Consider the following 144179-nt stretch of genomic DNA (forward strand, 5'->3'; position numbering starts at 1 on the left):
GTACCCCCTGTATATAGCCTCCACATTGACTCTGTACCGGTACCCCCTGTATATAGCCTCCACATTGACTCTGTACCGTAACACCCTGTATATAGCCTCCACATTGACTCTGTACCGGTACCCCCTGTATATAGCCTCCACATTGACTCTGTACCGGTACCCCCTGTATATAGCCTCCACATTGACTCTGTACCGGTACCCCCTGTATATAGCCTCCACATTGACTCTGTACTGGGACCCCATGTATATAATCTCCACATTGACTCTGTACCGGTACCCCCTGTATATAGCCTCCACATTGACTCTGTACTGGTACCCCCTGTATATAGCCTCCACATTGACTCTGTACTGGGACCCCATGTATATAATCTCCACATTGACTCTGTACCAGTACCCCCTGTATATAGCCTCCACATTGACTCTGTACTGGTACCCCCTGTATATAGCCCCGCTATTGTTATTTACTGCTGCTCTTTAATTATTTGTTTTTCTTATCTCTTACTTTTTTCTTACTTTTGATTTTTTGGGGATTTTCTTAAAACTGCATCGTTGGTTAAGGGCTTGTAAGTAAGCATTTCACTGTAAGGTCTACACCTGTTGTATTTCGCACATGTGACAAATACAATTTGATATGATTTGATTGAGTAAAGCAGTAATGAGTAAAGCAGAATGTAAACATTATTAAAGTGACCAGTGTTTCCATGTCTATGTCTATAGGGCAGCAGCCTTGAAGGTGCAGGGTTGAGTAACTGGGTGGTAGTCAGCTAGTGATGGCTGTTTAACAGTCTGATGGCCTTGAGACAGGAGCTGTTTTTCAGTCTCTCGGCCCCAGCTTTGATGCACCTTTACTGACCATGACTTCTGGATGATAGTGGGGTGAACAGGCAGTGGCTCGGGTAGTTGATGTCCTTGATGATCTTTTTGGCCTTCCTGTGACATCGGGTGCTGTAGGTGTCCTGGAGGGCAAGTAGTTTGCCCCCGGTGATGCGTTGTGCAGACTGCACCACCCTCTGGAGAGCCCTGTGGCTGTGGGTGAGGCTGTTGCCGTACCAGGTGTGATACAGCCTGAAAGGAAGCTCTCAATTGTGCACCTGTAAAAGTTTGTGAGGGTCTTAGGGGCCAAGCCAAAATGTGTAGTAGATGTTGAGTTTGATTAACATTTTAACTCATTAAAAATCTGCACTAATCAATCAACACATGCTTCTATTTGTACGTCTCTATATAATTGTATTTTATAATGAAATAACTTTTCTCTCAACTGCGTTACCAACTCCAGTCAGCAGATGGCGATGAGCGTCTTTCAGGAGATGCTGCTGTGTGACGTATAATCTAGTGGACGGGACGCTTCAACAACAACAGTAGCTCGTCAGACACCTCGGTAGTTTGGTAGCCAACAAAGCCGAAACATTAAAGCTATTTCGACTGCTCCGGTGTTTTACAAGCTATGTTTTAAACCCACTTCTGTCGTATCTACTTGTTACACAATTTAATGTAATATTCATGCCAACGTTGTTAGTTACCGTAGTCATCTACCTGGCTGGTTAAATTAGCAGTAGCACTAGGCTAATCGTTAATGCTAACTAGTTAGCTAGATAACGTCCCCGAACATGAGCTCCCTAAACTACTCCCCTCCTGTTAAAGAAGAGGAGGTCTGCTGGACGGAGAAAGAAGCTCTGGGGCTGAACATTGTCGTGAAAGAGGAGAAGGAAGAGGAGGATGTTACAGTAAAACAAGAAGTAGAGGGTGAGGCTGTTACAGTGAAAGAGGAAGAGAAAGACGTTTCAGTGAAAGAAGAAGAGAAAGAGGAGGATGTTACTGTGAAAGAAGAGGAGGAGGATGTTACTGTGAAAGAAGCGGAAGGGAAAGAGGTGGATGCGGTTTTTGGAGTGAAAGAGGAGGAGGAGGAGATTACCGTTACATTGGGGGAGGAGGAAGAAGAACAAGAAGAGAAAACCGGAGATCTGATTAACACTAGTAAGTACTGTCTTAAAAAACAAGGGCACAAACTCTGCAGTTGTTGAACTAATGTGTGCTTTTTAAAGGGTATTCTACACTTGAATATGTTGTGCTGTAGGAATTGTTAAAGCTACAGAGTGGGGACTCAACCAACAAAATGTTAATGGATAAAATGCTCACCATTATATTTTTCACAATTTCACAATTCCTGACATTTAATCCTAGTAAAAATTCCCTGTTTTAGGTCAGTTAGGATCACCAATTTATTTTAAGAATGTGAAATGTCAGAATAATAGTAGAGAGAGAATGATTTATTTCAGCTTTTATTTGTTTCATCACATTCCCAGTGGGTCAGAAGTTTACATACACTCATTTAGTATTTGGTAGCATTGCCTTTAAATAGTTTAACTTGGGTCAAACGTTTCGGGTAGCCTTCCACAAGCTTCCCACAATAAGTTGGGTGAATTTTGGCCCGTTCCTCCTGACAGAGCAGGTGTAACTGAGTCAGGTTTGTAGGCCTCCTTGCTCGCACACCCTTTTTCAGTTCTGCCCACAAATGTTCTATAGGATTGAGGTCAGGGCTTTATGATGGCCACTCCAATATCTTGACTTTGTTGTCCTTAAGCCAAGCAAAGAGGCACTGAGTTTGAAGGTAGGCCTTGAAATACATCTACAGGTACACCTCCAATTGACTCAAATTATGTCAATTAGCCTATCAGAAGCTTCTAAAGCCATGACATCATTTTCTGGAATTTTCCAAGCTGTTTAAAGGAACAGTCAACTTAGTGTATGTAAACTTCTGACCCACTGGAATTGTGATACAGTGAATTAGAAGTGAAATAATCTGTCTGTAAACAATTGTTGGAAAAATTACTTGTGTCATGCCCAAAGTATATGTCCTAACCGACTTGCCAAAACTATAGTTTGTTAACAAGAAATTTGTGTATGTAAACTTCTGACTTCAACTGTAAGTTAAGTACATTATACAACTCTGTGCACCAGGACTACTTTGAACAATGTCCACAGGGCCTCCTGAGTGGTGCAGTGGTCTAAGGCACTGCATCGCAGTGCTAGAGGCGTCACTACAGATTCGGGTTCGATCTTGGGCTGTGTCGCAGCCGGCTGCGATCGGGAAACCCATGAGGCGGCACACAATTTGGCCCAGCGTTGCCCTGTTAGGGGAGGGTTTGGCCGGCTGGGGATATCCTTGTCCCATCGCGCTCTAGCGACTCCTTGTATTGGGGCCGGGCGCCGTGCATGCTGACTTCGGTCCCCAGCTGTACGGTGTTTCCTCCGAAACGTTGGTGCGGCTAGCTTCAAGGGTTAAGCGAGCAGTGTGTCAAGAAGGTCGAGAGCAGTGCGGCTCTCGTCCTTCGATTCCCCCGAGTCCGTACGGGAGATGCAGTGATGGAACAAGACTGTAACAACCAATTGGAAATCACGAAATTTGGCATAAAAAGGGCTATAAAAAAAACCGTTTTTACACAGAACATTTTACAAAAACACATTTACTTGAAAAACAGTGGAGATGCAAAGTTTTGTAACAGAATTATATATTTTACTGTTTGTGACGTCATTCTGTTACCAAACTTTGCATCTGCACTGTTCTTCAAGTAAATGTGTTTTTGTAGTTGAGTTGTATGGTTTATTTTTGTAGTTGAATTGTATGGTTTGTTTAACTTTGCAATCATTTGGTTTTTGTTTTACATACATTTTAAAGTGATAAATCTTAGTCTCAGCATCACTCTGTTATCGTGGAATTGCCCCATACCAATGAGTTAATGACCCATCTTTTACATGTCTTCACTCACAAACTTGAAGTTCTTGAAGAGACCGTGTTCAATGTTCTATGTACATGCACCTCAATAGGAAAATAGTGCGTTTACACAATGTAGAAACCTAATGACTTTGTCATTTCAATGACCGGAATATCAATATTTTATCATAAACACGTATTTACAGTGTTACATATTAATTTCTGGGGAACAATGTGTGCTTCAGAAGTAGCTGTATTATAATTCATATAGGCCCTATAAGCTATATCTCAATGGATTTAAAACTAATATTTGTTGCTGGTGCTCTTATATTTTATGTTGTCTTCACTTTTTTAAGTTGGGAGCACCAGTGTCAACAATGATACATTTTAATTTAGAGCTCTATTATTATAGAGCTTTGTTCAGCCTATAAACATGACATTACCTATTATTATAGAGCTCTGCTCAGCCTATAAACATGACATTATATTTTATTATAGAGCTCTGCTCAGCCTATAAACATGACATTATCTTTTATTATAGAGCTCTGCTCAGCCTATAAACATGACATTATCTTTTATTATAGAGCTCTGCTCAGCCTATAAACATGACATTATCTTTTATTATAGAGCTCTGCTCAGCCTATAAACATGACATTATCTATTATTATAGAGCTCTGCTCAGCCTATAAACATGACATTATCTATTATTATAGAGCTCTGCTCAGCCTATAAACATGACATTATCTATTGTTATAGAGCTCTGTTCAGCCTATAAACATGACATTATCTATTATTATAGAGCTCTGCTCAGCCTGTAAACATGACATTATCTATTATTATAGAGCTCTGCTCAGCCTATAAACATGACATTATCTATTATTATACAGCTCTGCTCAGCCTATAAACATGACATTATCTATTGTTATAGAGCTCTGTTCAGCCTATAAACATGACATTATCTATTATTATAGAGCTCTGCTCAGCCTGTAAACATGACATTATCTATTATTATAGAGCTCTGCTCAGCCTATAAACATGACATTATCTATTATTATACAGCTCTGCTCAGCCTATAAACATGACATTATCTATTGTTATAGAGCTCTGTTCAGCCTATAAACATGACATTATCTATTATTATAGAGCTCTGCTCAGCCTATAAACATGACATTCCATAAGTGCAAGATTCGATTTGAAGCTCTATATTATTTGCTTTTAAAATCTCACCAAGTTTATTTTTAACAGCAATGTTACTGAGGGAACTAGTCTTGATTAAACCAAATAGGAAGACAGTTTTATCATGTGGAGCTTTCATTCAGGTCTCTGTTTAACTAAATACTCGGTTTGTTTTGGCAGGAGAGAGACCAGACTCTCACTCTGACAGCGGGGAGACTCCTTCAGGGGAACCAGACCCAGAGACGCCCAAACCAGCAAGAAAACACCACTGTTCCCTCTGTGGAAAGAGTTTTACAAAGTTAGGCAACCTGAAAGCGCACGAGATAATACACACAGGAGAGAAACCTTACCACTGCTCCCAATGTGGAAAGAGTTTTACCTGGATAGGGAACTGGAAAACACATGAGAAAATACACACAGAAGGGAGGAAGACTTTCCACTGCTCCCAATGTGGAAAGAGTTTTACCAAGTCAGGGTCCCTGAAAATGCATGAGAGAATACACACAGGAGAGAAGCCTTACCACTGTTCCTATTGTGAAAAGAGTTTTAGGTGGTTAGTGACCCTGAAAACGCATGAGAATACCCACACAGGAGCAAAGCCCTACCAATGCTCCCTGTGTGGAAAGAGTTTTACCCAGTTAGGAGGCCTGAATAGACATGACAGGACACACTCAGGAGGAGATAAGACCTACCACTGCTCCCACTGTGGAAAGAGATTTAACCGGTTAAGACATCTGAATAAGCATGAAAGAATACATACACAGGAGGAGAAGACATACCACTGCTCTCATTGTGGAAAGACATTTTCCCAGTCAGAGGACCTGAAATCACATGAGAGAATAGAGAAGCTGTGTTCTGACTTATGTTTTTGACTGAGAATTTGTGTTTTTGTTTATGGGCCATTCCACGGTATCAGAGTGATGCTGAGACTCACCTTTTCACTTTAAAATGTATGCCAAGCAAAAACCATTGATTGCAAAGTTTAACAAACAATACACCTACAGTACCAGTCAAAAGTTTGGACACACCCACTCATTCAAGGTTTTTTTTTTTTTACTAGTTTCTACATTGTAGAATAATAGTGAAGACATCAAAACTATGAAATAACACACATGGAATCATGTAATAACAAAAAAAGTGTTAAACAAATCAAAATATATTTTAGATTCTTCAAAGTAACCCTTTGCGTTGATGACAGCTTTGCATTCTCTCAACCATCTTCACCTGGAATGATTTTCCAACAGTCTTGAAGGAGTTCCCACATATGCTGAGCACTTGTTGGCTGCTTTTCCTTCACTCTGCCGTCCAATTCATCCCAAACCGTCTCAATTGGGTTGAGGTCGGGTGATTGTGGAGGCCAGGTCATCTGATGCAGCGCTCCATCACTCTCCTCCTTCGTCAAATAGCCCTTACACAGCCTGAAGGTGTGTTTTGGGTCAATGTCCTGTTGAAAAACAAATTATAGTCCCACTAAATAAATCACTGACAGTGTCACCAGCAAAGCACTATCACACCTCCTCCATGCTTCATGGTGGGAACCACACATGCGGAGATCATCCATTCACCTACTCTGCGTCTCACAAAGACACGGCGGGTGCAACCAAAAATCTAAAATTTGGACTCATCAGACCAAAATACAGATTTCCACCGGTCTAATGTCCATTGCTTGTGTTTCTTGGTCCAAGCAAGTCTCTTCTTCTTATTGGTGTCCTTTAGTTTTGGTTTCTTTACAGCAATTCGACCATGAAGCGTGATTCGCAAAGTCTCCTCTGAACAGTTGATGTTGAGATGTGTCTGTTACTTGAACTCTGAAGCATTTATTTGGGCTGCAATTTCTGAGGCTGGTATCTCTAATGAACTTCTCCTCTGCAGCAGAGGTAACTCTGGGTCTTCCTTTTCTGTGGCGGTCCTCATGAGAGCCAGTTTCATCATAGCGCTTGATGGTTTTTGCGACTGCACTTGAAGGAACTTAAAATTAAGTTCTTTAAATTTTCCGCATTGACTGACCATGTCTGAAAGTAATGATGGAATGTTGTTTCTCATTGCTTATTTGAGCTGTTCTTACCATAACATGGACTTGGTCTTCTCTGAAATATGACTTGGTCTTTTACCAAATATCTTCTGTATACCACCCCTGCCTTGTCACAACATAACCAAATTGACTCAAACAGATTAAGAAGGAAATAAATTCCACAAATGAACTTAACAAGGAACATCTGTTAATTGAAATGCATTCTTGGTGACTACCTCATGAAGCTGGTTGAGAGAATGCCAAGAGTGTGCAAAGCTGTCATCAAGGCAAAGGGTGGCTACTTTGAAGAGTCTAAAATCTAAATACATTTTGATGTGTTTAAAACTTTTTTGTTTACTACATGATTCCATATTTGTTATTTCATAGTTTTGATGTCTTCGCTATTATTCTACAATGTAGAAAATAGTAAAAATATAGAAAAACCCTTGAATTAGTAGGTGTGTCCTAACTTTTGATTGGTGCTGTACATTTATTTATTGAATGAATCAGAAATTGCTTTAAATGTAGATGTTTAGTTTGTGTGAAGTTTGTTTTAAATTCTCACTCATTAAAATTCCAAACTAATCAAACAACACATGCTTCTCTTTATACACCTCAATATAATATTATTTAATTAAATAAAAATTGTTTTTAAAGAAATGACATAAAAAATAAAATACATATTTTCCTTGTCTGCGTTGTCTACTCCAGTCAGCAGATGGCGATGAGCGTCTTTCAGGCGATGCTGCTAGCGTGACGTATAATCTAGTGGACGGGACGCTTCCTCAACAACAGCAGCTAGTCAGCTTGCTAGCCAACATAGCCGAAACATTTAAACTCTGTATACGCTTTCGATGTAAAATAGCCACTTTGTTGTAATTACACTTTTGTCGTATAGGTAGTTACCCCCTTTACTTTCATATTTACGTTGCTAGTAACTATCTGAATAGCTAAAATAGCATTAGCCTAGTGCTAGGCTAACTAGCTAGCTAACATCCCCAACCACCTAAGCTACTTTTCCCCCTGGTAAAGAAGAGGGGAAAGAAGAAGAGACTGTTAAAAGAGAAGTATAGGGTGAGGCTGTTACAGTGAAAGAAGAGGAAGATGTTACAGTGAAAGAAGAGGAAGATGTTACAGTGAAAGAAGAGGATGCAGTTGAAAGAGTGAAAGAGGAGGAGGAGATGACTCACGGTGGAAGAAGGAGAGGAGGAGGAGACAGGAGATCGGATTAACACCATGAGTGAGTAATGTCTTAACAAAAGGACGCAAACTATGCAATTGTTAAACCCATGTATGGTTTTAAAGGGCCATTCTACTGAAGTTTTACACTGGAATATGTTGTTTAGTACTGTAGGAATTGTTAAAACTACGCTGTGAAACAGGGCTCTCCAACCCTGTTCCTGGAGAGTCACCCTCCTGTAGGTTGTTGGCTCCAACTCCGTCTCTAGTTTAGATCACTGTAATACCAGACCATAGAAATAGAATGAATAGAACGGGCTTGGAAGGTCCAACTCTGGCAATTGACTGGTAAACTCATAGGTACACTCACAATGTCTGCCTTGTATTGTGATGCAATCATTTCCATGGTGTTTTGGAATGTTCTATCAACTGATGCTGGATTGCCATGGTAATGTAGAATGTTCTATTAACTGATGCTGGATTGCCATGGTAATGTAGTATGTTCATTTAACTGATGCTGGATTGCCATGGTAATGTAGAATGTTCTATTAACTGATGCTGGATTGCCATGGTAATGTAGTATGTTCATTTAACTGATGCTGGATTGCCATGGTAATGTAGAATGTTCTATTAACTGATGCTGGATTGCCATGGTAATGTAGTATGTTCATTTCACTGATGTGGCTCATGCAAAGGAATGTCATTTTTTGTAATGTCAGTTGAGTTTACTCAACAAATCACAGCACAGATTGAAGGGTACACTTCCTACTTTTACTTCCTGGCATGGGTACACTCAAAATGGCTGCCACTCCACCCATTCTGCCAGAGTTCCCCAAACTTGGTACACGTTTTGTTTTTTTTGCCCCTAACACTACACAGCTGATTCAGTGTTTGATGATTAGTTGATTTGAATTAGCTGTGTAGTGCTAGGGGGGAGAAAACAAAACGTGCACCCCTTGGGGTTCCGAGGACAGAGTGTGGGAAACCCTGCATTATGCCACCTTTGACTTGAATACAGACGCCCTTTCTATTCATTCCTATTTCTATCTTCCATACAGGGTTCTAGCTTAATGAGTCCAGAATAAGGTTCCACCACGACATCGAGTCACTATAAGTCCAGACTTGTAAAAATGTCAGTTCTTTAATTCCTTGTACCTATGTTTGTCCCGTGTAATTGTGTGCCTTTCTTTGTTTTCTGAAATCCGTAGCTTTTAATAAAAGTTGTTTCTTAATGGAGAAGGAGCAGCCCGTCATTGCACTGCAGATTTGTTTTGGCAAGGGATGCATAGAATTAGATTTTTTTAAATTTTTTATTATGGATTCCAACTGTTTAACAATCAGGACAAGCACAGGTACACAGTAGAATCCAACTGACAACTGTAACAATCAGGACAAGCACCGGTACACAGTAGGTGTTAAAGAATGGATATTTATAAAATTTTGAGTGGTAGAGCACGCTTGAAGTCCTTACTTCCTACTTCATTGGACAACAATGGAAAGACGTCACATAAAATGTGTTTGATTAAAAACGATGGATTTTTAATAAACAAAACACGCAATTAGACAGGAGAAACATTAGGTACGAGGAATGGAATAAATGCATTAAGTAATCAGATCTTATCTGTCGGAAAGATATCAGTTTGTCTCTGTGAATGGTTTGTCCTCTGACAAATCAATTGTACATTTCGGTGTTCCTCAAGGTTCCGTTTTAGGACTATTGTTTTCACTATATATTTTACCTCTTGGGGATGTCATTCGAAAACATAATGTTAAATTTCACTGCTATGCGGACGACACACAGCTGTACATTTCAATGAAACATGGTGAAGCCCCAAAATTGCCCTCGCTAGAAGCCTGTGTTTCAGACATAAAGAAGTGGATGGCTGCAAACTTTCTACTTTTAAACTCGGACAAAACAGAGATGCTTGTTCTAGGTCCCAAGAAACAAAGAGATCTTCTGTTGAATCTGACAATTAATCTGGATGGTTGTACAGTCGTCTCAAATAAAACTGTGAAGGACCTCGGCGTTACTCTGGACCCTGATCTCTCTTTTGAAGAACATATCAAGACTGTTTCAAGGACAGCTTTTTTCCATCTACGTAACATTGCAAAAATCAGAAATTTTCTGTCCAAAAATGACGCAGAAAAATTAATCCATGCTTTTGTTACTTCTAGGCTGGACTACTGCAATGCTCTACTTTCCGGCTACCCGGATAAAGCACTAAATAAACTTCAGTTAGTGCTAAATATGGCTGCTAGAATCCTGACTAGAACAAAAAAAGTTGATGATATTACTCCAGTGCTAGCCTCCCTACACTGGCTTCCTGTTAAGGCAAGGGCTGATTTCAAGGTTTTACTGCTAACCTACAAAGCATTACATGGGCTTGCTCCTACCTATCTTTCCGATTTGGTCCTGCCGTACATACCTACACGTACGCTACGGTCACAAGACGCAGGCCTCCTAATTGTCCCTAGAATTTCTAAGCAAACGGCTGGAGGTAGGGCTTTCTCCTATAGAGCTCCATTTTTATGGAATGGTCTGCCTACCAATGTAAGAGACGCAGACTCAGTCTCAACCTTTAAGTCTTTACTGAAGACTTATCTCTTCAGTAGGTCCTATGATTAAGTATAGTCTGGCCCAGGAGTGTGAAGGTGAACGGAAAGGCTGGAGCAACGAACCGCCCTTGCTGTCTCTGCCTTGCCGGTTCCCCTCTTTCCACTGGGATTCTCTGCCTCTAACCCTTTTACAGGGGCTGAGTCACTGGCCTACTGGTGTTCTTCCATGCCGTCCATGGGAGGGGTGCGTCACTTGAGTGGGATGAGTCACTGACGTGGTCTTCCTGTCTGGGTTGGCGCCCCCCCCCCTTGGGTTGTGCCATGGCGGAGATCGTTATGGGCTATACTCGGCCTTGTCTTAGGACGGTAAGTTGGTGGTTGGAGACATCCCTCTAGTGGTGTAGGGGCTGTGCTTTGGCAAAGTGGGTGGGGTTATATCCTGCCTGTTTGGCCCTGTCCGGGGGTATCATCGGATGGGGCCACAGTGTCTTCTGATCCCTCCTGTCTCAGCCTCCAGTATTTATGCTGCAGTAGTTTATGTGTCGGGGGGCTAGGGTCAGTCTGTTACATCTGGAGTATTTCTCTTGTCTTATCCGGGGTCCTGTGTGTATTTAAATATGCTCTCTCTAATTCTCTCTTTCTGTCTTTCTCTCGGAGGACCTGAGCCCTAGGACCATGCCTCAGGACTACCTGGTATGATGACTCCTTGCTGTCCCCAGTCCACCTGGCCGTGCTGCTGCTCCAGTTTCAACTGTTCTGCCTGCGGCTATGGAACCCTGACCTGTTCACCGGACGTGCTTGTTGCACCCTCGACAACTACTATGATTATTATTATTTGACCATGCTGGTCATTTATGAACATTTTAACATTTTAACATCTTGACCATGTTCTGTTATAATATCCACCCTGCACAGCCAGAAGAGGACTGGCCACCCCTCATAGCCTGGTTCCTCTCTAGGTTTCTTCCTAGGTTTTTGGCCTTTCTAGGGAGTTTTTCCTAGGGAGTTTTTCCTAGCCACCGTGCTTCTTTCACATGCTTTGCTTGCTGTTTGGGGTTTTAGGCTGGGTTTCTGTACAGCACTTTGAGAATATCAGCTGATGTACGAAGGGCTATATAAAAATAAATTTGATTTGATTAAAGTAGTGACATTTTTACAAGTCTGGACTTATAGTGACTCAGTGTAGTGGAAGCACCCTCTTCTGGACGTATTGTGCTACAACCCTGTATGAAAGATACCCATATTACAGAGATCTAAACAATACCGAATATTGGAGGACCAAAAAAAGCCAATATCGATTTTTTTATATATATATATTTGTAATAATGACAATTACAACAATACTGAATGAACACTTAACTTAATATAATAAATAAATAAAAATCTATATAGTCTCAAATAAATAATGAAACATGTTCAATTTGGTTTAAATAATGCAAAAACAAAGTGTTGGAGAAGAAAGTAAAAGTGCAATATGTGCCATGTAAGCAAGCTAACGTTTAAGGTCCTTGCTCAGAACATGAGAACATATGAAAGCTGGTGGTTCCTTTTAACATGAGTCTTCAATATTCCCAGGTAAGAAGTTTTAGGTTTTGCACTGAACGCAAGAGAAGTGACACAATCAACCAGCTAATTACAGTTACTACTGTCCCAGTTGTAACTGACCTGATCAACCAGCTAATTACAGCTCCTACTGTCCCAGTTGTAACTGACCTGATCAACCAGCTAATTACAGTTACTACTGTCCCAGTTGTAACTAACCTGATCAACCAGCTAATTACAGCTACTACTGTCCCAGTTGTAACTAACCTGATCAACCAGCTAATTACAGTTACTACTGTCCCAGTTGTAACTAACCTGATCAACCAGCTAATTACAGCTCCTACTGTCCCAGTTGTAACTAACCTGATCAACCAGCTAATTACAGCTGAAGGAAGGAAAGACATAAATACATTAGCTATGGGAAGAGGAGACTAACATCTGGTTCTAAGTAAAGACAACAGGATGTTAGGGACCACATAATGGCCAGACAAGCTAATGTATGGCCGGATAGATGAACCCAAGTTAAGTAAACAAGGCCCGGATATACTTAGAGAGAATCACACGGGAAAGGATGACAGTAACACAACCAAGCATAGGCATGCAATGCATGCATTATTTTTGTACCAACATGAGGAGATTTCAGCCACCATTATGTTAGAATTAAAAGCAGATGTGGGCGTTATCCTTAAAGATGGGCGTTATCCATAGGGTTGAAAGACAATGGTGGCGGAAAACATAAGAGAAATTACTTCATTTACATAAAGGATGGACCTATGTATTGTATGTGTATAAAAGCAGAGCCGGGGCCTGTGGAAGGCAGTTGTTTCCGCGGACCGGCTCGGCTTTACTACTTTGTATTAAAGTCTATATTGAATTTACAAGTTCTTGTAAGAGTGTTATTCTTAAGACAATTTTCCACGACACTGGATAGGCCTACTGTAGTATACTATAATTAGTCTGGTTAGTTAGGTCTACTGTAGTATACTATAATTAGTCTGAATGGATAGACCTACTGTAGTATACTATAATTAGTCTGAATGGATAGACCTACTGTAGTATACTATAATTAGTCTGAATGGATAGACCTACTGTAGTATACTATAATTAGTCTGGTTAGTTAGGACTACTGTAGTATACTATAATTAGTCTGGTTAGTTAGACCTACTGTAGTATACTATAATTAGTCTGAATGGATAGACCTACTGTAGTATACTATAATTAGTCTGGTTAGTTAGGACTACTGTAGTATACTATAATTAGTCTGACTGGATAGACCTATTGTAGTATACTATAATTAGTCTGAATGGATAGACCTACTGTAGTATACTATAATTAGTCTGGTTAGTTAGGTCTACTGTAGCATACTATAATTAGTCTGGTTAGTTAGGCCTACTGTAGTATACTATAATTAGTCTGGTTAGTTAGGCCTACTGTAGTATACTATAATTAGTCTGAATGGATAGACCTACTGTAGTATACTATAATTAGTCTGGTTAGTTAGACCTACTGTAGTATACTATAATTAGTCTGAATGGATAGACCTACTGTAGTATACTATAATTAGTCTGAATGGATAGACCTACTGTAGTATACTATAATTAGTCTGGTTAGTTAGACCTACTGTAGTATACTATAATTAGTCTGAATGGATAGACCTACTGTAGTATACTATAATTAGTCTGAATGGATAGACCTACTGTAGTATACTATAATTAGTCTGGTTAGATAGACCTACTGTAGTATACTATAATTAGTCTGGTTAGTTAGACCTACTGTAGTATACTATAATTAGTCTGAATGGATAGACCTACTGTAGTATACTATAATTAGTGTGAATGGATAGACCTACTGTAGTATACTATAATTAGTCTGAATGGAAAGGTCTACTGTAGTATACTATAATTAGTCTGGTTAGATAGACCTACTGTAGTATACTATAATTAGTCTGAATGGAAAGGTCTACTGTAGTATACTATAATTAGTCTGAATGGATAGACCTACTGTAGTATACTATAATTAGTCTGAATGGAAAGGTCTACTGTAGTATACTAAAATTAGTCTGGTTTGTATTTTTTATGGATCCCCATTAGTTTCTGCCAAAGCTGTTATTAACAAAAATACAAATGTTACAATACATTTCACAACAGATTTCACCACACATGAAGTGTGTTCCCTCCGGCCTTTTCCCAGCAGCAGATTGATTGATAATGGCAAAAGCTGCACTGAAGCCTAATATAACAGCTCCCACAAGCTTCTTATCGTCAATTTGTTTCAGCCAATCAGTCACTTGTGTAAGTGCTGTACATGTTGACTGCCCCTCCCTGTAAGCGTGCTGATAGTCAGCTGTTAATTTGTTTTCTGTGAAAAAAATAAATAATTCAGGAGTTTACTAAGGGTTGGTAGCAGGCTGATTGGTCAGCTGTTTGAGCCAGTAATGGATGCTTTACTATTCTCAGGTATGGGAATGACGTTTACTTCCCTCCAGGCCTGAGGGTGAACACGTTCCTCTATGCTTAGATTCAAGAGATGGCTAATAGGAGTGGCACTATCATCCGCTATGATCCTCATTCATTTTCCATCCAAGTTTTCAGACCCAGGTGGCTTGTCATTGTTGATAAACAATAATTGCTTCACCTCTTCCACACTGACTATACTGAATTTAAAATTACAATGCTTTCATCATTTGGTCAGTTTTTCATTTTTGTGTAGTTTCCGAATTTGTTGCTATCATGTCCAAGTTTGCAAATCTTGCCAGCTCCTCCATCACAAAACCCACTGATATGACAAACTACTTGGTAATATCAGTGGGTTTTGTGTTGACTGAGCATCTGATTTAATGAATGAAGGAGCTGAGTTTGCCTTTTTGCCTACATTTTCATTATATATACGTATAACGTTGTTAGTCGCAAGAATTTTGTTTAAGAATTTAAATAAAGTGGAAGTGTTGAATCAAGTGGTTTTTTTTGTATCAGTTCATACACTGTGCCATGGAATCAGTACATTATGCAACCTGTAATGCGCAGCTGTTAACCTCTCAAAAAAAAAGCTTTTAACAATTTGGTCCTGAGCACTCTAGAGTAGGTTTTCATCAAGGATCTCTCTGTCCTTTGCTCCGTTTCATCTTTCCCTTGATCCTGACTAGTCTCCCAGTCCCTGCCGCTGAAAAACATCCCCACAGCATGATTCTGCCACCACCATGCTTCACCATAGGGACTTGTACCAGATTTCCTCCAGATGTGACGCTTAGCATCCAAGGTGGTTACAAACTTCTTCCATTTAAGAATGATGGATGCCACTGTGTTCTTGGGGACCTTCAATGCTGCAGATATGTTTTGGTACCCTTCGCCAGATCTGTGCCTTAACATAATCCTCTCCTGTCTCGGAACTCTACGGACAATTCCCTCGACCTCATGGCTTGGTTTTTGCTCTGACAACTGTGGGATTCTTTTTATATAGACAGGTGTGTGCCTTTCCAAATCATGTCCAGTCAATTGAATTTACCACAAGTGGACTCTAATCAAGTTGTAGAAACATCTCAGGGATGATCGATGGAAACAGGATGCACCTGAGATCAATTTCGAGTCTCATAACAAAGGGTCTGTATACTTGTTTAAATAAGGTATTTGTTTACCTTTTTTTATACATTTGCAAACATTTCTAAAAACCTGTTTTTGCTTTGTCATTATGGGGTATAGTGTGTGGATGAGGAAAACATTTTAATTTCATAAATTTTAGAATAAGGCTGTAACGTAACAAAATGTGGAAAAGTCAAGGGGTCTGAATACTTTATGAATTCTTTGGTCGTCTAGTAGCCAGCTAGTGGAGATACTTGTAAACATTACTGCTAGGTCGTTCCAGCTGTTATTTTAGTTACAAGCTAGCTACATTTGGAGCGCTGTAGCTAGCTACAAACTACCTAACCTACAGATAATTAGGCTATCAGAAAAACAGGTCAATGGTAGCTAGCCAACATAGTTACAGGTACTATTATGCTTTGGAACCAATTATCCACAGTTGTGAATAGTTACCTGGCTAGCTAGCTAGTTGTATTGGTCCATGGAGTAGGTTAGCTGGTATTACTGCAGTATTACCACTAAACTCTGTACTCATCCTTGATTATTCCATTCCGTTGCAGAAGAGGGAGGAGGAGAGGGAAAGGGTCCTCCTCCTTGCGTGTGAGCTGTGCCAGAAACTATATTGGCTGTGCATACAGAGGAAGGTGGAGAAGTGCACCCCCGATTAATCAATAATTAGTCAGTTTTCGGAGGGTGGAACTAAACTAGCATTTCTGCACTAGGACAGGAATTAGGTTGAAATAGTGGCTGCAACTTCCTCTGGAGGAGGGGTCCTTTTAATATTTCAGCTAACCTCATCAACTTCCTCTGGAGGAGGGGTCCTTTAATATTTCAGCTAACCTCATCAACTTCCTCTGGAGGAGGGGTCCTTTAATATTTCAGCTAACCTCATCAACTTCCTCTGGAGGAGGGGTCCTTTAATATTTCAGCTAACCTCATCAACTTCCTCTGGAGGAGGGGTCCTTTAATATTTCAGCTAACCTCATCAACTTCCTCTGGAGGAGGGGTCCTTTAATATTTCAGCTAACCTCATCAACTTCCTCTGGAGGAGGGGTACTTTAATATTTCAGCTAACCTCATCAACTTCCTCTGGAGGAGGGGTCCTTTAATATTTCAGCTAACCTCATCAACTTCCTCTGGAGGAGGGGTCCTTTAATATTTCAGCTAACCTCATCAACTTCCTCTGGAGGAGGGGTACTTTATATTTGCCTTTTTAAACGGGATTGGAATGATTTGAGTATTTAAAAGTACTGTCATGGGTTAACACCTTCTCAAAGCAACTATGATGGACCCTTTCTTCTCACCTATCTGCTGCCTTTGATACTGTGAACCATCAGATCTTCCTCTCCACCCTCTCAGAGTTGGGCATCTCCGGCGCGGCCCACGCTTGGATTGCGTCCTACCTGACAGGTCGCTCCTACCAGGTGGCGTGGCGAGAATCTGTCTCCGCACCATGCGCTCTCACCACTGGTGTCCCCCAGGGCTCTGTTCTAGGCCCTCTCCTATTCTCGCTATACACCAAGTCACTTGGCTCTGTCATATCTTCACATGGTCTCTCCTATCATTGCTATGCAGACGACACACAATTAATCTTCTCCTTTCCCCCTTCTGACAGATCACCAGCTCAAGCTAAACCTCGGCAAGACGGAGCTGCTCTTCCTCCCGGGGAAGGACTGCCCGTTCCATGATCTCGCCATCACGGTTGACAACTCCCTTGTGTCCTCCTCCCAGAGTGCTAAGAACCTTGGCGTGATCCTGGACAACACCCTGTCATTCTCCACTAACATCAAGGCGGTGACCCGATCTTGTAGGTTCATGCTCTACAACATTCGCAGAGTACGACCCTGCCTCACACAGGAAGCGGCGCAGGTCCTAATCCAGGCACTTGTCATCTCCCGTCTGGATTACTGCAACTCGCTGTTGGCTGGGCTCCCTGCCTGTGCCATTAAACCCCTACAACTCATCCAGAACGCCGCAGCCCGTCTGGTGTTCAACCTTCCCAAGTTCTCTCACGTCACCCCGCTCCTCCGCTTTCTCCACTGGCTTCCAGTTGAAGCTCGCATCCGCTACAAGACCATGGTGATTGCCTACGGAGCTGTGAAGGGAACGGCACCTCCATACCTTCAGGCTCTGATCAGGCCCTACACCCAAACAAGGGCACTGCGTTCATCCACCTCTGGCCTGCTGGCCCCCCTACCTCTGAGGAAGCACAGTTCCCGCTCAGCCCAGTCAAAACTGTTCGCTGCTCTGGCACCCCAATGGTGGAACAAGCTCCCTCACGACGCCAGGACAGCGGAGTCAGTCACCACCTTCCGGAGACACCTGAAACCCCACCTCTTTAAGGAATACCTAGGATAGGATAAAGTAATCCTTCTAACCCCCCCCCCCCCCCCCTTAAAAGATTTAGATGCACTATTGTAAAGTGGTTGTTCCACTGGATATCATAAGGTGAATGCACCAATTTGTAAGTCGCTCTGGATAAGAGCGTCTGCTAAATGACTTAAATGTAAATGTAAATGATGATGATGCAGAGGTTGTTGATTGTGCTCTTCTCAAGTCCTCGGTGTGTAAGAGCTATACACGGAGCCACAGTTCCCATAATGCAACACTAACAATGATAACACAACATCAACATGATCACTGGCGACACACTGCTGCTGTAATGGAAAAACCCCAGACTATACATGGAGACACAGTTCCCATAATGCAACACTAGACTATAATTGGACATCAGGAACAACTCAGAGGAACTGTTTTCTGGACAACGGTTTAATAGTTGAGGACTTATTTTAGATCATTATTGTTTTGTACCAATATGACAACACTCCTACTCTCTTTTTGGGTTAACAGGAAACACTCTCCCTCCAACCCTCCTCCCCCCTACCCCTCCCGGAGTCCCTGGGTCGTGCCTCTCCCGGTAGCCCCTTACTGCTGGGTCTGAAGAGGCTGTCTGTGCTGCTGGTGGACTGCAGGAAAACACCGGCGCTAGGTGGGTTTATGCTCTTACATACATTTATTTTGGGACACTCCCCGGTTGTCATTAATTACCACTAAATACAATCTGTTTTAAAGATGTAGAATTTAAAAAAAAAAAAATAAATATTCACCTTTATTTAGCCAGGTTAAATAACCTTCATTTACACTTTAAATTACACAATTTAGAAAATTAACACTGGAGTGATAGATGAGCAGATGGTGATGTGCAAGTAGAAATACTGGTGTGCAAAAGAGCAGAAAAGTAAATAAAACAATATGGGGATGAGGTAGGTAGATTGGGTGGGCTATTTACAGATGGGCTATGTACAGCTGCAGCGATCGGTTAGCTGCTCAGATAGCTGATGTTTAAAGTTAGTGAGGGAAATGTAAGTCTCCAGCTTCAGTGATTTTTGCAATTCGTTCCAGTCATTGGCAGCAGAGAACTGGAAGGAAAGGCAGCCAAAGGAGGTGTTGGCTTTGGGGATGACCAGTGAGATATACCTGCTGGAGCGTGTGCTATGGGTGTGTGTTGCTATGGTGACCAGTGAGCTAAGGCGGAGCGTTACCTAGCATAGACTTTTATAGATGACCTGGAGCCAGTGGGTCTGGAGTCGAATATGTAGCGAGGGCCAGCCGACTAGAGCATACAGGTCGCAGTGGTGGGTGGTATAAGGGGCTTTGTTGACAAAACGGATGGCACTGTGATAGACTGCATCCAGTTTGCTAAGTAGAGTATTGGAAGCTATTTTGTAAATGACATCGCTGAAGTCGAGGATCAGTAGGATAGTCAGTTTTACGAGGGTAAGTTTGGCGGCGTGAGTGAAGGAGGCTTTGTTGCGACGTAGGAAGCCGATTCTACATTTACTTTATCATTACAAGCACTCCTACACCCTTGGATACATTGACCATTTGAAGATTTAATACGATTTTACATTGAAGATTTGACTGCTTAAATTCAGTTACAAGAGTGTGAAAAGCTGGGCCTAAATCTGGCTTCGATATGAAGGAACCATAACTGTCTGTCTTTGCTTCACAGGGGACAGTCCTAACCGTCACTCTCTCAGTAGAAGGGGCTTGTCATCTGGGGAGGCAAAACATCATGATGCTGACAAGGCACAGAAAAGTCTCTCAAGATCAGAACACCTCAAGAAACAACAGCTGAGACCAACAAGGAAGAAACCTCACTGCTGCTCTGACTGTGGGAAGAGTTACACCTCTAAAGTAAACCTTAGAGGACACCAGAGAATTCATACGGGAGAGAAACCTCACTGCTGCTCCCAGTGTGGAGCTAGCCTCTCCTCTGCCAGTGCACTGGAAGGACACATGCGGATTCACACTGGAGAAAAACCGTACCAGTGCTCAGAATGTGGGCAGAGATTTACATATTCCAGTGGTTTACGTATACATGAGAGAATAAAACACACCGGCGAAAAACCACACTGTTGCTCTGACTGCGGGAAGAGATTTGTTACATCACAAAGCTTAAAAGCTCACTGGCGGATTCACAGTGGAGAGAGACCGTTCCACTGCTCTGAGTGTGGGAAGAGTTTCACAGAAGCCTCAAGACTCTTTGAACACAAACAAATACACACAGGAGAAAAGCCTCACCACTGTGAGCAGTGCGGGGGAAGCTTTTCGTCGGCTAATTTACTCAGAATACATCAGAGGATTCACACTGGGGAGAAATCTTACCAATGCACTGTCTGTGGGAAAAGCTACAGATTTTTGTCTTCTCTAAAATGTCACCAGCTAAGACATACTGGGGAGAAGCCCCACCAATGTACTGAGTGTGGGAAGAGGTTTGCTTTTAAGACTGGACTCTTGTGACATAACATAGTGCACACTGGAGAGAAAGGCTACCAATGCCAACAGTGTGGCAAGAAGCTAGGAACAGCTCATTCTCTAGAGCAGCACAAGCGAACACACACTGGACAGAAACCCTTCCATTGTTACCACTGTAAGTTGAGCTTTGCCACTAATTCAGCCATGAACAAACACCAGAGAATTCACACAGGAGAGAAGCCACACAGCTGCAATGTTTGCCAGAGGAGTTTTGGACGGTCGGATCACCTGAAAAATCATATGCAAATTCACACAGGAGAAAAGCCATACCACTGCTCTAAGTGCGAGCTGAGTTTCACTAACGATAGATCTCTGAAAGAACATGAGGTCAGACACACAGAAGATAAACCTCATTGCTGCTCCCAATGTGGTGCTAGTTTCTCTTCTGCCAGGGCACTGGAAGGACACATGCGAATTCACACTGGAGAGAAACCGTACGAGTGCTCTGAATGTGGGCAGAAGTTTGCACATAGAGCCAGTCTTGGGACACACCGAATAATACACACAGGAGAGAAACCTTATCACTGCTCTGACTGCAAGAAAAGCTTTCCAAGACTTGACTCTTTAAAGAAACACAAGTTCACACATTCAGAGAAGAAGATGTACCACTGCTCTCAGTGTGAGTCGAGCTGCACAACGCCAGGCGCGTTAAAGAAACACCAGCTTATACACACTGGAGAGAAGCCTTACCACTGCTCCCACTGTGACAAGAGCTTCCTTCGGCAACAATCTCTCAAACACCACGAGCGTTGTCACAAGGGAGAGACCCCGTAATCTTGCTCAGACTGCGATAACAACTTTGCCACAATGGCAACCTTGCAAATTCACCAGCGAAGACACACAGGAGAGAGGCCAAACCAATGCCCTTTCCCTGACTGTGGGAAGAGTTTTTCCCAGGCCAGCGCCTTGAAAGTTCACAAGAGAAGGCACACAGGAAAGAAGCCACACCACTGTGATCTGTGTGGGAAGAGTTTTGTCACGTCAGGTGACTTGCAAACTCACTCCAAATAGAAGCCTTACTGCTGCACAGTGTGTGGACTTAGTTTTTCTAGATCTGATTCCTTAAAGATTCACCATAGAATCCACACAGGAGGGAGGCCGTACAGCTGCTCAGAGTGTGACGGGTTACACCTTGAAGGGTCACCTTACTAGACACCAGCAGACACACAGGAAAGAAACCTCACCACTGCTCTGACTGTGGGAAGAGTTTTATTCTCTCAGGCAACCTAAAAACACATCAGTTAATGCACACAGGAGAGAAGCCTTACCACTGCCTTGATTGTAAGAAGAGTTTTACCACTAAGGGTCAACTGACTGGACACCAGCAGAGAGACAAAGGAGAGAAACCTCACTACTGCTTCAAGTGTTCAGTCGACTTTATGCCACATTCAGCGCAAGCACAGCGGGACACCCTACCACTGCACCCTCTGCGCACAGCTTCAGCTCACCACAGCATCTGAAATACCACTAGATGAGACACGCGGGAGAGAAACCATTCATATGCACCGACTGCAGGAAAATATTCACTCAGGAGGTTTGACTTACCACAGGAAGATTCACACCGGAGAGAAACCTCACAGCTGTGATCAGTGTGACAAGAGTTTCTGTAAAAAGAGCAGTCTGCAATCACACCAGCGGACACACACAGGAGAGAAGCCTTACAGTTGTGGGAAGAGATTCAGGAATCCTGGCTTCGCACAAGAGAATGCACACCTGCGAGAAACCTCACCACTGCTCTCTAACCGTGTGAAATGCTTTACCACTTCAAGTCAACTGATTATACACCGGAGAACACACACAGGAGCGAGGCCTATTGGCTGTGCACAAGAGAACACACAATGATAGATATTTTATGTCATGGATCAAATTTGTAATTTGTAGATTATGGAACACCTATAGAGTAATGTATAGAATGAGCATTAAGGACACACGTAACAACTGTGAAACGTGAATGCTTCTAGGTTGTCCTTGACAATGCCCATAACTGAAACCACAATACTTCAAAATACAGAGGGTTTCACTCTGTGTTGTGGATTTGACCAAAACCCATAGTTTTTAATTTAGGCCAAAACGTTTCATCTATTTACTGTGTTGCCTTGCAGTTTTACTTAACATCTTTGTTGCAAACAGAATGGATGATTGTTAGTGATTTTCTTTAAACACAAGCCTCCTTTGTCATACAGGCCAGTAATGTGGAATCTCCTTGGTCAAAACACCAGACTCGTTATTCCTCAGCACCAGAGAGCAGCAAGGATGCTCAGCTCTCCCCTCTACTCACTCTACACCAATGACTGCACCTCATACAACGCCTCTGTCAAACTACTCTAGTATCCAGATTACATCACTCTGGTCAGAGGTCGACCGGCTAGATTTTCCTAGCCACCGTGCTTTTTCGTTTGCATTGCCTGCTGTTTGGGGTTTTCGGCTTGGTTTCGGTGTAAGAACATTGTGACATCTGCTGATGTAAAAAGGGCTTTATAAATAAATGTGATTTGATTTTATGATTGTCACAAAGCCACACCCGCATTAAAATTTTCTGAATGAGAAAGGGTAGGCTAAATATAAACAATTACGCTCAAATAGAAAAATCATTCAGCAAAATAATGTGTTCCTATCAAGGTGTAGTCGATAATATCGTTCAACCTTTGAAACACAGCCTCATGGGATTGACTCTGTGCAGCCAATGGCACTGTCCGCTTTAGTTATAATGCCAAGAGCTGCTTGTGAATTTGACAGATCTAATGCAGTTCCACCTCCGACAACAAGCCCTGAGAACAGACATATTTATCAACATGCTCACAACTTGTCATTGGATACAAATTATAAACATTAGGGCTAGATTCTGCCTTAACCCGCGATAACCGACAACTGCGTAGTCGTTTCATTGATTTTAGTCAGGTGATGTCTGCATTAGAGCTGTCAAATTAGCAACCGTCCCCCTGCTGTAATACCCATCGTGGACATTGCCACTGGATAATCTCATGCAGCCTTGTTAGATTCGAACGTGTGTTGTAATCTACCCCTCAAATAGCCTGATATAGTGCTATAATCTACACCTCAAATAGCCTGATATAGTGCTGTAATCTACACCTCGATTAGCCTGATATAGTGCTGTAATCTACACCTCGATTAGCCTGATATAGTGCTGTAATCTACACCTCGATTAGCCTGATATAGTGCTGTAATCTACACCTCGATTAGCCTGATATAGTGCTGTAATCTACACCTCGATTAGCCTGATATAGTGCTGTAATCTACACCTCGATTAGCCTGATATAGTGCTGTAATCTACACCTCGATTAGCCTGATATAATGCTGTAATCTACACCTCGATTAGCCTGATATAATGCTGTAATCTACACCTCGATTAGCCTGATATAATGCTGTAATCTACACATCGATTAGCCTGATATAATGCTGTAATCTACACCTCGATTAGCCTGATATAATGCTGTAATCTACACCTCGATTAGCCTGATATAGTGCTATAATCTACACCTCGATTAGCCTGATATAATGCTGTAATCTACACATCGATTAGCCTGATATAATGCTGTAATCTACCCCTGATATGGTGGAAAATTACAAGATTATGTTCTATACTGCTTATGCATTGAATATTTGGATCAGTTATTTTCCACTCTGTGTCTGTTGGCCTGAGTTAGGCCTCTGGGTTTAAAGCCAACAGCTGATTGGGGTAACCTACATCCTGTCTTCCATACACTGAGGGTGCAGCTACATCCTGTCTTCCATACACTGAGGGTGCAGCTGCATGGAGGAGAACTGAAAGAAGATTACTTTTGTATAGCAACAGCAATATGACCTGGAGACAGAAACTACACCTGCTCTGAGCTAATCTTGTTGTTCCTGCTGTGCACTATATGCACAATATATGCTTTCACACTTCTCCTGACTACTAGGTAGACAAAGAGCTTTTTATAAAACTGAGACCCAACTCTGTTCTGTTCAGGGGCTCTTAACTCTGCACCATTGAGTGATTGTTAACCACTCCAGAATTGCAGTTCTTATAATAAAAGTTGTTTGAAGAATCTGCAGCCTTTTCCTTTTGATTAGAATTTCCTCAACAGTTGTAATCTACACCTCAACTAGCCTGATATATTGTAATCTACACCTCAACTAGCCTGATATGATGTAATCTACACCTCAACTAGCCTGATATGTTGTAATCTACACCATTATTTAGGTTGTTTGATCTGATTGAATGGTGCCCTAAATGTCAGAATGACTAACCAGTGAGCCTATCATTATGGATTGGTGACTAAACAGAATGACTAACCAGTGAGCCTATCATTATGGATTGGTGTCAGAATTTCTAATCACTATAGCTTTGACCAATTCCCCAGAGGTTGTCAAATTCTTCTATTAACCAGGGCCTTACAAAGTCTCAGAATTCTGCAAAAGGTTAGTTCTTTATTCAGAGAACGTTCTGAAAATCATACAATGCACATAGCCTTTTATACCTCACATTTGGTTATAACTGCCCCTCTAACTCTGTCCCAATGTTCTACCCATACATTGCTTATCTTATTCTGCAAGGCTAACAGTTTCTCCCCTCCCCTCCTTCCTGTTATCAGTTTCACAAGTTGTCTGTTCCTCTTCTGCTTGAATGTCTCAACTATACTTCTGCTTATTGTCAAATAGTAACATACCGTCTCAGTCTTCCTATGTACACACAGAGAATTATAGTCTAATAATTCTAATAATTCTAAGGTAATGACTAAAGTATTCAGGGTGGAATACTTTAGTCATTACCTTAAACAAAGGAATTTATCAATTGGTGACTAAGCTAAATGTCAATCAGAATGACTAACCAGTGAGTTTATCATTATGGATTGGTGACTAAGCTAAATGTACCTATGGTGTTTCACAAAACTTTGATTTTGCATTAATGAGAGAAGTGTTCAACTAAAAATGAATGCCTGATCAAAAGGTTCTGAACATAAGTTAGCGGGTTTTACAGGTGTTATGAGTTTAGAAAATAAACCATTTAACATCTGAAAAATGTGTCAAAGTCAATAAACACAAGAACTGTGGGATTCTGATAAATATTAGACATGTTTTATTCGACAAACTATAAATGAAAAGTCAACAGTCAAAGTTTAAAGCGGAAAAAACATTTTAATTTAAAAAAAAGTTTAACAGTAACTTCCACTAGTCACCATTCAGTTAGCCTGACTTCAGATCAGTTCATACGAACATGATGAGATAACCTTCTATACATCAGGGAAGTGTCCCAAATTAACCCCTATTCCCTTTATAGTGAACTACGTATGCCCAGGGCCATAAGACTCTGGTCAAACGTTGTGCAATATATAGTGAATAGGGTTTAATTTGGGACACTTCAGAGTTTCGACACCTTATAGCCATAGATCAGGGAAATAGAATATACTGCAGCATCATCTATGTACAAAAACAGATTCACAGAGAACCTGCATCAGAGAGAGAGAGCCTGCATCACATTAACAGAAAACACAGAATATATACAAATATCTGAGGTGGTTATTCCAGTGGTTCCATTATACATAAACAAACGATATCCAGCTCAGCTTAAGTATTTAAAATAATTTGACAAAGTATCCCCCAAGAAGGTTAAGTCCAGTTGTAACCTTTAGCTAAATGCTAACAGAGCTAGCAGTCTCAGTGGTAGTCTTTAGCTCGATACTAAAAGAGCTAGCATGAACTAAACTCAGGTTGTAACCATGAGCTAGCAGGGTCTCAGATGGTGGCTGACTCCTGCCCGGTCTTCTCCTCTGCCTCCCCTCCTCCCTCCTCCTCTTTATTCTTCCTGTGCTTCTTCTTCTTGTTCTTGTGTTTGTGTTCCTTCCTTCCTTCGGCGGGAGGCTCAGCGTCGGCAGAATGCTTCTTGTGCTTCTTGTGTTTTTTATGTTTCTTGTGTTTCTTCTTCTTCTTCTTGTCCGTCGCGGTGGAGCCGCTGTGGTTGCTAGGGGAGCCGCCGGGGCTCTGGGAGGCGGGGCTCTGGGTGTTGTGGGAGGGGCTATGGCTCAGGCCACTGCCTCTCTCCCCGTCTGACCCCTCCCCTTCACTGTAGTCGGGGACGAAGGCTGCCTCGTCCGTCTCTCTACCCAGGTCAGAACACAGACGCTGTCGCCTTGGCTCTGGCCCCGTCCCTCGACTCTCCTCCCTCCCTACCCCTCCTCTTCCTTCCTCCTTCACCCCTCTGGATTCGGTCTTAGCTGGTTTTCTAAAGTTCACCTGCCCCTTTTTAAGCCCTCTGCCTTCCTCCCTCCTTCTAGTCCCCTCCTCCCTCCCTCTCTTCCCCTCTGTGTTGGCTGTTTTAGAGACACTACCCTGCATCTCCCTGTCTTGGCTACTAGGTGGTGCTGGTGAGACTTCTCTCCTCAGAGCGTCTCTGGGCAAGGAGGAGGAAACCGCCAACGCCCCGTTCTCCCTGGACCCTGAGTGCTGCTCCTCTTCCTCCTCCTCCTCCTCTCTCTCCCACTTGGACCGGGGTGGAGGCTGGATGAGGACTCCTCCGGTCCCACGGTCCCTCTCCCTGCCTGGGCTGGGGAACTGGACGGGACTGGGTCTCCTCTGGGTCTGGAGGTCCCGGGGTTTAGACACAGCACCCTGGCTCTGGCCCGGCTCAGACCTCTCCTCTACAGCCCTACTGCTGCTGGAACACACAATACACAGAACCAAGATCAGGGGTTAGAGAGAACATCAACTAGGAAGCATTATAACCATGTTATATACACAGATCTAGGATCAGGGGTTAGATAGAACATCAACTAGGAAGCATTATAACCATGTAATATACACAGATCTAGGATCAGGGGTTAGAGAGAACATCAACTAGGAAGCATTATAACCATGTAATATACACAGATCTAGGATCAGGGGCTAGAGAGAACATCAACTAGGAAGCATTATAACCATGTTATATACACAGATCTAGGATCAGGGGTTAGAGAGAACATCAACTAGGAAGCATTATAACCATGTTATATACACAGATCTAGGATCAGGGGTTAGAGAGAACATCAACTAGGAAGCATTATAACCATGTTATATACACAGATCTAAGATCAGGGGCTAGAAAGAACATCAACTGGGAAACCATTATAACTAATGTTCCCTCTAATTTGTTTCGGCACTGAGCAAATTTCAGGTCTGCCGAGCGCAAACTTGAATGTTATGAAAACACCGTGCAACTTCCGGTGCCCGTTTACCGTGAAGGCCCTGCCCGTTAACCGTGAAGGCCCTGCCCGTTTACCGTGAAGGCCCTGCCCGTTTACCGTGAAGGCCCTGCCCGTTTACCGTGAAGGCCCTGCCCGTTTACCGTGAAGGCCCTGCCCGTTTACCGTGAAGGCCCTGCCCGTTTACCGTGAAGGCTGTACCTGCTTTAAGTTCCAGTTTCAACAGTGGACAAGTAGGCTACTGTGGTTATTTGTTCAGTGAATGGCACAGATCCATATATTGCAATGGCTATTTGCATATAGGCCTACTGCAGCTCTGATTGGTTGTGTTGCACCGGTCTGTGCAGAATATTCGATCACAATTCTCACTACAGTAGAAAACTAGAACGTTGAGCGAAGTTCTAACAGTCTGGTCGTTGTTAACTAAAGGAGAAAACTCTAGAACGTTGAGCGAAGTTCTAACAGTCTGGTCGTTGTTAACTAAAGGAGAAAACTCTAGAACGTTGAGCGAAGTTCTAACAGTCTGGTCGTTGTTAACTAAAGGAGAAAACTCTAGAACGTTGAGCGAAGTTCTAACAGTCTGGTCGTTGTTAACTAAAGGAGAAAACTCTAGAACGTTGATGATGATTGATCAACAACACGGGTTAATAAAGAACCGTTGGAAGGTCAGAGATTGAAAGGGCAACTCACCCAGTTGAAGTGACAGAGTGGTCTGATGAGTGGTGGACCGTGGGCTCAGAACTCTTTCTGCTGATCTTTCTGGTCTTCCCAGAACCCTCCTTCACCACTGCTGCTCTGTCTTCAGCTACAGTCTCTCTCTGGGTCCCTGCCGCTCTCTCTCCTGTAGAGGCAGGCCTGTCTACGGAGGACGAGGCCTTCTCTCCTCTTCTCGCTCCTTTCTGTTCCCTGGTGGCTGACCTCTCTCTGGATGATGACCTGTCTGTCTTGGCTGATGCTGGCCTCTCCCTCTCCTTGGAGCTCTCAGCTGGTCTCTCTCTCTCAGTGGGCGGAGTGTACTCGCTCTCTGTTCTCTCCCTGGTGACATCAGGTTTCTTAACGATGGCCGAGCGTTCCGCGATGGTCATGCGGTCTAGAGAGACCGACCTTCCTCCTCCTCCTCCTCCTCTCTCCGGCAAACGTTCCCCTGACGACGGCCTCTCTGACCTAACAGACCTGACCTCTGACCTCTCGCCAGACGACCTCCGCTCCACCATCACCGCCACCCTCTCCATCCCTCCATCTCTCTCTGCTCCTCCTCTCTCAGGAGCAGCAGGTCTCTCTCCAGTAGAGGTAATAGTAGTAGTGGTGATATTAGTAGCTGGAGCTGGTCTCTCCTCTGGGCGGGACATACTGCTGTTCCTCCCCAGGTCTCTGTTCAGTTTGATTCTCCTCTGGGGGAAGGGTTTGACCTGCAGACCCATGAGAGGCCAGATAGACCCCCTGTCACTCTCTCTTCTGCCTGCCTCAGAGCTCCCTGGGGTGGGCAGCAGCCCGTCGCCTCTCCCCTCTCTCCCCAGGTCCATGGAGGAGCCAGGCCCAGGGATGGAGATGGAGATGGGATGGAAACGGTCTAGCCTCCCTGTCTGTGAGGTACCAGGGATGGGGAGCAGACCCTCTCCTCTACCAGTCTCTCTGCATGCCAGGTTCAGGAGGAGGGGAGGCTTGGCTGGAAGTCCTCTCTGGAGGTACGGACCCTCGGCACGGCGGAGCTTAGCCGGGGGGCCCCCCATCCCTCTGTCCATCCCCCTCCCCCTTTCCCTCTCCTCCACTCTCCTCCTCTTCTCTGCTGGGGAGGGAGGTGTAGGCTGGAGGGGGCGACCAGGGGGGCGTACCCCGACACTGTGAATGGGATCTCTCCTTCCCCCGCGGGCATCAGCCAGGTGTTTAGGGAGGTCGTGGGGGTGAGGGGGGAGGGGGCGGGGCAGGGGGAGTTTAGCCATACCTCCTCTAACAGTAGGGGTGCTCCGCCCCTTCTCTCTCTTGATCAGCTCGTCTGGTTTGACCTTCGATGCTTTGGTTGGTTTAGTGGCTGAAGACTCTTTGTTCTTTGAGGCTGTGACCGTCGCCTCTCCTCCTGTCTTTCTCTTAACCTTCTCTCCTTTCACCTTGCCTTCCGTCTTTATTTTCACCTTACCCCCCTTCTCCTTCCTGCTCTTCTCTGATTGGCTGGACGAGGTGGGAGGGGTTTTACCAGAGAGCAGCGCTGCCTTATTGGTCGAGACCTTGGTGGAGGTGAGTGGGGCTTTGCTAGGGGTCAGGGTCTGGAGTTCATCCATTGGCTCGTCCCTGACGGGCGTGGCATCACCCCTGTCCAGTGATTGGTTGGCTGAATCCAGCTCCTCCCCGTTCTTCTTCTTCTTCAGTTTCTTCGCTTTCAGAGTTTTAGTTCCACCCTCTGACGTTTTGGTTCCCCCCTGCGTGCGCTCTTTACTAGCGTCCCCCTGCGTGCGGTCCTTATTTCCATCCCCCCTGGCGGAGGGTATAGAGGACAAGGCGTGGTGAGTTCTGTGGGGTCCGGGAGGTCCCCCTCTCTCACCTCTCCTCACCCGCCCCTGGGGGGAGTAGTCTCTGGGTGGAGGGGTGAGGCGGTCCCTCTCTCTGCTGCCCCGGCCACCGCGGTGGTGCACCGAGGCATGCTGGGTACTGTAGTCTTTGTAGTACTTGTTGTACCAGTCCCTGTACTCTTTCTCCCACTGTCTGTAGCTGTCTCTCTCCCAGCGCTCCCTGCCCCCGGGAGACAGGTCAGGTCCACCTTTAGGCTCGTAAGGGGGCGGCTCTCGAGGGGGAGGCTTATGGTGACCTCTAACCCCTCCTGGACTCCTGCTCCTCCTGTAGCCCCCCGGGGAGCGAGACCTGGGCCGATACCCCCCTCCTCCTTCAGCTCCGTCTCCTCCTTCCCAGCCCCCCCCACCACCACCACCTCGGTAAGGCGGAGGGGAGCGAGGAGAGCCGGAGCGACGGTAGCCGTAGGAACGGGAGCGTGAGCGGGACCGCGGCGAGCGGCCGTAGGAGCGGCTGCGTCCTCCCCGGCCTCCGTTGCGTCTGGAGAAGGGGGAGCGTCCGTAAGACCTGGAACGTGAGCGGGAGCGGCTGGGGGTGTACGAGTAAGACCTGGAGCGGGAGCGAGGAGAACGGGATCGGGAGTAGGGGGAACGGCTGAATGGAGAACGACTGTAGGAACGAGACCTGGTGAGGAGTGGGAGAAAAACAAAAATTGATATGTCTGATTACCATCTCTACACAATTCATATCATCTCTGTCCTAGATATCAGAGAATATATCTCTATGAACAGTTCAAGAGGTTTAATCCAGAAATATGTCTCATCAGATGTCATTCTGTGTGTTACCTGGAGTAGGAGCGTCTCCGTCTCTTGGGAGCAGGTCTGTATTCCATCAGCTCTTTGGCAAAGTCTTTAGTGAACTCATCCAGCTTGGACGTTACCCTGGTAACCCAGAGAGGCAGAACTGGTCACATCCCATAATACATGTCTGAAGGAAACCTTTGAACAGGTCAATCTCTCTAAGCCACAGAATGCAAGGATTTAGGATACTGGCCAGTCGGGTTACTAGCCCGGGGTAACATTCCCCGCCACTAGCCCGGGGTAACATTCCCCGCCACTAGCCCGGGGTAACATTCCCCGCCACTAGCCCGGGGTAACATTCCCCGCCACTAGCCCGGGGTAACATTCCCCGCCACTAGCCCGGGGTAACATTCCCCACTACTAGCCCGGGGTAACATTCCCCACTACTAGCCCGGGGTAACATTCTGCGCCCTGCCATGGTGGGTTAGTTTGGCACGTGGTCTGCGTTTAACACAGGCAGCAATTCAAATGATCAGATCTGAAAAAGATGAGAATTGGGCTGCCTGTGTAAACCGGCCATTGTTTACTATCCCAGTAATGTGAAGGTACCAGCCTCAGACTAGCAGCCTAGCATCATTACAATGAATGAAATCAGGTGCAACTCACTGGTCCTGTCGGAGTCTCCTCTGTCTGTAGAAGTCCTCCTTGGAGAGAGGGGGTCCAGAGGATAGGAGGGGCGGGGGGCCCAGCGAGTGGGGCTGGGTGTTGGGAGGGGGAACCCAGGGGGCATTAACCCCCGGAGGCATCTGGCCGTGTGGGTAGAGGGGCTGGGGGGGGTAGTTAACAGGGGGAGGGGGTCCAGTGGAGTAGGGAGGGGGGTAGGACTGGGGCGGGATGGAGTGGGGGTTGGGGGGAGGGTGGTAGAGGTTAGGGCCCGGGTAGAGGTGAGGGGCTGGGCCCGGGGCGGAAGGAGGGGGATGGCGAGGGGGGGGGACGTGGTCAGAAAGAGGTCTGTAGGGTCTGTAGGGGGATGAGAGAGAGAGGGAGGGTTACAATTTAGACTTGAGTCATTTAGTAGCTCTTATGCAAAGGTGACAAAACAGCATTACAGTAGCCCTGTTTTGACCACTATATTCTATAGTCCTGTATTCTACAGTAGCCCTGTTTTGACCACTATATTCTATAGTCCTGTATTCTACAGTAGACCTGTTTTGACCACTATATTCTATAGTCCTGTATTCTACAGTAGCCCTGTTTTGACCACTATATTCTATAGTCCTGTATTCTACAGTAGCCCTGTTTTGACCACTATATTCTATAGTCCTGTATTCTACAGTAGCCCTGTTTTGACCACTATATTCTATAGTCCTGTATTCTACAGTAGCCCTGTTTTGACCACTATATTCTATAGTCCTGTATTCTACAGTAGCCCTGTTTTGACCACTATATTCTATAGTCCTGTATTCTACAGTAGCCCTGTTTTGACCACTATATTCTATAGTCCTGTATTCTACAGTAGCCCTGTTTTGACCACTATATTCTATAGTCCTGTATTCTACAGCAGCCCTGTTTGATCAGTGTCGTACCTGTCCCAAGGTGGTCTGGGTCCTCCTCTGTGGGAATGGGAGGGCTGTGGAGGTGGACCTGATGGGTGGGAGGGCCTTATGGGTGGAGGGTGACCAATCATAGGCATGTGGTATCCCTGGGGAACCAATCAGAGAGAAAGCTCAAGGAAATACACAGGAACATTTTAGGAAACGCAAATAAGATACAGGTTTAATGGGAATAGTGTGTCTTAGAATCTACAGAGGCTATGACAGGTCATAAGAGCCTTATGTAGCCTCTAAGACAACTAGTAGCAGGTGTGTCTCACCTGAGGTCCGCTGTCGGCTGATCTGATTGGTGGCTCTGATATCATGTAAGGCCCCGCCTCCATCTCACTGAGAAACCCCCCCCACCAATGAATCAGTCAGTTAATCAAATCAGTCAAACATCAATGGTTGAGATGTATCTGTGTATCTGTGTGGCGTCCATAGTCACGGCAACTCACCCTGGCGGCGGTGGCTCGTTGTGATTGGCCAAGTGCCGTGGCTCCGCCCGGTGTCGTTCAGGGGTGGGGTCAGGAGAGATTGACACCTCAGGTGGGCCAATCGGTGGGGTCTGAATGGGCAGGCTTTGTGTCAGGGTGACGGAAGGAGGAGTGAGGGGGGTCCAGCTGGCGAGCGTTGGCCAATAGGGGGTCCTGCTGGCGAGCGTTGGCCAATAGGGGGTCCTGCTGGCGAGCGTTGGCCAATAGGGGGTCCTGCTGGCGAGCGTTGGCCAATAGGGGGTCCTGCTGGCGAGCGTTGGCCAATAGGGGGTCCTGCTGGCGAGCGTTGGCCAATAGGGGGTCCTGCTGGCGAGCGTTGGCCAATAGGGGGTCCTGCTGACGAGCGTTGGCCAATAGGGGGTCCTGCTGACGAGCGTTGGCCAATAGGGGGTCCTGCTGGCGTGAGCTGGCCAATAGGGGGTCCTGCAGGCGAGCGTTGGCCAATAGGGGGTCCTGCTGGCGTGAGCTGGCCAATAGGGGGTCCTGCTGGCGTGAGCCGAGGGTTCTGAATGGCTGAGGCCGTGCTGGGGGCGGGGCAGACTGCTGCAGGGTTTTGTTTCGTGCTGGTTTGGTGTAACCAGACTCATTCTTAAAGTTATTCACTGCCTGAGGGGAGAGAGAGAGACACCGAGAGAGAGGGAGAGAGAGAGAGACACACACCGAGAGAGAGGGAGAGAGAGACACACCGAGAGAGAGAGAGAAAGAGAGAGAGACACACACCGAGAGAGAAAGAGAGAGAGAGAGAGAGAGCGAGAGAGCGACACACCGAGAGAGAGACACACCGAGAGAGCGACACACCGAGAGAGAGACACACCGAGAGAGAGACACACCGAGAGAGAGACACACCGAGAGAGAGACACACCGAGAGAGAGACACACCGAGAGAGAGAGAGAGAGAGAGACACACCGAGAGAGAGGGGAGAGAGAGAGACACACCGAGAGAGAGGGGAGAGAGAGAGACACACCGAGAGAGAGGGAGAGAGAGAGACACACCGAGAGAGAGGGAGAGAGAGAGAGAGAGAGAGAGAGAGAGAGAGACACACCGAGAGAGAGGGGAGAGAGAGAGACACACCGAGAGAGAGGGGAGAAAGAGAGACACCGAGAGAGAGGGAGAGAGAGAGAGAGAGAGAGAGAGAGAGAGAGAGAGAGAGAGAGAGAGAGAGAGAGGAGAGAGAGAGAGAGAGAGAGAGAGAGAGAGGAGAGAGAGAGAGAGAGAGAGAGAGAGACACACCGAGAGAGAGGGAGAGAGAGAGAGAGAGACACACCGAGAGAGAGGAGAGAGAGAGACCGAGAGAGAGAGAGAGACCGAGAGAGAGAGAGCGACCGAGAGAGAGAGAGCGACCGAGAGAGAGAGAGCGACCGAGAGAGAGAGAGAGAGCGAGAGACCGAGAGAGAGGGGAGAGAGAGAGAGACCGAGAGAGAGAGACCGAGAGAGAGACCGAGAGAGAGAGACCGAGAGAGAGAGAGGGAGAGAGAGAGAGACCGAGAGAGAGAGAGGGGAGAGAGAGAGAGACCGAGAGAGAGAGAGGGGAGACCGAGAGAGAGAGACCGAGAGAGAGAGAGGGGAGACCGAGAGAGAGAGAGAGGGAGAGAGAGAGACACACCGAGAGAGAGGGAGAGAGAGAGACACACCGAGAGAGAGGGAGAGAGAGAGAGAGAGAGAGAGAGAGAGAGACACACCGAGAGAGAGGGGAGAGAGAGAGACACACACCGAGAGAGAGGGGAGAAAGAGAGACACCGAGAGAGAGGGGAGAGAGAGAGAGAGAGAGAGAGGAGAGAGAGGGAGAGAGAGAGACACCGAGAGAGAGGGAGAGAGAGAGAGAGAGAGAGAGGAGAGAGAGGGAGAGAGAGAGAGAGAGAGAATAAATAAAGCTATAGTGTGTATGAGTGTAGTTTAATTACTGACCGAGTGGTTTGTCTTAATGTGTGTGTCTCTGTGTGTGTACCTGTCGTAGGAACTTGTTAGCGATGAGAGCGTCAGGTGAGACGTCAGACTGTTTGCAGGTGAAACAGGTGTGTTCCTCTGAGTCCAGCAGACTGGTCCTGATACCTAGAGGTTAAAAGGTCATATACAGAGGTTAGAGGTCAGAGGTGAAACAAATACAGAACTGTTACTTGAGACAATAAGGACTCCCCCGTTAGCTTTCAGAAATCTGCATTTCCAAAACACAGATTAAATAATCTGCATTTTACATTGAAAGATAATGTGTTGTTTCAGCAAAGTGATCAGGGGACTAGTTCACCATCACACTAAATAAATGTTGTGTTGTTTCAGTAGAGTGATCAGGGGACTAGTTCACCATCACACTAAATAAATGCTGTTGTTTCAGTAGAGTGATCAGGGGACTAGTTCACCATCACACTAAATAAATGTTGTTGCTTCAGTAAAGTGATCAGGGGACTAGTTCACCATCACACTAAATAAATGTTGTGTTGCTTCAGTAGAGTGATCAGGGGACTAGTTCACCATCACACTAAATAAATGTTGTGTTGCTTCAGTAGAGTGATCAGGGGACTAGTTCACCATCACACTAAATAAATGTTGTGTTGCTTCAGTAGAGTGATCAGGGGACTAGTTCACCATCACACTAAATAAATGTTGTGTTGCTTCAGTAGAGTGATCAGGGGACTAGTTCACCATCACACTAAATAAATGTTGTGTTGCTTCAGTAGAGTGATCAGGGGACTAGTTCACCATCACACTAAATAAATGTTGTGTTGCTTCAGTAGAGTGATCAGGGGACTAGTTCACCATCACACTAAATAAATGTTGTGTTGCTTCAGTAGAGTGATCAGGGGACTAGTTCACCATCACACTAAATAAATGTTGTGTTGCTTCAGTAGAGTGATCAGGGGACTAGTTCACCATCACACTAAATAAATGCTGTGTTGCTTCAGTAAAGTGATCAGGGGACTAGTTCACCATCACACTAAATAAATGTTGTGTTGCTTCAGTAAAGTGATCAGGGGACTAGTTCACCATCACACTAAATAAATGTTGTGTTGCTTCAGTAGAGTGATCAGGGGACTAGTTCACCATCACACTAAATAAATGTTGTGTTGCTTCAGTAGAGTGATCAGGGGACTAGTTCACCATCACACTAAATAAATGTTGTTGTTTCAGTAGAGTGATCAGGGGACTAGTTCACCATCACACTAAATAAATGTTGTTGTTTCAGTAGAGTGATCAGGGGACTAGTTCACCATCACACTAAATAAATGCTGTTGTTTCAGTAGAGTGATCAGGGGACTAGTTCACCATCACACTAAATAAATGTTGTTGCTTCAGTAGAGTGATCAGGGGACTAGTTCACCATCACACTAAATAAATGTTGTTGTTTCAGTAGAGTGATCAGGGGACTAGTTCACCATCACACTAAATAAATGTTGTTGTTTCAGTAGAGTGATCAGGGGACTAGTTCACCATCACACTAAATAAATGTTGTTGTTTCAGTAGAGTGATCAGGGGACTAGTTCACCATCACACTAAATAAATGTTGTGTTGTTTCAGTAGAGTGATCAGGGGACTAGTTCACCATCACACTAAATAAATGTTGTTGCTTCAGTAAAGTGATCAGGGGACTAGTTCACCATCACACTAAATAAATGTTGTGTTGCTTCAGTAGAGTGATCAGGGGACTAGTTCACCATCACACTAAATAAATGTTGTGTTGCTTCAGTAGAGTGATCAGGGGACTAGTTCACCATCACACTAAATAAATGTTGTGTTGCTTCAGTAGAGTGATCAGGGGACTAGTTCACCATCACACTAAATAAATGTTGTGTTGCTTCAGTAGAGTGATCAGGGGACTAGTTCACCATCACACTAAATAAATGTTGTGTTGCTTCAGTAGAGTGATCAGGGGACTAGTTCACCATCACACTAAATAAATGTTGTGTTGCTTCAGTAGAGTGATCAGGGGACTAGTTCACCATCACACTAAATAAATGTTGTTGCTTCAGTAGAGTGATCAGGGGACTAGTTCACCATCACACTAAATAAATGTTGTTGCTTCAGTAGAGTGATCAGGGGACTAGTTCACCATCACACTAAATAAATGTTGTTGCTTCAGTAGAGTGATCAGGGGACTAGTTCACCATCACACTAAATAAATGTTGTTGCTTCAGTAGAGTGATCAGGGGACTAGTTCACCATCACACTAAATAAATGTTGTGTTGTTTCAGTAGAGTGATCAGGGGACTAGTTCACCATCACACTAAATAAATGCTGTTGTTTCAGTAGAGTGATCAGGGGACTAGTTCACCATCACACTAAATAAATGCTGTTGTTTCAGTAGAGTGATCAGGGGACTAGTTCACCATCACACTAAATAAATGCTGTTGTTTCAGTAGAGTGATCAGGGGACTAGTTCACCATCACACTAAATAAATGTTGTGTTGCTTCAGTAGAGTGATCAGGGGACTAGTTCACCATCACACTAAATAAATGCTGTTGTTTCAGTAGAGTGATCAGGGGACTAGTTCACCATCACACTAAATAAATGTTTGCAAAACATTCAAACAAAAAATAGCTTTGTTTTCATCCCATGACAACAGAAATGCAACACTATTCGGCTGGCAGCCACACAAGTAAATTAACTTCCAATGAAAGAGCAAGGAACGTTTTGCAAAGGCCATCAGATGTCTTATTTCCTAATGTTTTGCTGGAAGTTAATCTTGCAAGATATTTCTGTGGACATTTTTTTTGTTATGCTTGAAAAAAGGCAGAATTCTGACCAAAATATAACCTAGGGACGGGAAATTCCATGTACCTCACGATATGATCACGATACTTAGGCACCGATACGATGTGTTTTGCGATTCAATACTGTGATTTTATTGCGATTTCGACGTTCCAGACATATTGCTCATCACGTCTGCTGCTATCGAGTAGGGAAGATCAGAGGTCGTTTCACAAAGACAATGCTAACTAGCATTAGCTCAATGACTGGAAGTCTACAGGAAGTGCCAGCATGCCATCTGTTCCTGTTCATCCCACTCTGGCGAAGTGGGGCCCTAGATCACCGGTTAGTCTGGGGGTGGGTGGGGTGGGGTGGGGGGGGGGGCTGGTGAAGAAAAGTTTGAAAACTCCTGTGTTAACTCACAGTCATCACAGTAGGAGTTACCACAGCAGGGTATGACCACAGCATCACTCATCAGGTCGTTACCTGGAACAGATTAGAACACAGACAAAGTGATTCAAAGACGCGTTTCAAAGACATTTTAACAACAAATCGCTGCTCAGATATAATTATTGGTGTTTGACAAAAGATATCCTAGTTAAATTAAATCAAAACAATAAACAAATTGCATAATTAAATGTAATAATAATGAATGCGTTAATTACAGATGGGGCAGAGCAGCTCATCAGGGATTGGATCAGCCTCATCTTCAGACGATGACGCTTCACGAGGAACAAAGGGGGGACGCTCCTTCTTACCCAGAGCATAGGCCTCCCTGTAACACATTATATTATCTATACTCTCTCCTACTTACCCAGAGCATAGGCCTCCCTGTAACACATTATATTATCTATACTCTCTCCTACTTACCCAGAGCATAGGCCTCCCTGTAACACATTATATTATCTATACTCTCTCCTACTTACCCAGAGCATAGGCCTCCCTGTAACACATTATATTATCTATACTCTCTCCTACTTACCCAGAGCATAGGCCTCCCTGTAACACATTATATTATCTATACTCTCTCCTACTTACCCAGAGCATAGGCCTCCCTGTAACACATTATATTATCTATACTCTCTCCTACTTACCCAGAGCATAGGCCTCCCTGTAACACATTATATTATCTATACTCTCTCCTACTTACCCAGAGCATAGGCCTCCCTGTAACACATTATATTATCTATACTCTCTCCTTCTTACCCAGAGCATAGGCCTCCCTGTAACACATTATATTATCTATACTCTCTCCTACTTACCCAGAGCATAGGCCTCCCTGTAACACATTATATTATCTATACTCTCTCCTACTTACCCAGAACATAGGCTTCCCTGTAACACATTATATTATCTATACTCTCTCCTTCTTACCCAGAGCATAGGCCTCCCTGTAACACATTATATTATCTATACTCTCTCCTACTTACCCAGAGCATAGGCCTCCCTGTAACACATTATATTATCTATACTCTCTCCTACTTACCCAGAGCATAGGCCTCCCTGTAACACATTATATTATCTATACTCTCTCCTTCTTACCCAGAGCATAGGCCTCCCTGTAACACATTATATTATCTATACTCTCTCCTACTTACCCAGAGCATAGGCCTCCCTGTAACACATTATATTATCTATACTCTCTCCTACTTACCCAGAGCATAGGCCTCCCTGTAACACATTATATTATCTATACTCTCTCCTACTTACCCAGAGCATAGGCCTCCCTGTAACACATTATATTATCTATACTCTCTCCTACTTACCCAGAGCATAGGCCTCCCTGTAACACATTATATTATCTATACTCTCTCCTTCTTACCCAGAGCATAGGCCTCCCTGTAACACATTATATTATCTATACTCTCTCCTACTTACCCAGAGCATAGGCCTCCCTGTAACACATTATATTATCTATACTCTCTCCTACTTACCCAGAGCATAGGCCTCCCTGTAACACATTATATTATCTATACTCTCTCCTACTTACCCAGAGCATAGGCCTCCCTGTAACACATTATATTATCTATACTCTCTCCTACTTACCCAGAGCATAGGCCTCCCTGTAACACATTATATTATCTATACTCTCTCCTTCTTACCCAGAGCATAGGCCTCCCTGTAACACATTATATTATCTATACTCTCTCCTACTTACCCAGAGCATAGGCCTCCCTGTAACACATTATATTATCTATACTCTCTCCTACTTACCCAGAACATAGGCCTCCCTGTAACACATTATATTATCTATACTCTCTCCTACTTACCCAGAGCATAGGCCTCCCTGTAACACATTATATTATCTATACTCTCTCCTACTTACCCAGAGCATAGGCCTCCCTGTAACACATTATATTATCTATACTCTCTCCTACTTACCCAGAGCATAGGCCTCCCTGTAACACATTATATTATCTATACTCTCTCCTACTTACCCAGAGCATAGGCCTCCCTGTAACACATTATATTATCTATACTCTCTCCTACTTACCCAGAGCATAGGCCTCCCTGTAACACATTATATTATCTATACTCTCTCCTACTTACCCAGAGCATAGGCCTCCCTGTAACACATTATATTATCTATACTCTCTCCTACTTACCCAGAGCATAGGCCTCCCTGTAACACATTATATTATCTATACTCTCTCCTACTTACCCAGAGCATAGGCCTCCCTGTAACACATATTATCTATACTCTCTCCTACTTACCCAGAACATAGGCCTCCCTGTAACACATTATATTATCTATACTCTCTCCTACTTACCCAGAGCATAGGCCTCCCTGTAACACATTATATTATCTATACTCTCTCCTACTTACCCAGAGCATAGGCCTCCCTGTAACACATTATATTATCTATACTCTCTCCTACTTACCCAGAGCATAGGCCTCCCTGTAACACATTATATTATCTATACTCTCTCCTACTTACCCAGAGCATAGGCCTCCCTGTAACACATTATATTATCTATACTCTCTCCTACTTACCCAGAGCATAGGCCTCCCTGTAACACATTATATTATCTATACTCTCTCCTACTTACCCAGAGCATAGGCCTCCCTGTAACACATTATATTATCTATACTCTCTCCTACTTACCCAGAGCATAGGCCTCCCTGTAACACATTATATTATCTATACTCTCTCCTACTTACCCAGAGCATAGGCCTCCCTGTAACACATTATATTATCTATACTCTCTCCTACTTACCCAGAGCATAGGCCTCCCTGTAACACATTATATTATCTATACTCTCTCCTACTTACCCAGAACATAGGCCTCCCTGTAACACATTATATTATCTATACTCTCTCCTACTTACCCAGAGCATAGGCCTCCCTGTAACACATTATATTATCTATACTCTCTCCTACTTACCCAGAGCATAGGCCTCCCTGTAACACATTATATTATCTATACTCTCTCCTACTTACCCAGAGCATAGGCCTCCCTGTAACACATTATATTATCTATACTCTCTCCTTCTTACCCAGAGCATAGGCCTCCCTGTAACACATTATATTATCTATACTCTCTCCTACTTACCCAGAGCATAGGCCTCCCTGTAACACATTATATTATCTATACTCTCTCCTACTTACCCAGAACATAGGCCTCCCTGTAACACATTATATTATCTATACTCTCTCCTACTTACCCAGAGCATAGGCCTCCCTGTAACACATTATATTATCTATACTCTCTCCTACTTACCCAGAGCATAGGCCTCCCTGTAACACATTATATTATCTATACTCTCTCCTACTTACCCAGAGCATAGGCCTCCCTGTAACACATTATATTATCTATACTCTCTCCTTCTTACCCAGAGCATAGGCCTCCCTGTAACACATTATATTATCTATACTCTCTCCTTCTTACCCAGAGCATAGGCCTCCCTGTAACACATTATATTATCTATACTCTCTCCTACTTACCCAGAGCATAGGCCTCCCTGTAACACATTATATTATCTATACTCTCTCCTACTTACCCAGAGCATAGGCCTCCCTGTAACACATTATATTATCTATACTCTCTCCTACTTACCCAGAGCATAGGCCTCCCTGTAACACATTATATTATCTATACTCTCTCCTACTTACCCAGAGCATAGGCCTCCCTGTAACACATTATATTATCTATACTCTCTCCTTCTTACCCAGAGCATAGGCCTCCCTGTAACACATTATATTATCTATACTCTCTCCTACTTACCCAGAGCATAGGCCTCCCTGTAACACATTATATTATCTATACTCTCTCCTACTTACCCAGAGCATAGGCCTCCCTGTAACACATTATATTATCTATACTCTCACCTTCTTACCCAGAGCATAGGCCTCCCTGTAACACATTATATTATCTATACTCTCTCCTACTTACCCAGAGCATAGGCCTCCCTGTAACACATTATATTATCTATACTCTCTCCTACTTACCCAGAGCATAGGCCTCCCTGTAACACATTATATTATCTATACTCTCTCCTACTTACCCAGAGCATAGGCCTCCCTGTAACACATTATATTATCTATACTCTCTCCTACTTACCCAGAGCATAGGCCTCCCTGTAACACATTATATTATCTATACTCTCTCCTACTTACCCAGAGCATAGGCCTCCCTGTAACACATTATATTATCTATACTCTCTCCTACTTACCCAGAGCATAGGCCTCCCTGTAACACATTATATTATCTATACTCTCTCCTACTTACCCAGAGCATAGGCCTCCCTGTAACACATTATATTATCTATACTCTCTCCTACTTACCCAGAGCATAGGCCTCCCTGTAACACATTATATTATCTATACTCTCTCCTACTTACCCAGAGCATAGGCCTCCCTGTAACACATTATATTATCTATACTCTCTCCTTCTTACCCAGAGCATAGGCCTCCCTGTAACACATTATATTATCTATACTCTCTCCTACTTACCCAGAGCATAGGCCTCCCTGTAACACATTATATTATCTATACTCTCTCCTACTTACCCAGAGCATAGGCCTCCCTGTAACACATTATATTATCTATACTCTCTCCTACTTACCCAGAGCATAGGCCTCCCTGTAACACATTATATTATCTATACTCTCTCCTACTTACCCAGAGCATAGGCCTCCCTGTAACACATTATATTATCTATACTCTCTCCTACTTACCCAGAGCATAGGCCTCCCTGTAACACATTATATTATCTATACTCTCTCCTACTTACCCAGAGCATAGGCCTCCCTGTAACACATTATATTATCTATACTCTCTCCTACTTACCCAGAGCATAGGCCTCCCTGTAACACATTATATTATCTATACTCTCTCCTACTTACCCAGAGCATAGGCCTCCCTGTAACACATTATATTATCTATACTCTCTCCTACTTACCCAGAGCATAGGCCTCCCTGTAACACATTATATTATCTATACTCTCTCCTACTTACCCAGAGCATAGGCCTCCCTGTAACACATTATATTATCTATACTCTCTCCTACTTACCCAGAGCATAGGCCTCCCTGTAACACATTATATTATCTATACTCTCTCCTACTTACCCAGAGCATAGGCCTCCCTGTAACACATTATATTATCTATACTCTCTCCTACTTACCCAGAGCATAGGCCTCCCTGTAACACATTATATTATCTATACTCTCTCCTACTTACCCAGAGCATAGGCCTCCCTGTAACACATTATATTATCTATACTCTCTCCTACTTACCCAGAGCATAGGCCTCCCTGTAACACATTATATTATCTATACTCTCTCCTACTTACCCAGAGCATAGGCCTCCCTGTAACACATTATATTATCTATACTCTCTCCTACTTACCCAGAGCATAGGCCTCCCTGTAACACATTATATTATCTATACTATCTCCTACTTACCCAGAGCATAGGCCTCCCTGTAACACATTATATTATCTATACTCTCTCCTACTTACCCAGAGCATAGGCCTCCCTGTAACACATTATATTATCTATACTCTCTCCTTCTTACCCAGAGCATAGGCCTCCCTGTAACACATTATATTATCTATACTCTCTCCTTCTTACCCAGAGCATAGGCCTCCCTGTAACACATTATATTATCTATACTCTGTCCTACTTACCCAGAGCATAGGCCTCCCTGTAACACATTATATTATCTATACTCTCTCCTACTTACCCAGAGCATAGGCCTCCCTGTAACACATTATATTATCTATACTCTCTCCTACTTACCCAGAGCATAGGCCTCCCTGTAACACATTATATTATCTATACTCTCTCCTTACTACCTAGAACACGAAAACACAAAATGAGCAGAGAGAGTGAGCGAGACAGGCAGAGACAGACAGACACAGACAGACAGAGAGAGAGACAGACAGAGACAGACAGAGAGCGTGTGGTACGTACGCGTCTATAGCAGGAATAGCGTATTCTCCAGTGCTGGTCAACATGGCTCCTTTAGTTCCTGGTTCAGCCTTCACCATAAAGCTCTGAGGGATCCCTTTACTGGTCCTGACTGGCTTAGGAGCCTCTACACTCTTATCCTACAACACAGCACGTAGGGTTAAATCATGTTGTGTTATGTAGATTCGTATCATCTGCATGGGGCCGTGTTTGATGTAGTGGTCATTCTTGCCACCGCGAAAGCAGGTGTAGTGTTTATGTAGTGTATATGTAGTGTACACTGACCAGACAGTGTATTAGGTACACCACCCAGTTCATGAAAATGGTTCGCTCCTACAGACAGTGAGTCACATGGCCGTGGCTTGTTATATAAAGCAGGCAGACAGGCATCGAGGCATTCAGTTACTGTTCCATTGAACGTTAGAATGGGCAAAACTAGTGACGTTTCCAGTATCTCAGAAACGACCGCCCTCCTGGGCTTGTCAGGGTTTACTGAGAAGGGTGCGACAAACAAAAAACATCCAGTCAGCGGCAGTCCTGTGGGTGAAAACAGCTCATTGATGAGAGAGGTCTAAGGAGAATGGCAATAATCGTGTCAGGATTTGGGGTTAGCAGCATCAGTCCATGGACCCATCCTGCCTGGTGTTAACGGTACAGGCTGGTGGCGGTGGTGTACCGTTGTCCTGTCCAATCTGCTGTAACTGCACGATGCCATCTCATCAGCACAGACCGACATCCCTGTGGAACGTTTCCGACTTGAAGACTCTATGCCCTGAAGAATTCAGGCTGTTCTGGAGGCAAAAGGGGGGGGGGGGGGGGGTCCGGGACTAGATGGGTGTACCTAATAAACTGGCCGGTGAATGTATATGTAATGTTATGTAGATTCGTACCATCTGCATTGGGCAGTGTTTGATGTAGTGTCCGTTCTTGCCACAGCGATAGCAGGTGTAATGTGCAGGAGGCGGTCCGACGGCCTTCTTAGAGTAACTGAGGAGAGACACAGAAAAACACATTGAAAAAGGTTGAGTCAGTGAGCATCAAGTAGACCACAATACTGGGGTCGATTCCCACACAACTAAAGAGCGTTGAAGCGTGAGGCTAAACTTGTCCCCGTTTTGGTCCCGTAGCTACCACATTGACGCATGAACCGTACCCGTACACAGAAACTTGGTGACAGAGAGCATCATCTTGCATCACCCATCATCTGCAGTTCATCCTGCTACTGAGTCTCAGTTTAAACACTAGACTAAAGTTTACTAAAACAGCAGAGGTGTGGAGTCCACTGTCGAGTCGGACTCCAGTCACAAATTTGATGACTTGAGACCCGACTTGATAGAAAATAAAACTTGACCTCTACTTTGACTTGAGGTTGAGGACTAGAATTTGGCCAGGTTATGTACCATTTCGTCTCAAATTTTCTGGCACGGAGTCTCCGTAGATTATGCTACTCCTCACGCAGCTAGAGACAGACTAATTGGCTAGTGAATACTTATGTAAATGTCATTTTTCAGATTAATTTTTTATACATTTGGAAACATTTATAAAAATGTGTTTTTGCTTTGTCATTATGGGGTATTCTGTGTAGATGGATTACATTGTCCCCCCCTCATCAATTTTAAAATAAGGCTGTAACATAACAAAAATGTGGAAAAAGTCAAGGGGGGGGTCTGAATACTTTCCGAAAGCACTGTATAACATATCTTTAGATGGTTCTTCATTTTTAACTAAAATGTCAGATGAGACCTGGGGACTATACGATTCTATTTGGAGTTGAAGACATTGTATAGATGTTTTTTTTTTTTTTTTTTTTTTTACGTGACTTGAATAAAATGTGTGATTCTACAGATGCCAGAGAATGCTACCTGCCTGAGTGCATTGAGCCAACTGTAAAGTTTGGTGGAGGAGGAATAATGGTCTGGGGATGTTTTTCATGGTTCGGGCTAGGCAGCTTAGTTGCAGTGAAGGGAAATCTTAATGCTACAGCATACAATGACATTCTACAAGATTCTGTGCTTCCAACTTTTTGGCAACAGTTTGAGGAAGGCCCTTCCCTGTTTCAGCATTGCAACTCCCCCCGCGCACAAAGCGAGGTCCATACAGAAATGGTTTGTCGAGATCCGTGTGGAAGAACTTGACTGGCTTGCACAGAGCCCTGCCCTCAACCCCACATCAAACACCTTTGGGATGAATTAGTACTCCGACTGCATGCCAGGTCTAATCGCCCAACAGCAGTGCCTGACCTCACTAATGCTTGTGGCTAAATGGAAGCAAGTCCCCTGCAGCAATGTCCCAATATCTAGTGGAAAGCCTTCCCAGAAGAGTGGAGGCTGTTATGGGGGGGGGGGGGGGGGGGGCAACTGCATATTAATGCCCATGATTTTGGAATAAGATGTTCGAGGAACAGGTCTCCACATACTTTACGGTCATGCAGTGTGTATATCTTTATGAGCTGGATTGCCTATCTTTGCAATTAGTTATTTTCGTTTGCTCTCGTTAGCATATTTAGCTAGCAGCCTCCATGGAAATTCTCTATCAGTTGTGCTAATTTTGTTAGCATTCTGGTAATGGACACACAATGGGTTTTTTGTTGTTGTATTTTCAGCACTAAGACATTAATACTGTAAATCCTCTGGGATGAGAAGGACGGCATGACAATGTGATCATGTGGATACCGCCCAACCCTACTGTGGGTGTTACACTCACTGTATGGGGTCATATTCACTGTTGGACTGGGACATCATGGCTCTGATCTTGTCATCCTCTGATGCATTGGCCTCCGCTAGGTTGGCAGTCTGAAGAGAGAGGGAGGGGAATGGGGCGATGGGAATGAGGCGAATGGGCGAGAGGAATGAGGAGAATGGGCGAGAGGAATAAGGAGAATGGGCGAGAGGAATAAGGAGAATGGGCGAGAGGAATAAGGAGAATGGGCGAGAGGAATAAGGAGAATGGGCGAGAGGAATGAGGAGAATGGGCGAGAGGAATGAGGAGAGAGAGATGAGGAGTGGAGTTAGAGGAAGATGACAAGAGTTAATCAATTTACATTTTAATTCATGCCCCGAATTAATGAGTTGAAATTAAATTAACCCCAACCTGATTCCCACAGACCAAACACACAGAGAAAGAGACAGTACCTTAGAGAGCTGGGCCAGGGAGACGGACGGTGAAGAGTCGGTCTGAAGGAGAAGAGCAACATTAAGACAGAACAGAGTCAAAGCGGACATCACCACCTGTCTGCCTGGGAGCAGACACTGGCTCAATCTAGAGATGGCATGGTTTCTGTTTCCTTCTGAAAAGACATTGGAGAAGATACCATCCACCTGTCTTTTGAGAAGGAGGCAGGAGATAGGAGGTGAGGAATCAAGGACACACAGTAAGATTGATCACCCATTCCATAGCCAGAAAGGCAGATCATAGAGATCCAGTCAACTCATATCACTAATACAATGTGACAGTTACACCAATGTTATGGTTCAGTAGTTCTGACCAGAAGTCCATCAGGAACACCATGGTGTAGGGTCAAGTTTCCATCCCTAAACACTGATCTGGGCTCAGTCCTTCATTTCCAGACGAATGGTTATGGTACGGATTGGTGGCAGGGAAGCTGATCCTAGATCTGTACCGAGGGGACGAACGCAGCAGAGCCTGACCATTTCCTCACCGTCCTTCTCCTCCAATACGACGTGAGGAGGAACCGCAAAACATTGAGGTTCAAACAGGAACTGATGCTGGGGGGGGTACATTGGTACTACAGCCTGGCTAGCTACGGAAGTAGTAGTAGTAGTAGTAGGTACTACAGCCTGGCTAGCTACACCAGTAGTAGTAGTAGGTACTACAGCCTGGCTAGCTACACCAGTAGTAGTAGTAGGTACTACAGCCTGGCTAGCTACACCAGTAGTAGTAGTAGGTACTACAGCCTGGCTAGCTACACCAGTAGTAGTAGTAGGTACTACAGCCTGGCTAGCTACACCAGTAGTAGTAGTAGGTACTACAGCCTGGCTAGCTACACCATACAGCCTGGCTAGCTACACCAGTAGTAGTAGTAGGTACTACAGCCTGGCTAGCTACACTAGTAGTAGGTACTACAGCCTGGCTAGCTACACCATACAGCCTGGCTAGCTACACCAGTAGTAGTAGTAGGTACTACAGCCTGGCTAGCTACACCATACAGCCTGGCTAGCTACACCAGTAGTAGTAGTAGGTACTACAGCCTGGCTAGCTACACCAGTAGTAGTAGTAGGTACTACAGCCTGGCTAGCTACAGTGGGGCAAAAAAGTATTTAGTCAGCCACCAATTGTGCAAGTTCTCCCACTTAAAAAGATGAGAGGCCTGTAATTTTCATCATAGGTACACGTCAACTATGACAGACAAAATTAGAAATAAAAATCCAGAAAATCACATTGTAGGATTTTTAATGAATTTATTTGCAAATTATGGTGGAAAATAAGTATTTGGTCACCTAAAAACAAGCAAGATTTCTGGCTCTCACAGACCTGTAACTTCTTCTTTAAGAGGCTCCTCTGTCCTCTAGTCGTTACCTGTATTAATGGCACCTGTTTGAACTTGTTATCAGTATAAAAGACACCTGTCCACAACCTCAAACAGTCACACTCCAAACTCCACTATGGCCAAGACCAAAGAGCTGTCAAAGGACACCAGAAACAAAATTGTAGACCTGCACCAGGCTGGGAAGACAATCTGCAATAGGTAAGCAGCTTGGTTTGAAGAAATCAACTGTGGGAGCAATGATTAAGAAATGGAAGACATACAAGAGCACTGATAATCTCCCTCGATCTGGGGCTCCACGCAAGATCTCACCCCGTGGGGTCAAAATGATCACAAGAACGGTGAGCAAAAATCCCAGAACCACACGGGGGGACCTAGTGAATGACCTGCAGAGAGCTGGGACCAAAGTAACAAAGCCTACCATCAGTAACACACTACGCCGCCAGGGACTCAAATCCTGCAGTGCCAGACGTGTCCCCCTGCTTAAGCCAGTACATGTCCAGGCCCGTCTGAAGTTTGCTAGAGAGCATTTGGATGATCCAGAAGAGGATTGGGAGAATGTCATATGGTCAGATGAAACCAAAATATAACTTTTTGGTAAAAACTCAACTCATCGTGTTTGGAGGACAAAGAATGCTGAGTTGCATCCAAAGAACACCATACCTACTGTGAAGCATGGGGGTGGAAACATCATGCTTTGGGGCTGTTTTTCTGCAAAGGGACCAGGACGACTGAGCCGTGTAAAGGAAAGAATGAATGGGGCCATGTATCGTGAGATTTTGAGTGAAAACCTCCTTCCATCAGCAAGGGCATTGAAGATGAAACGTGGCTGGGTCTTTCAGCATGACAATGATCCCAAACACACCGCCCGGGCAACGAAGGAGTGGCTTCGTAAGAAGCATTTCAAGGTCCTGGAGTGGCCTAGCCAGTCTCCAGATCTCAACCCCATAGAAAATCGTTGGAGGGAGTTGAAAGTCCGTGTTGCCCAGCAACAGCCCCAAAACATCACTGCTCTAGAGGAGATCAGCATGGAGGAATGGGCCAAAATACCAGAAAGTGTGTGAAAACCTTGTGAAGACTTACAGAAAACGTTTGACCTGTGTCATTGCCAACAAAGGGTATATAACAAAGTATTGAGACAAACTTTTGTTATTGACCAAATACTTATTTTCCACCATCATTTGCAAATAATTCATAAAAAAAATCCTACAATGTGATTTTCTGGATTTTTTTCTCATTTTGTCTGTCATAGTTGAAGTGTACCTATGATGAAAATTACAGGCCTCATCTTTTTAAGCGGGAGAACTTGCACAATTGGTGGCTGACTAAATACTTTTTTGCCCCACTGTACATTAGTAGTAGTAGTTGGTATTACAGCCTGGCTAGCTACACCAGTAGTCAGTAATATAGCTAAGTTAGCTACACCAGTAGTTGCAGTTTGTATTACAGCTGAGTTAGCTACACCAGTAGTCATAGTTGGTAATACAGCTGAGTTACCAACTACGACTACTTGTGTAGCTATTAGTGCTGAGCTAGCTACATCAGTAGTAGTTGGTTTTATAGGCTGGCTAGCTACATCACTAGTAGTTGTAGTAGTAATTGTAGTTGGTTTTACAGCTGCGCTAGATACACCAGTGGTAGTTTTAACTACAGCCTGGCTAGCTACACCAGTAGTTGGGAATACAGCTGAGATAGCTGCAGTAGTAGTAGTTGGTATTACAGCTGAGCTAGCTACACCACTAGTAGTAGTAATAGTAGTTGGTATTACAGCTAAGCTAGCTACACCAGTAGTAGTCGGTACTACAGCCTGGCGAGCTACACCAGGAGCAGTAGTCGGTACTACAGCCTGGCGAGCTACACCAGGAGCAGTAGTCGGTACTACAGCCTGGCTAGCTTCATTAGTAGTAGGTAACAGAGCTGAGCTAGCTACACCAGTAGGAGAAGTTGGTACTACAGCATGGCTAGCTACATCAGTAGTAGTAGTTGGTATTATAGCCTGGCTAGCTACATTAGTAGTAGGTATTACAGCTGAGTTAGCTGCACCAGTAGTAGTTGGTACTACAGCCTGGCTAGCTACATCAGTAGTAGGTATTACAGCTGAGCTAGCTACATCAGTAGTAGTTGGTTTTACAGGCTGGCTAGCTACATCACTAGTAGTAGTAGTAATTGTAGTTGGTATTACAGCTAAACTAGCTACACTTGTAGTAGTTGGTTTTACAGCTGCACTAGCTACATCACTAGTAGTAATAGTTGGTTTTACAGCTGTGCAAGCTACACCAGTAGTAGTTTGAACTACAGCCTGGCTAGCTACACCAGTAGTTGGGAATACAGCTGAGCTAGCTGCATTAGTAGTAGTAGTTGGTTTTACAGCCTGGCTAGCTACATCACTAGTAGTAGTAGTAGTAAAAGTAGTTGGTATTACAGCTGTGCTAGCTACATCACTAGTAGTAATAGTTGGTATTACAGCTGAGCTAGCTACACCACTAGTAGTAATAGTTGGTATTACAGCTGAGCTAGCTACACCACTAGTTGTAGTAGTAGTCGGCACTACAGCCTGGCTAGCTACACCAGTAGTAGTAATAGTTGGTTTTACAGCTGTGCAAGCTACACCAGTAGTAGTTTGAACTACAGCCTGGCTAGCTACACCAGTAGTTGGGAATACAGCTGAGCTAGCTGCATTAGTAGTAGTAGTTGGTTTTACAGCCTGGCTAGCTACATCACTAGTAGTAGTAGTAGTAAAAGTAGTTGGTATTACAGCTGTGCTAGCTACATCACTAGTAGTAATAGTTGGTATTACAGCTGAGCTAGCTACACCACTAGTAGTAATAGTAGTTGGTGTTACAGCCTGGCTAGCTACATCACTAGTAGTAATAGTTGGTATTACAGCTGAGCTAGCTACACCACTAGTTGTAGTAGTAGTCGGCACTACAGCCTGGCTAGCTACACCAGTAGTAGTCGGCACTACAGCCTGGCTAGCTACACCAGTAGTAGTCGGCACTACAGCCTGGCTAGCTACACCAGTAGTAGTCGGCACTACAGCCTGGCTAGCTACACCAGTAGTAGTCGGCACTACAGCCTGGCTAGCTACACCAGTAGTAGTCGGCACTACAGCCTGGCTAGCTACACCAGTAGTAGTCGGCACTACAGCCTGGCTAGCTACACCAGTAGTAGTCGGTACTACAGCCTGGCTAGCTACACCAGTAGTAGTCGGTACTACAGCCTGGCTAGCTACACCAGTAGTAGTTGGTACTACAGCCTGGCTAGCTACACCAGTAGTCGGCAGTGCCTGGAGTGAGGAGCTATGGGTCCACTTAGGATGATCTATCTAGCGCATTATGGAAACACTGCAAAACAGTATAATAAAATGTGTTCCTTTAAACAATGCTTTCACTACAATAACCATTATACAATAGTAGTAAACAATAGCCATCATAACACAAGTCAAGGGACAAAGGGGAAAAGGGAGGGTAGAGAGATCTGGTTTAGTAAGCTATAAACTCTTTGTCGTTGTCACTATCATCATCATAGTAGAGGCTGGTAGGTTGGGAGGTTCAGATGTCACTGTGAAGGGAAGACACAGGGTCTGGTGTGGTGGTGCACGTGCTCACAACAGAACACATAACCTCTTTATTGACAGTTCTGGCAGCGTACAGCAGCAACCAAACACAACCCTGTCGCCACGGGAACCTACCATGCCACACAGTCAGCCCCGTTAGAACCCTGCGATGTCATAATAGATCATTTCAGTGATGTCATAATAGTCTCTGTGATGTCGTAATGCTATCATCATGGCTTTTTGTTTTTTTTGTAACTCTGTACCAAACAAGATCGTGGATTCAGTGGTCATCATAGTAAATACTTAACACCTAGTTTACAGTTTAGCTTTAAGTAAAAAATGATTGCAAAGTAGACAAAATGCATTGTATTTCTAAGTAGTTTGGAGTAAAAAAATATATATATAAAAAAATACTTTCTTGAAAGAACAAAGGATCAACTATGTCCAGTCCATATTAAATGTCAGAATAAGATGAGAACAACATTAGGACAGCCAAATATCAGCAATTAACTTCAGTTTGAGAACACTGTTGAACAGGAAGCAAATTATTTACTGATTAACCCCACCCCCCACACACACAATCACACACAGGTATCCATACAAATCTATGCATTAGTCTTACAGTCAATACGGCACAAAGTCATTGCTACAACACCATGTGAAAGAAAAAGCAGAATTCCCCATTCATTTGAGGTAAAGCAGCATAGTAATAACCAGGCATCATCATGCCTGTAGGATTATGAAGCATTGTCTCAACACACAGGGGGGGGGGGGCTCTGTACAGTGGCAGGCTAACCGTTGTTTCAATATGAAATACAGTCACAATATAGTTCAGATCCATCAACACATTGAACAACATTAAAAACACATTGAGTTACACAACAGAGAACAGCAGTTGGAACCATCAAAACAGAATATTATCACCATGGCAACTCAGAGTTAACTGGTGACCAATCAGAACAGAGTTTACACAGTATGTTTAACCAAAAAAAAAAATCAGAGCAGAGATGATAAAAGGAGGACAGAGATAGTAAGGAAATGAGAGTGCTTGTTACATACGGGTCTGGAGGATCCAGCAGCCATGTCAGAACGGTCACTACAAACAAACAGGAACAAACAAACAAGTCAATAACCACCACAGACATGGACTATAAAACAGAGAGAAGTTGTAGCTTTAGAATAGCTAGGCTGGTTTGACTGGATACTAGTGTGTGGCCGTGTGGAGGTTATTAGGATCAACAGGCGATTGGGGGGGGGGGGGGGGTTACTACCATACTCATGTCATGCAGATACACAGGGTCACGATGTCATAGCTACGTACACAATGAACGTTCTGCCTGCTGGTTTGACCCCTCCGATGGGGGTGCGTCTGACGATCACTGATGAATGTTTGGGGATGTGAACCTCCTCATCAGTGTACTCTGTAGAAGCACAAGGTACACAGTATATATCATCAGTACTGTAGTCTGTAGAAGCACAAGGTACACAGTATATATATCATCAGTACTGTAGTCTATAGAAGCACAAGGTACCCAGTATATATCATCAGTACTGTAGTCTGTAGAAGCACAAGGTACACAGTATATATCATCAGTACTGTAGTCTGTAGAAGCACAAGGTACCCAGTATATATCATCAGTACTGTAGTCTGTAGAAGCACAAGGTACACAGTATATATCATCAGTACTGTAGTCTGTAGAAGCACAAGGTACACAGTATATATCATCAGTACTGTAGTCTGTAGAAGCACAAGGTACCCAGTATATATCATCAGTACTGTAGTCTGTAGAAGCACAAGGTACCCAGTATATATCATCAGTACTGTAGTCTGTAGAAGCACAAGGTACCCAGCATATATCATCAGTACTGTAGTCTGTAGAAGCACAAGGTACACAGTATATATCATTACTGTAGTCTATAGAACCACAGGGAATATAATATATCATTAGTAATACATAAGTGTTTGGGGATGTGGACATCAAACAAACAAAAATAAAATCAGTTAAATTCACATCTTTCTTCCCTATGCAAAATGTCACCCCAGCCTAAGCTCTTAGAGATTGGACTCAACATCTCTTCCCCATGAGTTCCTAGAGATTATACATATGCTTTTGATGATGGGAAAAGTTTTATTTTGGTTCCTCAACAATGAGACACTTGCGTTCAATCTGCATGGTCAATGCAGCTACTGCAACAATGTTGATGACAACAATGCTGTTTTCACTTTGCTTCTTAATATAAATCCACTAGCGTTCAAAAATGAACGTTAGACTATTATATTTACATATACAAACAGCTAGCATGTCATTTCTTAGCAAGTACGGGCCTAAATGTTGTTAGCCGCTAATGTTAATCTCCTGTTAGCTGGCTAGATGTACTGAGTTATAGCAAACGTACTTATACAGTCTCGTAATACCTCAAATCAGCATGTTGTTTGTACAACAGCATCTTCTAAATCAAAGAGGGATAAACAAAGCAAGAATATGTTAGCTACATGAAGTAGGTAAGAGAAAACATTCAATGTAGCCAAAGACTATATGTTCCCCTAGAAACACTTAGGTTCCTACCCTGTCACAAGGTCTCCCTGGCATTTTCATCAAAAGCACTGTATTCAAAGTGCCCACTATTAACTATAGAATAATCATTATAATTCCAACAGTTGACAAGTGTTTTGCTCTAAATCGCAAGTTCAATTGCAACATTTGGTTCAAAATATGACCCATATCGCGCAGCCCTACACGACAGAGTGGAAATGATCTCAAATGAGTGCAGTAAATGCAGAAATGTATGAACACGCTGAAAATTGTTTTTATAATATTAAATTAAAGCAAAAATAAATCAGAATGGAGAAATACCACCATAGGGTCACGCACTACTCAAAGCAAATTTAGCATTTAGAGAATTACAAATATATCTTTTTTTTTTGTGTGTGGGGGGGGGGGGTCAAATACAGTAATACAATCCAACTTTTGTAGCTATATATAGATACTTTTTTAGGCCCATATCGCCGATCCCTACCAGGAAGTACACACAATAAAACTGCATAGAATCACTGACTAACATCAGCTCGTTGTAGAACAACCTGTACTACTTAATGCCGGGGGCGCTCTTGGCTAGTTCTTACCTTCACGGGTCTGTGCGTTGGTGATCTGTAGGTCACAGTCGGTGGCTTTGAGGCGCTCTCTGCCCATAATCTGCCGTTTCAACTCGGCTAGGGTGATGTGCAGCCCGTCAAAGGTCACGGTGTTGTAGTCCAATTTGGACGAGAATTTATAATGAACACACGACATTCTCACAACTATCACTTAAATCAAACTCAGACAAGGGAAAACAACAAGTTAGTTAATAAGAATAACAATAACCAGTACTAGATATGATCTGAGACTGAAGGGAAAGCTACCAGTTTAGTCTAAGATAATATCGAAGGGAAAACAGGCAATTAACTAAGAGGAAGTATTCACAGATAGTCCTTGTAGCTGTATACGTCAAAGACACCAAGCTACTAGTAGTGAAAGGCCGGGACACCAGCAAGCAGCGTCTTTAACCCGGTCAGTTCGTTAAGAGTCCGGTAAAACACAAGAAAAGTACAGTTCCAGAAGTGTCCATTACGGTTTTCACGGTTAATACAGTCAGTAGAGTCTCTCGCGGAAACACGGGCCTTGTAGCTGCTGAGAGCAGCGAGGCACCGAGTTCGCGGTTAGGAGTCCATGCGAGGCCGCAAGCTTCGGTCTTCCGCCGTAAATGGCTTAGTCCAAAATCTTCTATCCGTCCGGAAACTGAAAATCAAACGTCAAAAAAAAGAAGTCCTCAAACGATCTTTTTCGGAGTTGCAATCCACGCAGGAACGATGTTTATCCTTGTATGACCTACGATGAAATTATGAGACAAGGAAATCTGCGGCCTAGGTCAGTGTACCTACCACTCAAAACAAAAACATTAGCCGCAGCTAACGTTAGCGTACAGTATTTGGGTAACTAGTTAACTGGTTAAAAAATGGCCACTGGAAATAACCAGTTAGCTTAGGCTCTTATTCAAAACAACGGTAATTATCTCCTTCCAAACTATCATTTTCGTTGTTTAAATCCATAACATCCATTTCGACGGTCTTTCCGTTGCTCCTCGTTGTCTTCTGAACATCATGGCGGGCCCGGAAACTGGCCTGACAAGAAAACGGAAACGACCCCCCCCCCCCCCTCCTCCTCTCTTTACTGTTCATTGGCGGACTACAATCTATAAGGTGCAACCTACTGTGCTAGGTAGTAAAATATCACAAAACAAACGTTTTTGGATAAAAATATTCATACTAACTAGCAAAAACAACAACAAAAATGATACATACAAATAAATACAATTCACTCTACTTCTGTTAAAATCATAAAGCGAAAACTGATCCCCACAGGTTCAGGAGCATGGGAAGGCGGGGTAGTTCTTATATAGCAACAAACCATGGTCCCGTGTGGCTCAGAGCATGGTGTTTGCAACGCCAGGGTTGTGGGTTCGATACCCACGGGGGACAAGTACGGGAAAAAAACATGTATGAAATGTAAGTCGCTCTGGATAAGAGTGTCTGCTAAATTACTAAAATGTAAATGTATAACCACTTGAAGGTCTTCCGTTGTGAATTCTTTCAGGCCCAAAAACTTTTCTTCCGTATCCACAATTGATGTCCAATTTATATATATAAAAAAAATGTTGACACTTGACCAGTACAGTTATTAACAGTTACAATAAACACCACAAAGCGAAATGTCAGTTTAGACGTTTGGGACGTGTGCAGCTAGCGCCCTGTAGTGAGCTGTAGAATGAAGCAATAAGGCCCGAGGAGGTGCGGTATATGACCATATCGCACGGCTAAGGGCTGTACAACCCTTAGCCGTGGTATATTGGCCATATACCACAAAACCCCTATTATAAACCCCTATTATGGTTACCAACATAATTAGAGCAGTAAAAATAAATGTTCTGTCATACCCGTGGTATCGGGTCTGATATACCATGGCTGTCAGCCAATAAGCATTCAGGGCTTAAACCACCTAGTTTATAATACACGATAAACCACTACATTGTAGAATAATAGTGAAGACATCAAAACTACCCTTTGCCTTGATGACAGCTTTGCACACTCTTGGCATTTTATCAACCAGCTTCATGAGGTAGTCACCTGGAATGTATTTCAATTAACAGGTGTGCCTTGTTAAAAGTTAATTTGGGGAATTTCTTTCCTTCTTAGTGTGTTTGAACCAATCAGTTGTGTTGTGACAAGGTGGGGGGTATACAGAAGATAGCCCTATTTGGTAAAAGACCAAGTCCATATTATGGCAAGAACATCTCAAATAAGCAAAGAGAAATGACAGTCCATCATTACTTTAAAACATAAAGGTCAGTCAATCTGGAAAATGTCAAGAACTTTAAAAGTGCAGTCGCAAAAACCATCAAGCGCTATGATGAAACTGGCTCTCATGAGGACCGCCAGAGGAAAGGAAGACCCAGAGTTACCTCTGCTGCAGAGGATGTTCATTAGAGTTACCAGCCTCCGAAATTGCAGCCCAATAAAATGCTTCACAGAGTTCAAGTAATAGACACATCTCAACATCAACTGTTCAGAGGAGACCAGCTGAATCAAGCTTTCAAGGTCGAATTCCTGCAAAGAAACCCCTACTAAAGGACACCAATAAGAAGAAGAGACTTGCTTGGGCCAAGAAATACGAGCAATGGACATTAGACCGGTGGAAATCTGTCCTTTGGTCCGAATTTGAGATTTTTGATTCCAACCACCATGTCTTTGTGAGACGCAGAGTAGGTGAATGGATGATCTCCGCATGTGTGGTTCCCACCGTGAAGCATGGAGGTATGATGGTGTGATGGTGACACTGTCAGTGATTTTACTTAGATTTCAAGGCACAATTAACCATCAAGGCTACCACAGCATTCTGCAGCGATACGCCATCCCATCTGGTTTGCGCTTGTCTCTCAACAGGGCAAAGACCCAATACACCTCCAGGCCATGTAAGGGCTATTTGACCATGAAGGAGAGTGATGGAGTGCCGCATCAGATAACCAGGCCTCCACAATCACCCGACCTCAACCCAATTGAGATGGTTTGGGATGAGTTGGACCGCAGAGTGAAGGAAAAGCAGCCAACAAGTGCTCAGCATATTTATTTATTTATTTTATTTCACCTTTATTTAACCAGGTAGGCAAGTTGAGAACACGTTCTCATTTACAATTGCGACCTGGCCAAGATAAAGCAAAGCAGTTCAACACATACAACAACACAGTTACACATGGAGTAAAACAAACATATAGTCAATAATACAGTAGAATAATAAGTCTATATACAATGTGAGCAAATGAGGTGAGAGAAGGGAGGTAAAGGCAAAAAAGGCCATGGTGGCAAAGTAGATACAATATAGCAAGTAAAACACTGGAATGGTAGATTTGTAGTGGAAGAATGTACAAAGTAGAAATAGAAATAATGGGGTGCAAAGGAGCAAAATAAATAAATAAATACAGTAGGGGAAGAGGTAGTTGTTTGGGCTAAATTATAGATGGGCTATGTACAGGTGCAGTGATCTGTGAGCTGCTCTGACAGCTGGTGCTTAAAGCTAGTGAGGGAGATAAGTGTTTCCAGTTTCAGAGGTTTTTGTAGTTCGTTCCAGTCATTGGCAGCAGAGAACTGGAAAGAGAGACAGCCAATGGAAGAATTGGCTTTGGGGGTGACCAGAGAGATATACCTGCTGGAGCGCGTGCTACAGGTGGGTGCTGCTATGGTGACCAGTGAGCTGAGATAAGGGGGGACTTTACCTAGCAGGGTCTTGTAGATGACCTGGAGCCAGTGGGTTTGGCGACGAGTATGAAGCAAGGGCCAGCCAACGAGAGCGTACAGGTCGCAGTGGTGGGTAGTATATGGGGCTTTGGTGACAAAACGGATGGCACTGTGATAGACTGCATCCAGTTTATTGAGTAGGGTATTGGAGGCTATTTTGTAAATGACATCGCCGAGGATCGGTAGGATGGTCAGTTTTACAAGGGTATGTTTGGCAGCATGAGTGAAGGATGCTTTGTTGCGAAATAGGAAGCCAATTCTAGATTTAACTTTGGATTGGAGATGTTTGATGTGAGTCGGGAAGGAGAGTTTACAGTCTAACCAGACACCTAGGTATTTGTAGTTGTCCACATATTCTAAGTCAGAACCGTCCAGAGTAGTGATGCTGGACGGGCGGGCAGGTGCAGGCAGCGATTGGTTGAAGAGCATGCATTTAGTTTTACTTGTATTTAAGAGCAGTTGGAGGCCACGGAAGGAGAGTTGTATGATATTGAAGCTCGTCTAGAGGGTTGTTAACACAGTGTCCAAAGAAGGGCTAGAAGTATACAGAATCGTGTCGTCTGCGTAGAGGTGGATCAGAGACTCACCAGCAGCAAGAGCGACATCATTGATGTATACAGAGAAAAGAGTTGGCCCAAGAATTGAACCCTGTGGCACCCCCATAGAGACTGCCAGAGGTCCGGACAACAGGCCATCCGATTTGACACATTGAACTCTATCAGAGAAGTAGTTGGTGAACAAGGCGAGGCAATAATTTGAGAAACCAAGGCTATTGAGTCTGCCGATGAGGATGTGGTGATTGACAGAGTCGAAAGCCTTGGCCAGGTCAATGAATACGGCAGCACAGTATTGTTTCTTATCGATGGCAGTTACGATATCGTTTAGGACCTTGAGTGTGGCTGAGGTGCACCCATGACCAGCTCTGAAACCAGATTGCATAGCGGAGAAGGTGCGGTGGGATTTGAAATGGTCGGTAATCTGTTTGTTGACTTGGCTTTCGAAGACCTTAGAAAGGCAGGGTAGGATAGATATAAGTCTGTAGCAGTTTAGGTCAAGAGTGTCCCCCCCTTTGATGGCACTGTGAGGCCACGGTGATGACCGCAGCTGCTTTCCAATCTTTGGGAATCTCAGACAACACGAAAGACAGGTTGAAGGGGTTGCAACAATTTCGGCAGATAATTTTAGAAAGGGTCCAGATTGTCTAGCCCGGCTGATTTGTAGGGGTCCAGATTTTGCAGCTCTTTCAGAACATCAGCTGACTGGATTTGGGAGAAGGAGGAATGGGGAAGGCTTGGGCAAGTAGCTGTGGGGGGTGCAGTGCTGTTGACCGCGGTAGGGGTAGCCAGGTTGAAAGCAAGGCCAGCCGTAGAAAAATGCTTATTGAAATTCTCAATTATAGTGGATTTATCGGTGGTGACAGAGTTTCCTATCCTCAGTGCAGTGGGCAGTTGGGAGGAGGTGTTCTTATTCTCCATGGACTTTACAGTGTCCCAGAACTTTTTTGAGTTTGTGTTGCAGGAAGCAAATTTCTGCTTGAAAAAGCTAGCCTTGGCTTTTCTAACTGCCTGTGTATATTGGTTTCTAACTTCCCTGAAAAGTTGCATATCACGGGGGCTGTTCGATGCTAATGCAGAACGCCACAGGATGTTTTTGTGTTGGTTAAGGGCAGTCAGGTCTGGAGAGAACCAAGGGCTATATCTGTTCCTGGTTCTAAATTTCTTGAATGGGGCATGCTTATTTAAGATGGTGAGGAAGGCATTTAAAAAAAATAACCAGGCATCATCTACTGACGGGATGAGGTCAATATCCTTCCAGGATACCCGGGCCATATCGATTAGAAAGGCTTGCTCGCTGAAGTGTTTCAGGGAGCGTTTGACAGTGATGAGTGGAGGTCGTTTGACCGCTGATCCGTTACGGATGCAGGCAATGAGGCAGTGATCGCTGAGATCTTGGTTGAAAACAGCAGATGTGTATTTAGAGGGCAAGTTGGTTAGGATGATATCTATGAGGGTGCCCGTGTTTACGGCTTTGGGGTGGTACCTGGTAGGTTCATGTGGAAACTCCTTCAAGACTGTTGGAAAAGCATTCCAGGTGAAGCTGGTTGAGAGAATTCCAAGAGTGTTCAAAGCTGTAATCAAGGCAAAATGTGGCTACTTTGAAGAATCTCAAATATAAAATATATTTAGAGTTGTTTAACACTTTTTTTGGTTACTACATGATTCCATATGTGTTATTTCATAGTTTTGATGTCTGTTGCACATACTTGTTCTGTTCTATAAATAGAACAGATTAAAATAACTGTAAGAAATAGAATTGAATACTTGTAATGGCATTACACCTCAGGAGAGAAAAGTGACCGAAAGAGGCTTTTATACAGGACCAATACTGAGCCATGGCAGGAGAATCACTGTACTTTGTTATCGCAATAGTCTCTGTGTGTGTGTGTGCGTGTGTGTGTGATGGGTTGCGTTTGTTTGTTGACAGTAATCTGTATGTTGTATTTTGGCTGGTGGTTCAAAGCACTCTACACCTGAGATGCCACAGATTCAGGTGTTTTCTCAGTCCACAGAGTCCGAGGAGACACATGCACACACACACACACACACACACACACACACACACACACACACACACACACACACACACACACACACACACACACACACACACACACACACACACACACACACACACACACACACACGCACACACCAGCCAAAATCAACAGCTGAGATGTTATTATTACTGTAATAATTTATATTACTATAAAAAACAGAGGAACAGTAGAAAACATTTCATAATGTCACAGAAATGTAAGTTATGCCTCATTTTAAACTCAAATTTATTGTAGACAGTGTGAGGGCCGACTAAGGGTTACTAGAGGTTAGTCAGTGTATTTATTGTAGACAGTGTGAGGGCCGACTAAGGGTTACTAGAGGTTAGTCAGTGTATTTACTGTAGACAGTGTGAGGGCCGACTAAGGGTTACTAGAGGTTAGTCAGTGTATTTATTGTAGACAGTGTGAGGGCCGACTAAGGGTTACTAGAGGTTAGTCAGTGTATTTACTGTAGACAGTGTGAGGGCCGACTAAGCGTTACTAGAGGTTAGTCAGTGTATTTATTGTAGACAGTGTGAGGGCCGACTAAGGGTTACTAGAGGTTAGTCAGTGTATTTACTGTAGACAGTGTGAGTAGACAGTGTGAGGGCCGACTAAGGGTTACTAGAGGTTAGTCAGTGTATTTACTGTAGACAGTGTGAGGGCCGACTAAGGGTTACTAGAGGTTAGTCAGTGTATTTACTGTAGACAGTGTGAGGGCCGACTAAGGGTTACTAGAGGTTAGTCAGTGTATTTATTGTAGACAGTGTGAGGGCCGACTAAGGGTTACTATAGGTTAGTCAGTGTATTTATTGTTGACAGTGTGAGGGCCGACTAAGGGTTACTAGAGGTTAGTCTGTGTATTTACTGTAGACAGTGTGAGGGCCGACTAAGGGTTACTAGAGGTTAGTCAGTGTATTTACTGTAGACAGTGTGAGGGCCGACTAAGAGTTACTAGAGGTTAGTCAGTGTATTTATTGTAGACAGTGTGAGGGCCGACTAAGGGTTACTAGAGGTTAGTCAGTGTATTTATTGTAGACAGTGTGAGGGCCGACTAAGGGTTACTAGAGGTTAGTCAGTGTATTTACTGTAGACAGTGTGAGGGCCGACTAAGGGTTACTAGAGGTTAGTCAGTGTATTTACTGTAGACAGTGTGAGTGCCGACTAAGGGTTACTAGAGGTTAGTCAGTGTATTTATTGTAGACAGTGTGAGGGCCGACTAAGGGTTACTATAGGTTAGTCAGTGTATTTACTGTAGACAGTGTGAGGGCCGACTAAGAGTTACTAGAGGTTAGTCAGTGTATTTATTGTAGACAGTGTGAGGGCCGACTAAGGGTTACTAGAGGTTAGTCAGTGTATTTATTGTAGACAGTGTGAGGGCCGACTAAGGGTTACTAGAGGTTAGTCAGTGTATTTACTGTAGACAGTGTGAGGGCCGACTAAGGGTTACTAGAGGTTAGTCAGTGTATTTATTGTAGACAGTGTGAGGGCCGACTAAGGGTTACTATAGGTTAGTCAGTGTATTTATTGTAGACAGTGTGAGGGCCGACTAAGAGTTACTAGAGGTTAGTCAGTGTATTTATTGTAGACAGTGTGAGGGCCGACTAAGGGTTACTAGAGGTTAGTCAGTGTATTTATTGTAGACATTGTGAGGGCCGACTAAGGGTTACTATAGGTTAGTCAGTGTATTTATTGTAGACAGTGTGAGGGCCGACTAAGGGTTACTAGAGGTTAGTCAGTGTATTTACTGTAGACAGTGTGAGGGCCGACTAAGGGTTACTAGAGGTTAGTCAGTGTATTTACTGTAGACAGTGTGAGGGCCGACTAAGGGTTACTAGAGGTTAGTCAGTGTATTTATTGTAGACAGTGTGAGGGCCGACTAAGGGTTACTAGAGGTTAGTCAGTGTATTTACTGTAGACAGTGTGAGGGCCGACTAAGCGTTACTAGAGGTTAGTCAGTGTATTTATTGTAGACAGTGTGAGGGCCGACTAAGGGTTACTATAGGTTAGTCAGTGTATTTACTGTAGACAGTGTGAGGGCCGACTAAGAGTTACTAGAGGTTAGTCAGTGTATTTATTGTAGACAGTGTGAGGGCCGACTAAGGGTTACTAGAGGTTAGTCAGTGTATTTATTGTAGACAGTGTGAGGGCCGACTAAGGGTTACTAGAGGTTAGTCAGTGTATTTACTGTAGACAGTGTGAGGGCCGACTAAGGGTTACTAGAGGTTAGTCAGTGTATTTATTGTAGACAGTGTGAGGGCCGACTAAGGGTTACTATAGGTTAGTCAGTGTATTTATTGTAGGACAGTGTGAGGGCCGACTAAGAGTTACTAGAGGTTAGTCAGTGTATTTATTGTAGACAGTGTGAGGGCCGACTAAGGGTTACTAGAGGTTAGTCAGTGTATTTATTGTAGACAGTGTGAGGGCCGACTAAGGGTTACCAGAGGTTAGTCAGTGTATTTATTGTAGCACAGTGTTTGAGGGCCGACTAAGGGTTACTAGAGGTTAGTCAGTGTATTTACTGTAGACAGTGTGAGGGCCGACTAAGGGTTACTATAGGTTAGTCAGTGTATTTATTGTAGACAGTGTGAGGGCCGACTAAGAGTTACTAGAGGTTAGTCAGTGTATTTATTGTAGACAGTGTGAGGGCCGACTAAGGGTTACCAGAGGTTAGTCAGTGTATTTATTGTACACATTTTGAGGGCCGACTAAGGGTTACTAGAGGTTAGTCAGTGTATTTACTGTAGACAGTGTGAGGGCCGACTAAGGGTTACTATAGGTTAGTTAGTGTATTTACTGTAGACAGTGTGAGGGCCGACTAAGAGTTACTAGAGGTTAGTCAGTGTATTTATTGTAGACAGTGTGAGGGCCGACTAAGGGTTACTAGAGGTTAGTCAGTGTATTTACAGGTTAGTCAGTGTATTTATTGTAGACAGTGTGAGGGCCGACTAAGAGTTACTAGAGGTTAGTCAGTGTATTTATTGTAGACAGTGTGAGGGCCGACTAAGGGTTACTAGAGGTTAGTCAGTGTATTTATTGTAGACAGTGTGAGGGCCGACTAAGGGTTACCAGAGGTTAGTCAGTGTATTTATTGTACACATTTTGAGGGCCGGACTAAGGGTTACTAGAGGTTAGTCAGTGTATTTACTGTAGACAGTGGTGAGGGCCGACTAAGGGTTACTATAGGTTAGTCAGTGTATTTACTGTAGACAGTGTGAGGGCCGACTAAGAGTTACTAGAGGTTAGTCAGTGTATTTATTGTAGACAGTGTGTGGGCCGACTAAGGGTTACTAGAGGTTAGTCAGTGTATTTATTGTAGACAGTGTGAGGGCCGACTAAGGGTTACTAGAGGTTAGTCAGTGTATTTACTGTAGACAGTGTGAGGGCCGACTAAGGGTTACTAGAGGTTAGTCAGTGTATTTACTGTAGACAGTGTGAGGGCCGACTAAGAGTTACTAGAGGTTAGTCAGTGTATTTATTGTAGACAGTGTGAGGGCCGACTAAGGGTTACTAGAGGTTAGTCAGTGTATTTATTGTAGACAGTGTGAGGGCCGACTAAGGGTTACTAGAGGTTAGTCAGTGTATTTACTGTAGACAGTGTGAGGGCCGACTAAGGGTTACTAGAGGTTAGTCAGTGTATTTACTGTAGACAGTGTGAGGGCCGACTAAGGGTTACTAGAGGTTAGTCAGTGTATTTATTGTAGACAGTGTGAGGGCCGACTAAGGGTTACTATAGGTTAGTCAGTGTATTTACTGTAGACAGTGTGAGGGCCGACTAAGAGTTACTAGAGGTTAGTCAGTGTATTTATTGTAGACAGTGTGAGGGCCGACTAAGGGTTACTAGAGGTTAGTCAGTGTATTTACTGTAGACAGTGTGAGGGCCGACTAAGGGTTACTAGAGGTTAGTCAGTGTATTTATTGTAGACAGTGTGAGGGCCGACTAAGGGTTACTATAGGTTAGTCAGTGTATTTATTGTAGACAGTGTGAGGGCCCGACTAAGGGTTACGAGAGGTTAGTCAGTGTATTTATTGTAGACAGTGTGAGGGCCGACTAAGGGTTACTAGAGGTTAGTCAGTGTATTTATTGTAGACAGTGTGAGGGCCGACTAAGGGTTACTAGAGGTTAGTCAGTGTATTTACTGTAGACAGTGTGAGGGCCGACTAAGGGTTACTAGAGGTTAGTCAGTGTATTTACTGTAGACAGTGTGAGGGCCGACTAAGAGTTACTAGAGGTTAGTCAGTGTATTTATTGTAGACAGTGTGAGGGCCGACTAAGGGTTACTAGAGGTTAGTCAGTGTATTTATTGTAGACAGTGTGAGGGCCGACTAAGGGTTACTAGAGGTTAGTCAGTGTATTTACTGTAGACAGTGTGAGGGCCGACTAAGGGTTACTAGAGGTTAGTCAGTGTATTTACTGTAGACAGTGTGAGGGCCGACTAAGGGTTACTAGAGGTTAGTCAGTGTATTTATTGTAGACAGTGTGAGGGCCGACTAAGGGTTACTATAGGTTAGTCAGTGTATTTACTGTAGACAGTGTGAGGGCCGACTAAGAGTTACTAGAGGTTAGTCAGTGTATTTATTGTAGACAGTGTGAGGGCCGACTAAGGGTTACTAGAGGTTAGTCAGTGTATTTACTGTAGACAGTGTGAGGGCCGACTAAGGGTTACTAGAGGTTAGTCAGTGTATTTATTGTAGACAGTGTGAGGGCCGACTAAGGGTTACTAGAGGTTAGTCAGTGTATTTATTGTAGACAGTGTGAGGGCCGACTAAGGGTTACTAGAGGTTAGTCAGTGTATTTACTGTAGACAGTGTGAGGGCCGACTAAGCGTTACTAGAGGTTAGTCAGTGTATTTATTGTAGACAGTGTGAGGGCCGACTAAGGGTTACTAGAGGTTAGTCAGTGTATTTACTGTAGACAGTGTGAGGGCCGACTAAGGGTTACTAGAGGTTAGTCAGTGTATTTACTGTAGACAGTGTGAGGGCCGACTAAGGGTTACTAGAGGTTAGTCAGTGTATTTATTGTAGACAGTGTGAGGGCCGACTAAGGGTTACTAGAGGTTAGTCAGTGTATTTACTGTAGACAGTGTGAGGGCCGACTAAGCGTTACTAGAGGTTAGTCAGTGTATTTATTGTAGACAGTGTGAGGGCCGACTAAGGGTTACTAGAGGTTAGTCAGTGTATTTACTGTAGACAGTGTGAGGGCCGACTAAGGGTTACTAGAGGTTAGTCAGTGTATTTACTGTAGACAGTGTGAGGGCCGACTAAGGGTTACTAGAGGTTAGTCAGTGTATTTATTGTAGACAGTGTGAGGGCCGACTAAGGGTTACTATAGGTTAGTCAGTGTATTTATTGTTGACAGTGTGAGGGCCGACTAAGGGTTACTAGAGGTTAGTCTGTGTATTTACTGTAGACAGTGTGAGGGCCGACTAAGGGTTACTAGAGGTTAGTCAGTGTATTTACTGTAGACAGTGTGAGGGCCGACTAAGAGTTACTAGAGGTTAGTCAGTGTATTTATTGTAGACAGTGTGAGGGCCGACTAAGGGTTACTAGAGGTTAGTCAGTGTATTTACTGTAGACAGTGTGAGGGCCGACTAAGGGTTACTAGAGGTTAGTCAGTGTATTTACTGTAGACAGTGTGAGGGCCGACTAAGGGTTACTAGAGGTTAGTCAGTGTATTTACTGTAGACAGTGTGAGTGCCGACTAAGGGTTACTAGAGGTTAGTCAGTGTATTTATTGTAGACAGTGTGAGGGCCGACTAAGGGTTACTATAGGTTAGTCAGTGTATTTACTGTAGACAGTGTGAGGGCCGACTAAGAGTTACTAGAGGTTAGTCAGTGTATTTATTGTAGACAGTGTGAGGGCCGACTAAGGTCAGTGTATTTATTGTAGACAGTGTGAGGGCCGACTAAGGGTTACTAGAGGTTAGTCAGTGTATTTATTGTAGACAGTGTGAGGGCCGACTAAGGGTTACTATAGGTTAGTCAGTGTATTTACTGTAGACAGTGTGAGGGCCGACTAAGGGTTACTAGAGGTTAGTCAGTGTATTTATTGTAGACAGTGTGAGGGCCGACTAAGGGTTACTATAGGTTAGTCAGTGTATTTATTGTAGACAGTGTGAGGGCCGACTAAGAGTTACTAGAGGTTAGTCAGTGTATTTATTGTAGACAGTGTGAGGGCCGACTAAGGGTTACTAGAGGTTAGTCAGTGTATTTATTGTAGACAGTGTGAGGGCCGACTAAGGGTTACGAGAGGTTAGTCAGTGTATTTATTGTAGACAGTGTGAGGGCCGACTAAGGGTTACTAGAGGTTAGTCAGTGTATTTATTGTAGACAGTGTGAGGGCCGACTAAGGGTTACTATAGGTTAGTCAGTGTATTTATTGTAGACAGTGTGAGGGCCGACTAAGGGTTACTAGAGGTTAGTCAGTGTATTTACTGTAGACAGTGTGAGGGCCGACTAAGGGTTACTAGAGGTTAGTCAGTGTATTTACTGTAGACAGTGTGAGGGCCGACTAAGAGTTACTAGAGGTTAGTCAGTGTATTTATTGTAGACAGTGTGAGGGCCGACTAGGGGTTACTAGAGGTTAGTCAGTGTATTTACTGTAGACAGTGTGAGGGCCGACTAAGGGTTACTAGAGGTTAGTCAGTGTATTTACTGTAGACAGTGTGAGGGCCGACTAAGGGTTACTAGAGGTTAGTCAGTGTATTTACTGTAGACAGTGTGAGGGCCGACTAAGGGTTACTAGAGGTTAGTCAGTGTATTTATTGTAGACATTGTGAGTGCCGACTAAGGGTTACTATAGGTTAGTCAGTGTATTTACTGTAGACAGTGTGATGGCCGACTAAGAGTTACTAGAGGTTAGTCAGTGTATTTACTGTAGACAGTGTGAGGGCCGACTAAGGGTTACTAGAGGTTAGTCAGTGTATTTATTGTAGACAGTGTGAGGGCCGACTAAGGGTTACGAGAGGTTAGTCAGTGTATTTATTGTAGACAGTGTGAGGGCCGACTAAGGGTTACGAGAGGTTAGTCAGTGTATTTATTGTAGACAGTGTGAGGGCCGACTAAGGGTTACTATAGGTTAGTCAGTGTATTTATTGTTGACAGTGTGAGGGCCGACTAAGGGTTACTAGAGGTTAGTCTGTGTATTTACTGTAGACAGTGTGAGGGCCGACTAAGGGTTACTAGAGGTTAGTCAGTGTATTTACTGTAGACAGTGTGAGGGCCGACTAAGAGTTACTAGAGGTTAGTCAGTGTATTTATTGTAGACAGTGTGAGGGCCGACTAAGGGTTACTAGAGGTTAGTCAGTGTATTTATTGTAGACAGTGTGAGGGCCGACTAAGGGTTACTAGAGGTTAGTCAGTGTATTTATTGTAGACAGTGTGAGGGCCGACTAAGGGTTACTAGAGGTTAGTCAGTGTATTTATTGTAGACAGTGTGAGGGCCGACTAAGGGTTACTAGAGGTTAGTCAGTGTATTTACTGTAGACAGTGTGAGGGCCGACTAAGGGTTACTAGAGGTTAGTCAGTGTATTTACTGTAGACAGTGTGAGTGCCGACTAAGGGTTACTAGAGGTTAGTCAGTGTATTTATTGTAGACAGTGTGAGGGCCGACTAAGGGTTACTATAGGTTAGTCAGTGTATTTACTGTAGACAGTGTGAGGGCCGACTAAGAGTTACTAGAGGTTAGTCAGTGTATTTATTGTAGACAGTGTGTGGGCCGACTAAGGGTTACTAGAGGTTAGTCAGTGTATTTATTGTAGACAGTGTGAGGGCCGACTAAGGGTTACTAGAGGTTAGTCAGTGTATTTACTGTAGACAGTGTGAGGGCCGACTAAGGGTTACTAGAGGTTAGTCAGTGTATTTACTGTAGACAGTGTGAGGGCCGACTAAGAGTTACTAGAGGTTAGTCAGTGTATTTATTGTAGACAGTGTGAGGGCCGACTAAGGGTTACTAGAGGTTAGTCAGTGTATTTATTGTAGACAGTGTGAGGGCCGACTAAGGGTTACTAGAGGTTAGTCAGTGTATTTACTGTAGACAGTGTGAGGGCCGACTAAGGGTTACTAGAGGTTAGTCAGTGTATTTACTGTAGACAGTGTGAGGGCCGACTAAGGGTTACTAGAGGTTAGTCAGTGTATTTATTGTAGACAGTGTGAGGGCCGACTAAGGGTTACTAGAGGTTAGTCAGTGTATTTATTGTAGACAGTGTGAGGGCCGACTAAGGGTTACTAGAGGTTAGTCAGTGTATTTACTGTAGACAGTGTGAGGGCCGACTAAGGGTTACTAGAGGTTAGTCAGTGTATTTACTGTAGACAGTGTGAGGGCCGACTAAGGGTTACTAGAGGTTAGTCAGTGTATTTATTGTAGACAGTGTGAGGGCCGACTAAGGGTTACTATAGGTTAGTCAGTGTATTTACTGTAGACAGTGTGATGGCCGACTAAGAGTTACTAGAGGTTAGTCAGTGTATTTATTGTAGACAGTGTGAGGGCCGACTAAGGGTTACTAGAGGTTAGTCAGTGTATTTATTGTAGACAGTGTGAGGGCCGACTAAGGGTTACTAGAGGTTAGTCAGTGTATTTACTGTAGACAGTGTGAGGGCCGACTAAGGGTTACTAGAGGTTAGTCAGTGTATTTACTGTAGACAGTGTGAGGGCCGACTAAGGGTTACTAGAGGTTAGTCAGTCTATTTATTGTAGACAGTGTGAGGGCCGACTAAGGGTTACTAGAGGTTAGTCAGTGTATTTATTGTAGACAGTGTGAGGGCCGACTAAGGGTTACTAGAGGTTAGTCAGTGTATTTACTGTAGACAGTGTGAGGGCCGACTAAGGGTTACTAGAGGTTAGTCAGTGTATTTACTGTAGACAGTGTGAGGGCCGACTAAGGGTTACTAGAGGTTAGTCAGTGTATTTATTGTAGACAGTGTGAGGGCCGACTAAGGGTTACTATAGGTTAGTCAGTGTATTTACTGTAGACAGTGTGATGGCCGACTAAGAGTTACTAGAGGTTAGTCAGTGTATTTATTGTAGACAGTGTGAGGGCCGACTAAGGGTTACTAGAGGTTAGTCAGTGTATTTACTGTAGACAGTGTGAGGGCCGACTAAGGGTTACTAGAGGTTAGTCAGTGTATTTATTGTAGACAGTGTGAGGGCCGACTAAGGGTTACTATAGGTTAGTCAGTGTATTTATTGTAGACAGTGTGAGGGCCCGACTAAGGGTTACGAGAGGTTAGTCAGTGTATTTATTGTAGACAGTGTGAGGGCCGACTAAGGGTTACTAGAGGTTAGTCAGTGTATTTATTGTAGACAGTGTGAGGGCCGACTAAGGGTTACTAGAGGTTAGTCAGTGTTTTTACTGTAGACAGTGTGAGGGCCGACTAAGGGTTACTAGAGGTTAGTCAGTGTATTTACTGTAGACAGTGTGAGGGCCGACTAAGAGTTACTAGAGGTTAGTCAGTGTATTTATTGTAGACAGTGTGAGGGCCGACTAAGGGTTACTAGAGGTTAGTCAGTGTATTTATTGTAGACAGTGTGAGGGCCGACTAAGGGTTACTAGAGGTTAGTCAGTGTATTTACTGTAGACAGTGTGAGGGCCGACTAAGGGTTACTAGAGGTTAGTCAGTGTATTTACTGTAGACAGTGTGAGGGCCGACTAAGGGTTACTAGAGGTTAGTCAGTGTATTTATTGTAGACAGTGTGAGGGCCGACTAAGGGTTACTATAGGTTAGTCAGTGTATTTACTGTAGACAGTGTGATGGCCGACTAAGAGTTACTAGAGGTTAGTCAGTGTATTTATTGTAGACAGTGTGAGGGCCGACTAAGGGTTACTAGAGGTTAGTCAGTGTATTTACTGTAGACAGTGTGAGGGCCGACTAAGGGTTACTAGAGGTTAGTCAGTGTATTTATTGTAGACAGTGTGAGGGCCGACTAAGGGTTACTATAGGTTAGTCAGTGTATTTATTGTAGACAGTGTGAGGGCCGACTAAGAGTTACTAGAGGTTAGTCAGTGTATTTATTGTAGACAGTGTGAGGGCCGACTAAGGGTTACTAGAGGTTAGTCAGTGTATTTATTGTAGACAGTGTGAGGGCCGACTAAGGGTTACGAGAGGTTAGTCAGTGTATTTATTGTACACATTTTGATGGCCGACTAAGGGTTACTAGAGGTTAGTCAGTGTATTTACTGTAGACAGTGTGAGGGCCGACTAAGGGTTACTATAGGTTAGTTAGTGTATTTACTGTAGACAGTGTGAGGGCCGACTAAGAGTTACTAGAGGTTAGTCAGTGTATTTATTGTAGACAGTGTGAGGGCCGACTAGGGGTTACTAGAGGTTAGTCAGTGTATTTATTGTAGACAGTGTGAGGGCCGACTAAGGGTTACTAGAGGTTAGTCAGTGTATTTACTGTAGACAGTGTGAGGGCCGACTAAGGGTTACTAGAGGTTAGTCAGTGTATTTATTGTAGACAGTGTGAGGGCCGACTAAGGGTTACTAGAGGTTAGTCAGTGTATTTACTGTAGACAGTGTGAGGGCCGACTAAGCGTTACTAGAGGTTAGTCAGTGTATTTATTGTAGACAGTGTGAGGGCCGACTAAGGGTTACTAGAGGTTAGTCAGTGTATTTATTGTAGACAGTGTGAGGGCCGACTAAGGGTTACGAGAGGTTAGTCAGTGTATTTATTGTAGACAGTGTGAGGGCCGACTAAGGGTTACTAGAGGTTAGTCAGTGTATTTATTGTAGACAGTGTGAGGGCCGACTAAGGGTTACTATAGGTTAGTCAGTGTATTTATTGTTGACAGTGTGAGGGCCGACTAAGGGTTACTAGAGGTTAGTCTGTGTATTTACTGTAGACAGTGTGAGGGCCGACTAAGGGTTACTAGAGGTTAGTCAGTGTATTTACTGTAGACAGTGTGAGGGCCGACTAAGAGTTACTAGAGGTTAGTCAGTGTATTTACTGTAGACAGTGTGAGGGCCGACTAAGAGTTACTAGAGGTTAGTCAGTGTATTTATTGTAGACAGTGTGAGGGCCGACTAAGGGTTACTAGAGGTTAGTCAGTGTATTTATTGTAGACAGTGTGAGGGCCGACTAAGGGTTACTAGAGGTTAGTCAGTGTATTTACTGTAGACAGTGTGAGGGCCGACTAAGGGTTACTAGAGGTTAGTCAGTGTATTTACTGTAGACAGTGTGAGGGCCGACTAAGGGTTACTAGAGGTTAGTCAGTGTATTTATTGTAGACAGTGTGAGGGCCGACTAAGGGTTACTATAGGTTAGTCAGTGTATTTACTGTAGACAGTGTGATGGCCGACTAAGAGTTACTAGAGGTTAGTCAGTGTATTTATTGTAGACAGTGTGAGGGCCGACTAAGGGTTACTAGAGGTTAGTCAGTGTATTTATTGTAGACAGTGTGAGGGCCGACTAAGGGTTACGAGAGGTTAGTCAGTGTATTTATTGTACACATTTTGAGGGCCGACTAAGGGTTACTAGAGGTTAGTCAGTGTATTTACTGTAGACAGTGTGAGGGCCGACTAAGGGTTACTATAGGTTAGTTAGTGTATTTACTGTAGACAGTGTGAGGGCCGACTAAGAGTTACTAGAGGTTAGTCAGTGTATTTATTGTAGACAGTGTGAGGGCCGACTAGGGGTTACTAGAGGTTAGTCAGTGTATTTATTGTAGACAGTGTGAGGGCCGACTAAGGGTTACTAGAGGTTAGTCAGTGTATTTACTGTAGACAGTGTGAGGGCCGACTAAGGGTTACTAGAGGTTAGTCAGTGTATTTATTGTAGACAGTGTGAGGGCCGACTAAGGGTTACTAGAGGTTAGTCAGTGTATTTACTGTAGACAGTGTGAGGGCCGACTAAGCGTTACTAGAGGTTAGTCAGTGTATTTATTGTAGACAGTGTGAGGGCCGACTAAGGGTTACTAGAGGTTAGTCAGTGTATTTATTGTAGACAGTGTGAGGGCCGACTAAGGGTTACGAGAGGTTAGTCAGTGTATTTATTGTAGACAGTGTGAGGGCCGACTAAGGGTTACTAGAGGTTAGTCAGTGTATTTATTGTAGACAGTGTGAGGGCCGACTAAGGGTTACTATAGGTTAGTCAGTGTATTTATTGTTGACAGTCTGAGGGCCGACTAAGGGTTACTAGAGGTTAGTCTGTGTATTTACTGTAGACAGTGTGAGGGCCGACTAAGGGTTACTAGAGGTTAGTCAGTGTATTTACTGTAGACAGTGTGAGGGCCGACTAAGAGTTACTAGAGGTTAGTCAGTGTATTTATTGTAGACAGTGTGAGGGCCGACTAAGGGTTACTAGAGGTTAGTCAGTGTATTTATTGTAGACAGTGTGAGGGCCGACTAAGGGTTACTAGAGGTTAGTCAGTGTATTTACTGTAGACAGTGTGAGGGCCGACTAAGGGTTACTAGAGGTTAGTCAGTGTATTTACTGTAGACAGTGTGAGTGCCGACTAAGGGTTACTAGAGGTTAGTCAGTGTATTTATTGTAGACAGTGTGAGTGCCGACTAAGGGTTACTATAGGTTAGTCAGTGTATTTATTGTAGACAGTGTGAGGGCCGACTAAGAGTTACTAGAGGTTAGTCAGTGTATTTATTGTAGACAGTGTGAGGGCCGACTAAGGGTTACTAGAGGTTAGTCAGTGTATTTATTGTAGACAGTGTGAGGGCCGACTAAGGGTTACGAGAGGTTAGTCAGTGTATTTATTGTAGACAGTGTGAGGGCCGACTAAGGGTTACTAGAGGTTAGTCAGTGTATTTATTGTAGACAGTGTGAGGGCCGACTAAGGGTTACTAGAGGTTAGTCAGTGTATTTATTGTAGACAGTGTGAGGGCCGACTAAGGGTTACGAGAGGTTAGTCAGTGTATTTATTGTACACATTTTGAGGGCCGACTAAGGGTTACTAGAGGTTAGTCAGTGTATTTACTGTAGACAGTGTGAGGGCCGACTAAGGGTTACTATAGGTTAGTTAGTGTATTTACTGTAGACAGTGTGAGGGCCGACTAAGAGTTACTAGAGGTTAGTCAGTGTATTTATTGTAGACAGTGTGAGGGCCGACTAGGGGTTACTAGAGGTTAGTCAGTGTATTTATTGTAGACAGTGTGAGGGCCGACTAAGGGTTACTAGAGGTTAGTCAGTGTATTTACTGTAGACAGTGTGAGGGCCGACTAAGGGTTACTAGAGGTTAGTCAGTGTATTTATTGTAGACAGTGTGAGGGCCGACTAAGGGTTACTAGAGGTTAGTCAGTGTATTTACTGTAGACAGTGTGAGGGCCGACTAAGCGTTACTAGAGGTTAGTCAGTGTATTTATTGTAGACAGTGTGAGGGCCGACTAAGGGTTACTAGAGGTTAGTCAGTGTATTTATTGTAGACAGTGTGAGGGCCGACTAAGGGTTACGAGAGGTTAGTCAGTGTATTTATTGTAGACAGTGTGAGGGCCGACTAAGGGTTACTAGAGGTTAGTCAGTGTATTTATTGTAGACAGTGTGAGGGCCGACTAAGGGTTACTATAGGTTAGTCAGTGTATTTATTGTTGACAGTGTGAGGGCCGACTAAGGGTTACTAGAGGTTAGTCTGTGTATTTACTGTAGACAGTGTGAGGGCCGACTAAGGGTTACTAGAGGTTAGTCAGTGTATTTACTGTAGACAGTGTGAGGGCCGACTAAGAGTTACTAGAGGTTAGTCAGTGTATTTATTGTAGACAGTGTGAGGGCCGACTAAGGGTTACTAGAGGTTAGTCAGTGTATTTATTGTAGACAGTGTGAGGGCCGACTAAGGGTTACTAGAGGTTAGTCAGTGTATTTACTGTAGACAGTGTGAGGACCGACTAAGGGTTACTAGAGGTTAGTCAGTGTATTTACTGTAGACAGTGTGAGTGCCGACTAAGGGTTACTAGAGGTTAGTCAGTGTATTTATTGTAGACTGTGTGAGGGCCGACTAAGGGTTACTATAGGTTAGTCAGTGTATTTACTGTAGACAGTGTGAGGGCCGACTAAGAGTTACTAGAGGTTAGTCAGTGTATTTATTGTAGACAGTGTGTGGGCCGACTAAGGGTTACTAGAGGTTAGTCAGTGTATTTATTGTAGACAGTGTGAGGGCCGACTAAGGGTTACTAGAGGTTAGTCAGTGTATTTACTGTAGACAGTGTGAGGGCCGACTAAGGGTTACTAGAGGTTAGTCAGTGTATTTACTGTAGACAGTGTGAGGGCCGACTAAGGGTTACTAGAGGTTAGTCAGTGTATTTATTGTAGACAGTGTGAGGGCCGACTAAGGGTTACTAGAGGTTAGTCAGTGTATTTACTGTAGACAGTGTGAGGGCCGACTAAGGGTTACTAGAGGTTAGTCAGTGTATTTACTGTAGACAGTGTGAGGGCCGACTAAGGGTTACTAGAGGTTAGTCAGTGTATTTATTGTAGACAGTGTGAGGGCCGACTAAGGGTTACTATAGGTTAGTCAGTGTATTTACTGTAGACAGTGTGATGGCCGACTAAGAGTTACTAGAGGTTAGTCAGTGTATTTATTGTAGACAGTGTGAGGGCCGACTAAGGGTTACTAGAGGTTAGTCAGTGTATTTACTGTAGACAGTGTGAGGGCCGACTAAGGGTTACTAGAGGTTAGTCAGTGTATTTATTGTAGACAGTGTGAGGGCCGACTAAGGGTTACTATAGGTTAGTCAGTGTATTTATTGTAGACAGTGTGAGGGCCGACTAAGAGTTACTAGAGGTTAGTCAGTGTATTTATTGTAGACAGTGTGAGGGCCGACTAAGGGTTACTAGAGGTTAGTCAGTGTATTTATTGTAGACAGTGTGAGGGCCGACTAAGGGTTACGAGAGGTTAGTCAGTGTATTTATTGTACACATTTTGAGGGCCGACTAAGGGTTACTAGAGGTTAGTCAGTGTATTTACTGTAGACAGTGTGAGGGCCGACTAAGGGTTACTATAGGTTAGTTAGTGTATTTACTGTAGACAGTGTGAGGGCCGACTAAGAGTTACTAGAGGTTAGTCAGTGTATTTATTGTAGACAGTGTGAGGGCCGACTAGGGGTTACTAGAGGTTAGTCAGTGTATTTATTGTAGACAGTGTGAGGGCCGACTAAGGGTTACTAGAGGTTAGTCAGTGTATTTATTGTAGACAGTGTGAGGGCCGACTAAGGGTTACTAGAGGTTAGTCAGTGTATTTACTGTAGACAGTGTGAGGGCCGACTAAGGGTTACTAGAGGTTAGTCAGTGTATTTACTGTAGACAGTGTGAGGGCCGACTAAGGGTTACTAGAGGTTAGTCAGTGTATTTATTGTAGACAGTGTGAGGGCCGACTAAGGGTTACTATAGGTTAGTCAGTGTATTTACTGTAGACAGTGTGATGGCCGACTAAGAGTTACTAGAGGTTAGTCAGTGTATTTATTGTAGACAGTGTGAGGGCCGACTAAGGGTTACTAGAGGTTAGTCAGTGTATTTACTGTAGACAGTGTGAGGGCCGACTAAGGGTTACTAGAGGTTAGTCAGTGTATTTATTGTAGACAGTGTGAGGGCCGACTAAGGGTTACTATAGGTTAGTCAGTGTATTTATTGTAGACAGTGTGAGGGCCGACTAAGAGTTACTAGAGGTTAGTCAGTGTATTTATTGTAGACAGTGTGAGGGCCGACTAAGGGTTACTAGAGGTTAGTCAGTGTATTTATTGTAGACAGTGTGAGGGCCGACTAAGGGTTACGAGAGGTTAGTCAGTGTATTTATTGTACACATTTTGAGGGCCGACTAAGGGTTACTAGAGGTTAGTCAGTGTATTTACTGTAGACAGTGTGAGGGCCGACTAAGGGTTACTATAGGTTAGTTAGTGTATTTACTGTAGACAGTGTGAGGGCCGACTAAGAGTTACTAGAGGTTAGTCAGTGTATTTATTGTAGACAGTGTGAGGGCCGACTAGGGGTTACTAGAGGTTAGTCAGTGTATTTATTGTAGACAGTGTGAGGGCCGACTAAGGGTTACTAGAGGTTAGTCAGTGTATTTACTGTAGACAGTGTGAGGGCCGACTAAGGGTTACTAGAGGTTAGTCAGTGTATTTATTGTAGACAGTGTGAGGGCCGACTAAGGGTTACTAGAGGTTAGTCAGTGTATTTACTGTAGACAGTGTGAGGGCCGACTAAGCGTTACTAGAGGTTAGTCAGTGTATTTATTGTAGACAGTGTGAGGGCCGACTAAGGGTTACTAGAGGTTAGTCAGTGTATTTATTGTAGACAGTGTGAGGGCCGACTAAGGGTTACGAGAGGTTAGTCAGTGTATTTATTGTAGACAGTGTGAGGGCCGACTAAGGGTTACTAGAGGTTAGTCAGTGTATTTATTGTAGACAGTGTGAGGGCCGACTAAGGGTTACTATAGGTTAGTCAGTGTATTTATTGTTGACAGTCTGAGGGCCGACTAAGGGTTACTAGAGGTTAGTCTGTGTATTTACTGTAGACAGTGTGAGGGCCGACTAAGGGTTACTAGAGGTTAGTCAGTGTATTTACTGTAGACAGTGTGAGGGCCGACTAAGAGTTACTAGAGGTTAGTCAGTGTATTTATTGTAGACAGTGTGAGGGCCGACTAAGGGTTACTAGAGGTTAGTCAGTGTATTTATTGTAGACAGTGTGAGGGCCGACTAAGGGTTACTAGAGGTTAGTCAGTGTATTTACTGTAGACAGTGTGAGGGCCGACTAAGGGTTACTAGAGGTTAGTCAGTGTATTTACTGTAGACAGTGTGAGTGCCGACTAAGGGTTACTAGAGGTTAGTCAGTGTATTTATTGTAGACAGTGTGAGGGCCGACTAAGGGTTACTATAGGTTAGTCAGTGTATTTACTGTAGACAGTGTGAGGGCCGACTAAGAGTTACTAGAGGTTAGTCAGTGTATTTATTGTAGACAGTGTGTGGGCCGACTAAGGGTTACTAGAGGTTAGTCAGTGTATTTATTGTAGACAGTGTGAGGGCCGACTAAGGGTTACTAGAGGTTAGTCAGTGTATTTACTGTAGACAGTGTGAGGGCCGACTAAGGGTTACTAGAGGTTAGTCAGTGTATTTATTGTAGACAGTGTGAGTGCCGACTAAGGGTTACTATAGGTTAGTCAGTGTATTTATTGTAGACAGTGTGACGGCCGACTAAGAGTTACTAGAGGTTAGTCAGTGTATTTATTGTAGACAGTGTGAGGGCCGACTAAGGGTTACTAGAGGTTAGTCAGTGTATTTATTGTAGACAGTGTGAGGGCCGACTAAGGGTTACGAGAGGTTAGTCAGTGTATTTATTGTAGACAGTGTGAGGGCCGACTAAGGGTTACTAGAGGTTAGTCAGTGTATTTATTGTAGACAGTGTGAGGGCCGACTAAGGGTTACTAGAGGTTAGTCAGTGTATTTATTGTAGACAGTGTGAGGGCCGACTAAGGGTTACGAGAGGTTAGTCAGTGTATTTATTGTACACATTTTGAGGGCCGACTAAGGGTTACTAGAGGTTAGTCAGTGTATTTACTGTAGACAGTGTGAGGGCCGACTAAGGGTTACTATAGGTTAGTTAGTGTATTTACTGTAGACAGTGTGAGGGCCGACTAAGAGTTACTAGAGGTTAGTCAGTGTATTTATTGTAGACAGTGTGAGGGCCGACTAGGGGTTACTAGAGGTTAGTCAGTGTATTTATTGTAGACAGTTTGAGGGCCGACTAAGGGTTACTAGAGGTTAGTCAGTGTATTTACTGTAGACAGTGTGAGGGCCGACTAAGGGTTACTAGAGGTTAGTCAGTGTATTTATTGTAGACAGTGTGAGGGCCGACTAAGGGATACTAGAGGTTAGTCAGTGTATTTACTGTAGACAGTGTGAGGGCCGACTAAGCGTTACTAGAGGTTAGTCAGTGTATTTATTGTAGACAGTGTGAGGGCCGACTAAGGGTTACTAGAGGTTAGTCAGTGTATTTATTGTAGACAGTGTGAGGGCCGACTAAGGGTTACGAGAGGTTAGTCAGTGTATTTATTGTAGACAGTGTGAGGGCCGACTAAGGGTTACTAGAGGTTAGTCAGTGTATTTATTGTAGACAGTGTGAGGGCCGACTAAGGGTTACTATAGGTTAGTCAGTGTATTTATTGTTGACAGTGTGAGGGCCGACTAAGGGTTACTAGAGGTTAGTCTGTGTATTTACTGTAGACAGTGTGAGGGCCGACTAAGGGTTACTAGAGGTTAGTCAGTGTATTTACTGTAGACAGTGTGAGGGCCGACTAAGAGTTACTAGAGGTTAGTCAGTGTATTTATTGTAGACAGTGTGAGGGCCGACTAAGGGTTACTAGAGGTTAGTCAGTGTATTTATTGTAGACAGTGTGAGGGCCGACTAAGGGTTACTAGAGGTTAGTCAGTGTATTTACTGTAGACAGTGTGAGGGCCGACTAAGGGTTACTAGAGGTTAGTCAGTGTATTTACTGTAGACAGTGTGAGTGCCGACTAAGGGTTACTAGAGGTTAGTCAGTGTATTTATTGTAGACAGTGTGAGGGCCGACTAAGGGTTACTATAGGTTAGTCAGTGTATTTACTGTAGACAGTGTGAGGGCCGACTAAGAGTTACTAGAGGTTAGTCAGTGTATTTATTGTAGACAGTGTGTGGGCCGACTAAGGGTTACTAGAGGTTAGTCAGTGTATTTATTGTAGACAGTGTGAGGGCCGACTAAGGGTTACTAGAGGTTAGTCAGTGTATTTACTGTAGACAGTGTGAGGGCCGACTAAGGGTTACTAGAGGTTAGTCAGTGTATTTACTGTAGACAGTGTGAGGGCCGACTAAGAGTTACTAGAGGTTAGTCAGTGTATTTATTGTAGACAGTGTGAGGGCCGACTAAGGGTTACTAGAGGTTAGTCAGTGTATTTATTGTAGACAGTGTGAGGGCCGACTAAGGGTTACTAGAGGTTAGTCAGTGTATTTACTGTAGACAGTGTGAGGGCCGACTAAGGGTTACTAGAGGTTAGTCAGTGTATTTACTGTAGACAGTGTGAGAGCCGACTAAGGGTTACTAGAGGTTAGTCAGTGTATTTATTGTAGACAGTGTGAGGGCCGACTAAGGGTTACTATAGGTTAGTCAGTGTATTTACTGTAGACAGTGTGATGGCCGACTAAGAGTTACTAGAGGTTAGTCAGTGTATTTATTGTAGACAGTGTGAGGGCCGACTAAGGGTTACTAGAGGTTAGTCAGTGTATTTACTGTAGACAGTGTGAGGGCCGACTAAGGGTTACTAGAGGTTAGTCAGTGTATTTATTGTAGACAGTGTGAGGGCCGACTAAGGGTTACTATAGGTTAGTCAGTGTATTTATTGTAGACAGTGTGAGGGCCGACTAAGAGTTACTAGAGGTTAGTCAGTGTATTTATTGTAGACAGTGTGAGGGCCGACTAAGGGTTACTAGAGGTTAGTCAGTGTATTTATTGTAGACAGTGTGAGGGCCGACTAAGGGTTACGAGAGGTTAGTCAGTGTATTTATTGTACACATTTTGAGGGCCGACTAAGGGTTACTAGAGGTTAGTCAGTGTATTTACTGTAGACAGTGTGAGGGCCGACTAAGGGTTACTATAGGTTAGTTAGTGTATTTACTGTAGACAGTGTGAGGGCCGACTAAGAGTTACTAGAGGTTAGTCAGTGTATTTATTGTAGACAGTGTGAGGGCCGACTAGGGGTTACTAGAGGTTAGTCAGTGTATTTATTGTAGACAGTGTGAGGGCCGACTAAGGGTTACTAGAGGTTAGTCAGTGTATTTACTGTAGACAGTGTGAGGGCCGACTAAGGGTTACTAGAGGTTAGTCAGTGTATTTATTGTAGACAGTGTGAGGGCCGACTAAGGGTTACTAGAGGTTAGTCAGTGTATTTACTGTAGACAGTGTGAGGGCCGACTAAGCGTTACTAGAGGTTAGTCAGTGTATTTATTGTAGACAGTGTGAGGGCCGACTAAGGGTTACTAGAGGTTAGTCAGTGTATTTATTGTAGACAGTGTGAGGGCCGACTAAGGGTTACGAGAGGTTAGTCAGTGTATTTATTGTAGACAGTGTGAGGGCCGACTAAGGGTTACTAGAGGTTAGTCAGTGTATTTATTGTAGACAGTGTGAGGGCCGACTAAGGGTTACTATAGGTTAGTCAGTGTATTTATTGTAGACAGTGTGAGGGCCGACTAAGGGTTACTAGAGGTTAGTCAGTGTATTTACTGTAGACAGTGTGAGGGCCGACTAAGGGTTACTAGAGGTTAGTCAGTGTATTTACTGTAGACAGTGTGAGGGCCGACTAAGAGTTACTAGAGGTTAGTCAGTGTATTTATTGTAGACAGTGTGAGGGCCGACTAAGGGTTACTAGAGGTTAGTCAGTGTATTTATTGTAGACAGTGTGAGGGCCGACTAAGGGTTACTAGAGGTTAGTCAGTGTATTTACTGTAGACAGTGTGAGGGCCGACTAAGGGTTACTAGAGGTTAGTCAGTGTATTTACTGTAGACAGTGTGAGGGCCGACTAAGGGTTACTAGAGGTTAGTCAGTGTATTTATTGTAGACAGTGTGAGGGCCGACTAAGGGTTACTAGAGGTTAGTCAGTGTATTTATTGTAGACAGTGTGAGGGCCGACTAAGGGTTACTATAGGTTAGTCAGTGTATTTACTGTAGACAGTGTGAGGGCCGACTAAGAGTTACTAGAGGTTAGTCAGTGTATTTATTGTAGACAGTGTGAGGGCCGACTAAGGGTTACTAGAGGTTAGTCAGTGTATTTATTGTAGACAGTGTGAGGGCCGACTAAGGGTTACTAGAGGTTAGTCAGTGTATTTATTGTAGACAGTGTGAGGGCCGACTAAGGGTTACTAGAGGTTAGTCAGTGTATTTACTGTAGACAGTGTGAGGGCCGACTAAGGGTTACTAGAGGTTAGTCAGTGTATTTATTGTAGACAGTGTGAGGGCCGACTAAGGGTTACTATAGGTTAGTCAGTGTATTTATTGTAGACAGTGTGAGGGCCGACTAAGAGTTACTAGAGGTTAGTCAGTGTATTTATTGTAGACAGTGTGAGGGCCGACTAAGGGTTACTAGAGGTTAGTCAGTGTATTTATTGTAGACAGTGTGAGGGCCGACTAAGGGTTACTAGAGGTTAGTCAGTGTATTTACTGTAGACAGTGTGAGGGCCGACTAAGGGTTACTAGAGGTTAGTCAGTGTATTTACTGTAGACAGTGTGAGGGCCGACTAAGAGTTACTAGAGGTTAGTCAGTGTATTTATTGTAGACAGTGTGAGGGCCGACTAAGGGTTACTAGAGGTTAGTCAGTGTATTTATTGTAGACAGTGTGAGGGCCGACTAAGGGTTACTAGAGGTTAGTCAGTGTATTTACTGTAGACAGTGTGAGGGCCGACTAAGGGTTACTAGAGGTTAGTCAGTGTATTTATTGTAGACAGTGTGAGGGCCGACTAAGGGTTACTAGAGGTTAGTCAGTGTATTTATTGTAGACAGTGTGAGGGCCGACTAAGGGTTACTATAGGTTAGTCAGTGTATTTACTGTAGACAGTGTGAGGGCCGACTAAGAGTTACTAGAGGTTAGTCAGTGTATTTATTGTAGACAGTGTGAGGGCCGACTAAGGGTTACTAGAGGTTAGTCAGTGTATTTATTGTAGACAGTGTGAGGGCCGACTAAGGGTTACTAGAGGTTAGTCAGTGTATTTACTGTAGACAGTGTGAGGGCCGACTAAGGGTTACTATAGGTTAGTCAGTGTATTTATTGTAGACAGTGTGAGGGCCGACTAAGAGTTACTAGAGGTTAGTCAGTGTATTTATTGTAGACAGTGTGAGGGCCGACTAAGGGTTACTAGAGGTTAGTCAGTGTATTTATTTTAGACATTGTGAGGGCCGACTAAGGGTTACGAGAGGTTAGTCAGTGTATTTATTGTACACATTTTGATGGCCGACTAAGGGTTACTAGAGGTTAGTCAGTGTATTTACTGTAGACAGTGTGAGGGCCGACTAAGGGTTACTAGAGGTTAGTCAGTGTATTTATTGTAGACAGTGTGAGGGCCGACTAAGGGTTACGAGAGGTTAGTCAGTGTATTTATTGTAGACAGTGTGAGGGCCGACTAAGGGTTACTAGAGGTTAGTCAGTGTATTTATTGTAGACAGTGTGAGGGCCGACTAAGGGTTACTATAGGTTAGTCAGTGTATTTATTGTAGACAGTGTGAGGGCCGACTAAGGGTTACTAGAGGTTAGTCAGTGTATTTACTGTAGACAGTGTGAGGGCCGACTAAGGGTTACTAGAGGTTAGTCAGTGTATTTACTGTAGACAGTGTGAGGGCCGACTAAGAGTTACTAGAGGTTAGTCAGTGTATTTATTGTAGACAGTGTGAGGGCCGACTAAGGGTTACTAGAGGTTAGTCAGTGTATTTATTGTAGACAGTGTGAGGGCCGACTAAGGGTTACTAGAGGTTAGTCAGTGTATTTACTGTAGACAGTGTGAGGGCCGACTAAGGGTTACTAGAGGTTAGTCAGTGTATTTACTGTAGACAGTGTGAGGGCCGACTAAGGGTTACTAGAGGTTAGTCAGTGTATTTATTGTAGACAGTGTGAGGGCCGACTAAGGGTTACTAGAGGTTAGTCAGTGTATTTATTGTAGACAGTGTGAGGGCCGACTAAGGGTTACTATAGGTTAGTCAGTGTATTTACTGTAGACAGTGTGAGGGCCGACTAAGAGTTACTAGAGGTTAGTCAGTGTATTTATTGTAGACAGTGTGAGGGCCGACTAAGGGTTACTAGAGGTTAGTCAGTGTATTTATTGTAGACAGTGTGAGGGCCGACTAAGGGTTACTAGAGGTTAGTCAGTGTATTTACTGTAGACAGTGTGAGGGCCGACTAAGGGTTACTAGAGGTTAGTCAGTGTATTTACTGTAGACAGTGTGAGGGCCGACTAAGGGTTACTATAGGTTAGTCAGTGTATTTATTGTAGACAGTGTGAGGGCCGACTAAGAGTTACTAGAGGTTAGTCAGTGTATTTATTGTAGACAGTGTGAGGGCCGACTAAGGGTTACTAGAGGTTAGTCAGTGTATTTATTGTAGACAGTGTGAGGGCCGACTAAGGGTTACGAGAGGTTAGTCAGTGTATTTATTGTAGACAGTGTGAGGGCCGACTAAGGGTTACTAGAGGTTAGTCAGTGTATTTATTGTAGACAATGTGAGGGCCGACTAAGGGTTACTATAGGTTAGTCAGTGTATTTACTGTAGACAGTGTGAGGGCCGACTAAGAGTTACTAGAGGTTAGTCAGTGTATTTATTGTAGACAGTGTGAGGGCCGACTAAGGGTTACTAGAGGTTAGTCAGTGTATTTATTGTAGACAGTGTGAGGGCCGACTAAGGGTTACTAGAGGTTAGTCAGTGTATTTACTGTAGACAGTGTGAGGGCCGACTAAGAGTTACTAGAGGTTAGTCAGTGTATTTATTGTAGACAGTGTGAGGGCCGACTAAGGGTTACTAGAGGTTAGTCAGTGTATTTATTGTAGACAGTGTGAGGGCCGACTAAGGGTTACTAGAGGTTAGTCAGTGTATTTACTGTAGACAGTGTGAGGGCCGACTAAGGGTTACTAGAGGTTAGTCAGTGTATTTATTGTAGACAGTGTGAGGGCCGACTAAGGGTTACTATAGGTTAGTCAGTGTATTTATTGTAGACAGTGTGAGGGCCGACTAAGAGTTACTAGAGGTTAGTCAGTGTATTTATTGTAGACAGTGTGAGGGCCGACTAAGGGTTACTAGAGGTTAGTCAGTGTATTTATTGTAGACAGTGTGAGGGCCGACTAAGGGTTACTAGAGGTTAGTCAGTGTATTTATTGTAGACAGTGTGAGGGCCGACTAAGGGTTACTAGAGGTTAGTCAGTGTATTTATTGTAGACAGTGTGAGGGCCGACTAAGGGTTACTATAGGTTAGTCAGTGTATTTATTGTAGACAGTGTGAGGGCCGACTAAGGGTTACTAGAGGTTAGTCAGTGTATTTACTGTAGACAGTGTGAGGGCCGACTAAGGGTTACTAGAGGTTAGTCAGTGTATTTACTGTAGACAGTGTGAGGGCCGACTAAGAGTTACTAGAGGTTAGTCAGTGTATTTATTGTAGACAGTGTGAGGGCCGACTAAGGGTTACTAGAGGTTAGTCAGTGTATTTATTGTAGACAGTGTGAGGGCCGACTAAGGGTTACTAGAGGTTAGTCAGTGTATTTACTGTAGACAGTGTGAGGGCCGACTAAGGGTTACTAGAGGTTAGTCAGTGTATTTACTGTAGACAGTGTGAGGGCCGACTAAGGGTTACTAGAGGTTAGTCAGTGTATTTATTGTAGACAGTGTGAGGGCCGACTAAGGGTTACTAGAGGTTAGTCAGTGTATTTATTGTAGACAGTGTGAGGGCCGACTAAGGGTTACTATAGGTTAGTCAGTGTATTTACTGTAGACAGTGTGAGGGCCGACTAAGAGTTACTAGAGGTTAGTCAGTGTATTTATTGTAGACAGTGTGAGGGCCGACTAAGGGTTACTAGAGGTTAGTCAGTGTATTTATTGTAGACAGTGTGAGGGCCGACTAAGGGTTACTAGAGGTTAGTCAGTGTATTTACTGTAGACAGTGTGAGGGCCGACTAAGGGTTACTAGAGGTTAGTCAGTGTATTTATTGTAGACAGTGTGAGGGCCGACTAAGGGTTACTATAGGTTAGTCAGTGTATTTATTGTAGACAGTGTGAGGGCCGACTAAGAGTTACTAGAGGTTAGTCAGTGTATTTATTGTAGACAGTGTGAGGGCCGACTAAGGGTTACTAGAGGTTAGTCAGTGTATTTATTTTAGACATTGTGAGGGCCGACTAAGGGTTACGAGAGGTTAGTCAGTGTATTTATTGTACACATTTTGATGGCCGACTAAGGGTTACTAGAGGTTAGTCAGTGTATTTACTGTAGACAGTGTGAGGGCCGACTAAGGGTTACTAGAGGTTAGTCAGTGTATTTATTGTAGACAGTGTGAGGGCCGACTAAGGGTTACTAGAGGTTAGTCAGTGTATTTATTGTAGACAGTGTGAGGGCCGACTAAGGGTTACTATAGGTTAGTCAGTGTATTTATTGTAGACAGTGTGAGGGCCGACTAAGGGTTACTAGAGGTTAGTCAGTGTATTTACTGTAGACAGTGTGAGGGCCGACTAAGGGTTACTAGAGGTTAGTCAGTGTATTTATTGTAGACAGTGTGATGGCCGACTAAGGGTTACTATAGGTTAGTCAGTGTATTTATTGTTGACAGTGTGAGGGCCGACTAAGGGTTACTAGAGGTTAGTCTGTGTATTTACTGTAGACAGTGTGAGGGCCGACTAAGGGTTACTAGAGGTTAGTCAGTGTATTTACTGTAGACAGTGTGAGGGCCGACTAAGAGTTACTAGAGGTTAGTCAGTGTATTTATTGTAGACAGTGTGAGGGCCGACTAAGGGTTACTAGAGGTTAGTCAGTGTATTTATTGTAGACAGTGTGAGGGCCGACTAAGGGTTACTAGAGGTTAGTCAGTGTATTTACTGTAGACAGTGTGAGTGCCGACTAAGGGTTACTAGAGGTTAGTCAGTGTATTTATTGTAGACAGTGTGAGGGCCGACTAAGGGTTACTATAGGTTAGTCAGTGTATTTACTGTAGACAGTGTGAGGGCCGACTAAGAGTTACTAGAGGTTAGTCAGTGTATTTATTGTAGACAGTGTGAGGGCCGACTAAGGGTTACGATAGGTTAGTCAGTGTATTTATTGTAGACAGTGTGAGGGCCGACTAAGAGTTACTAGAGGTTAGTCAGTGTATTTATTGTAGACAGTGTGAGGGCCGACTAAGGGTTACGAGAGGTTAGTCAGTGTATTTATTGTAGACAGTGTGAGGGCCGACTAAGGGTTACTAGAGGTTAGTCAGTGTATTTATTGTAGACAGTGTGAGGGCCGACTAAGGGTTACTATAGGTTAGTCAGTGTATTTATTGTAGACAGTGTGAGGGCCGACTAAGGGTTACTAGAGGTTAGTCAGTGTATTTACTGTAGACAGTGTGAGGGCCGACTAAGGGTTACTAGAGGTTAGTCAGTGTATTTACTGTAGACAGTGTGAGGGCCGACTAAGAGTTACTAGAGGTTAGTCAGTGTATTTATTGTAGACAGTGTGAGGGCCGACTAAGGGTTACTAGAGGTTAGTCAGTGTATTTATTGTAGACAGTGTGAGGGCCGACTAAGGGTTACTAGAGGTTAGTCAGTGTATTTACTGTAGACAGTGTGAGGGCCGACTAAGGGTTACTAGAGGTTAGTCAGTGTATTTACTGTAGACAGTGTGAGGGCCGACTAAGGGTTACTAGAGGTTAGTCAGTGTATTTATTGTAGACAGTGTGAGGGCCGACTAAGGGTTACTAGAGGTTAGTCAGTGTATTTATTGTAGACAGTGTGAGGGCCGACTAAGGGTTACTAGAGGTTAGTCAGTGTATTTATTGTAGACAGTGTGAGGGCCGACTAAGGGTTACGAGAGGTTAGTCAGTGTATTTATTGTAGACAGTGTGAGGGCCGACTAAGGGTTACTAGAGGTTAGTCAGTGTATTTATTGTAGACAGTGTGAGGGCCGACTAAGGGTTACTATAGGTTAGTCAGTGTATTTATTGTAGACAGTGTGAGGGCCGACTAAGGGTTACTAGAGGTTAGTCAGTGTATTTACTGTAGACAGTGTGAGGGCCGACTAAGGGTTACTAGAGGTTAGTCAGTGTATTTACTGTAGACAGTGTGAGGGCCGACTAAGAGTTACTAGAGGTTAGTCAGTGTATTTATTGTAGACAGTGTGAGGGCCGACTAAGGGTTACTAGAGGTTAGTCAGTGTATTTATTGTAGACAGTGTGAGGGCCGACTAAGGGTTACTAGAGGTTAGTCAGTGTATTTACTGTAGACAGTGTGAGGGCCGACTAAGGGTTACTAGAGGTTAGTCAGTGTATTTACTGTAGACAGTGTGAGGGCCGACTAAGGGTTACTAGAGGTTAGTCAGTGTATTTATTGTAGACAGTGTGAGGGCCGACTAAGGGTTACTAGAGGTTAGTCAGTGTATTTATTGTAGACAGTGTGAGGGCCGACTAAGGGTTACTAGAGGTTAGTCAGTGTATTTACTGTAGACAGTGTGAGGGCCGACTAAGGGTTACTAGAGGTTAGTCAGTGTATTTATTGTAGACAGTGTGAGGGCCGACTAAGGGTTACTAGAGGTTAGTCAGTGTATTTATTGTAGACAGTGTGAGGGCCGACTAAGGGTTACTAGAGGTTAGTCAGTGTATTTACTGTAGACAGTGTGAGGGCCGACTAAGGGTTACTATAGGTTAGTCAGTGTATTTATTGTAGACAGTGTGAGGGCCGACTAAGAGTTACTAGAGGTTAGTCAGTGTATTTATTGTAGACAGTGTGAGGGCCGACTAAGGGTTACTAGAGGTTAGTCAGTGTATTTATTTTAGACATTGTGAGGGCCGACTAAGGGTTACGAGAGGTTAGTCAGTGTATTTATTGTACACATTTTGATGGCCGACTAAGGGTTACTAGAGGTTAGTCAGTGTATTTACTGTAGACAGTGTGAGGGCCGACTAAGGGTTACTAGAGGTTAGTCAGTGTATTTACTGTAGACAGTGTGAGGGCCGACTAAGGGTTACTAGAGGTTAGTCAGTGTATTTATTGTAGACAGTGTGAGGGCCGACTAAGGGTTACTATAGGTTAGTCAGTGTATTTATTGTAGACAGTGTGAGGGCCGACTAAGGGTTACTAGAGGTTAGTCAGTGTATTTACTGTAGACAGTGTGAGGGCCGACTAAGGGTTACTAGAGGTTAGTCAGTGTATTTACTGTAGACAGTGTGAGGGCCGACTAAGAGTTACTAGAGGTTAGTCAGTGTATTTATTGTAGACAGTGTGAGGGCCGACTAAGGGTTACTAGAGGTTAGTCAGTGTATTTATTGTAGACAGTGTGAGGGCCGACTAAGGGTTACTAGAGGTTAGTCAGTGTATTTATTGTAGACAGTGTGAGGGCCGACTAAGGGTTACTAGAGGTTAGTCAGTGTATTTACTGTAGACAGTGTGAGGGCCGACTAAGCGTTACTAGAGGTTAGTCAGTGTATTTATTGTAGACAGTGTGAGGGCTGACTAAGGGTTACTAGAGGTTAGTCAGTGTATTTATTGTAGACAGTGTGAGGGCCGACTAAGGGTTACGAGAGGTTAGTCAGTGTATTTATTGTAGACAGTGTGAGGGCCGACTAAGGGTTACTAGAGGTTAGTCAGTGTATTTATTGTAGACAGTGTGAGGGCCGACTAAGGGTTACTATAGGTTAGTCAGTGTATTTATTGTTGACAGTGTGAGGGCCGACTAAGGGTTACTAGAGGTTAGTCTGTGTATTTACTGTAGACAGTGTGAGGGCCGACTAAGGGTTACTAGAGGTTAGTCAGTGTATTTACTGTAGACAGTGTGAGGGCCGACTAAGAGTTACTTGAGGTTAGTCAGTGTATTTATTGTAGACAGTGTGAGGGCCGACTAAGGGTTACTAGAGGTTAGTCAGTGTATTTATTGTAGACAGTGTGAGGGCCGACTAAGGGTTACTAGAGGTTAGTCAGTGTATTTACTGTAGACAGTGTGAGGGCCGACTAAGGGTTACTAGAGGTTAGTCAGTGTATTTACTGTAGACAGTGTGAGTGCCGACTAAGGGTTACTAGAGGTTAGTCAGTGTATTTATTGTAGACAGTGTGAGGGCCGACTAAGGGTTACTATAGGTTAGTCAGTGTATTTACTGTAGACAGTGTGAGGGCCGACTAAGAGTTACTAGAGGTTGGTCAGTGTATTTATTGTAGACAGTGTGAGGGCCGACTAAGGGTTACTAGAGGTTAGTCAGTGTATTTATTGTAGACAGTGTGAGGGCCGACTAAGGGTTACTAGAGGTTAGTCAGTGTATTTATTGTAGACAGTGTGAGGGCCGACTAAGGGTTACTATAGGTTAGTCAGTGTATTTATTGTTGACAGTGTGAGGGCCGACTAAGGGTTACTAGAGGTTAGTCTGTGTATTTACTGTAGACAGTGTGAGGGCCGACTAAGGGTTACTAGAGGTTAGTCAGTGTATTTACTGTAGACAGTGTGAGGGCCGACTAAGAGTTACTAGAGGTTAGTCAGTGTATTTATTGTAGACAGTGTGAGGGCCGACTAAGGGTTACTAGAGGTTAGTCAGTGTATTTATTGTAGACAGTGTGAGGGCCGACTAAGGGTTACTAGAGGTTAGTCAGTGTATTTACTGTAGACAGTGTGAGTGCCGACTAAGGGTTACTAGAGGTTAGTCAGTGTATTTATTGTAGACAGTGTGAGGGCCGACTAAGGGTTACTATAGGTTAGTCAGTGTATTTACTGTAGACAGTGTGAGGGCCGACTAAGAGTTACTAGAGGTTAGTCAGTGTATTTATTGTAGACAGTGTGAGGGCCGACTAAGGGTTACGATAGGTTAGTCAGTGTATTTATTGTAGACAGTGTGAGGGCCGACTAAGAGTTACTAGAGGTTAGTCAGTGTATTTATTGTAGACAGTGTGAGGGCCGACTAAGGGTTACTAGAGGTTAGTCAGTGTATTTATTGTAGACAGTGTGAGGGCCGACTAAGGGTTACGAGAGGTTAGTCAGTGTATTTATTGTAGACAGTGTGAGGGCCGACTAAGGGTTACTAGAGGTTAGTCAGTGTATTTATTGTAGACAGTGTGAGGGCCGACTAAGGGTTACTATAGGTTAGTCAGTGTATTTATTGTAGACAGTGTGAGGGCCGACTAAGGGTTACTAGAGGTTAGTCAGTGTATTTACTGTAGACAGTGTGAGGGCCGACTAAGGGTTACTAGAGGTTAGTCAGTGTATTTACTGTAGACAGTGTGAGGGCCGACTAAGAGTTACTAGAGGTTAGTCAGTGTATTTATTGTAGACAGTGTGAGGGCCGACTAAGGGTTACTAGAGGTTAGTCAGTGTATTTATTGTAGACAGTGTGAGGGCCGACTAAGGGTTACTAGAGGTTAGTCAGTGTATTTACTGTAGACAGTGTGAGGGCCGACTAAGGGTTACTAGAGGTTAGTCAGTGTATTTACTGTAGACAGTGTGAGGGCCGACTAAGGGTTACTAGAGGTTAGTCAGTGTATTTATTGTAGACAGTGTGAGGGCCGACTAAGGGTTACTATAGGTTAGTCAGTGTATTTATTGTAGACAGTGTGAGGGCCGACTAAGGGTTACTATAGGTTAGTCAGTGTATTTACTGTAGACAGTGTGAGGGCCGACTAAGAGTTACTAGAGGTTAGTCAGTGTATTTATTGTAGACAGTGTGAGGGCCGACTAAGGGTTACTAGAGGTTAGTCAGTGTATTTATTGTAGACAGTGTGAGGGCCGACTAAGGGTTACTAGAGGTTAGTCAGTGTATTTACTGTAGACAGTGTGAGGGCCGACTAAGGGTTACTATAGGTTAGTCAGTGTATTTATTGTAGACAGTGTGAGGGCCGACTAAGAGTTACTAGAGGTTAGTCAGTGTATTTATTGTAGACAGTGTGAGGGCCGACTAAGGGTTACGAGAGGTTAGTCAGTGTATTTATTGTAGACAGTGTGAGGGCCGACTAAGGGTTACTATAGGTTAGTCAGTGTATTTACTGTAGACAGTGTGAGGGCCGACTAAGAGTTACTAGAGGTTAGTCAGTGTATTTATTGTAGACAGTGTGAGGGCCGACTAAGGGTTACTAGAGGTTAGTCAGTGTATTTATTGTAGACAGTGTGAGGGCCGACTAAGGGTTACGAGAGGTTAGTCAGTGTATTTATTGTAGACAGTGTGAGGGCCGACTAAGGGTTACTATAGGTTAGTCAGTGTATTTACTGTAGACAGTGTGAGGGCCGACTAAGAGTTACTAGAGGTTAGTCAGTGTATTTATTGTAGACAGTGTGAGGGCCGACTAAGGGTTACTAGAGGTTAGTCAGTGTATTTATTGTAGACAGTGTGAGGGCCGACTAAGGGTTACTAGAGGTTAGTCAGTGTATTTACTGTAGACAGTGTGAGGGCCGACTAAGGGTTACTAGAGGTTAGTCAGTGTATTTATTGTAGACAGTGTGAGGGCCGACTAAGGGTTACTAGAGGTTAGTCAGTGTATTTACTGTAGACAGTGTGAGGGCCGACTAAGGGTTACTAGAGGTTAGTCAGTGTATTTATTGTAGACAGTGTGAGGGCCGACTAAGGGTTACTAGAGGTTAGTCAGTGTATTTATTGTAGACAGTGTGAGGGCCGACTAAGAGTTACTAGAGGTTAGTCAGCAGAATACACATCTTTAAAGAGAAGGCTTTTGTAATAGAACACAAAAGGGATGTTATTGGATGTCAGGTCGGACAGCTACACTGGATCTGGGTCTGTCATTGGCTCTCGACAGAGGTCAGGGGTCATTTAAGCTTCCAGGAAACAAACTGAACAGACAGATCAATTCTATTCTGTTCTGCACAGTAATATGAGTGTTGTAAATGTTCTATGGTCATCAGACAGAGGTAGTGTTCCATCCTGTCTGTTCTACGGTCATCAGACAGAGGTAGTGTTCCATCCTGTCTGTTCTACGGTCATCAGACAGAGGTAGTGTTCCATCCTGTCTGTTCTACGGTCATCAGACAGAGGTAGTGTTCCATCCTGTCTGTTCTACGGTCATCAGACAGAGGTAGTGTTCCATCCTGTCTGTTCTACGGTCATCAGACAGAGGTAGTGTTCCATCCTGTCTGTTCTACGGTCATCAGACAGAGGTAGAGTTCCATCCTGTCTGTTCTACGGTCATCAGACAGAGGTAGTGTTCCATCCTGTCTGTTCTACGGCCATCAGACGGAGGTAGTGTTCCATCCTGTCAGAGTAGGACTCAACAATCCATGACAACTTTTGTCCTTCTTCTCCTTTCTCTCTCTCCATACTTGCTTTACCCTCCCTCCCTCCCTCCACTCCTCCCTCTATTCCTCACTCCCATTCGCTCATCCTCCCCCCTTGTCTCTCTCTCTCTCTATTTCCCTCCCTCCCTCTCTCAGACAGGTGTTGTCCTCCTGTTGGCAGCATTGCTAGGCAACATATCCTTGTTGTTAGGCTTGCTTGTCAGTGGTGACAGGAAAATGCTCCTCGTGACATCCACCCCTCCTCCTCCTGTGGCGGCTGCCATTTTGCTGTTGGGCGGGGTTAGTTTGTGTGGGGCCAACGTGAACAGGGTGAACTCCGACCCCGCTGGCCCCGCGGCGACAACCTTTGACGCCGACAGGGCCGCCGGCAACGGCGAGGGGTCACGAGGTCGCAGCTGCCCCGCCGACGATATCGAGTGACGAGAGTCCACGTTGCCGCGGTAACTGGAGCGGCGTCTGTAGCGGTTGTAACGGCTGTAGTAGGACGCGGAGCGGAACAGAGGGGGTTTGGTGAGGGAGCGGCGGCCGCGGGTACGGAGCTGTCGGTGGCGTTCTATGAAGACGTGGACTGTCAGAACACCCACCATCTCAGCCAAGATGAAGGACAACGCCCCGAAGTAGAAGGACCAGCCGTAGGAGTAACTCTTCTTACTGTCGCTCTGACCCGGGTCACCAGAGTTAGCCGAGATGTAGACGATGATGCCAATGATGTTACTGAGGCCTGGAGAGTGAGAGAGTTAGCAGAGAGAGAGAGAGAGAGAGTTAGCAGAGAGAGAGAGAGTTAGCAGAGAGAGAGAGAGTTAGCAGAGAGAGAGAGAGAGAGAGAGAGAGAGAGAGAGAGAGAGAGAGAGAGAGAGAGCTGACCTGCGGAGACGAACAGTATCCCGGCGCTAAGCATGACGTTGTGTTGTGTCTTGTAGAATTCGCTGCCGGCCACACACACTCCTCCCAGAAACAACAGACCTACACTCATTATGGGGAATATACTGGAGGCTCTCACTGCTCCTTCAACAGACACACACACAGAGAGAAAAGTCAGAATTACACTCAAAATTCAGTATGTGATGTATAAGTGTGTGTGTGTGTGTGTGTGTGTGTGTGTGTGTGTGTGTGTGTGTGTGTGTGTGTGTGTGTGTGTGTGTGTGTGTGTGTGTGTGTGTGTGTGTGTGTGTGTGTGTGTGTGTGTGTGTGTGTGTGTGTGTGTGTGTGTGTGTACTCACTCAGTAGGTATTCCGCAGCATCCTGTTCATAGTCTGCATCCTCGAGGAAATAATCAATTTCTTTACACACCCCTCTGAACGTCCCTACACAGAGAACAGAGGTGTTCAGGGCTTTCTTTACACAGCCCTCTGAACGTCCCTTCACAGAGAAAATATCTATAGTACTAATATTACTACATACAGGTATACATCCAACATACTATAACATATATATAGTACTAATATTACTACGTACAGGTATACATCCCAGCATACTATAACATATATATATATATATATATATATATATATATATATATATATATATATATATATATATATATAGTACTGTCGTGTCTTTGGCATCATTAAAGTGAAGACTGTTATTTTATCAAATCAATTCACTGTAATTATTATTACGTGATTAAACTAATCATGTAAATGTAATTAACTAGGAAGTTGGGGCACCAAGGAAAATATTCAGATTACAAAGTTATAATTTTCCTAATATAACTTTCCGATATCATAATATCTGATCTATTAGTCTTCAGATTAATGATGTATTCTTTACCTCATCAGTCTCATTCCAAACGTCGTAAATTGTTGGTTATGTGCACGAACCCAGTCTTCACTATGAGTCATCCATACATCAATTGTCTTACCTGTTAGGGCTAGGGGGCAGTATTGACACGGCTGGATAAAAAACATACCCGATTTAATCTGGTTACCACTCCTACCCAGTAACTAGAATATGCATATACTTATTACATATGGATAGAAAACACCCTAAAGTTTCTAAAACTGTTTGAATGGTGTCTGTGAGTTTAACAGAACTCAAATGGCAGGTCAAAACCTGAGAGATTCCTTTACAGGAAGTGGCCTGTCTGACCATTTCTTGAACTTCTTTTCCATCTCTATCTTTTACTAAGGATCTCTGCTCTAACGTGACACTTCCTACGTCATCCATAGGCGCTCAGAGCCCGGGAAAAACCTGAATGTCGTCATCCCAGCCCCAGGCTGAAACACATTATCGCCTTTCTCAAGTGGCCGATCAAGGGACTCTGGGCTTAGGCGCGTGACCTGACCGCCCCCGTCTTTGTGATTTTTTCCTCTGTTTGCCGAAAAGGAGATTCCCGGTCGGAATATTATCGCTTTTCTACGAGAAAAATTGCATAAAAATTGATTTTAAACAGCGGTTGACATGCTTCGAAGTACGGTAATGGAATATTTAGAATTTTTTGGTCACGAATTGCGCCATGCGCGCGACCCTTCTTTACCATTTCGGATAGTGTCTGGAACGCACGAACAAAACGCCGCTATTCGGATATAACGATGGATTATTTTGGACCAAACCAACATTTGTTATTGAAGTAGCAGTCCTGGGAGTGCATTCTGACGAAGACAACAAAAGGTAATCAAACTTTTATAATAGTAAATATGATTATGGTGAGTGCTAAACTTGCCGGGTGTCTAAATAGCTAGCCCGTGATGCCTGGGCTATGTACTTAGAATATTGCAAAATGTGCTTTCACCGAAAAGCTATTTTAAAATCGGACATATCGAGTGCATAGAGGAGGTCTGTATCTATAATTCTTAAAATAATTGTTATGCTTTTTGTGAACGTTTATCGTGAGTAATTTAGTAAAATGTTAGCGAATTCCCCGGTTAACAAGTTAACAATTCCCCGGTTAACAATGTTAACAAGTTCCCCTGTTCATGGGGGCGTGCCGATGACTTGGTGAAACTTTAAACAGAAATACAATTCTCTCACATTAACATCTTACAAGCATCCCAACATATTCCAAATAGCTTTATCCTTATTCATTCATTTTATACAACCATTAGATGTAAGTCTCACAACTGAGGCTATTATATAAACAGCGCCATGGTAATGTGGCCGTATTGTCTCTCATGAGCTTCACAAAATTGTACCAAACGGACCAGTTCGTAGCTGGATTCTTCACCGATCTTTTATACCTTCTCCAGAACATAAATGTCTTTCGGTTCTCCAATTCTGTGAGGTGGGAGAACCCCTTGGTTCTTTCTATGAAACCCACTCTGTCTCAAAACTGTGGCCACGAGGCAGGACATTCTTTTAGGAATTTATGACCGCTCTCACAGAGCCTGGGTGTGGGAGACAGAGGTAGTGGGATGGGGCATAGAAAACCCAAAGAGGGCAACGTCATGACAAAATGCTAATCCTTTGCACATGAACGCTCACTCATTTGGGAATAATTGCAATCAATATATATTTACGCTCAGTGTGTCATCGTGATCTCTGTTGGAATCATCCGTCTTTCTCTTGGAATGTTCAAAGTCTCTCTCTCTCTCCCATGAAGTCTTTCGTTGTTAGGATGGATACTTCAGAGTCCCATTCAGAAATGTTCTTATAGAATAGATGTTTCGGAAGTTGTCGGTCTTCGCATTTCAGGTCGACATAACTTCTAGCTGCAGACTAGTAATTAGTATCGAATATTTGCTCTTATTCTGTCAGAATCGATAGTCTCAGAGTTTCAGCGACCATTACACCTTAGCTTATACTGAAGTTTTTATAGTCTCTACTCAAACCTTCGCCCCCTCTGTAATCGAGGTACGCATGGTCTGAAGGGAATTCCTTCAGCTGGGGGTTATATTCATAACAGTAGAAAAGGGCTGTCCAATGACGCCAGATCGATGTCTGTGCTCATGGGGCGGGCCAATGACTTTAAACAGATATACAATTCTCTCAATCATAAAACAAAACGGACCAGGTCGTAGCTGGTTTCTCCACCGACCATTTACACATTCTCCAAAACGTGGATATTGTTCAGTTCTCAAGTTCTGTGATGTAGAAGAAGTTCCTTTGTTCTCTCTATGTGTCTCTTTCTGCTTCCTATACTGCCTGGCCCTGAGGAGAGTCTCCTCTAGGAATTTACAACCTGAGATAACAGAGCCTGGGTGTAAGAGGGAGAGAGAGGGGGAAGGCACTCGCTATACCCAGAGGGCCACGTTATGACAGTACTAATATTACTCCATACAGGTATACATCCAACATACTATAACATATATATAGTACTAATATTACTACACACATGTCACGTCCTGACCAATATTTAGGTATTATTTCTATTATATTTGGTCAGGACGTGGCAGAGGTATATTTGTTTTGTATTATGGGGTTTTGTGTGTGGTGTAGTGGGGTGTATTAGTTTGGTATAGGTTCTAGGTTTGTTTTTCTATGTGTAGTTTTGGGTGCTGGACTCTCAATTGGAGGCAGGTGTTTCTAGTTGCCTCTGATTGGGAGTCCCATAAGTAGGTGTGTGTTTGTTTGGTTTTCGTGGGTAGTTGTTTTTGCACTGCGTGTTGTGTGCCTGCAAAACTGTTCCTGTCTTTGTGAGTACCGTTTATTGTTTTCCCTGTGGATGCTTTACTTGTGTTTGGAATTAAACTATGAGTATCCACATTCCCGCTGCGCCTTGGTCCATTCTTGAAGACAAATGTGACAACACAGGTATACATCCAACATACTATAACATATATATAGTACTAATATTACTACATACAGGTATACATCCAACATACTATAACATATATATATATATAGTACTAATAGTACTACATATAGGTATACATCCCATCTAATGATGGAATTTCTGGTGGAAGAATGGTGTTAAATCCCTCCAATAGAGTTCCAGACACTTGTAGAATCTATGCCAAGGAGCATTAAAGCTGTTCTGGCTGGTGGTCCAACGCCCTGTTAAGACACTTACTATGTTGATGTTTCCTTTATTCTGATAGTTACATCTGCCATCTGCCAGGTCAGAGCAGAGCACTAACAGTCCTGGAGTGATCTTCCCCAAAGGGGCTGTCAACTGTTCAATGGTCCTCAATACACAGTCACACACACACACACACACACACCATTGATGTCCTTTAACAGTGTGTCCACTCATTAAACCACTTCGATGTTTAACAGATAGAGGTCAGCAAACATTAGAGTGTGTGTGTGTGTGTGTGTGTGTGTGTGTGTGTGTGTGTGTGTGTGTGTGTGTGTGTGTGTGTGTGTGTGTGTGTGTGTGTGATATGTGTGTGTGTGTCAGAATAGACAGAATTATTATACCCTGATGAAGTAAGCTTGTCTGTCGAAACGTTGGACATAAATATTTTTGCATCTGAGCTCCTAGAGTGTGTGGCTCTCCTTTATCTTTTACCTGTTCTACTCCGCTAGCCAGCACCTCTCCTAAACAGGTGTTCTACTCCGCTAGCCAGCACCTCTCCTAAACAGGTGTTCTACTCTGCTAGCCAGCACCTCTCCTAAACAGGTGTTCTACTCCGCTAGCCAGCACCTCTCCTAAACAAGTGTTCTACTCCGCTAGCCAGCACCTCTCCTAAACAGGTGTTCTACTCCGCTAGCCAGCACCTCTCCTAAACAGGTGTTCTACTCTGCTAGCCAGCACCTCTCCTAAACAGGTGTTCTACTCTGCTAGCCAGCACCTCTCCTAAACAGGTGTTCTACTCTGCTAGCCAGCACCTCTCCTAAACAGGTGTTCTACTCTGCTAGCCAGCACCTCTCCTAAACAGGTGTTCTACTCTGCTAGCCAGCACCTCTCCTAAACAGGTGTTCTACTCTGCTAGCAGCACCTCTCCTAAACAGGTGTTCTACTCTGCCAGCCAGCACCTCTCCTAAACAGGTGTTCTACTCCGCTAGCCAGCACCTCTCCTAAACAGGTGTTCTACTCCGCTAGCCAGCACCTCTCCTAAACAGGTGTTCTACTCCGCTAGCCAGCACCTCTCCTAAACAGGTGTTCTACTCCGCTAGCCAGCACCTCTCCTAAACAGGTGTTCTACTCCGCTAGCCAGCACCTCTCCTAAACAGGTGTTCTACTCCGCTAGCCAGCACCTCTCCTAAACAGGTGTTCTACTCCGCTAGCCAGCACCTCTCCTAAACAGGTGTTCTACTCTGCTAGCCAGCACCTCTCCTAAACAGGTGTTCTACTCTGCTAGCCAGCACCTCTCCTAAACAGGTGTTCTACTCTGCTAGCCAGCACCTCTCCTAAACAGGTGTTCTACTCTGCTAGCAGCACCTCTCCTAAACAGGTGTTCTACTCTGCCAGCCAGCACCTCTCCTAAACAGGTGTTCTACTCCGCTAGCCAGCACCTCTCCTAAACAGGTGTTCTACTCCGCTAGCCAGCACCTCTCCTAAACAGGTGTTCTACTCCGCTAGCCAGCACCTCTCCTAAACAGGTGTTCTACTCCGCTAGCCAGCACCTCTCCTAAATAGGTGTTCTACTCCGCTAGCCAGCACCTCTCCTAAACAGGTGTTCTACTCCGCTAGCCAGCACCTCTCCTAAACAGGTGTTCTACTCCGCTAGCCAGCACCTCTCCTAAACAGGTGTTCTACTCCGCTAGCCAGCACCTCTCCTAAACAGGTGTTCTTCTCCGCTAGCCAGCACCTCTCCTAAACAGGTGTTCTACTCCGCTAGCCAGCACCTCTCCTAAACAGGTGTTCCACTCCGCTAGCCAGCGCCTCTCCTAAACAGGTGTTCTACTCCGCTAGCCAGCACCTCTCCTAAACCGAAAGGTTGAAAGATCGAATCCCCGAGCTGACGAGGTAAAAATCTGTCGTTCTGCCCCTGAACAAGGTAGTTAACCCACTGTTCCTAGGCCGTCATTGTAAAATAAGAATTTGTTCTTAATAACTGACTTACCTAGTTAAATAAAGGTTAAAAGAAAGTCTGGTTATGACACACATCATCATCCCACTTCAATTCTGATACGCCCCAACAGATCCAACAGGAAAGGAAGACCCAGAGTTACCTCTGCTGCAGAGGATAAGTTAATTTGAGTTACCAGCCTCAGAAATTGCAGACCAAATAAATGCTTCGCAGAGTTCAAGTAACAGACATCAACATCAACTGTTCAGAGGAGATTGCATGAATCAGGTCTTCATTGTCGAATTGCTGAAAAGAAACCAATAACCAATAACTAAAGGACACCAATAAGAAGAAGAGACTTGTTTGTGCCAAGAAATACAAGCAATGGACATTAGACCAGTGGAAATGTAAACTCTGATGAGTCCAATTTTGAGATTTTTGGTTCCAACCGCAGGGCAGATCAGCACTCTGCAGCGATACACCATTCCATCTGTTTAGTAGGACTATCATTTGTTTTTCAACAGGACAATGACCCAAAACACACCTCCACACACCCACACACCCAAAACACACCCCCAGGCTGTGTAAGGGCTATTTGACCAAGCAGAGTGATAGAGTGTTGCATCAGATGACCTGGCCTCCACAATCACCCGACCTCAACCCAATTGAAATGGTTGAGGATGAGTTGGACTGCAGAGTGAAGGAAAAACAGCCAACAAGTATTCACCATATGTGGGAACTACTTCAAGACTATTGGAAAAGCATTCCAGGTGAAGCTGGTTGAGAGAATGCCAAGAGCTGTTCATTCCATAATATGGACTTGGTCTTTTACCAAATAGGGTTATCTTCTGTATACCAACCCCACCTTGTCACAACACAACTGATTGGCTCAAACACGTTAAGGAGGAAAAAAAATCCACAAATTAACGTTTAACAAGGCACACCTGTTAATTGAAATGCATTCCAGGTGACTACCTCATGAAGCTGGTTGAGAGAATGCCAAGAGTGTGCAAAGCTGTCATCAAGGCAAAGGATGGCTCCTTTGAAGAATCTCAAATATAAAATATATTTAGATTTGTTTAACACTTTTTTTTGGTTATTACATGATTCCATATGTGTTATTTCATAGTGTGGATGTCTTCACTATTATTCTACAATGTAGATATAAAAAATTATTCTACAATTAAAATATTAAAAATAAAGAAAAACCCTTGAATGAGTTCTAAAACTTTTGACTGGTACTGTATCGCTTTATTTATTTTTAATTTGCAAAAATATTAAAAAAAAACAGTTTTTGCTTGGTCATTATGGATTATTTTGTGTAGATTGCTGAATAAAAAATAAAATACTTTTTTGAATAAGGCTGTAAGGTAACATGGAAAAAGTCCAGGGGTCTAAATACTTTCCGAAGGCACTGTGTATATATATATATATATCTCTTTTTTTACAAATGTTAGAGATCTTCTTCCACTTTGAGATTGTGTAGTATTTTATTTATATAATATATTTTGTGTACAATTTTATTTATATAATATATTTTGTGTAGATTGTTGACAAACAATGACAATTATATCCATTTGAATCCCACTTTTTAACACAACAAAATGTGTAAAAAGTCAAGGGGCCACCGCAGCTCCATTCTGGTGTATTAACCACTTATTCCTCTAGTGTCCCAATTTTATTTAGAAACTCTGCATCGTTGTGAAGGGCTCGTAAGCAGCATTTCACGGTAAAGTCTACACCAGTTTTATTCGGCACGTGTCACAAATACATTTGGATTTGATTTGTGTGTCTGGTTGTCCCACTGGGCACTTTTTTTTTTAAATCAACGTTGTTTCCACATCATAAAAAATAAACCAATCAATGTGATGACGTTGAGTCAACGTGGGAAATTGCTTGGATTTTCAAAAAGTCATCATCCCTATTTTTTTTCACCCAACTTTTAACTGAAATCCAATTATATTCATGTTGATAAACGGTAATTTGACAACTCAACCAAACGTAAATCATAACTGGACGTCGAACTGATGTCGGTGCCCAGTGGAGTGGGTGTGTTCCCTATGTTACTTGGTTGTTCTAATGTAGACTGTGTTGTGTTAAACTCTACCGAATCAAAAGCAGAGCCAGACCCATCGGTGACCAGTACACACACACACACACACACACACACACACACACACACACACACACACACACACACACACACACACACACACACACACACACACGTTTAAAACTCTTAACCAAAAGATCCAATCAAATCAACACTTAAAACTGACCCAAACTGCTATAGTTGTACTTTAAACCCGTAACCAAAAGATCCAATCAAATCAATCAAAACAAACAACCCGTTAGCAGTCACCTTCGAGACAACAGGTGCGCCAGAGCCCGGAGTGCGTCATCACCACCTCGTTCTTGCGGATGGTCTCGTTGTCATGGAGCGACGTCTTGGACCGGCAGACGCCCCGGGAATACAGCCAGTAGTCTGTTCCCACTGCGATGGTCATCAGGCTGAACGCTATGAAGGATAACGCCGTGGTCACCAGCATCAGCGCTCCCCGGTTACACAACTTCATCACGGCAAAGGAAGTTACAGTCCACTGCTAGCCTTCATAAAGGCTTTTGTACTTCGTTTATAGTCCAGGCTTCATAACAGCGTTTAGCGGGAGTTTCTAGTTTCACAACAACTTTTAAATCCTTCTTCATCATCTCCTCTTTCTTACGGCTTCTTAGTTATAGTCCCAGGCATTCTCTTCTTTAGAGGAACGATGGAAATGAGTGACTCCGTCATCCTCGCTCAGAGACAGAATGTGAAGCTCTAAGTCCAGAGTGGGAGGTGCCTTGGAGTGGTCCACTTCCTTTACATTAATCATTATTGGTTTGGAGAGGTTCACTTCCTTTATATTAATCATGACTGGTTTGGAGAGGTCCACTTCCTTTACATTAATCATTATTGGTTTGGAGAGGTTCACTTCCTTTATATTAATCATGACTGGTTTGGAGGGGTCCACTTCCTTTACATTAATCATTATTGGTTTGGAGAGGTTCACTTCCTTTATATTAATCATTATTGGTTTGCAGAGGTTCACTTCCTTTATATTAATCATTATTGGTTTGGAGAGGTCCACTTCCTTACATGAATCATTATTGGGTTGGAGAGGTCCACTTCCTTGATATTAATCATTATTGGTTTGGAGAGGTCCACTTCCTTACATTAATCATTATTGGTTTGGAGAGGTTCACTTCCTTTATATTAATCATTATTGGTTTGGAGTGGTCCACTTCGTTACATGAATCATTATTGGTTTGGAGAGGTTCACTTCTTTTATATTAATCATTATTGGTTTGGAGTGGTCCACTTCCTTACATGAATCATTATTGGTTTGGAGAGGTCCACTTCCTTTATATTAGTCATTATTGGTTTGGAGAGGTCCACTTCCTTACATGAATCATGATTGGTTTGGAGAGGTCCAATTCCTTACATTAATCATTATTGGGTTGGAGAGGTTCACTTCCTTGATATTAATCATTATTGGTTTGGAGAGTTTCACTTCCTTTATATTAATCATTATTGGTTTGGAGAGGTTCACTTCCTTACATGAATCATTATTGGTTTGGAGAGGTTCACTTCCTTTACATTAGTCATTGTTGGTTTGGAGAGTTTCACTTCCTTTACATGAATCATTATTGGATTGGAGAGGTTCACTTCCTTTACATGAATCATTATTGGTTTGGAGAGATTCACTTCCTTTATGTTAATCATTATTGGTTTGGAGAGGTTCACTTCCTTTATGTTAATCATTATTGGTTTGGAGAGGTTCACTTCCTTTACATGAATCATTATTGGTTTGGAGAGGTTCACATCCTTTACATGAGTCATTATTGGTTTGGAGAGGTTCACTTCCTTACATGATTTATTATTGGTTTGGAGAGGTTCACTTCCTTTAAATGAATCATTGTTGGTTTGGAGAGGTTCACTTCCTTACATGAACCATTATTGGTTTGGAGAGGTCCAATTCTTTTATATGAATCATTATTGGTTTGGAGAGGTCCACTTCCTTTATGTTAATCATTATTGGTTTGGAAAGGTTCACTTCCTTTATATTAGTCATTATTGGTTTGGAGAGGTCCAATTCCTTTATATTAATCATTATTGGTTTGGAGAGGTCCAATTCCTTTATATGAATCATTATTGGTTTGGAGGGGTCCACTTCCTTACATTAATCATTATTGGTTTGGAGAGGTCCACTTCCTTTATATTAATCATTATTGGTTTGGAGAGGTCCACTTCCTTTATATTAATCATTATTGGTTTGGAGTGCTCCACTTCCTTTATATTAATCATTATTGGTTTGGAGAGGTCCACTTCCTTACATTAATCATTATTGGTTTGGAGAGGTTCACTTCCTTTATATTAATCATTATTGATTTGGAGAGGTCCACTTCCTTTACTTGAATCATTATTGGTTTGGAGAGGTCCACTTCCTTTATATTAGTCATTATTGGTTTGGAGAGGTCCAATTCCTTTATATGAATCATTATTGGTTTGGAGAGGTTCACTTCCTTTATGTTAATCATTATTGGTTTGGAGAGGTCCACTTCCTTTATATTAATCATTATTGGTTTGGAGTGGTCCACTTCCTTTATATTAATCATTATTGGTTTGGAGAGGTCCACTTCCTTACATGAATCATTATTGGTTTGGAGAGGTTTACTTCCTTTATATTAATCATTATTGGTTTGGAGTGGTCCACTTCCTTACATGAATCATTATTGGTTTGGAGTGGTCCACTTCCTTTATATTAGTCATTATTGGTTTGGAGAGGTCCAATTCCTTTATATTAATCATTATTGGTTTGGAGAGGTCCAATTCCTTTATATGAATCATTATTGGTTTGGAGGGGTCCACTTCCTTACATTAATCATTATTGGTTTGGAGAGGTCCACTTCCTTTATATTAATCATTATTGGTTTGGAGAGGTCCACTTCCTTACATTAATCATTATTGGTTTGGAGAGGTTCACTTCCTTTATATTAATCATTATTGATTTGGAGAGGTCCACTTCCTTTACTTGAATCATTATTGGTTTGGAGAGGTCCACTTCCTTTATATTAATCATTATTGGTTTGGAGAGGTTCTCTTCCTTTATGTTAATCATTATTGGTTTGGAGAGGTTCACTTCCTTTATGTTAATCATTATTGGTTTGGAATGGTTCACTTCCTTTATATTAGTCATTATTGTTTTGGAGAGGTCCAATTCCTTTATATGAATCATTATTGGTTTGGAGAGGTTCACTTCCTTTATGTTAATCATTATTGGTTTGGAGAGGTCCACTTCCTTTATATTAATCATTATTGGTTTGGAGTGGTCCACTTCCTTTATATTAATCATTATTGGTTTGGAGAGGTCCACTTCCTTACATGAATCATGATTGGTTTGGAGAGGTCCAATTCCTTACATTAATCATTATTGGGTTGGAGAGGTTCACTTCCTTGATATTAATCATTATTGGTTTGGAGAGTTTCACTTCCTTTATATTAATCATTATTGGTTTGGAGAGGTTCACTTCCTTACATGAATCATTATTGGTTTGGAGAGGTTCACTTCCTTTACATTAGTCATTGTTGGTTTGGAGAGTTTCACTTCCTTTACATGAATCATTATTGGATTGGAGAGGTTCACTTCCTTTACATGAATCATTATTGGTTTGGAGAGATTCACTTCCTTTATGTTAATCATTATTGGTTTGGAGAGGTTCACTTCCTTTATGTTAATCATTATTGGTTTGGAGAGGTTCACTTCCTTTACATGAATCATTATTGGTTTGGAGAGGTTCACATCCTTTACATGAGTCATTATTGGTTTGGAGAGGTTCACTTCCTTACATGATTTATTATTGGTTTGGAGAGGTTCACTTCCTTTAAATGAATCATTGTTGGTTTGGAGAGGTTCACTTCCTTACATGAACCATTATTGGTTTGGAGAGGTCCAATTCTTTTATATGAATCATTATTGGTTTGGAGAGGTCCACTTCCTTTATGTTAATCATTATTGGTTTGGAAAGGTTCACTTCCTTTATATTAGTCATTATTGGTTTGGAGAGGTCCAATTCCTTTATATTAATCATTATTGGTTTGGAGAGGTCCAATTCCTTTATATGAATCATTATTGGTTTGGAGGGGTCCACTTCCTTACATTAATCATTATTGGTTTGGAGAGGTCCACTTCCTTTATATTAATCATTATTGGTTTGGAGAGGTCCACTTCCTTTATATTAATCATTATTGGTTTGGAGTGCTCCACTTCCTTTATATTAATCATTATTGGTTTGGAGAGGTCCACTTCCATACATTAATCATTATTGGTTTGGAGAGGTTCACTTCCTTTATATTAATCATTATTGATTTGGAGAGGTCCACTTCCTTTACTTGAATCATTATTGGTTTGGAGAGGTCCACTTCCTTTATATTAGTCATTATTGGTTTGGAGAGGTCCAATTCCTTTATATGAATCATTATTGGTTTGGAGAGGTTCACTTCCTTTATGTTAATCATTATTGGTTTGGAGAGGTCCACTTCCTTTATATTAATCATTATTGGTTTGGAGTGGTCCACTTCCTTTATATTAATCATTATTGGTTTGGAGAGGTCCACTTCCTTACATGAATCATTATTGGTTTGGAGAGGTTTACTTCCTTTATATTAATCATTATTGGTTTGGAGTGGTCCACTTCCTTACATGAATCATTATTGGTTTGGAGTGGTCCACTTCCTTTATATTAGTCATTATTGGTTTGGAGAGGTCCAATTCCTTTATATTAATCATTATTGGTTTGGAGAGGTCCAATTCCTTTATATGAATCATTATTGGTTTGGAGGGGTCCACTTCCTTACATTAATCATTATTGGTTTGGAGAGGTCCACTTCCTTTATATTAATCATTATTGGTTTGGAGAGGTCCACTTCCTTACATTAATCATTATTGGTTTGGAGAGGTTCACTTCCTTTATATTAATCATTATTGATTTGGAGAGGTCCACTTCCTTTACTTGAATCATTATTGGTTTGGAGAGGTCCACTTCCTTTATATTAATCATTATTGGTTTGGAGAGGTTCTCTTCCTTTATGTTAATCATTATTGGTTTGGAGAGGTTCACTTCCTTTATGTTAATCATTATTGGTTTGGAATGGTTCACTTCCTTTATATTAGTCATTATTGTTTTGGAGAGGTCCAATTCCTTTATATGAATCATTATTGGTTTGGAGAGGTTCACTTCCTTTATGTTAATCATTATTGGTTTGGAGAGGTCCACTTCCTTTATATTAATCATTATTGGTTTGGAGTGGTCCACTTCCTTTATATTAATCATTATTGGTTTGGAGAGGTCCACTTCCTTACATTAATCATTATTGGTTTGGAGAGGTTCACTTCCTTTATATTAATCATTATTGGTTTGGAGTGGTCCACTTCCTTACATGAATCATTATTGGTTTGGAGTGGTCCACTTCCTTTATATTAGTCATTATTGGTTTGGAGAGGTCCACTTCCTTACATGAATCATGATTGGTTTGGAGTGGTCCACTTCCTTTATATTAATCATTATTGGTTTGGAGAGGTCCACTTCCTTACATGAATCATTATTGGTTTGGAGAGGTTCACTTCCTTTATATTAATCATTATTGGTTTGGAGTGGACCACTTCCTTACATGAATCTTTATTGGTTTGGAGAGGTCCACTTCCTTTATATTAGTCATTATTGGTTTGGAGAGGTCCACTTCCTTACATGAATCATGATTGGTTTGGAGAGGTCCAATTCCTTTATATGAATCATTATTGGTTTGGAGAGATCCAATTCATTTATATGAATCATTATTGGTTTGGAGAGGTTCACTTCCTTTATGTTAATCATTATTGGTTTGGAGAGGTCCACTTCCTTTATATTAGTCATTATTGGTTTGGAGTGGTCCACTTCCTTTATATTAATCATTATTGGTTTGGAGAGGTCCACTTCCTTACATGAATCATTATTGGTTTGGAGAGGTTCACTTCCTTTATATGAATCATTATTGGTTTGGAGTGGTCCACTTCCTTACATGAATCATTATTGGTTTGGAGTGGTCCACTTCCTTTATATTAGTCATTATTGGTTTGGAGAGGTCCAATTCCTTTATATTAATCATTATTGGTTTGGAGAGGTCCACTTCCTTTACTTGAATCATTATTGGTTTGGAGAGGTCCACTTCCTTTATATTAATCATTATTGGTTTGGAGAGGTTCTCTTCCTTTATGTTAATCATTATTGGTTTGGAGAGGTTCACTTCCTTTATGTTAATCATTATTGGTTTGGAATGGTTCACTTCCTTTATATTAGTCATTATTGTTTTGGAGAGGTCCAATTCCTTTATATGAATCATGATTGGTTTGGAGAGGTCCAATTCCTTTATATGAATCATTATTGGTTTGGAGAGGTTCAATTCATTTATATGAATCATGATTGGTTTGGAGAGGTCCAATTCCTTTATATGAATCATTATTGGTTTGGAGAGGTCCAATTCCTTTATATGAATCATTTTTGGTTTGGAGAGTTCCACTTCCTTTATGTTAATCATTATTGGTTTGGAGAGGTCCACTTCCCTTACATTAATCATGATTGGTTTGGAGTGGTCCACTTCCTTTATATTAATCATTATTTGTTTGGAGAGTTCCACTTCCTTTACATGAATCATTATTGGTTACGAGAGGTCCACTTCCTTTACATTAATCATGATTGGTTTGGAGAAATCAACTTCCTTCACATGAATCATTAGTGGTTTAGAGAGGTCCACTTCCTTTACATTAACCATGATTGGTTTGGAGAGATCAACTTCCTTACACGAATCATTATTGGTTTGGAGAGGTCCACTTCCTTTACATTAATCATTATTGGTTTGGAGAGGTCCACTTCCTTACATTAATCATGATTGGTTTGGAGAGGTCCACTTCCTTACATGAATCATTACTGGTTTGGAGAGGTCCACTTCCTTACATTAATCATTATTGGTTTGGAGAGATCCACTTCCTTTATATTAATCATTATTGGTTTACATAAAAACTGTGTGCCTTTACAGTGTAACAGCATCCCGGTGAGGGTCCACTCTCCAGTTTAACAGCATCCCGGTGAGGGTCCACTCTCCAGTTTAACAGCATCCCGGGTCTCCCAACCTCTCTCCAGTTTAACAGCATCCCGGTGAGGGTCCACTCTCCAGTTTAACAGCATCCTGGTAAGGGTCCACTCTCCAGTTTAACACCATCCCGGGTCTCCTAACCTCTCTCCAGTTTAACAGCATCCCAGGTCTCCCAACCTCTCTCCAGTTTAACAGCATCCCGGGTCTCCCAACCTCTCTCCAGTTTAGCAGCATCCCGGGACACCCAACCTCTCTCCAGTTTAACAGCATCCCGGGACACTCAACCTCTCTCCAGTTTAACAGCATCCCGGGACACCCAACCTCTCTCCAGTTTAACAGCATCCCGGGACACCCAACCTCTCTCCAGTTTAACAGCATCCCGGGACACCCAACCTCTCTCCAGTTTAACAGCATCCCGGGACACCCAACCTCTCTCCAGTTTAACACTCTCCGTTGTGTGTGGTCTCTGTTGTGTGTGGTCTCCGTTGTGTGGTCTCCGTTGTGTGGTCTCCATTGTGTGGTCTCTTTTGTGTGGTCTCTTTTGTGTGGTCTCTGTTGTGTGGTCTCTGTTGTGTGGTCTCTGTTGTGTGGTCTCTGTTGTGTGGTCTCTGTTGTGTGGCATCTGTTGCGTGGTCTCCGTTGTGTGGTCTCCGTTGTGTGGTCTCCGTTGTGTGGCATCCGTTGTGTGGTCTCCATTGTGTGGTCTCCGTTTTGTGGTCTCCGTTGTGTGGTGTCCGTTGTGTGGTCTCTGTTGTGTGTGTGGTATCTCTCCTTTCCTCTCCCTTCCTCCCCTCCCCTCCCCCTGCCTCCCATCTCCTCCCCTTCCGTCTCCTCCTCTCCCATCTCCTCCCCTCCCCGTGTAGAGCCTGATTAAACAGCATGATTATTACATAGGTGCACCTTGTGCTGGGGACAATAAAAGGCCACACTAAAAGGTGCAGTTTTGTCAAACAACACAATGCCACAGATGTCTCAAGTTTTGAGAAAGCGTGCAATTGGCATGCTGACTGCAGGAATGTCCACCAGAGCTGTTGCCAGAGAATTGAATGTCCATTTCTCTACCATAAGCTGCCTCCAACGTCGTTTTAGAGAATTTGGCAGTACGTCCAACTGGCCTCACAACTGCAGACCACGTGTCTGGCGTCATGTGGGCGAGCAGTTTGCTGATGTCAACATTGTGAACAGAGTGCCCCATGGTGGCGGTGGGGTTATGGTATGGGCAGGCATAAGCTACTGACAACGAACCCAATTGCATTTTATCAGTGGAAATTTCAATGCAAAAAACTACAGTGACGAGATCCTGAGGCCCATTGTGAGTTAAATTCTTTTAAGGTGTCTGTGACCAACAGACGCATATCTGTATTCCCAGTCATGTGACATCCATCAAATAGGACCTAATGAATTCATTTCAATTGACTGATTTCCTCATGTGAACTGTAACTTAGTAAAATCAATGAAAATTGTTGCGTTTATATTTTTTGTTTAGTATATTTAACACATTTTGCCGAGAGGCTGAGAGAAAACGTTGCCGTTTTAGAGCTCAGGGATTCTAGAAAGACGGAACACCATGGACTTGTTTTTACATTTTGATAGAGTATCAGCTATCACACCATGGACTTGTTTTTAACAAGTTATATTTTGATGGAGTATCAGCTATCACACCATGGACTTGTTTTTAACAAGTTATATTTTGATGGAGTATCAGCTATCACACCATGGACTTGTTTTTAACAAGTTATATTTTGATGGAGTATCAGCTATCACACCATGGACTTGTTTTAAACAAGTTATATTTTGATGGAGTATCAGCTATCACACCATGGACTTGTTTTTAACAAGTTATATTTTGATGGAGTATCAGCTATCACACCATGGACTTGTTTTTAACAAGTTATATTTTGATAGAGTATCAGCTATCACACCATGGACTTGTTTTTAACAAGTTATATTTTGATGGAGTATCAGCTATCACACCATGGACTTGTTTTTAACAAGTTATATTTTGATGGAGTATCAGCTATCACACCATGGACTTGTTTTTAACAAGTTATATTTTGATGGAGTATCAGCTATCACACCATGGACTTGTTTTTAACAAGTTATATTTTGATGGAGTATCAGCTATCACACCATGGACTTGTTTTTAACAAGTTATATTTTGATGGAGTATCAGCTATCACACCATGGACTTGTTTTTAACAAGTTATATTTTGATGGAGTATCAGCTATCACACCATGGACTTGTTTTTAACAAGTTATATTTTGATAGAGTATCAGCTATCACACCATGGACTTGTTTTTAACAAGTTATATTTTGATAGAGTATCAGCTATCACACCATGTAGAGCAACCAACTCATTCAATTAACACCTACACAACCAGGTGAGTGGAGTTCTTTACGAATGAGTGACCTTAATGAATAAATCAAGAAAGCCTGCAGACATACCGGCCCTCCGTGGAATGAGTGACCTTAATGAATAAATCAAGAAAGCCTGCAGACATACCGGCCCTCCGTGGAATGAGTGACCTTAATGAATAAATCAAGAAAGCCTGCAGACATACCGGCCCTCCGTGGAATGAGTGACCTTAATGAATAAATCAAGAAAGCCTGCAGACATACCGGCCCTCCGTGGAATGAGTGACCTTAATGAATAAATCAAGAAAGCCTGCAGACATACCGGCCCTCCGTGGAATGAGTGACCTTAATGAATAAATCAAGAAAGCCTGCAGACATACCGGCCCTCCGTGGAATGAGTGACCTTAATGAATAAATCAAGAAAGCCTGCAGACATACCGGCCCTCCGTGGAATGAGTGACCTTAATGAATAAATCAAGAAAGCCTGCAGACATACCGGCCCTCCGTGGAATGAGTCGGACACCTGGGAAGTAAAGGAACAACAACAGCCTATTATTTTTTAAACATCTTTTCATAAAAATAAGTTTATTGTCCAACAAGTTTATTGTCCAACAAGTGTTTAAAGGCCTTGATTGTTTAATTCTAACATTAGATTATTTAAATGTGTAATACAAATCTCCAAACTTATTAAAGGCTGCCGGACTAATTTCTGTTTTTGTTATAGCCAGTGTCTTGGCTGTATAACTTTTTTATAACTAAGTTATTTTTCTTTGCAACTCTGCCTCCTGGTCTTGTAACCCGGATGTGAAACAGGGTATAACAGGGTATAACAGGGTATAACAGGATATAACAGGATATAACAGGGTATAACAGGATATAACAGCTTGCAGACTTGTTTACGCTGCTGTGCGTTTTTGTTGCCGATCTTACTTTGATACCTGACGGTTTTTTACTTTTTCATTACCGTATATTTTTACTTTTTCCCTCACTCAACTTTTTTCCTCACTCAACTTTTTTCATTCATCCCCGGAGGTTTTATCTGGACATGGTTCGTCAGGACTTCAAACAGCCGAAGCTAAGTAACATTAACATGATGCCTTCTAATTGCAGTCGTTGTACTTATAATATACAGGAGAACGATCGCCTTACGGCAAGGATAGCTGTGCTGCAAGCCCAGCTTCAGACGCGATCGTTAGGCAAGGGTAATTTCAGTGTAGGAAAGGATGAAACAGCGTCTGTGCCACCAGTAAGTACAGATAGTAACGTTAGTATAAACCCCCTCGCACGGTCCCCGCAGCCGGACATCTTTCTCATGGCTTCTGGAGGGAAACGCTGTAGGAATGCTCAACCGGTGTCGCTTATTCAGCCGACAGAAACTTTCAACCGGTTCTCCCCATTAAGCGAGTCGGAGTCGGAGGCCGAGACTTCTCTGGTCTCTACTCCTCCCGTTGTGGGGTCTGAGACGCCGACGGCTCCCACCATTAGCTCTGACAAATTGAAAACCCTAGTCATTGGCGACTCCATTACCCGCAGTATTAGACTTAAAACTAATCATCCAGCGATCATACACTGTTTACCAGGGGGCAGGGCTACCGACGTTAAGGCTAATCTAAAGACGGTGCTGGCCAAAGCTAAAACTGGCGAGTGTAGAGAGTATAGAGATATTGTTATCCACGTCGGCACCAACGATGTTAGGATGAAACAGTCAGAGGTCACCAAGCGCAACATAGCTTCAGCGTGTAAATCAGCTAGAAAGATGTGTCGGCATCGATTAATTGTCTCTGGCCCCCTCCCAGTTAGGGGGAGTGATGAGCTCTACAGCAGAGTCTCACAACTCAATCGCTGGTTGAAAACTGTTTTCTGCCCCTCCCAAAAGATAGAATTTGTAGATAATTGGCCCTCTTTCTGGGACTCACCCACAAACAGGACCAAGCCTGGCCTGTTGAGGAGTGACGGACTCCATCCTAGCTGGAGGGGTGCTCTCATCTTATCTACGAACATAGACAGGGCTCTAACTCCTCTAGCTCCACAATGAAATAGGGTGCAGGCCAGGCAGCAGGCTGTTAGCCAGCCTGCCAGCTTAGTGGAGTCTGCCACTAGCACAGTCAGTGTAGTCAGCTCAGCTTCCCCCATTGAGACCGTGTCTGTGCCTCGATCTAGGTTGGGCAAAATTAAAAATGGCGGTGTTCGCTTTAGCAATCTCACTAGTATAAAGACCTCCTCCATTCCTGCCATTATTGAAAGAGATTGTGATACCTCACATCTCAAAATTGGGTTACTTAATGTTAGATCCCTCACTTCCAAGGCAGTTATAGTCAATGAACTAATCACTGATAATAATCTTGATGTGATTGGCCTGACTGAAACATGGCTTAAGCCTGATGAATTTACTGTGTTAAATGAGGCCTCACCCCCAGGTTACATTAGTGACCATACCCCCCGTGCATCCGGCAAAGGCGGAGGTGTTGCTAACATTTACGATAGCAAATTTCAATTTACAAAAAAAAAAACAACAATGACGTTTTCGTCTTTTGAGCTTCTAGTCATGAAATCTATGCAGCCTACTCACTCACTTTTTATAGCTACTGTTTATAGGCCTCCTGGGCCATATGCAGTGTTCCTCACTGAGTTCCCTGAATTCCTATCGGATCTTGTAGTCATAGCAGATAATATTCTAATTTTTGGTGACTTTAACATTCACATGGAAAAGTCCACAGACCCACTCCAAAAGGCTTTCGGAGCCATCATCGACTCAGTGGGTTTTGTCCAACATGTCTCTGGACCTACTCACTGCCACAGTCATACTCTGGACCTAGTTTTGTCCCATGGAATAAATGTTGTGGATCTAAATGTTTTTCCTCATAATCCTGGACTATCGGACCACCATTTTATTACGTTTGCAATTGCAACAAATAATCTGCTCAGACCCCAACCAAGGAGCATTAAAAGTCGTGCTATAAATTCTCAGACAACCCAAAGATTCCTTGATGCCCTTCCAGACTGCCTCTGCCTACCCAAGGACGTCAGAGGACAAAAATCAGTTAACCACCTAACCGAGGAACTCAATTTAACCTTGCGCAATACCCTAGATGCAGTTGCACCCCTAAAAACTAAAAACATCTGTCATAAGAAACTAGCTCCCTGGTATACAGAAAATACACGAGCTCTGAAGCAAGCTTCCAGAAAATTGGAACGGAAATGGCGCCACACCAAACTGGAAGTCTTCCGACTAGCTTGGAAAGACAGTACCGTGCAGTATCGAAGAGCCCTTACTGCTGCTCGATCATCCTATTTTTCCAACTTAATTGAGGAAAATAAGAACAATCCGAAATTTCTTTTTGATACTGTCGCAAAGCTAACTAAAAAGCAGCCTTCGCAAATGGAGGATGGCTTTCACTTCAGCAGTAATAAATTTATGAACTTCTTTGAGGAAAAGATCATGATCATTAGAAAGCAAATTACAGACTCCTCTTTAAATCTGGGTATTCCTCCAAAGCTCCATTGTCCTGAGTCTGCACAACTCTGCCAGGACCTAGGATCAAGGGAGATACTAAAGTGTTTTAGTACTATATCTCTTGACGCAATGATGAAAATAATCATGGCCTCCAAACCCTCAAGCTGCATACTGGACCCTATTCCAACTAAACTACTGAAAGAGCTGCTTCCTGTGCTTGGCCCTCCTATGTTGAACATAATAAACGGCTCTCTATCCACCGGATGTGTACCAAGCTCACTAAAAGTGGCAGTAATAAAGCCTCTCTTGAAAAAGCCGAATCTTGATCCAGAAATTATAAAAAACTATCGGCCTATATCGAATCTTCCATTCCTCTCCAAAATTTTAGAAAAAGCTGTTGCACAGCAACTGACTGCCTTCCTGAAGACAAACAATGTATACGAAACGCTTCAGTCTGGTTTTAGACCCCATCATAGCACTGAGACTGCACTTGTGAAGGTGGTAAATGACCTTTTAATGACGTCAGACCGAGGCTCTGCATCTGTCCTCGTGCTCCTAGATCTTAGTGCCGCTTTTGATACCATCGATCACCACATTCTTTTGGAGAGATTGGAAACCCAAATTGGTCTACATGGACAAGTTCTGGCCTGGTTTAGATCTTATCTGTCGGAAAGATATCAGTTTGTCTCTGTGAATGGTTTGTCCTCTGACAAATCAATTGTAAATTTCGGTGTTCCTCAAGGTTCCGTTTTAGGACCACTATTGTTTTCACTATATATTTTACCTCTTGGGGATGTCATTCGAAAACATAATGTTAAATTTCACTGCTATGCAGACGACACACAGCTGTACATTTCAATGAAACATGGTGAAGCCCCAAAATTGCCCTCGCTAGAAGCCTGTGTTTCAGACATAAAGAAGTGGATGGCTGCAAACTTTCTACTTTTAAACTCGGACAAAACAGAGATGCTTGTTCTAGGTCCCAAGAAACAAAGAGATCTTCTGTTGAATCTGACAATTAATCTGGATGGTTGTACAGTCGTCTCAAATAAAACTGTGAAGGACCTCGGCGTTACTCTGGACCCTGATCTCTCTTTTGAAGAACATATCAAGACTGTTTCAAGGATAGCTTTTTTCCATCTACGTAACATTGCAAAAATCAGAAATTTTCTGTCCAAAAATGACGCAGAAAAATTAATCCATGCTTTTGTTACTTCTAGGCTGGACTACTGCAATGCTCTACTTTCCGGCTACCCGGATAAAGCACTAAATAAACTTCAGTTAGTGCTAAATACGGCTGCTAGAATCCTGACTAGAACCAAAAAATTTGATCATATTACTCCAGTGTTAGCCTCCCTACACTGGCTTCCTGTTAAGGCAAGGGCTGATTTCAAGGTTTTACTGCTAACCTACAAAGCATTACATGGGCTTGCTCCTACCTATCTTTCCGATTTGGTCCTGCCGTACATACCTACACGTACGCTACGGTCACAAGACGCAGGCCTCCTAATTGTCCCTAGAATTTCTAAGCAAACGGCTGGAGGTAGGGCTTTCTCCTATAGAGCTCCATTTTTATGGAATGGTCTGCCTACCAATGTGAGAGACGCAGACTCAGTCTCAACCTTTAAGTCTTTACTGAAGACTTATCTCTTCAGTAGGTCCTATGATTAAGTATAGTCTGGCCCAGGAGTGTGAAGGTGAACGGAAAGGCTGGAGCAACGAACCGCCCTTGCTGTCTCTGCCTTGCCGGTTCCCCTCTTTCCACTGGGATTCTCTGCCTCTAACCCTTTTACAGAGGCTGAGTCACTGGCCTACTGGTGTTCTTCCATGCCGTCCATGGGAGGGGTGCGTCACTTGAGTGGGTTGAGTCACTGACGTGGTCTTCCTGTCTGGGTTGGCGCCCCCCCCCCCCCCCCCCCCCTTGGGTTGTGCCATGGCGGAGATCGTTGTGGGCTATACTCGGCCTTGTCTTAGGACGGTAAGTTGGTGGTTGGAGACATCCCTCTAGTGGTGTGGGGGCTGTGCTTTGGCAAAGTGGGTGGGGTTATATCCTGCCTGTTTGGCCCTGTCCGGGGGTATCATCGGATGGGGCCACAGTGTCTTCTGATCCCTCCTGTCTCAGCCTCCAGTATTTATGCTGCAGTAGTTTATGTGTCGGGGGGCTAGGGTCAGTCTGTTACATCTGGAGTATTTCTCTTGTCTTATCCGGTGTCCTGTGTGTATTTAAATATGCTCTCTCTAATTCTCTCTTTCTCTCTTTCTGTCTTTCTCTCGGAGGACCTGAGCCCTAGGACCATGCCTCAGGACTACCTGGTATGATGACTCCTTGCTGTCCCCAGTCCACCTGGCCGTGCTGCTGCTCCAGTTTCAACTGTTCTGCCTGCGGCTATGGAACCCTGACCTGTTCACCGGACGTGCTTGTTGCACCCTCGACAACTACTATGATTATTATTATTTGACCATGCTGGTCATTTATGAACATTTTAACATTTTGACCATGTTCTGTTATAATATCCACCCTGCACAGCCAGAAGAGGACTGGCCACCCCTCATAGCCTGGTTCCTCTCTAGGTTTCTTCCTAGGTTTTTGGCCTTTCTAGGGAGTTTTTCCTAGGGAGTTTTTCCTAGCCACCGTGCTTCTTTCACATGCTTTGCTTGCTGTTTGGGGTTTTAGGCTGGGTTTCTGTACAGCACTTTGAGAATATCAGCTGATGTACGAAGGGCTATATAAAAATAAATTTGATTTGATTTGATTTGATTTTGATTTGATTTGATTTGATTTGAAACAGGGTATAACAGGGTATAAAAGGATATAACAGGATATAACAGGATATCACAGGGTATAACAGGATATAACAGGATATAACAGGGTATAACAGGATATAACACGGTATAACATGGTATAACAGGATATAACAGGGTATAACAGGGTATAACAGGATATAACGGGGTATAACAGGGTATAACAGGATATAACGGGGTATAACAGGATATAACAGGGTATAACAGGATATAACAGGGTATAACAGGATATAACAGGGTATAACAGGATATAACAGGGTATAACAGGGTATAACAGGATATAACAGGATATAACAGGGTATAACAGGATATAACACGGTATAACATGGTATAACAGGATATAACAGGGTATAACAGGGTATAACAGGATATAACGGGGTATAACAGGATATAACAGAGTATAACAGGATATAACAGGGTATAACAGGGTATAACAGGATATCACAGGGTATAACAGGGTATAACAGGATATAACAGGATATAACAGGAAGAAATTTCATAAAACTATTCTTTTCCTGATAAAATTCCCCCTGAATGTAAATGTTTAGCTCAAATAATTCAACAAAATATATTTTTTCAACTACAAAAATAAAGTTTCTCTGCCGGATAAGGATTGTCCTGACTTTCAAGAATCCCTGAGATAATTTCCTGCTATTCTACACATTTTGCCATGAGAATGTTGCAGTTTAAAGCTAATTTCCTGTAAAAAATGTTTTTTAATAAAGAAGTTAATATAATATCTGGGGGATTCGTTGACATAGAAACGTACCTGGCTTAAAAAGCAACTTCCATGTGACCGCTTATCCCGAGTTGAACTAAAGCTGCCTCGCCAACTCCTCAAAGCTGCTTCGTGGTTTAGAGCTGCATGACAACAACATGATAACATGTCTCACGAGACAGTGTGTTGTCAAACGCCAGGTGTTTTATAATAACCAGACAGTGTTGTCGTCAAACGCCAGGTGTTTTATAATAACCAGACAGTGTGTTGTCAAACACCAGGTGTTTTATAATAACCAGTGTTGTCGTCAAACGCCAGGTGTTTTATAATAACCAGACAGTGTGTTGTCAAACGCCAGGTGTTTTATAATAACGAGACAGTGTTGTCGTCAAACGCCAGGTGTTTTAAAATAACCAGACAGTGTGTTGTCAAACGCCAGGTGTTTTATAATAACGAGACAGTGTGTTGTCAAACGCCAGGTGTTTTATAATAACCAGACAGTCTTGTCAAACGCCAGGTGTTTTATAATAACCAGACAGTGTTGTCGTCAAACGCCAGGTGTTTTAAAATAACCAGACAGTGTGTTGTCAAACGCCAGGTGTTTTATAATAACCAGACAGTGTTGTCGTCAAACGCCAGGTGTTTTATAATAACATGAGAACCAGACAGTGTGTTGTCAAACGCCAGGTGTTGTATAATAACCAGACAGTGTGTTGTCAAATGCCAGGTGTTGTATAATAACATGAGAACCAGACAGTGTGTTGTCAAACGCCAGGTGTTGTATAATAACATGAGAACCAGACAGTGTGTTGTCAAACACCAGGTGTTGTATAATAACATGACAGTGTGTTGTCAAACACCAGGTGTTGTATAATAACATGAGAACCAGACAGTGTGTTGTCAAACACCAGGTGTTTTATAATAACCAGACAGTGTGTTGTCAAACGCCAGGTGTTGTATAATAACCAGACAGTGTGTCGTCAAACACCAGGTGTTTTATAATAACATGAGAACCAGACAGTGTGTTGTCAAACGCATGGTGTTGTATAATAACCAGACAGTGTGTTGTCAAATGCCAGGTGTTGTATAATAACCAGACAGTGTGTTGTCAAACGCCAGGTGTTTTATAATAACCAGACAGTGAGTTGTCAAATGCCAGGTGTTTTATAATAACCAGACAGTGTTGTCGTCAAACGCCAGGTGTTTTATAATAACATGAGAACCAGACAGTGTGTTGTCAAACGCCAGGTGTTGTATAATAACCACAGTGTGTCGTCAAACACCAGGTGTTTTATAATAACCAGACAGTGTGTTGTCAAACGCCAGGTGTTGTATAATAACCAGACAGTGTGTTGTCAAACACCAGGTGTTGTATAATAACCAGACAGTGTGTTGTCAAACACCAGGTGTTGTATAATAACATGAGAACCAGACAGTGTGTTGTCAAACACCAGGTGTTTTATAATAACCAGACAGTGTGTCGTCAAACACCAGGTGTTGTATAATAACCAGACAGTGTGTCGTCAAACACCAGGTGTTTTATAATAACCAGACAGTGTGTTGTCAAACACCAGGTGTTATATAATAACCAGACAGTGTGTTGTCGAACACCAGGTGTTGTATAATAACATGAGAACCAGACAGTGTGTTGTCAAACACCAGGTGTTGTATAATAACATGAGAACCAGACAGAGTGTTGTCAATCGCCAGGTGTTGTATAATAACATGACAGTGTGTTGTCAAACGCAAGGTGTTTTATAATAACCAGACAGTGTGTTGTCAAACACCAGGTGTTTTATAATAACCAGACAGTGTTGTCGTCAAACGCCAGGTGTTTTATAATAACCAGACAGTGTGTCGTCAAACACCAGGTGTTTTATAATAACCAGACAGTGTGTTGTCAAACACCAGGTGTTTTATAATAACCAGACAGTGTTGTCGTCAAACACCAGGTGTTTTATAATAACATGAGAACCAGACAGTGTGTCGTCAAACGCCAGGTGTTTTATAATAACATGAAAGTGTGTCGTCAAACACCAGGTGTTTTATAATAACCAGACAGTGTGTCGTCAAACGCCAGGTGTTTTATAATAACCAGACAGTGTGTTGTCAAACGCCAGGTGTTTTATAATAACCACAGTGTTGTCAAACGCCAGGTGTTGTATAATAACCAGACAGTGTGTTGTCAAACGCCAGGTGTTTTATAATAACATGAGAACCAGACAGTGTATCGTCAAACACCAGGTGTTTTATAATAACCAGACAGTGTTGTCAAACACCAGGTGTTGTATAATAACATGAGAACCAGACAGTGTGTTGTCAAACACCAGGTGTTTTATAATAACCAGACAGTGTGTCGTCAAACACCAGGTGTTGTATAATAACCAGACAGTGTGTCGTCAAACACCAGGTGTTTTATAATAACCAGACAGTGTGTTGTCAAACACCAGGTGTTTTATAATAACCAGACAGTGTGTTGTCAAACGCCAGGTGTTTTATAATAACCAGACAGTGTGTTGTCAAACACCAGGTGTTGTATAATAACCAGACAGTGTGTCGTCAAACACCAGGTGTTTTATAATAACCAGACAGTGTTGTCGTCAAACGTCAGGTGTTGTATAATAACCAGACAGTGTGTTGTCAAACACCAGGTGTTTTATAATAACCAGACAGTGTGTCGTCAAACGCCAGGTGTTTTATAATAACATGAGAACCAGACAGTGTGTTGTCAAACGCCAGGTGTTGTATAATAACCAGACAGTGTGTCGTCAAACACCAGGTGTTTTATAATAACCAGACAGTGTGTTGTCAAACGCCAGGTGTTTTATAATAACCAGACAGTGTGTTGTCAAATGCCAGGTGTTGTATAATAACCAGACAGTGTGTCTTCAAACGCCAGGTGTTTTATAATAACCAGACAGTGTGTTGTCAAACGCCAGGTGTTTTATAATAACCAGACAGTGTGTTGTCAAACACCAGGTGTTGTATAATAACATGAGAACCAGACAGTGTGTTGTCAAACGCCAGGTGTTGTATAATAACCAGACAGTGTGTTGTCAAATGCCAGGTGTTGTATAATAACATGAGAACCAGACAGTGTGTTGTCAAACGCCAGGTGTTGTATAATAACATGAGAACCAGACAGTGTGTTGTCAAACACCAGGTGTTGTATAATAACATGACAGTGTGTTGTCAAACGCCAGGTGTTTTATAATAACCAGACAATGTGTTGTCAAACACCAGGTGTTGTATAATAACCAGACAGTGTGTTGTCAAACGCCAGGTGTTGTATAATAACCAGACAGTGTGTCGTCAAACACCAGGTGTTTTATAATAACCAGACAGTGTTGTCGTCAAACGCCAGGTGTTGTATAATAACCAGACAGTGTGTCGTCAAACACCAGGTGTTTTATAATAACATGAGAACCAGACAGTGTGTCGTCAAACACCAGGTGTTTTATAATAACCAGACAGTGTTGTCGTCCAACGCCAGGTGTTTTATAATAACATGAGAACCAGACAGTGTGTTGTCAAACACCAGGTGTTGTATAATAACATGACAGTGTGTTGTCAAACGCCAGGTGTTTTATAATAACCAGACAATGTGTTGTCAAACACCAGGTGTTGTATAATAACCAGACAGTGTGTTGTCAAACGCCAGGTGTTGTATAATAACCAGACAGTGTGTCGTCAAACACCAGGTGTTTTATAATAACCAGACAGTGTGTTGTCAAACGCCAGGTGTTGTATAATAACCAGACAGTGTGTCGTCAAACACCAGGTGTTTTATAATAACCAGACAGTGTGTTGTCAAACGCCAGGTGTTGTATAATAACCAGACAGTGTGTTGTCAAACGCCAGGTGTTTTATAATAACCAGACAGTGTGTTGTCAAACGCCAGGTGTTTTATAATAACCAGACAGTGTGTTGTCAAACGCCAGGTGCTTTATAATAACCAGACAGTGTTGTCGTCAAACGCCAGGTGTTTTATAATAACATGAGAACCAGACAGTGTGTTGTCAAACGCCAGGTGTTGTATAATAACCAGACAGTGTGTTGTCAAATGCCAGGTGTTGTATAATAACATGAGAACCAGACAGTGTGTTGTCAAACGCCAGGTGTTGTATAATAACATGAGAACCAGACAGTGTGTTGTCAAACACCAGGTGTTTTATAATAACCAGACAGTGTGTCGTCAAACACCAGGTGTTTTATAATAACCAGACAGTGTTGTGGTCAAATGCCAGGTGTTGTATAATAACCAGACAGTGTGTCGTCAAACACCAGGTGTTTTATAATAACATGATAACCAGACAGTGTTGTCGTCAAACGCCAGGTGTTTTATAATAACATGAGAACCAGACAGTGTGTTGTCAAACGCCAGGTGTTTTATAATAACCAGACAGTGTGTTGTCAAACGCCAGGTGTTTTATAATAACCAGACAGTGTTGTCGTCAAATGCCAGGTGTTTTATAATAACATGAGAACCAGACAGTGTGTTGTCAAACGCCAGGTGTTGTATAATAACCACAGTGTGTCGTCAAACACCAGGTGTTTTATAATAACCAGACAGTGTGTTGTCAAACGCCAGGTGTTGTATAATAACCAGACAGTGTGTTGTCAAACACCAGGTGTTGTATAATAAGCAGACAGTGTGTTGTCAAACACCAGGTGTTGTATAATAACATGAGAACCAGACAGTGTGTCGTCAAACACCAGGTGTTGTATAATAACCAGACAGTGTGTTGTCAAACACCAGGTGTTCTATAATAACCAGACAGTGTGTTGTCAAACACCAGGTGTTTTATAATAACCAGACAGTGTGTTGTCAAACACCAGGTGTTGTATAATAACATGAGAACCAGACAGTGTGTCGTCAAACACCAGGTGTTTTATAATAACCAGACAGTGTGTCGTCAAACACCAGGTGTTGTATAATAACCAGACAGTGTGTCGTCAAACACCAGGTGTTTTATAATAACCAGACAGTGTGTTGTCAAACACCAGGTGTTATATAATAACCAGACAGTGTTGTCTAACACCAGGTGTTGTATAATAACATGAGAACCAGACAGTGTGTTGTCAAACACCAGGTGTTGTATAATAACATGAGAACCAGACAGTGTGTCGTCAAACGCCAGGTGTTGTATAATAACATGACAGTGTGTTGTCAAACACCAGGTGTTTTATAATAACGAGACAGTGTTGTCGTCAAACGCCAGGTGTTGTATAATAACCAGACAGTGTGTTGTCAAACACCAGGTGTTTTATAATAACGAGACAGTGTTGTCGTCAAACGCCAGGTGTTGTATAATAACCAGTGTGTTGTCAAACACCAGGTGTTGTATAATAACATGAGAACCAGACAGTGTGTTGTCAAACACCAGGTGTTGTATAATAACCAGACAGTGTTGTCGTCAAACGCCAGGTGTTGTATAATAACCAGACAGTGTGTTGTCAAACACCAGGTGTTGTATAATAACATGAGAACCAGACAGTGTGTTGTCAAACGCCAGGTGTTGTATAATAACATGAGAATGTCTCAAGTCACATGACAGTCACACACAGGGCATGCAACACGTGACCTTAGAATGACCTCCGTCCCCTTCACGCCCTCCCCGCCTGTTCATTTCCTCATATGTCCATCATTTTCTCTTTCTGTTGTTGTTTGTATTTCCATATTGCATAGTTTAAATATTTCTGTTTTGGTTCTATTTCTCCTGTTGTTTTTCTTCCTCTTCTTTAGCCAGATGCACCCTGGGAAAACCTTTCCCCCATTCCCAGGGGATTTGATTAAGCAGGCAGCTTAATACTTCTACTAATTCCGGGTGACAGAGACTAGTGCCGGGCGTGCTATTGGTTACAGAGAGACGGGTGAAGAGTCACCCACATTGTAACCACACCCTAAATTAGGAAAAGGGGGCGGGGTTATAAAACTAGAGCACCAATAGAACACAATTATCTGACTGGAAGACTGCTACCACCTTTACACACACAAAAAGTGAGTCTGAAATGGCCCGTGTCCTCTATAGTACACTACATTAGACCAGAGGTCTATCAGGACAGGGGAACACTGATATATACAGTGGCAAGAAAAAGTAGGTGAACCCTTTTGAATTACCAGGATTTTTGTATCAATTGGTCATAAAACTTGATCTGATCTTCGTCTAAGTCACAACAATAGACAAACACAGTCTACTTAAACTAATAACACACAAACAACTATACGTTTTCATGTCTTTATTGAACACACTGTGTAAACATTCACAGTGCAGGGTGGGAAAAGTATGTGAACCCTTGGATTTAATAACTGGTTGACCCTCCTTTGGCAACAATAACCTCAACCAAACATTTTCTGTAGTTGCGGATCAGACCTGCCTGCACAACGGTCAGGAGGAATTTTGGACCATTTCTCTTTATAAAACTGTTTCAGTTCAGAAATATTCTTAGGATGTCTGGTGTGAACCGCTCTCGAGGTCATGCCACAGCATTTTAAATCGGGTTGAGGTCCAGACTCTGACTGGGCCACTCCAGAAGTCGTATTTTCTTCTGTTGAAGCTATTCTGTTGTTGATTTACTTCTGTGTTTTGGGTTGTTGTCCTGTTGCATCACCCAACTTCTGTTGAGCTTCAATTGGTGGACAGATAGCCTTACATTCTCCTGCAAAATGTCTTAATCAATGGAAAAATTAATTCCCAAGTTTATGATAGCAAGCTGTCCAGGCCCTGAGGCAGAAAAGCAAATCAATATCTAATCAAACTTTATTTGTCACATGCACATGGTGTTGAACGCTGAGCTGTAGTCAATGAACAGCATTCTCACATAGGTGTTCCTTTTGTCCAGGTGAGAAAGGTGTTCCTTTTGTCCAGGTGGGAAAGGTGTTCCTTTTGTCCAGGTGAGAAAGGTGTTCCTTTTGTCCAGGTGGAAAAGGTGTTCCTTTTGTCCAGGTGAGAAAGGTGTTCCTTTTGTCCAGGTGAGAAAGGTGTTCCTTTTGTCCAGGTGGAAAAGGTGTTCCTTTTGTCCAGGTGAGAAAGGTGTTCCTTTTGTCCAGGTGGGAAAGGTGTTCCTTTTGTCCAGGTGAGAAAGGTGTTCCTTTTGTCCAGGTGAGAAAGGGCAGTGTGGAGTGCGATTGAGTCATCTGTGGATCTGTTGGGGCGGTATGCAAATTGGAGTGGGTCCAGGGTGTCTAGGATGATGGTATTAATGTGAGCCATGACCAGCCTTTCAAAGCACTTCATGGCTACCGGTGTGAGTGCCACGGGGCGGTTATCATTTAGGCAGGTTACCTTCGCTTCCTTGGGCACAGGGACTATGGTGGTCTGCTTGAAACATGTAGGTATTACAGACTCGGTCAGGGAGAGGTTGAAAATGTCAGTGAAGACACTTGACAGTTGGTCCACGCATGCTTTGAGTACACAACCTGGTAATCTGACTGGCCCAGCAGCTTTGTGAATATTGACCTGTTTAAAGGTTTTCTTCACATTGGCTACCGAGAGCGTTATCACAGTCATCCAGAACAGCTGGTGCTCTTGTGCATGCTTCAGGGTTGCTTGCCCCACAGCCCCAAATCATGATGCTCCCTCCACCATACTTTACAGTTGGGATGAGGTTTTGATGTTGGTGTGCTGTGCCTTTTTTCTCCACATAGTGTTGTGTGTTCCTTCCAAACAACACAACTTTAGTTTAATCTGTCCATAGAATACTTTGCCAGAAGCGCTGTACAACATTCAGGTGCTCTTTTGCAAACTTCAGACGTTCAGCAATGTTTTTTTTGGACAGCAGTGACTTCTTGCGTGGTGTCCTCCCATGAACACCATTCTTGTTGAGTGTTTTACGTATCGTAAACTCGTCAACAGAGATGTTACCATGTTCCAGAGATTTTCTTAACCTCTGTCGTGGACGAATCAGAATTAGTTGGGTAACATAGATAATTAAGATGTTTTATTAGTATAATATGCTTATTTGAGATACTTGTCATTAGAAAGTGTCCATTGGACTCTGGTGTCTTTTCAGTTGCACGTCTACCTTAGCTGGGGCTCAGACACTTGGGGCCCAGAGAGGGGAGAGGTCAGACTTGTCGTCATGGGAATGTGTCTTTACCTATTTCTTAAACCATGTGAAGGGATGGCGTGATTAATGGGGAACCAATGACTTGTCTCCACAATGTCTGTGAGCAAGTCACTCCCTCCTTTTCTTTATTGTGGGGAGGATTATGGCAGTAAATGGACCCTTGTATGTCCTCTCTTAGATCTCGCACTTATCCTGTGATAATATATGGCCTAGAGGCTCATTCCCCAGTGAGCCTGTCCAGGAGTAGGGTCAAGAGGGGGTTTGCTTGAGATGGGAGTATCTAGAGTTGACAATTGATATATGCCATTGGATGAAATGGTGTTTTTGTTCTATACCGTACCAGGGAGGGACGGTTCTAAAGAGACCAGATACTGGGCTATTCAATGAACCAGGTTGACAAAGCAGTCTGATGTGTTTTATGGATATCTGTCATACAAAACTTAACCTTTGTGAACTGTTACTAAGTATCTGTGGTTTGTCAATGTACGTTGAAGGGGGTGTATCGTTGCTATAAAAGATGTCTGTAGCCATTGTGTAATTACCTCATTCAATGGTTCATTCGAGAGAGTGCATTATTGGGGGTCAAGTGCTTTTGCAAAAGTATCTTAAGTATTAAAGATGTAGTTTTAACTCGGACTGGTGTGTTTGTAACTTCTCATTTGGTAATGCAGAAATTAGCCACCACACCTCATTGAGCATTCTGCACTGTGCTCTTGCAGTCATCTTTGCAGGATGGCCACTCCTAGGGAAAGTAGCAACAGTGCAGAACTTTCTCCATTTATAGACAATTTGTCTTACTGTGGACTGATGAACATCAAGGCTTATAGAGATACTTTTGTAACCCTTTCCAGCTTTATGCAAGACAACAATTCTTAATCGTAGGTCTTCTGATATCTCTTTTGTTCGAGGCATGGTTCACATCAGGCAATGCTTCTTGTGAATAACAAACTCATTTTGTGAGTGTTTTTTTTATAGGGAAAGGCAGCTCTAACCAACATCTCCAATCTCGTCTCATTGACTAGCTGACCCCTGACTCCAATTAGCTTTTGGAGAAGTCATTAGCCTCGGGGTTCACATACTTTTTCCAACCTACACTGTGAATGTTTAAATTACGTATTCAATATAGACAAGAAAAATACAATTATTTGTGTGTTATTAGTTTAAGCAGACTGTGTTTGTCTATTGTTGTGACTAAGATGACTATTTATGCAGAAATCCAGGTAATTCCAAAGGGTTCACATACTTGTTCTTGCCACTGTACAGGTACAGTACACCAACAGAACACCCTGGGCCCTCTGTAGTGCACTACTTTAGACCAGAGGTCTATGAGGACAGGGGACCACTGATATATACAGGTATAGTACACCAACAGAACACATACATCAGTAAATATACACAGTATAATATAGATATAGGTACTAGTTAGTTATGCAGTGACGTCAAACCCACCCTGTCCCTCAGTAGTTAGGTAAAGTGTTACCATGGTTACCAACCGTCAAGTAGTTCATTGGTAACTAAGGGCTCACAATATTATGGGGGGGGGGGGGGGTTAGCTAGCTCTAAAGGCATGTGTAGTGAAGCTGGTTTCACGGATTAGAAAAGAAAACACACACACCGGACTAGCGAACAGCGCTAACCTCACACACACACACACACACACACACACACACACACACACACACACACACACACACACACACACACACACACACACACACACACACACACACACACACACACACACACACACGAAGAAGGGTAAGAGAGAGAGAGAGAGAGAGAGGAAGAGGGACAGAGAGAGGAAGAGGGACAGAGAGAGACCGGCACTGCAGCAGTCTACAGATCAGATCTCATTTCTCTCTGTCAGACAGTTTTTTTTGCATCGAGTTTGGAAGACCAGACGTGTTCTAAAGACTGGGACACCATGAGTTCTAATCTAGAACACTAAGATGTGAGTTCTAGAAACACTGGAGCATGAGTTCTGGAACACTAAGATATGAGTTCTGGAACACTAAGATATGAGTTCTAGAAACACTGGAGCATGAGTTCTGGAACACTAAGATATGAGTTCTGGAACACTAAGATATGAGTTCTGGCACACTAAGATATGAGTTCTGGAACACTAAGACGTGAGTTCTGGAACACTAAGACGCGAGTTCTGGAACACTAAGACGTGAGTTCTGGAACACTCAGATGTGAGTTCTGGAACACTCAGATGTGAGTTCTGGAACACTCAGATATGAGTTCTGGAACACTCAGATATGAGTTCTGGAACACTCAGATATGAGTTCTGGAACACTAATATATGAGTTCTGGAACACTAAGATATGAGTTCTAGAAACACTGGAGCATGAGTTCTGGAACACTAAGATATGAGTTCTGGAACACTAAGATATGAGTTCTGGAACACTAAGATATGAGTTCTAAAAACACTGGGATGTGAGACCAAGGTGTCACACGCATTTGCTCATACATGTTATGGAATGGTCATAACGTCACGTTACAGGCAGAAGAAGAGAACACGTAAACAAACACACGTAATAGGTCACATCCTGAATGGCGCCCTACTACAGTGCACTGCTTTTAGACCAGAGCCATGTATTTAGAGTTGTTAGCGCCCCATTAACATTACATGGGGAATAGAATGTCTAGAATGATGTATTTACATGACACTACAACGTTCTATAACAGCCATGTTAGATCTCCATTAACATTACATTGGGAATATTTAAACAATGTTCTCTAAGTGAATATCTAGAATTAGAACAATATTCAACATTCTAGAAGCTGGCCCAACTCTGTAAATACATGTCTCTGCTTTTAGCCATCTTCCACGGTTACCACTACATAGTGAACAGGCCAGACAGCTCAGAGTGATGGAAGAACATTCTGGAAGCTGGCCCAACTCTCTAAATACATGTCTCTACTTTTAGCCATATCCCACAGTTATCACTACATAGTGAACAGGCCAGACAGCTCCGAGTCCAAACAGAGTGATGGAAGAACATTCTGGAAGAGAACCAGTCTCTCCTGGCTCCTCTTGAAACCTCTTCAGACCAGGTGGTTCCAGGTGGAGTTGGTTCTGGTTCTGTTGGGTTAAACTAAACCGTGCAGCAGGAACAGAGGGGTGGTTGTGATGTTGGTACAGTCCATGTTGATGGGAGCTAGTAGACTAACAGTTGTCAGGATTAGAGGTGTGGGTGAAGGCTTGGTGTGACTGGCTGGCTGGGTTTGCATTAGCTAGTTTGCTGTTGAATGGGGTTGTTCTGGTAATGGTATTGTGTAGAATGTTATAAGAAGTATATACAGTGCCAGTAAAAAGTTTGGACACACCTACTCATTTAAGGGTTTTTCTTTATTTTTACTATTTTCTACATTGTATGGGGAAACAGGTAGTAACCAAAAAAAGTGTTAAATCAAAATATATGTTATATTTGAGATTCTTCATAGCAGCCACCCTCCTCCTTGATGACAGCTTTGCCCACTCTTAGCACTATCAACCAGCTTCACCTGGAATGCTTTTCCAACAGTCTTGAAAGAGTTCCCACATATGCTGAGCACTTGTTGGCTGCTTTTCCTTCACTCTGCAGTCCAACTCATAGCAAACCATCTCAATTGGGTTGAGGTCAGGTGATTGTGGAGGCCAGGTCATCTGATGCAGCATTCCATCACACTCCTTCTTGGTCAAATAGCCCTTACACATCCTGAAGGTGTGTTGGGTCATTGTCCTGTTGAAAAACAAATGATAGTCCTACTAAGTGCAAACCAGATGGGATGGTGTATCCCTGCAGAATGCTGTGGTAGCCATGCTGATTAAGTGTGCCTTGAATTCTAAATAGATCATCGACAGTATTACCAGCAAAGTACCCCCACACCATCACACCTCCTCCTCCATGCTTCACGGTGGGAACCACACATGCGGAGATCCTCCGTTCACTTACTCTGCGTTTCACAAAGACACAAAAATCTCAAATTTGGACTCATCAAACCAAAGGACAGATCTTTACCGGTCTAATGTCCATTGCTCGTGTTTCTTAGCCCAAGGAAGTCTCTTCTTATTTTGATTTTATTTTAAATGTAACATTTATTTAACTAGGCAAGTCAGTTAAGAACAAATTCTTATTTACAATGACGGCCTACCGGGGAACAGTGGGTTAACTGCCTTATTCAGGGGCAGAACGACAGATTTTTACCTTGTCAGCTCGGGGATTCGATCCAGCAACCTTTCAGTTACTGGCAAAACGGTCTAACCACTAGGCTAACTGCCTCCCTTTTCATGAATTAATATCTGATAACGCAAAAACATAACTGCCTTATTGGTGTCCTTAAGTTTTGGTTTCTTTGCAGCAATTCGACCATGAAGGCCTGATTCGCAGTCTCCTCTGAACAGTTGATGTTGAGATGTGTCTGTTCCTTGAACTCTGAAGCATTTATTTGGGCTGCAATTTCTGATGCTGGTATCTCTAATTAACTTATCCTTTGCAGCAGAGGTAACTCTGGGTCTTCCTTTCCTGTGGCGGTCCTCATGAGAGCCAGTTTCATCATAGCGCTCGATGGTTTTTGCGACTGCACTTGAAGAAACGTTCAAAGTTCTTGACCTTTATGTCTTAAAGTAATGATGGACTGTAGTTTCTCTTTGCTTATTTGAGCTGTTCTTGTCATAATATGGACTTGGTCTTTTACCAAATAGGGCTATCTTCTGTATACCACCCCTACCTTGTCACAACACAACTGATTGGCTCAAATGCATTAAGGAGGAAAGAAATTCCACAAATTAACTTTTAACAAAGCACACCTGTTAATTGAAATGCATTCCATGTGACTACAGGTGACTACCTCGTGAAGCTGGTTGAGAAAATGCCAAGAGTGTTCAAAGCCGTCATCAAGGCAAAGGGGGGCTACTTTGAAAAATCTCAAATATAAAATATATTTAGATTTGTTTAACACTTTTTTGGTTACCACATAGTGTTACCATGTATTATTTCATAGTTTGGCGTCTTCACTATTATTCTACAATGTAGAAAATAGTAAAATAAAAACCTTTGAATGAGTAGGTGTGGCCCACCTTTTGACAGGTACTGTATAATCTATAGGGTTAAAGCTGTATGATGTACTCTGGGTTGGTGAGTCTCATGTTATTTCATCTATAGGGTTAAACCTGTATGATGTACTCTGGGTTGGTGAGTCTCATGTTATTTCATCTATAGGGTTAAACCTGTATGATGTACTCTGGGTTGGTGAGTCTCATGTTATTTCATCTATAGGGTTAAACCTGTATGATGTACTCTGGGTTGGCGAGTCTCATGTTATTTCATCTATAGGGTTAAACCTGTATGATGTACTCTGGGTTGGTGAGTCTCATGTTATTTCATCTATAGGGTTAAACCTGTATGATGTACTCTGGGTTGGTGAGTCTCATGTTATTTCATCTATAGGGTTAAACCTGTATGATGTACTCTGGGTTGGTGAGTCTCATGTTATTTCATCTATAGGGTTAAACCTGTATGATGTACTCTGGGTTGGCGAGTCTCATGTTATTTCATCTATAGGGTTAAACCTGTATGATGTACTCTGGGTTGGTATAGGAGAATCCCTGGAATTCGTTCTGATCGAGGTTCATTATGAACAGTTTGTCTGTAGGAGTCAGTTCCACTGCCATCTTAGTGAACTCTTTATCAAAGTTCCCTGTGTCCCGACGGTTCTTCTGTTAGAGGGAGAAAGGAGAGAAAGGAGGGAGGGAGGGAGAGAGCGAGGGTAGGAGAGGAAGGGGGAGAGGAGGGAAGAAAGAGAGGGGAGAGAGAAGAAGATATGTTATTTTAATCAGGTTATTGATCTCTGAACAGACAAGCTTATTAATTAGAAACATGACTGAAATCAAGCTCAGAGAGAGAGAGAGAGAGAGAGAGAAAGGAAGGGGGGAGAAGGAGAGAGAGAGTGAAAGGAAGGGGGTGAAGGAGAGAGAGAGAGAGAGAGAGAAAGGAAGGGGGGGAGAAGGAGAGAGAGAGAGAGAGAGAGAGAGAGAGAGAGAGAGAGAGAGAGAGAGAGAGAGCGAGAGGAAGGGGGGAGAAGGAGAGATTGAGTGAGTGAGTGAGTGAGTGAGTGAGTGAGTGAGTGAGTGAGTGAGTGAGTGAGTGAGTGAGGAAGAGAGTTAAGAGTGAGATGTAAGGAGAGAGAGTGAAAGAGAGAGAGATAGTGAAAGAGAGAGAGAGAGATAGTGAAAACCAATCAGCACACAGGTTCTGAGGATGAATTGAAGGAAGAGAGGTGTTCAAACACGACACACCCCTCTCTACGAACTGAGGCCGTACAGCCCCACACCTAAGACAGAACAGTCGGACCGCACCAAAGTGAAGACGGGGACGGGGACGGGGGGGTGCAGCCCCAGAGCAGCTGAGAGCACAATAACAGTAATGTTTATGTGAACAGAGACAGAGGACAGAGAGAGCAGCGAGTCTGGACACAAGAGGAGCCAAACTGACAGACCAAAGGCACAGACCACCCCAGAACAAACACACAGACCGACCCAGACCATCCCAGAACAGACAGACATAGACCACCCCAAAACAGACACAGACCACCCCAGACCAAAGACACAGACCACCCCTGAACAGACAATATCACCCGGGAGACCGGAGAGACACCAGACCACCCACTGAACAGACAATATCACCCGGGAGACCGGAGAGACACCAGACCACCCACTGAACAGACAATATCACCCGGGAGACCGGAGAGACACCAGACCACCCACTGAACAGACAGGATCACCCAGGAGACCGGAGAGACACCAGACCACCCACTGAACAGACAATATCACCCGGGAGACCGGAGAGACACCAGACCACCCACTGAACAGACAGGATCACCCGGGAGACCGGAGAGACACCAGACCCCCCACTGAACAGACAGGATCACCCGGGAGACCGGAGAGACACCAGACACCCACTGAACAGACAGGATCACCCGGGAGACACCAGACCACCCACTGAACAGACAGGATCACCCAGGAGACTCCTAAGTCTACAGAACATAGAAAAGTCAACAGACAACCTGAGAGGAGAGAAAATATACAGACCCCGGTACAGTCAAGCAACAGACTGATAGACTATGGCATAGACTTAAAGACAGACTGGCAGAGAGACAGATCATTACAGACTGGCAGAGGGACAGACCGTTACAGACTGGCAGAGAGACAGACCATTACAGATGGCAGATAGAGGGTGTTACAGACTGGCAGAGGGACAGACCGTTACAGACTGGCAGAGGGACAGACCATTACAGACCGGCAGAGAGAGGGTGTTACAGACTAGCAGAGGGACAGACCGTTACAGACTGGCAGAGAGACAGACCATTACAGACTGATAGAGAGACAGACCATTACAGATGTTAGATAGAGAGTGTTACAGACTGGCAGAGGGACAGACCGTTACAGACTGGCAGAGGGACAGACCGTTACAGACTGGCAGAGAGACAGACCATTACAGATGGCAGATAGAGGGTGTTACAGACTGGCAGAGGGACAGACCGTTACAGACTGGCAGAGGGACAGACCGTTACAGACCGGCAGAGAGACAGACCATTACAGATGGCAGAGAGAGGGTGTTACAGACTAGCAGAGGGACAGACCGTTACAGACTGGCAGAGAGACAGACCATTACAGACTGATAGAGAGACAGACCATTACAGATGTTAGATAGAGGGTGTTACAGACTGGCAGAGGGACAGACCGTTACAGACTGGCAGAGGGACAGACCGTTACAGACTGGCAGAGAGACAGATCGTTAAAGACCGGCAGAGAGACAGACCGTTACAGACTGGCAGAGGGACAGACCGTTACAGACTGGCAGAGGGACAGACTGTTACAGACTGGCAGAGAAACAGACTGTTACAGACTGGCAGAGAGACAGACCGTTACAGACTGGCAGAGAGACAGACCGTTACAGACTGGCAGAGGGACAGACCGTTACAGACTGGCAGACCGTTACAGACTGGCAGAGGGACAGACCGTTACAGACTGGCAGAGGGACAGACCGTTACAGATGGTAGAGCGACAGACCATTACAGACTGGCAGAGAGACAGACCGTTACAGACTGGCAGAGAGACAGACCGTTACAGACTGGCAGAGAGAGGGTGTTACAGACTAGCAGAGGGACAGACCGTTACAGACTGGCAGAGAGAGGGTGTTACAGACCGGCAGAGTGAGAGAGCTATAGAAGGACATACAGAAAGCCTCAGGAAGAGAGGAACGGAGAGAAGAGAGGAGAGATAGTTTCCAGGAACACTCGTTTATTTCCTACCTTCTGCTCTCCATCTCCATCTCTCCTCTAGGCCCCTCTGCCCCAGGGGGCCCTGCCCACCCAGCAGCCCCTTATCCAGTGGACCGGCCGGGGCAAAGGTCCAAACTCTATCCCCTGGTCTCCCAGGACCTGCTGGTGTCTACACACCAGCTGCTGAGGGTGATGTCATCACACCCCTATGGACAGCCAGGTACTAGTAGACAGTCTGTTCCTCAAGGGGTTTCTATATGGACTAGTAGACAGTCTGTTCCTCAAGGGGTTTCTATATGGACTAGTAGACAGTCTGTTCCTCAAGGGGTTTCTATATGGACTAGTAGACAGTCTGTTCCTCAAGGGGTTTCTATATGGACTAGTAGACAGTCTGTTCCTCAAGGGGTTTCTATATGGACTAGTAGACAGTCTGTTCCTCAAGGGGTTTCTATATGGACTAGTAGACAGTCTGTTCCTCAAGGGGTTTCTATATGGACTAGTAGACAGTCTGTTCCTCAAGGGGTTTCTATATGGACTAGTAGACAGTCTGTTCCTCAAGGGGTTTCTATATGGACTAGTAGACAGTCTGTTCCTCAAGGGGTTTCTATATGGACTAGTAGACAGTCTGTTCCTCAAGGGGTTTCTATATGGACTAGTAGACAGTCTGTTCCTCAAGGGGTTTCTATATGGACTAGTAGACAGTCTGTTCCTCAAGGGGTTTCTGTGTGTGCGTGTGCGTGTGCGTGTGCGTGTGTGTGTGTAATGAGACAGAGAGCAGTATGCTGGTTGAGACGTTAGGCACGAGGAGGTGAGTTGAGTTATATTATATTATCATCCAATCAGAAGACAGATTTACACTTACAAGATCAACGACACACACCATCTCCCTACATCTTTACAAATCTCTGTAAGTTTCCTGTAAGACAGTAGACACTTGAGTTAACTCCCCAAGATCAGATAAGGCCTATAGCCTTTAGCTCAGCATACACACAAAACAAGATTCAGCCATCATCATTACCCTCATTATCCTCATTATCATCCTCATCATTGTCACCATCATCCTCATTATCATCATCATCCTCATCATCATCGTCATCCTCATCAACCTCATTATCATCCTCATCATCCTCATTGTCATTACCATTATCATCATCATCCTCATTGTCATCATCATCCTCATCATCCTCATTGTCATCATCCTCATTGTCATCCTCATCATCCTCATCATCATCCTCATTGTCATCATCCTCATCGTCCTCATCATCATCCTCATTGTCATCATCCTCATTGTCATCCTCATCATCGTCATCATCATCCTCATTGTAATCCTCCTCATCATACCCACTCACTCTTGACACAAGAAAAAAAAATCTCTTTCCAGTATTTTACTGTTTGACACATTTAACTGCTTGTTAATATAATCAGATCTCTCTTTAAACAGTTACAGAACACCTCCCAACCCCCTGGTACTAATAACCAGTTAACTAACCTAGTACTAACTAACCCCCCGGTTAACTAAACTAGTACTAACTAACCCCCCTGGTGAAGTATCAACTACAACATCCCTGTTTGGTAGTGGTCAGATAATTCCTAGACAGTGTCTGAAATCGCACCCTATTCCCTATGCAGTGCACTACTTTCTACTGGGCCAGGGCCCTGGTCAATAGCAGGTCACTATAGAGGGAATGGGCCCTGGTCAAAAGCAGGTCACTATAGAGGGAATGGGACCTGGTCAATAGCAGGTCACTATAGAGGGAATGGGCCCTGGTCAATAGCAGGTCACTATAGAGGGAATGGGCCCTGGTCAATAGCAGGTCACTATAGAGGGAATGGGCCCTGGTCAATAGCAGGTCACTATAGAGGGAATGGGCCCTGGTCTCAGAGCGATATAGAGAGATGGGTGGTTGGACTGGGTTGACAGACTATTGGAGATGAACCCTGGTGTGTCTGTGTGTTTCCAGTTGCAGTGAATGCTATTCTGAGGTGTGGTTGTTGGGCTCTGTGGCACAAAATGGCTGCAGTGTGTCTTCCTGTAATGGAGGACACTGGACCCTGAACTCTGACCCTGCTTTGGCACACTTTTACAGTAACGTAACATGGTGTGTGAGGTGGTGGTTGTCACGACTTCCGCCGAAGTCGGCTCCTCTCCTTGTTCGGGCGGCGCTCGGCGTCGCCGGTCTTCTAGCCATCGTCGATCCGCTTTGCAAATTTCCATGTGTTTTGTCTCGTTTTTCCACACACCTGGTTTCAATTCCCTCATTTACTTGTTGTGTATTTAACCCTCTGTTCCCCCCCCATGTCTTTGTGTGGGATTGTTTATTGTAGTGCTTGTGCACGTTACCCGTGAGCGCACAACGGGTTATCTTTGTGCCCATTTATCTTGTTCTGGATGCCGCTGGTTTTGCTTAATAAATCTCCGGGTAATACCCAGTTCTGCTCTCCTGCGCCTGACTTCTCTGCCGCCAATTACGCACCCCGCTACAGAATCCCACACCAAGACATGGGGGGAACAGAGGGTTAAATACACAACAAGTAAATGAGGGAATTGAAACCAGGTGTGTGGAAAAACAAGACAAAACACATGGAAAATTAAAAGTGGATCGACGATGGCTAGAAGAACGGCGACGCCGAGCGCCGCCCGAACAAGGAGAGGACCCGTGACAGTACCAAGGAGGCTACGTATATTCAGCATCCCTCCCTGTAACAACATGATGCTAACACGTCATAACAGTTCTAGTATTCTGACAGTAAATCTCTGACAGGAAATCCCTAAACAGGAATCCCTAATCAATACAAAAACAATACCCTGATTGATCATTAATAGTAGAAAGTCGATCAGTTCGATCAGTCGGTCAATATTGGTCCCAGATCAGTGGGAGGTCATTTGATTGGGTCCTTCTGTTCTGTTGACTAGAAGTTGTCTTTAACCGCTGATCAGAGGTCAGATCTCCATAATGGTTCAGGTTAAGACTGGGGCATGGGGAATCTGATCCTAGATCTGTGTTTAGGTTAGTATCTAATGGTTCAGGTTAGGACTGGGGCATGGGGAATCTGGTCCTAGATCTGTGTTTAGGTTAGTATCTAATGGTTCAGGTTAAGACTGGGGCATGGGGAATCTGATCCTAGATCGGTGTTTAGGTTAGTATCTAATGGTTCAGGTTAGGACTGGGGCATGGGGAATCTGGTCCTAGATCTGTGTTTAGGTTAGTATCTAATGGTTCAGGTTAAGACTGGGGCATGGGGAATCTGATCCTAGATCGGTGTTTAGGTTAGTATCTAATGGTTCAGGTTAGGACTGGGGCATGGGGAATCTGGTCCTAGATCTGTGTTTAGGTTAGTATCTAATGGTTCAGGTTAAGACTGGGGCATGGGGAATCTGATCCTAGATCGGTGTTTAGGTTAGTATCTAATGGTTCAGGTTAAGACTGGGGCATGGGGAATCTGATCCTAGATCGGTGTTTAGGTTAGGGTTTGAACAGTAGATATGGGTAGGGACAAGGCTATGTCCCAATTCTCTCTCCTTCCTCCCAAAGTATGCACTTGTTCACTTGAAAGGAAATTAGTGGTAAATGGAAACTCTACTCCAGGTTTACACCAATACAATGTTTTTACATTTGTGTGTTTTTTAAATTTTATTTATTTAACCTTTATTTAACTAGGCAAGTCAGTTAAGAACAAATTCTTATTTACAATGACGGCCTACCCCGGCCAAACCCTGGGCCAATTGGGCGCCACCCTATGGGACTCCCAATCATGGCCGGATGTGATACAACCTGGATTCGAACCAGGCACTGTAGTGATGCTTCTTGCACTGAGATGCAGCGCCTTAGACTGCCTTAGACCACTCGGAGTAGTGGACAAGTGCACACTCAAGAGGGAGGAGAGATAATTGGGACACACCCTTGCTCCTAAACCATATCCTGGTAATGAAATGATATGAGATCTGGAAGAGGGGCAGGATCATGGAGCTAATGCAGCGCCGTGATTGGTCAGTCCATGTCGGGGTACTCTGGGTTAACAAATGAGAATCCCTGGAACTCCTCCTGGTCCAGGTTCATGATGACCTCCTGGTCAGGGGGGGTCAAGACGGGGGGGTGGCGTGTAAAGAAACGGTCAAAGTTCTCTGCGTCGCGACCACACTGTGGAGGAGGGAGAGAGAAGAGGGATGGATGGATGAAGGAAATAAAAACACATAAAGTAGAGGAGAAACAGAATATAAATATAATGTTGATGGATGGAGAGTCATCCGGTCCTCATCCACAACAGAATAGAAATATAATGAAGCAGATGGACAGAGAGTCATCTGGTCCTCATCCACAACAGAATAGAAATATAATGAAGCAGATGGACGAAGAGTCATCCGGTCCTCATCCACAACATTATAGAAATATAATGAAGCAGATGGACGGAGAGTCATCCGGTCCTCATCCACAACATAATAGAAATATAATGAAGCAGATGGACGGAGAGTCATCCGGTCCTCATCCACAACATAATAGAAATATAATGAAGCAGATGGACGGAGAGTCATCTGGTCCTCATCCACAACAGAATAGAAATATAATGAAGCAGATGGACGAAGAGTCATCCGGTCCTCATCCACAACATAATAGAAATATAATGAAGCAGATGGACGGAGAGTCATCCGGTCCTCATCCACAACATAATAGAAATATAATGAAGCAGATGGACGGAGAGTCATCCGGTCCTCATCCACAACATAATAGAAATATAATGAAGCAGATGGACGGAGAGTCATCCGGTCCTCATCCACAACATAATAGAAATATAATGAAGCAGATGGACGGAGAGTCATCCGGTCCTCATCCACAACATAATAGAAATATAATGAAGCAGATGGACGGAGAGTCATCCGGTCCTCATCCACAACAGAATAGAAATATAATGAAGCAGATGGACAGAGAGTCATCCGGTCCTCATCCACAACATAATAGAAATATAATGAAGTAGATGGACGGAGAGTCATCCGGTCCTCATCCACAACATAATAGAAATATAATGAAGCAGATGGACGGAGAGTCATCCGGTCCTCATCCACAACATAATAGAAATATAATGAAGTAGATGGACGGAGAGTCATCCGGTCCTCATCCACAACAGAATAGAAATCTATATTTTTTCCACCAGTGTTGTGCTGATTCATTTCATTCCAACTTAACACGACCCTGGAGGAAAAAAATAAATAACAGAAACTCAAGGGGTAAAAGCTGGTCATTGGATGAATGGACTAGTGACGTAAGAATGAGAATATTGGATTGGATAATAAATCAGCCAACCAATCACAATTCGGACCGGACATTCTTGGACTTTCATTGGTTCAAATGAGCCAATGAAGCCTCAGCATCCTGTGACCTAGTGACAACGCAAACCAGTGGGTTGAATTGTGCTGAGCTGTGGGACACCGGGCTGAGACCTATGATGTGACCAGGCGGTGAGGGAGAAGCAGCCTTCTCTAACAGAACAGTAATCTACACCGCCCGGTCATGTTGTCAACAAGGCATCATGGTACATCGACCAGAAACATACAACACCTCTTTTCCACCAAATATATATGTTCGAATTTTCAAACTAGTTTTCATTAGGAAGGCACATGAAGCGTTTTAATCAAAAAACTCAAATCACTTTTGCAAAACACACAATCCTACTCATCCCTCCACGTGTTTAATTTCGTCACTTTTGTTTTGAGCCGACTTCGTCCTGGGCTTTGAACGGGGAACCTGGTTCACACCCGGGAAGCAGCCCGGTTCCTAAACTAATTCCCTTTCACCCGGTGCAAAACACACCTACCCTGGAGCCTGGGTCAGATTAATGGAATCCCCTCAATGAGACACCTACCCTGGAGCCTGGGTCAGATTAATGGAATCCCCTCAATGAGACACCTACCCTGGAGCCTGGGTCAGATTAATGGAATCCCCTCAATGAGACACCTACCCTGGAGACTGGGTCAGATTAATGGAATCCCCTAAATGAGACACCTACCCTGGAGCCTGGGTCAGATTAATGGAATCCCCTCAATGAGACACCTACCCTGGAGCCTGGGTCAGATTAATGGAATCCCCTCAATGAGACACCTACCCTGGAGCCTGGGTCAGATTAATGGAATCCCCTCAATGAGACATTGGCATCTGTTGGCTCAGACTAATGGCGGATGATATTTGAGGTTTGTGGGCAGAGCTTGGAGGATGAATGAACCAATTGCTGTTTGACTTACAAAGTGGATTAAAATGGATTTAAGTGTCATTGTTTTAATCAACAATCTACACAAAATAGTCTAAAATGTCAAAGTGGAAGAAAAATTGTAACATTTGTAAAAAATGTATGAAAAATAAAACAAATATATTTCTTGATTAGGTAAGTATTTAACCCCCTGAGTCAATACATGTTAGAATCACCTTTGGCAGTGATTACGGCTGTGAGTCTTTCTGGGTAAGTCTCTAAGAGCTTTACACACCTGGATTGTACGATATTTGCACATTATACTTAAAAAAATTATCCAAGCACTGCAGAGTTGGTTGCTGATCATTGCTAGACAGACATGGTCAAGTCTTGCCATAGATTTTCAAGCCAATTTAAGTCAAAACTGTAACTAGGCCACTCAGGGACATTCAATGTTGTCTTGGTAAGCAACTCCAGTGTATATTTAGCCTTATGTTTTAGGTTATTGTCCTGCTGAAAGGTGAATTTGTCTCCCAGTGTCTGTTGGAAAGCAGACTGAACCAGGTTTTCCTCTAGGATTTTACCTGTGCTTAGCTCTATTCTGTTTCTTTTTATCCTAAAAAACTCCATAGTCCTTAACGATGATAAAAATACCCATAACATGATGCAGCCACCATCATGATTGAAAATATGAAGAGTGGTACTCAGTGATGTGTTGTGTTGGATTTTCTCAAAACATAACGTTTTGTATTCAGGACATGAAGTTCATTTCTTTGCCATTTTTTTTGCAGTTTTACTTTAGTACCTTATTGCAAACAGGATGCATAATTTGGAATATTTTTGTTCTGTACAGCCTTCCTTCTTTTCACTCTGTCATTTAGATTTTGTATTGTGGAGTAACTACAATGTTGTTGATCCATCCTCAGTTTTCTCCTATCACAGCCATTAAACTCTGTAGGCATTTTAAAGTCACCATTGGCCTCATGGTGAAATCCCTGAGCAGTGTCCTTCCTCTGCGGCAACTGAGTTAGGAAGGACGCCTGTATCTTTGTTGTGACTGGGTGTATTGATACACCATTTCAAGTGTAATTAATAACTTCACCATGCTCAAATGGATATTCAATGTCTTACATTTTTTTTTTTACCCATCTACCAATAGATGGCCTTCTTTGCGATGCATTGGAAAACCTCCCTGGTCTTTATGTTCGAATCTTTGTTTGAAAATCACTGCTCGACTGAGGGACCTTACAGATAATTGTATGTGTGGGGTACCGAGATGAGGTAGTCATTCAAAAATCATGTTAAACACTATTATTGCACACAGAGTCCATGCAATTTACTCTGTTATGCACATTTTCACTCCTGAATTTCTTTAGGCTTGACATAACAAAGGGGTTAAATACTTATTGACTCAAGACATGTTAGGTTTTAATTTTTCAAAATGTCAAAAAAAAAAAATCGAAAAACATAATTTCACTTTGACATAATGGGGTATTGTGTAAAGACAATGTGTAAAGACACTGACACAAAATCTCAAATGAATCCAATTTAAATTCAGGCTGTTACATAACAACATTTGGAAAAGGTACCTGTTTTTACCAGATCTAGTGGATCAAGAATATTCTATAGGTCTACAGCTTAGAGATCCAGTGGATCTATTCTACAGCTTAGAGATCCAGTGGATCTATTCTACAGCTTTGAGATCCAGTCGGATCTATTCTCCAGCTTAGAGATCCAGTGGATCTATTCTACAGCTTAGAGATCCAGTGGATCTATTCTACAGCGTAGAGATCCAGTGGATCTATTCTACAGCTTAGAGATACAGTGGATCTATTCTCCAACTTAGAGATCCAGTGGATCTATTCTACAGCTTAGAGATCCAGTGGATCTATTCTACGGCTTAGAGATCCAGTGGATCTATTCTACAGCTTAGAGATCCAGTGGATCTATTCTACAGCTTAGAGATCCAGTGGATCTATTCAACAGCTTTGGGTTTGAAGGGGTAGTAGGTAGTTATAATGAGGGTATAGAGGGCTATATATATCAATATATATAGAGCGAGAGAGAGAGAGAGACAGGTTATATAGGTTAGACTCACAGCTTTGGGTTTGAAGGGCGGCTGGACTTCCTTGTTCTCCAGTTTGTCCCAGTCTATGTAACGGAAGAAGGCATGTTCCTTTATATCCCTCTCCCCTTCCGGACCACAGCCCAGACGCTTCCCTGGGTGCTTAGTCATCAACTAGAGACAGGGGTCAGAGGTCAGAGTGTGTGTGTTTGTGAGAGAGAGAGAGAGAGAGACAGGGAGTGTAAGTGTGTATACTCACCCCTTTGCAGATGGCGACAGCCTCCTTGGACATAGACTTGGGGTAGGAGACGTGATGCTCCATGATGGACTGAAACAACTCATCCTCATCCTCACCATCAAACGGAGGCTGGGGAGGGACACACAGAGCACCACTGAGAGGACACCGCTGACATTCTGCACTACGTACTGTAAGACTATGTACCGAGACAAATATCACCCACAGCCACACCCCCCTACCTGTCCAGCCAGCATCTCATACAGCAGAACTCCAAAGGCCCACCAGTCCACGGACTTCCCATAGGGCTGGTACGCTATGATCTGGAGGAGGAGAGAGGGATGAGATAGGAGGAGGATAGAGGACTAAGGGGGGAGGAGAGGAGAAAGAAGAGGATAGGGGGATGAAGAACAGAAGAGACCAT

General features: G+C 43.3%; 4 protein-coding genes and 1 long non-coding RNA gene across 6 annotated transcripts in view; 2 read left to right on the plus strand and 3 right to left on the minus strand.

Annotated features, from left to right (window-relative positions):
• The first annotated feature begins 1343 nt into the window (after positions 1-1343).
• On the plus strand, positions 1344-7492 carry LOC106592850 (uncharacterized). The gene is made up of 2 exons (XM_014184200.3): positions 1344-1974; positions 5069-7492. The coding sequence occupies exons 1-2, from the start codon at positions 1608-1610 to the stop codon at positions 5758-5760; spliced, it is 1059 nt and encodes a 352-aa protein (XP_014039675.2). The 5' UTR covers positions 1344-1607; the 3' UTR covers positions 5761-7492.
• Positions 7493-7545: 53 nt separating this feature from the next.
• LOC145859378 (uncharacterized) lies at positions 7546-13057 on the plus strand. The gene is made up of 2 exons (XR_014379556.1): positions 7546-8139; positions 11292-13057. It is a non-coding gene; the product is annotated as an uncharacterized LOC145859378 (long non-coding RNA).
• Positions 13058-25621: 12564 nt separating this feature from the next.
• On the minus strand, positions 25622-56462 carry LOC106594956 (uncharacterized). The gene is given in 18 exon segments (XM_082958474.1): positions 25622-27224; positions 28438-30933; positions 31095-31190; positions 31716-32069; positions 32636-32751; positions 32923-32989; positions 33100-33491; positions 33493-33744; positions 35084-35187; positions 38243-38305; positions 38485-38594; positions 44237-44373; positions 45124-45220; positions 46937-47025; positions 47365-47406; positions 53353-53389; positions 53615-53714; positions 55418-56462. Coding segments are annotated over 18 exon segments (5637 nt in total). The 5' UTR covers positions 55584-56462; the 3' UTR covers positions 25622-26305.
• A 37280-nt stretch (positions 56463-93742) lies between these two features.
• Positions 93743-103020, minus strand: LOC106595341 (voltage-dependent calcium channel gamma-3 subunit). The gene is made up of 4 exons (XM_045692040.1): positions 102807-103020; positions 94832-94915; positions 94476-94616; positions 93743-94332 (listed from the first exon to the last, which is right to left on the minus strand). The coding sequence occupies exons 1-4, from the start codon at positions 103018-103020 to the stop codon at positions 93743-93745; spliced, it is 1029 nt and encodes a 342-aa protein (XP_045547996.1).
• A 28981-nt stretch (positions 103021-132001) lies between these two features.
• LOC106595901 (protein kinase C beta type) overlaps positions 132002-144179 on the minus strand; it is a 169643-nt gene continuing 157465 nt past the window's right edge. The window contains exons 14-17 of one of the 2 annotated variants that reach the window (XM_082958476.1): positions 143998-144078; positions 143780-143887; positions 143554-143694; positions 132002-132714 (exon numbers count right to left, since the gene is read on the minus strand). In XM_082958476.1, the coding sequence (XP_082814602.1) occupies positions 132562-132714; positions 143554-143694; positions 143780-143887; positions 143998-144078 (483 nt within the window). In that variant the 3' untranslated portion in view covers positions 132002-132561. Of the gene's footprint in view, positions 132715-137537; positions 139418-143553; positions 143695-143779; positions 143888-143997; positions 144079-144179 lie in introns of those variants that run through there. The other variant, XM_082958475.1, reaches the window with a different exon arrangement.

This window comes from Salmo salar, chromosome 12 (genome assembly GCF_965601325.2).
Source record: "Salmo salar chromosome 12, fSalSal1, whole genome shotgun sequence".
NCBI classification, from domain to species: domain Eukaryota; kingdom Metazoa; phylum Chordata; class Actinopteri; order Salmoniformes; family Salmonidae; genus Salmo; species Salmo salar.

Coding starts and splice junctions, on each gene's coding strand:
- LOC106592850 (XM_014184200.3), top strand. CDS start 1,608: ATGAGCTCCCTAAACTACTCCCCTCCTGTTAAAGAAGAGGAGGTCTGC. Junction 1,975..5,068: donor CGGAGATCTGATTAACACTA/GTAAGTACTGTC, acceptor TTGTTTTGGCAG/GAGAGAGACCAGACTCTCAC.
- LOC106595341 (XM_045692040.1), bottom strand. CDS start 103,020: ATGAAGTTGTGTAACCGGGGAGCGCTGATGCTGGTGACCACGGCGTTA. Junction 94,916..102,806: donor GCGCACCTGTTGTCTCGAAG/GTGACTGCTAAC, acceptor TTCTCTGTGTAG/GGACGTTCAGAGGGGTGTGT. Junction 94,333..94,475: donor GATACTGTTCGTCTCCGCAG/GTCAGCTCTCTC, acceptor CTCACTCTCCAG/GCCTCAGTAACATCATTGGC.